Raw genomic sequence first — 144,179 nt, 5'->3', positions numbered from 1 at the left:
GGGTGTCTATGGGTGTATGTAGGACAGTTTTAGCAAAGTCAAGTGTAATGTTCAAAACTCTTAGCTCCATGTAAAGTTAGGGCTTTTCCAATAGGGCTTTTCCAAATTCGAGGATGTCTAACAACTATGTTTAAATACAATCAATCCATTATGGCTTTTACCTTCTACCACTGGGAAAATAATATTTTTGTGTTCTTCCACTGCATCATTTTCAAGTCAGCTTGTCCTTTTTTTTATAACGAAGGTTTAATTTATCATTATATTCATTATCGAGCATACTGCCATTTATTTTCTCCATTAATCAACTTATTCATTTAATTTATTAATTTATTTAAAAAATGTTGTGGCCGACAACATGTACAAAATCAAAATCCAACATCAAAAAAGTGTGAAGTACCAAAAAGAGAGTAAAGTTATTGTGTTGTGAGCTCGGATCAGAGAGGAAGTTAAAGCGGCAGAGACCTCCACCTTGTGGGCTCACCGTCCACTTGGTGTTGGATAAGATGTGGGTGCAGTAGGGCAGAGTGAGGCCTTTCCAAAGTTAAAAGGAGGGTTGTAGAGAGGAACATTGCAGCTGCATTGAGCGTCTCGTAGAAAAGTCATTACGTCAAGACATTTGGGGGCATGATTGAGTGGAAAGTCCTCTCCGGTCTCATTCACAACAGTGTGACAATGGGCCAAGTTAGCCTTGTTAATGCACGCGACTGTAAATTATTTAATTTGAAATACAGAGCCGCTGCCTCTTGAAAATAAAAGATTTATAGCTTTATGTCTCTATGTTTGCAAAGCTTGGAGAGGAAATGGGACAAGCTCTCCAATTATGCTGTGGATCCGTCCAACTTCCGTTCCAACGGTTTTGCTTGCAGGTGCATATCATCTGAAAAACCACTGCTCATTTTTGAAATAGAAATATCTACATCAATGATCCTGCAACAGACCGCGGGAGCCGCACGTCTCACCCAGCAGCCCTTGTGCGCGCTCTGCTGACAGTGCAGGCAAAGTTCACTCTCTGTGGATGCAGTGAATCTCTCTGACCCTAGTCAGCCGTAGTGTAACTAAAAGCTATGGCTGTTCTGCAGCCGTCAAAATGTTTTTGTGGATCTCCACGCAACAGTTTGGAGGTTCAGGAAACATTGATGAATATCAGATCAGTGGTGGAAAAATGGAGTCCTGTCAGTCTGAAAAGACATCCCAATATCTCACTGCAGAGTTTTTATTCATCATCTATAGCCGTTGTTCATTTTCATTCTAGGGGCCTTTTGGCCTGTCAGCCATGTCAGAAACCATGTGCATGTGTCAGTAAAGTACTCATGATCACGCTATCCGGTTTTGCCCAGTATGACACAAGACACTCATCATCTGTTGTTGTTGATGGGAATACACACTATTTAAAAGAAAGTAGCTCAATGAAAGCAATACTACTTATTTTATGTCAATAAATTATACTGAGGTAGTAATCCTTTTGCAGAAATAACACGAATAAGTTAACTTCCCCGACCTCTATCGTAGCAGCACTGGTGGTTTATCATTGGAGGAAAAGCACCGGTTTGATGGATCTGTTCCAGTAATAATTGCAGTACAAATCAACAATTATTATTGGCTTCACCTGTGGGAAAAAGTCTGCTGTGAAAAAGTAGCAATGTAAGTCGCTTTGGATAAGCATCAGCTAAATGACCTGTAATGTACTGTAGATCCGCTGTAGTCTAGGCCGGGCCTCTCTGGGCAACAAAAGTTGTCAAATAAAAGTATTGCAATGTACTGCGAGAATGGAGAACAGTTATAATTCAAAATGTGCTTCTATGCCCTTCATTTTATTTGAACCTTTTATACCTTCTCATTCAACTGATTGAAAGTTGTGTCCAAAATTTTGACTAGTACTGTAAGTCAATTTACATAAGAAAAAGTAATAGTGAATCCTTTGTATGGTTATCTTCAACAGGGGATCCATTTAATTTCTGTGAATCCCATATTGATTAAAATCAGGCCCTTTTCTGTTAAACCAACTCCATGCTATACTACGTTAATCAAGTGGTTGACTCAAACATATTAGAGCTGTATGGGATCATTGTACGACTCTATAAGTCTTTCATATGATGCACTCTATGGGTTTTGCTTTAACACAATAATCAATACCCGCCTTCAAAAGTTAACAATTTGGAAAAAAATAATGACTTTGTACATTTCTTCTTTTGTAATACACTAAAGGACACTTTAGCTGCCTGTCTTAAAGAGGAACCATGTGGACACAGGAAGCTCTTGATTAACCTAGATTTCATCAAGTTGGTTTGCATCACATCAACAGACAAACAACCGGATATGAAAAACACATGTGAAATAACAAAAACATCTCACATGCACACAATGCTGTTTCACGTATCAACAGATGTGTTTTTTCACATTAAAAGTTAAAAAAAAGTGAACACTGAGTTTGTCTCCTGTGTCACAACCACAAGTCCTGCCTGTCATTCAATGCTAATATTCAATAATTTCTTTCAATTTAATTCATTATTTAGTATAGCTAGGGCGGCACGTTGGCGTGGTGGTTAGCACTGTTGCCTCACAGCAAGAAGGTCCTGGGTTTGATTCCGCCCAGTGGCCTTTCTGTGTGGAGTCTGCATGTTCTCCCCGTGTCTGCGTGGGTTCTCTCCGGGTTCTCCGGCTTCCTCCCACAGTCCAAAGACATGCTCTGGGGATCAGGTTAATTGGGGACTTTAAATTGCCCGTAGATGTGTGAGTGTGAATGGTTGTATGTCTCTGTGTAGCCCTGCGAATGGCTGGCGACCAATCCAGGATGTACACTGTCTATCGCCCGAAGTTGGCTGGGATGGACTCCAGCCCCCCCCGCGACCCTGTGTGCAGGATAAGCGGTTTGACAATGGATGGATGGATAGTATAGCTAGCATCACAAATCAAAGATCTGCCTCTGAGGATTTCACTGAACACATGCAACATCCTCTGTCCTGAAACCCTCTCATTACAACAGTCACCTGCCCCCCCCAAAATAATTAAGAGACATTTAGGAGAGTAACAGAGGAGGATCTCTCTATCAGGAATGACAGAAGAGTGATATACGTCATGTGTACAGAACGAACAACATAACAGTTACAACAAAGTCAATGAATATGACAAAATGATTCTTACTGTATAACGACAATAGTAAGCCGAACAATTACTGACGATGAATACAACAGCATTAGTGAATGTAATATTAATGTAATTATTTCTAGCTGTTATTCATTGTGCTTTTAACCCATAAGTTGGTTAGCAAAGTCTGTAAAGAGCCAAAGTGGCTTATGATAAACTGTTGGGTGTGCATAGTCCTCGTACAGGGTGTTCTGTATGTACAGTAGATGGTGCAATGTCAGGACAACACTAATGCAACGTTCTCTTCAGGGGAGGTTAGTGGTAGGAGTGATGACGCAACATCTATTTCTGCTTTGGACACCTGATTTTCATTCTGTTGGCATGTCTGGTCAACCTCACGGCCGCCTTTGGAAGGTGGACAATAAGAACCAGAACATCTGTGAATTACACAGAAGTCTAAATGGGTTTGGGCAACTTTCCCATCTATTACAGAGATGTTCAATGTATTGGTATTGATAGGAACAACCACCCTGCAACATGGCTAGCCCAGCTGTTATCAGTGCGCCTCATACCACACATTGACTACAATCTCCAACTCTGTTCATGTGCTTTGGTCCAGTGTCAGCAGGGTTTGGACTGAGCCTGTTAACTTCACTGAGCAAAAACTGACTCAGCCAGGGGAGAGTGCACGGCTCAGTCTGTACAAGAAAAGGACACACTTCTGAAATCTCAAATAACGTGCAGAGAATGAGCAGTGGAGAAAAGGCTAATCTATATTGTTTACCTTGTCAAGAGTGAACTCTAGTCGTACTTACACAGTTGATTGATTCCTGGCATTTGGGCCCTGCAGTGTTGTAGAGTGGATCATGTGGACCGGGCTGAGCAGCGCTGATAGACGTGTTTACTGACCTTCTAACACTGTTCAAAGGTCTGTACAGTCAGAGAAACAGAGACGAGGGAGGGCACCAAAGGTTATTAAAGTTACACAGCCGCATTACTGAGATTATTAGACTTGTGACTTAATCAGTGGTGAAAGATTCATGGAAAGATTCACGTGGACTAAAGGACTCTTTCTGCACTCTGATGTCGCTGCTGGCTGCAGTAAAGCCGTTTTGAGGTAGTTCCAATACTGTTGTATTCATTGTTTATGAATTCATTGTTCATCGTTCAACTAAACGGTTAGTGCAGCTGCCAAAATAAAGTTAGAGCAGAAGATCCTGCAAGAAACATTGTAGCCTCTTTCAGCTCATTGTTTTAGTTTAATGTGAACTGTAGCAGGCATTTTTAGCAAACAAAGGAGGGAGGACGTTAGCTACACAATGGACTATAATTACATTACATTCTGACGGCAATACACCATGATAGGATCTCTGCAAGTTATACCAGCTCAGATTTATTATATCTCATCATATGTGAGAAGAAGACATTACATGAAAATGTCCTGAGAAGTATTTCTCAGATTTAAACCTCCTTTCAACACACATGAGGAAATGTGTGTTGAAAATTGTTGTGTGCACAAGCTTGATTAGAATTACACAGGTACTGTGTGATTGACAGGGACTGACAGCCAATGGGAACTGCTGGAAGTGTCATGTGTCATTAAAGTTTTACTTTGGATTAGTGATCACTGAGCCGAACTGTCACCGTCTTTTATTCCTCCGCAAATCCATTTGTTAGAAGAGGGTATTCAGGCTAGAAACGCTGAACAGCTTACATCTGTTAAAAGTGGCCCCTTGATTTGATGAGCTTCTTTGCACAAACAATTCATCGTCTGCTCTCTGGTCAACAATTTGGATGAACTGCTGCTCCTCAACAAAGGTAAATAGTAAATGGACTGTACTTGCATAGTGCTTTTCTAGTCTTCCGACCACTCAAAGCACTTTAACACTTAATGTCATGATGACAGCAACTACACACAGACACACACAGGGCCACCTGCTCATCAGTAACTAGCATTCACACCATTCACACACAGTAGTGACAGTTACAGGAGCAATGGCTTTGGGACTCCAGCAAACCTTGGTGAGAGCCATTATCCACAAATGGGGAAGACTTGGAACATTGGTGAACCTTCCCAGGAGGGGACAGCCTACTCAAGAGTGCATCAACTGGCCTCAGTGAAGGATAGATTACATGACTCAACATTAAGAAAGAGACGAGGCAAACACTGCATCCATGGGAGAGTTCTAAGGAGAAAGCCACTGCTGACCAACAAAACAAACGCTTGTCTCACATGTGCCAGGAAACATCTTGATGATCAAAGACATTTGGGCAAACCAAGGTGGAGCTTAATGCAAGGTGTGCATTCCGTTCCCTCTGGTGTAAAAGTAACACAGCATTTCATAAAAATAAAATGATACCAACAGCCACACATGGTGCTGGCAGTGTGATAGTCAGGGGATTCTTTGCAAAAAACGTCCTCGCAGCGATGTGACAGACTCGTGGTCAGTTATCACAAACGCTTGATGGCCAAAGGGGGTACAACCAAATATAACGGTTAAAGGGCAATTACTTTTTCACTTTGGATATTTCTTTGCCCTTAATAAATGAAATCATCATTTGAAAAGTGCTTTTTGTATTTACTCAGGTTATCTTTGTTTAATATAAAAATTGTGTTTGATGATTTGAAACATGCAAAAAAAATAAAAAACCAAGAAGGGGGAAAACATTTTTCACAGCACTGAATATATAGATGTACACATATATTTACAAAGTCTTGATACCTTTATTTCACCATGCCTCTAATGTGCATGAATCTTTGTCTATTCATTATCAGACAAACAAAAACACAGTTGGATGGTTGCTTCAAATATTCAGAAAATCATGTTTAAAAATAATCATATTGCAAACACAAAATTATTTAACACTTAAAAATGTGTTGCCACATGAAAGCAGTATAGCTTTGTTTTTTCTTTTTCTTTATGTAACTTCAAAGTATATACAATTGTGTGTTCAGAAAGACCCAAGCACAATAAATACATTCATTGCATTTTTTGAAAATGGCAACAAAAATAAATGAATTCCATTACTATGAAGCTACAAATAATTCTAAATTCATTGCGAACAATTTCACAGTTTTTTGTTACAACACTAAATAAACTATACTATTGACATGAGCATTAAGCAGATACAACTACAATTTAAACACATTAACTTTGTTGTGGGAAATAAATGCTCTATACACAGATTGCGATCATGTTAGTGCTTTTGGTTCTCAGTGAAAACTGCTAGCATGGCTTGTTCCAATATTAAATGCCGGGTGTTCCACAGGGATGCTAAGCGAAATGTCACTACAACACTTCAGCATTTCTTGATATTTAGTACGCTGTGGGGAGGAGATACATCATCACTTACAGAGGCAAACTACAACTTCTTCCCATTTCTGGTCTTCAACCTGAGCTAAGCTAACAGCATCCGGATTTAAAGTCACAACTTAAAACATTGACTTGAAATTGGGAAAGTTTTCCTCATGCTGGACAGAATTGACCCAACAATACAAAATGTCTCTCTTTGGTCAGATTTTAATGGGCAGTGTAAGAGGAGAACACTAGGTCCATCAGGTGAACCAGTTAAAGCTTCAAAAACAGCTGCCAGCAAGTGTTAGAATGTCTTAAATCCAAAGTCCAAATACGGCAGCGTGTATGTGTGATCTGAAGAGCCAAATAAAAAAAATCATCCCTCAAAGAGTGGCTCGGTCTCCCCTTCCTCTGAAATCATGGCGTCCTCAGGAGTAATCGTGATGTCACCTGTCGGGTGGTTGGAAATCTGCTGCAGGAGCTTCTCTGACTGAAGCAGCCGAAGGGTCCAGTCCTGACAGGCCTCCGCTATGTTAGGCCCCTCCCCTCCATATTCTGGCGGTAGGACGGGCGGTGAGAAGAAGTCGCTTAGAGTGTCGTGGAAATCGGCACCGTGCATATTGATCTATAGTAGGGAGAGATTGAACTCTTCTTTAAACAATGCTAAAAGGGGATGTTTACAACAGACTAGTGATGTAACGGAGAGCGGTTCGACACGCATGGGAATAATCACACAGATTAACCGTAAAAAATAAATAAAGTTTTACTGACGATTGGGTGATCGTCTGGTATTGGTATTTATGTTCCTTAGTTAAAAGGAACATAAATACATATTACAGATGAACAGATAATTCATCATTAAAACTACTAGTACCAAATTAGTCTTTTATTTACTAATGATTTTAACTGTTTTATTATGAATAAACTATTGAGGAATACAAGTAGAAGGATTAGGATAACATTTAGAATTTTTGACTGTGGGTGAGTGGGGAGCATCAGTGGGTTGGCAGTTGGATTCCAGGCATGTCGATGTGTCCTTGGGCAAAAGACACTTAACCCAACATTCCTCCTGTAGCTGTGACTGGTGTGTAAATGTTAGTTACTGATGGGCAGGTGGCTCTGTGTATGGTAGCTCCTGTCATCAGTGTATGAATGGGTGAATGATGTCATGTAGTGTTAAAGTGCTTTGAGTGGTCAGAAGACTAGAAAAGTGCTATACAAGTACAGGCCATTGACTATTTACCTTTGTTGAGGAGCGGTTGAAATATTGTTTTGTAATGATGAATCCTTGTAGAGCAGCTGCTACAATCAACTAAATTATTTTTTGTTGCTTACCAGCTGCTATAATAAAAATAATAATTTCAAAATAATTTGTATCTGTCCATATGGATCATTAATGATTGACAATTAGTATTATGTCAAAAAAAATCGGACATCTCCAAAACTGCTATTTTTTTTCCATTTTTGCTGATCCTATCTGAACCGCGAGTTGTATAATTCATTGCACACTACAGGGGACACGGGGTTCTTTTCAGTGTAATCAATGTGATGGACAGGCTGCTAACCCTCTGCTTGATCTTATCTGGCAAGAAAGGACGAATCATGGCGAAGACTGGCCGGAAGAACATTGGCTCGTTGACCAGATGGATTCCTCGAACTTTCAGTGGAAAGGAGTCCTGAACATGCAAACACACGAACAAGGATGGGTGTAAGAACACATTAAGCAGCTCACTACTTGGTCAAAAACATCTTATTGAGCTATTTGCTCATATGAACTGCAGCTATTGTCTGGAATTACGCACATGTAGCACACAACAGACGAGCATTCACCACAGATGGTGGTGGATCAACGATCAATCAGGACCAGTGCAAGGCCTTCCGCCGAAATGGGATTCAAGTTAACTATTTGGTTTATGTCTATGATCATAAAGATGTATTGGTTGTACATACAGAGGAGTGGCATAAAGAGTGTAGAAGCTTAACACATGCAGCGGAAGAAGAGCTTGCTGAATGATTTGGTCACAGTGGGAATTATCCTCTCCAATTAAAGAATACTGTTCATCCCGCCAGTAAAACTATACACGCTTTCTGATTGACGCATGCTCTTTGGCGATAATAGTGAAAAAAACTAAACCTGGCTCCACTAGTGTTTTGTGTCCATGTGTCATTTGAAATACTCTCAACTCCAAATAGCTCTTATTTTATCTTTTATTTTAAAACTATTTTGATAGATTTCTTTTGCACATTTTGGAGCAGCCCAGTTTGCCACTTTGTGAACTGTTCTTCGTTAATGCCAAGGTTTAGTCAAGGTTAGTCAAGGTTTCCTGTTACTTTTGAGAAAGGGGGGGGGGGGGGGGGGCTGCAAAGCAATACAAATTTTATTGTGGTTAAAGTGACATATGAAACATAGCACTATAGGGTGAGAAAACATGTTATGGCAAATAGTAGAAGTAGTATTCACAAATATCCAACCTAAAGCAAGATTCGTGGCTTACCGAAAGTACAGAGGATATCTTTTTGGCGAGGGAAGGGTTAATTTGGAGAGCATGGCCCAAACTCCATCCCTGCAGGTCAAATATGACCTTTAGACCCCTTCTCTGCGTCTCCGCCTCCGTGGAGATGATCTCCGATGTTATCAGGCTGACTCTGAACACCTGGATGGCCGTCCAGTCTTTAGGGTTCCACTGGCCTGCAGACAGAGAGAACAGACTGTAAATGGTAACTGGACTGTACAGCGCTTTTATAGTCCTCCGACAAAGCACTTTAACACTACATGACATAATTCACCCATTCACAACCTGACTACTTCCACTCAGGCTCTCTGGGTGGAGTGTGTTGTTGTCTATACAAGGTTGACGTTGACCACTTTTTGGATTATTTAGTGGTTATGTTTTAAAATAGATCCACTCAGTTTACAGGCACAGGCCATGGTCTCTGTAGACACCACCGCACACTGACCTAGAGGGTCAGAAGTGATGATTGAGAGGGATTCTGTATACGTCGGGGGGGGGGTTGTATCATGTACTTTTACATAGTCATTGAATTCCCTAAAGTAGTTGGCAGTCAGACAACAACACTAGAGAAAACCAATTTTGCAGCAAAATTTTTTAAAGACACAGCAGCAATCAGATAAAAACAAAACAGCCTTGATATTGCATTGACAATTTTTTATAAGAGGATACAGAACCAGACTATAATTGATTTATAGTCCCCTTAAAAGGTAAAAGCGTCACTATATTTCAAGCTAGGCCCTCACAGCCTGTGTGCTGTACAGGTAGCTTTATCAAAGTTAGTTATTTTCTTTTTTACTGGAATTCGCTACACTCTGTTGAGGCTCCTTTAGCTCATCAGAGAGGTTATTCTCTAAAGGGATTTTCTCCAAAAGCAACTTCTTCTGCTAGTCGAGGGAAGGAGGGCTTGCTAACAGCAGCAAAACCCACTTGTCTTGATCGGTCGTTATGATGTTTGTGTGTGTCTGTATGTGTGTGTGTGTGTGTGTGTGTATTCCAACGCTGGTCATTGGAATTTTGCATTTTCATGAACCTGTAGCTCTGCCATGTTTCCCCCTTTCAGCCATGAGTCACTAACACAGCTGATTTGGAGATTCAGGGTTGGGACTTTGCTTTGAGAGTCTGTTCTGTTGGAAGATTATTCTTCTACATTAGCTTTTAGTAGAGCTTCACAGCATCAAAAGGTCTATTCCAGGCTAAACTCAAAACATTTGATGCGTAATACCTTTTGACTCATGAAGAAAACTGTGCCATGTTCCATTCATTGCATTACAGGTCATTTAGCTGATGCTTTTATCCAATGCGACTTACATTACATTTGCCTGGAGAGCAATTAGGGGTTAGGAGTCTTACTCAGGGACACTTTGACGTGGGACATGGGGGAGCCGGGACTCGAACCACCCTGCGCCACGACAACTCCTCGACTCGTTCAATTGTATTTAGATTGAAGTGAGCATGTGGGATTCCAAGGAAAGGATCCACCGGTTGTAAACTCTCCAGTTAAACCTTTTTAATTATTCATATTTAAGACGGCCGTGTCTACCCTGTAAAGCTCAGAGTATGTGAAGATGTAATGCAGTGATAACAAGCCTAAAGAGAAACATAATTACATGATCATACACTCATCTGGTTGCATGGAGATTGCGGAAATACAAATGTAACATAATAGCAATGCTTTTAGTAGAAAATGTCTCCATCAAAAGCTTCAGGTGAACATCAACACACACACCGATTCTGTAGATGAGCACCCTGCTGCCAGTGTGGTCACGCTGCGGGAGGACGGCGTGGTAAGTTGTGTTGAGGAGACCAATCACAGAGGACGGAGACAGGCAGGTGCTGATCTCAGGACTCTCTCTCCGCCACCGCTGGTAGTTCAGTAAAAGCTGCAGGACACATGAAGTAAACATGAGATAAACAGAAGATGAAGGCCAGGCCATAATGTTGAAATAAAGGGTTTCAGCATGGTCAGAATCAGAATCAGTCCAGCACTGGAGTCCATTCCCTCGCTCTCCCTCTCTCTCCAAACCTCTATTAGTGTGCTGAAAGTCAGAGTGAGTTTGTGCATGTGTACCAGTCGTACAGACGGCTGAGCTTAGACCTAGTTGGGTGAGTTCCAGTTACTTTCAAAGAACATTATGTTACCAAGCATTCGTGTTGAGCCAAGCACTGTGTACACGCTACACTGACTCGTTTTGGGACGTTTCGGGAAGGTTTGTGCTGCACACACAAAGACGTCCCTCTCTAGGGCGTCTTCGACAAAAAACATTACTCCACCTACTGGCGGTGAATCGCTTTGCAACACGCGCAAGCCTTTTTGAACCATGAATTGAAACGAGTGCGTCGACAACTGCGCGTAAACTCGCAGAAGCATGCGCCAGCCTTTAGTGTGATCGGATCATCGCAGCTCAATCGGTTGCACATATGTTGAGCCAGGATGAGAAGGGAGTCAATCCAGGTGTACAAAGCTGGGATAAGTGCTCGTCCACGGCTTTCTTAAATAGACCATCAGGAATCAGGAAACATTTATTGCCAAAATATGTCAAACATACAAGGAATTTGTCTTGGCGGTTGGTGTGTGACAGTAGACAGTGTAACAATAGACAACAAGACAGCAGTGCACAAGTAATGAAATAAGGTAAAAGGAAATGCTAATGCAAATGGTTAGTAGAATAAGGCTATGGGTTAGTATAAAACAAGAGAATAAAGTTAGAGTTAAAAATATTAAAAAAGTTAAAAAATATGAAGCATAAAGTACACTAGCGAACAGGTAACAAAGTGACGACAAAGTGACAACAAAGTGAAAAATTACAGTTAAAGTGACATGTGCAGTATGAAGGGGAGTGACCGGTGGAATGTTATAGTGAGTCAGTGGGGGACCGGCTCTGTTGATCAGCCCGACTGCCGACGGGAGGAAACTGTTCGTGTGGCGGGAGGTCTTAAGCCTAGTTTATGCTTCTGCGTTTTCAGAGCGACGCAGACGCAAGCCCCCCTTGCGTGTGCCTTGCGTCCTTGCGTGTGTCGAGCCATTTTTCTAGGCTTTTTCGACGCAAGCCTCCCACAGCGCAGAGATTGCAGCCGATCACCCTCTCTGCAGAGCGGATGACACGCTGCAGCCTGCCCTTGTCCTTGGCTGTGGCTGCAGCGTACCAGACGGTGATGGAGGAGCAGAGGATGGACTTGATGATGGCCGTGTAGAAGTGGACCATCATCGTCTTTGGCAGGTTGAATTTCTTCAGCTGCCTCAGGAAGAACAACCTCTGCTGAGCCTTCTTGGTGATGGAGCTGATGTTCAGTTCCCACTTGAGATCCTGGGTGATGATGGAGCCCAGGAAACGGAAGGAGTCCACAATAGTGACGGGGGAGTCACATTGGGTAATGGGGGAGGGTGGGGCTCTGTTCCGCCGGAAATCCACAACCATCTCCACTGTCTTTAGAGCATTGAGCTCCAGGTTGTTCTGGCTGCACCACGACACCAGATGGTCAGACTCCCACCTGTAGGCGGACTCATCCCCACCAGAGATCAGTCCAATGAGGGTGTTCTTATCCGCAAACTTCAGGAGCTTGCCATGGTATCAATCACAGATTTACTGATGCAGAAATGGAGCAGACGTGCGCGGCGTATTTTTCACCCGCTGACCAGCAATTAATTATCGAAATTTATGAGGAGGTGAAGCATATAATATGCAAAAAAGAGACAAAACGGCAGATGTAATTAAAAAGAGAAAAAGCCTGGCCGAATTAATGTTACTCTGGAAATTTACCCTAAAAGACTTGGCCTAATTTCAAACCCTTATTCACAATGCGGGAATATGTTTTACAACCATATTCACAAATCTCTATGAGCTGTGTCTAATTCTAAATATCTTACAATTAATGTTCGTTCAGAAATTGGCATGTCATGGTGCAGGAAGAAATGCGTGATGGGACCACCCTCATCACGTTTACAATTGTTTACTCCTCACTACACACGGCAGTTTCGCCCACCAGCGGACTGAGAGCGCGTGACTACTACTATTCCCTCCCTTCCGCGACGAATATTTAGTCCGTGTACCTTTTGATAGTCCCTTTAACCGTAAAAACCATATAACGAAAAACTGTTTTCTCGTTTTTAATCAAAAATGGTTTAGAACCAAAAAATGAGACAGACTGACATTTTACTCTGTCAATCCCTTCTGACGGAGGTGGGACTAATCCCCGCCTATAAAACGAACACCTGGATACACTCCTGGTGGAGTGGCCTCTCCCTCCGGGAGGCAGAGGACAGCCGCTCGCCCTATATGCACAGGCGATGGCCTCCACTACCCAGTGGGACAGGTGCTGCTTGGAAAGCGCGTAGCCCTTCCTAGGTCCACCGACCGCGGTGTGCACGCGGTCAGTGGCACAGTAGCCTTGACCGCTCCTCCTTTCAACTTTGCCTGTGCGAGGGGTTTGAACTGAGGCGAGCACAGGGTGTCCAAGCCGGGATGCCGCATAGATCAGCCAATTGTCTACGTACGGCAATATTTTCATGCGGGGGGAAAGGGCAGCGGCCACACACGTTGTAAACACCCATGAAGAGACGGAGTCTGAATGGGAGCACCCTGAACTAGTAGAAACAAAAAAACTGTCGGCGGTGAGGCCAAATGGGAACGTGAAAATAGGCATCCTTCAAGCCTTTGGAAACAGTCCGAAGGACATCTGCTGTCCTCCTCAGCAACTTGAGTCCCCTCACGTCCAGGATTGGACGTAGTCCGCCGCCTTTCTTGTTCACAAGTTGAGTAGAAGCGACCGGGCGTCCACTCTCTCGATAGTACCCTTGTCCAGAAGCGCAGCCTACTCCTGGTTTAGGGTAATGTTGGTAACTGACCAGTTTTGAGGCTGGGGGCCGCCTTACCACAGCACAGCTCGCTCGGAGCGATCAATGTCGATACAGTAAGACTTTTTGTTATTATTATTTTTTTCATTAATGTTAATTTGTTTCAATCACTCAATGACGCCTTCCATATTTGGGTCAAGAATCACAAGCTTAAATCGCTTGCACAAAACTCTTGATCAGCACTCGGCATGTGTTTATTGTTGTCGGTCTTGGCCATTAGTTATTTACTTATTTTTGTGTAGGTAATATGTTGATATCTTTAAACTTAAATTGCCTACTCAAGTAGTTATGTCTCGTTGTATTTGTCCAGGTCCAGAGTGTGGGAGAGCCACTCTACGCTGTACTCCGTGAAGAGATTCGCTCACGCAGTTGGTGAGATACCAAGTCAAAGCTAAATTCATCCAGGATAACTGTAATATTCCGGCTTAATCCCTTATCCTGGTTTCGTGCAATAGCCCTCGTTTTTTTTCCCTATGATCATCATCAATTTCCTCCATTGCCATTACTCCCCAGACTACTATTCCCATCAATCATTCATTCATTAATGACCTTTTACTGGGTTGTGTAACCATGCTAAGTAAATAACTCTCTGCTCTACTGTCTGCCGAATTACAGAAACCTATTGCCTCACTAAAGAAAGTGGTAGAAAGTCAAAGACATGAGCTAAAATGTAGTCAAAACACAAACGACACCTCTCTGTAACCGTATCAAACCGTAGATGACAAACAGCTACAACCCTAATTTACCATAATTTTACCAATGCAGAGTCTCCATTCGCAGCAGATTAAGATCAATTTGTTCACCTTGCAGAGGGTCCGTTTTGGTAAAATAAGGTTTCGCTAACGAGATATTGAACTGGAAAGTTTGAATCTGTGAATATTCTGCCAACGCATGAATTATCTCATAATTTCAATTTTACAACCCCATCATTTTTTTTATGCCGAAAATGGGCTTCTTTAGTTCTGGGAATGCAACCGAGATGACATCCGGCCAATCCAAAGATTGGTCGCTCAAGTCCGACTTTGCTGGCAAATGTTTGATTTCCGGATGCATTGGAACTGATTTGCCTTCATACTGTAAGTAAAGCATGGCTCACAGGGCAGTGCGTCGTGTGTGTGATTGTGGTTGAGTGAGGAAGAACACTGTAGATCTTAAAGACCCAAAAGGTTCCCATGCCAGTGAAAGGACAGTGTGGGATTGCAGACCACAGTAGGGTTATTCCCTGGCTTTTATGTCATCAAAAAAACAGACTTGAAGAGCAAGTGCAGTGACACGTGAGACGCAAGTGTGCACAAAGCTCTGTGGGCTCATGATGTTGCTGACTTTTTGTTACATTCATTCAGGATTTTATTGAAATTCATGCACAGTCCAAAGTTATTACAGTAAACGTCTACGTACTTTCACTCCTGCAAGAGTTTAGATTGGGGGTGCTCACACCTTTTAGGCTCACAAGCTACATTTTAATCGAACAAGTCATGGCAATCCCCCCATTATTTTTTAAATGAAATGTGTCCAGCGGTGACCGTGTATGCGTGGTGACCTGACGTGATTTTTTTTTTTCCAATGAAAGCACTGCCTTGGCGATTGACCGGTCAATCTCAATCGACCTGTTGGGCACCCCTGTTTTAGATGATTCTTCTGTTGGATGTTGTAATCTTGTGGAGCCTTTCACTATTAAGCTTACAATTCATTACGCTTGGGTCCGATCCCTAGAAAATCGCACAGTATTGGGAGCAGAACATTTCACTTCACCAGTAGAAGCTGTGTCAAAATACATCCATTGTAGTCTCTCCAGCTTGGAAGGAGGGTCTCTACTTTGACATCCTCTATTTTATAACTAATGTTAGATATTAGATGGTAATGGTGATGTATTATATGCCATGTTATGTTTACTCGGAAAAAGCTTTAGGCTAAAGGTATGATAACTGAATGTGTTATTGATGAGGTTGAGGACAAGTTAGGCAAGTGAGGGATTTCCGGTTGGACACCATAATGGCGGCGGAGAAGAACTGTTGAAATCACAGCCAATCCATGGAGGTTGTAACCACCTGCAGATACAAAAAGGCCGTCTTTTGGATAAAAGTCTTTAGAAAACCGTGCCACAACTGTCTAAAAGGAGAGTCTGTATTCAGCGGAATATTACACTATTAATAGCTTGATTTACTTTGTAATTCTACCGGCCTTTGATGTATATTAAATCCTTTTTGATTTGAAACAGCTGGCTCAGCTGATTCCCTGTGTTCTAATCGAGGACCAGAGCCCACAGTACTTGAAAGAATTCAATAACATTTTAATTTTTCTATAACCTACAGAATACATATCCTACTGCATTAATGTATGTTGCATTTTAACAGACTTATATTTAGTTGGAAAGTTTAATCTGCAGAAATACCTGATCCTATAAAACGATCATATGTTTGTGTCCAACGAGAACCAAGTTCCCAGCTGATCTGGTAAGTTCGAAAACACATTGTGTGATGTTCTTTAAGTACGATGGTTTATTTGAACCAGTTGAGTACACTTAAAAGAACAACACACAATGTGTGTTTATTTTCAGAGCACGTACAATGATCTAGCACAAAACGCAAGTAATCAAGCACAGTAAAAGTTCCTCTAATGAGTGCTGATGGCTGCTTAGGTTCCACTTCATCACTGACAGCAAGTAACGTCACGGACTTACATACCTTCACAAGGTATGAATAATACTCCATAAGCTTTCACAAGTGCTTCGTACCTTCAGAGAGAGCTCCTCGTCGAAGTCTCTGGCCCGCAGAAACTTGACAAGGAACTTTCCAGAGAAGGTGGAGACGGCGGACAGCTCCCCGGCCTGCAGGGCTCTCCGCCTCAGGCCGCTCACGGCCGCCCGCAGCAGCTCCGAGTCGTCCGGGAATTCACTGAGCTGAGCCCCGTTCATGTCGCTCCGAGGGCCGCCAACTCTTCACTGACAGCGCGCTGCTGCTGCTGGGGGGAGCGAGGGAGTGAGCGAGGCGGAGGGCGGGCGGGCTTAGGGGAGGGCGCTGTGTCTGGGGGAGGGGGCAAATGACCACCTTTGGTACAGTTGCAGCTGCCTTGCTCGTGGAACTGTGTCAGTAAACAGACCTGCGATCAATATCCATATGAACTGCATTAAGACATATATTTCACACCATCATCATTCAGTATTTCTAGTAGCAATGTATTTATATATTTATAAAGTGTCATAATCTGACCGGTTCTGAATCAACAAGCAAAAAGGCTCCAACTCTTCCCTCTGCTGGACACCAGCAGCTACTGGCCGCACACTGCATCATTACTTTTCACACTACCGAATCTTTTAAGTTTCACCTACCAGCTTCCGCAAACCTCTCCTTCATGCAGGTCCATCAGTGACTTGTGGTGGAAGAAGTATTCATTTACCTAAATATCCCTTAGATAAATTAAAGGACTGATACATGCATGTAAAAAATAATCCCAATCAAGGAAAATTATTTAAAATTCAATTCAACATGTTTCCCCCAAAATCACAGATAACAAATCAGCCTCAGAGGGTCTTACAACATGAACACAACAATGAGAACATTTAAGACCGAGGTAGAATTCCTCTCTTCTCCGGTCAGGAGGGGGGGGGTGTCGGTCATATCCATTTTACATGTAATGTATATTTTAAGTTAAAAATATTTCACTTGTTGAGTTCATGAACGCAGCTGTCAGAATCCCACCAGCTTCACTCACTCCTCCCACTAGTTAGTCCAGAGTTCTAATCCCCATCACCTGCACCTCATCAGTTCACCTTAAAGTTAAAGTTCCATCCTGATTACATGTCTGCCTACTCACCATATCTCCGTCTGGTTCCGCAATCTTGTCAATAAACTCTATTGTACTTACCACCTGGCTGTCTCCTGTTCCTCATTCGTGACAGCACCACTATCATAAAAGGTCAAACTGATGCCATTGTGCTTAATTAAAGATGTCTGAAATTGGATCCCATTCAACTTCATTTTATCAAGCAATATGATTGCAAATTATCTGACATACTGAAAAGTTTATTCCATTGCAACCATGTAAAAAGTTCATCAGTTACCATCAGTAAATGGAAATATAAGTAAATTTGAAAAACAATATACAGCCACTTTTAGAAGATAAAACTAGAAAAACACACTTAACCTTATTTAAGATGGGGCTTGGGATGAGGTTGGCGTGTGGCCTGGGTTTGGGGTGAAGATGGGGCTTGGGATGGGGTTGGGGAAGCCCTGGGTTGGCCTGTGCATGGTCTGACTTTGAAGACGACTAAAATGGGGGGGTTCTTCAAATCCTTTTGTGTGGGGGGCTGGTCCTTGTGGAAATATGAGACAAATGGGAACGCTTTGCTCCAAACTCACACCTGAGTTTCGTCAGGGCAAATGTCAGCTCCTCTTTCTCCTTTCTCGCTATCTCGTACTGAGACTCGTACGCCAGGATTTGTCCCTGTGCTCCCTGCAACTGTTTTTTTAGTTGTCTGTTGTCCCACTGACACTGCTGGAGCTTCAGTATGGCGTCATCTGGCCTCCGTGCCAACCTGCGCTTCAGGTCCTCGATCTCGGCATTCTTTGGTCCAAGAACTGGACTATCGGCTGTAACTTTCTGACGCGAAATTTACTGAAATGAAAATGCTATTTTAATATATCGTTCTCCTCCTTGAGCAAAGAGAACTGATCTCCAGTGTCCCTAACACATTTTTCTTGCGTGACCTTTGTAACGTTCTGGAGGTTGAGCTGGATTGTCGTTGTTCTACCACATTGTCTAGGTGCAAAATCTCTTTTTCCAACTTTGCCTTTTCTGCCAAGACCTCGTTCAGTCTGGCTGCTGCCAGCAAGTGGGACTTGGATTTGTTCAAGTTGTCATACATTTTCTTTGTTTCTACAAGCTGCAACTTCACTTTTTTCAGCATTTCTTTCATGCAATTGCAAGCTAAGTTAGCCTTGGTCAGCTGTTTATTCCTACCATCGGCGGCCTTAATATTCAAGGTATTGACATCCTCCTGCAGACTCTGACTTTTTTTGCACTTTTGAAAGAGTTCCCCCTGAGCCTTGAACAAGTTTTTGAGGGCAAGATGTCTCTCATTTGTTGTGCCCTCTTTATAGATCATTAGCTGTCTATGCTTTTTCTCCAAATCAGCAATCTAATACCTGACATTCACAATCTCCTGTTCTTTGGACACAGCGTCCTCTGTGAGAGTTTTGTGCTTAGTGTCAGATTTCAATTGCCGTTCACTGAAGTGTTTCAGATCTTCCTTCATCTTGAAAATCCGGAGTCTCTTCTTTACCTCCTGTTTTTTGTGCTTTTCTAACTCCATTGTCCGATGTGCCACAGTTTGTCTCAGGTTGTCCACTACTACCGTAAGCATCTTATTCGACAGTAAATGCCTTTCAACTTCACTTTTCATCTTATCTTATCAACTTTTTGGGCAGCAAAAGATATTTACACTGCTAACTTTTCCAGCTTTTGTTTCAATTCGCCGGTTTCCATGTTCAAAACCGTATTCTTGATGTTTGTGTCGTTACGCAAGTCATTGGTTAGGTGAGATATATGCAAGTCCTTTGCATTGGCTGTTCTTTTGGTCGTAATAATCTCAATCTTTTCCTTACATAGGTCACTCTCAGCGATAGCAAAACAGCTAATCTTTTTTTTGAGAGCGCTGTTTTCGCTCATCAGCAATTCCTCCGATTTCTTTAATCGCTCTATCTCAACTCGTAAATGAACAAAAGTCATTTTTAAAGCTTTTCCGAAACGAATCATGCGATGTTTGTATCCACTTGTGGTTCCTCTCTGAGCTCCAAATTATATGACTGCCAGACAAGCGTCTTCTTCTTTCCTCTGTTTCTAGTGATTCTAGTGATCTAGTGTTGAGAGCATGTGGAGCAGCAGCATCCAGTAAGATCCTTACTTCAATTAGATAATTCAAGACAAAGAAACAATTGCCCCCTGTTTTTAAGAAGAGTGACTAGCTGTTATTTCTCGTCGCTATAGCAGACTGTGGACTAATGAAACACAACAATTCAATTCAATTCATTTTATTTAGTATAGCCCAAAATCGCAAATTATAATAATAAAACAGTCTGTACACACATCCTCTGTCCCGGAACCCACCATCGGCACAGGAAAAACTCCCCAAAAAATGAAAAAACCCTTCCAAGAGGGAAAAAAGGGAAGAAACCTTAGGGAGAACGTCAGTGGAGGGATCCCACTCCCGGGATGGACAGACTACAATGGATGCCATGTATACAGAATGAACAATGTACAATACATTCAATTCCTATGATAGAAACGATTCAAGTAATTGTGAGTAGTAAGCCAAGATAGACCACCATCCACAGTCTGACCCCAAGTCTGAGGGAGAGCACAGACTTAAGGAGAGGGTAATGTTGGTTTATGATTACAGTAATATGATTAATATTTAAAATAATAATGATGATGATGGCAGCAGCAGGCGTCAGCAGGGCCACGGCAGATGTCAGGAGCAGGGTCTAGAAGGAACTACGATCTACGGAGATCTACTAGGGGAGAAAGCACAAAAAACCTCCCAGAAAGAAGCTGAATTAGTCATGTGCATTAATAAAACGTGAATTACGGTAGAACGAGAGCGTGAGAGAGGAGCTCGGTGTGTCCTAAGAAGTCCCCCGGGAGTCTAAGCCTATAGCATCTTAACTAAGGGCTGGTCCGGGCTAACCTGAGCCAGCCCTAACTATAGCAAAGAGGAAAGTTTTAAGTTTTACTTTAAAAGAGCTGACCGAATCTGCCCCCTGGACTGAAAGTGGAAGCTGGTTCCATAAAAGAGGAGCTTGATAACTGAAGGCTCTGGCCCCCAGCCTACTTTTTAAAACCATAGGAACAACAGGTAACCCAGCATCTATGGAGCGCAGCTGCCTTGTAGGGCAATAAACTGTTACAAGCTCTTTAAGGTAAGACGGTGCCTTGTCGGTGAGGAGAAGTACCTTAAATTCTATTCTTGATTTAACAGGGAGCCAGTGCAGAGAAGTTAATACAGGAGTGATATGATCCCTTTTCTTAGTTCTTGTTAATACACGTGCTGCAGCATTCTGAATCAACTGGAGAGGCTTAAGAGATTTACAAGAGCAGCCTGATAACAAAGAATTACAGTAGTCCAGTCTGGAAGTGACAAACGCATGAACTAATTTTTCTGCATCACTTTGAGACAGGAAGTTCCTGATTTTTGATATGTTACGTAGATGAAAAAAGGCAGTCTGTGAAGTCTTCTTTATATGCGAGTTGAAGGTCATATCCTGGTCCAAGAGAACTCCCAGATTCCTGACGGTGCTGCTGGGTACCAGAGCAATTCCATCCATAAAAACTGTATCACGTGACAGCTTGCTTCGAAGGCGCTCTGGGCCTATCAGGATAACTTCTGTTTTTCAGTTTAGCATCAGGAAGTTGCCGGTCATCCAAATTTTTATGTCTCCAAGACATTTTTGAAGTCTAACTAGCTGGTTGGTCTCTTCTGGTTTGATCGACAGATACAGTTGAGTATCGTCTGCTATGGACTAACAATGGAAACACTTGACGCTTGATGTGTCTCCTTATTAAGATGTAGCTACCTATTAAGACAAATGTTGAGAAACACTCTTTTGCAGTCATGTCTATTATGTCTATAACAATTGTTATTGAGGGAAAACAAATGTGACTAATGGAGTTTTGGAAGCCCAGTGTAATGTCTAACTGACAGCGAGGGCACAGACTTCTCTTGGTCACCCTTAATCGTCTGACATTTAAAGGGCATTACACTCAGACTCTCTCTCTCTTCCGTGTTACAGAGGCATGCATACGTGTCCAGCATCACATATCCGTAACACACGTGTGACTTTGCGGGCGATTCACGCTGTGTCTGTTACTTTATAGAAAAATGTTGGATATTCTGGAACTATGCTGCATGTTCAGTTCTCAGCTGAACCGTTCATTGATGAGATGTGTGTGGGACAGGAATGTGAGCCTCGGGATCATGCACAAACAAAGACGTAGCATTTAGAGTACACCTACATCGAAGAAATAACAAATGAAAAGACATTTCCGTATGTTTTTGTGTCCAAATGTAATGGTTGTAAATTATTTGTATTCTGTGAGCAATCACGTATCTGTATGTGTGCCAATATGTGCTACATTACATCTGTGTTTTAAGGAATAGTTTAAGTAGTTTAAGGGCATTTTTGTGAAGCGGGTCCTGTAGGTGAGGTCTACAAGCTCCGGGTTAGGAGGAGCGGCACGAAGACATAGCAAAGTACTGCTTTGGACATTTCAGCCTCAAGTACCTGCTTCAATTAGTTATCATCAAATCTAGTATTCTGGATGTGAAAATCTGGTGATAAACATATTCAGAAAAGGTAAACACAAGACCGTGTATTGGTGGGTCTTTGTTTTGGGTTCCTAACATACATGTTTCTCTTCTCTCCAGTCAACAATAGTTTCAAATGATTACCTCTGGTCCCCTTATTTCTGCCCTTTTCTCTAAACTAATCTAGACCTAAAATCCTAAACTGATGGGTGAAAACCCCTCATATATACACCTGAACATCATATTAATTTATTAAAATGGTTTTATTGCGTGTGTGTGTGTTAGTGTGTTGCGTAGAGGCTCCTCAGAAGTTTTTAATCCATAGAAATCATCAATCTTCACAAGATCAAAGTCTGTGACTGGTGGCTGCGTAGCGGCTCACAACATTTGGATTAGTTTCTCTGCGTCTGTCTACATTCCACAGAGAGCATGTGTGTCTGCATGTCCATGTAGTGTAAATCATGTAAGCACTTCTGCACAGTATGTGGATAAATGTGTGTGTGCCTGCATGAGTATAGGCTTTGAGTATTTGTCTTCTCGCCTGATTGCCATCTGTCCCTCCTTTATTTCTGTCTCTATATTTCTCTCTCCCACCAGTTTGGCCACCGTTTGGCCGCAGAGACATCTCACAGCCAGCAGGGGGGGTCGGAGGAGCTGGACGGTCTGTTGTGTGACACCGGGGGGAAGGACGCAGAGAGTTCTGGATGCTGGGGCAAGAAGAAGAAGAAAAAGAAGGGACATGACCAGGTGAGGGAACAGAAAGCTGAACGTATTTCATATTGATTCCTTTATTCTTTTTCTTTGTTGTTCATTTTCTTTGTTAATTTGATCATCTAGCGACCGTGGCGCATAAATTAGAGAGGGTGTGCCTCAAACCTCAAGGTTGGCGGTTCGAACCCAGGCTGCTCCATGTCCCATGTCGAAGTGTCCCTGAGCAAGACGCCCAACCTCTAACTGCTCCCCGGGCGCCATTACGGCTGCACACGACTCCCACTGTGTGGGATGGGTTAAAAAATGTAAAACCATGGGTTAAAGATGCAATGCAATAAAAGTCGCTTTGGTTAAAAAGCGTCAGCTAAATGACCTGTAATAACAATAACTGCTTGTGCTTCACAGTGGATCAAAAGCGTCACTTAAAGTTTCCTTTACTTCAGAACATGACATTCATGTTTTTCCCAAGTAGATGGTTTAATATCTCATTTTGTACTGCAGCTTTGCTGGTTCAGGAACATTTGTTCAGTTCATCTCTGGTTCACATCAAATGAGTATTCATATATGAAGTCTTCTTTGATATTCATTATGTTTTATCCACACTTTTTTCACCCCAACCGCTGGATTATTTAGGGGCCATGTCTCCAGAATAAAGTGACTCACAGCTGCTTGTTGATCCTCGACGATGTGATTTGCGCATCTTCTTAATTGAACATTTTGTTTTTGTTCTATGCAATATCAGCAACACACGCTACAAGCTTTCCACACAGCAGGATCAAGACATTATGGCTCCTCCTACATATTGCCTCTCTACTGTATAAACTAACTATCTTCACTCAGCATTGAAAAATACAGAAGCAATTTTAGTATTACCCTCTGGATTTCTTGGATGTGTCCATCTGCTGCCAACTGGAAACGTTCCATCCTCCGGTTACTTAAAAAAACCAATGCCCTTTAGAATTGGCAGACACCAAACGGCTGCCGTGGAGACGGCTCAAACTTCTTGTAATGCTAATTAGCTATCAGCATCACATTCTGGTTAAGTGGAAGACGTCTTTTACAACTTCTAGTGGAGCCGTGAAATTGGAAACCCAACACTGGTGGATCAGGGCTGGTGAATTGCTCATTAGCCCTGAATGCTCTTAAACAAAATTCTTTCCCCTCTTTTATTTCCAGAATTGGCAGAGCCCCCAAAGGGCATCCAGATGTTATGGCACCCCACCATTGTCAAGCCCTACCTCACACTGCTGTAAGAGTGCTCAAACCCAAACACCCTGGAGGGAGCAGCAGGGGCTCTGCAGACTCTGCAGACTATTCCTGTATCACTGTTGTGCACCAACCTGACTTTTCAACATACTGTTTTTTGGTTTTGGTTTCCACAACAGGACATTGTAGCCGCGATTGAGCTACCTTGCAGGTTCTTGGACCCAGAACCCAGCTCATACCCCTGCAGCTGAGCTAACCACGCCCCACATCACAGTCATCTTTCAGAGCATTTGTGTCTGAACATTTCGCCTTGATTCACCAGGAGTCCATTTTAGATAATACCTCATTTGCATGTTTAAAGAGAGAATTATTGTTTTAATATCAATCTATTTTTTGGCTGCGTTTTCTTTACAATGTACATAATGTAAATATCTTTAATGGACCGTTCAAAAACACATACTTGTCACGGTGTGATTCACTTCCTGTTGTATTTTGTAGTTTTCTGCCACTCGTGTCCCCGGGTAACTTCACTTCCTGCCTTGTCCCGTCATCCCCCACGATCATCTAATAGTTTCCACCTGTGTCCAATCACCTGCACCTCCCTTGTGTATTTAAGCAGTGTGTCTCTTGTGTCACTGGTCGCTTCATTGTCTATTGTCATGGATGTCCGTAGTTTCCCGCCTGCTGTTTTTCCCCCTGGTTCGTGTGTTTTTGCCCCTTGGCCTTTTGATTTTGCCTTTTGACTATTAAAGTCTTTTGTTTTCCGAGAAGTCTGCGTCTGAGTCCTGCCTCCCCCACGCATCCCTGACAGAATGACGCGACCAGTGACACAAGAGACACACGGCTTAAATACACAAGGGAGGTGCAGGTGATTGGACACAGGTGGAAACTATTAGACGATCACAGGGGATGACGGGACAAGGCAGGAAGTGAAGTTACCCGGGGACACGAGTGGCAGAAAACTACAAAATACAACAGGAAGTGAACCACACCGTGACAATACTAACCTCATTTAGACTGTAATATTCACAGACTGCTTTTATCTATTTTACTGTTGGGTTCTCAAAATGAATTGTGCAGTCTCATTACATAAGAGAGAAGGCAGACATCTCTATGCGAATATCTCGTCAAAACATTCCAGATTGATAATGCCACAAGTAATAGGAGAATTGTGATTTTGGGGTGAACAGCGCATTTAACAGTGGTTATATAAAAATGGGTTTTCTCAGGCGAAGCTAGAAAATCTAGTCTACATACATCCGACTTTACAACCCACTTACATTCCTAAGTATATTCCAAAGGTGCCGTTAAAACACTACAAAGACACTTTTTCTGGCAACAGAACAAACAACTCAGAAGATTCTTTGATGGTCCGTTTATATATTTTTGGAACAGTTGCAATCTGTTTGAGGCAATAGAAAGTTTCACAATTCTCTTTTCAAAATACGTTTGGTCTAGCAACAAAAAAGTTACTGACATTATACAGTACCTCCACACAGGTCTCATAGTCAGGTTTTACTGCCCAAGGATCACAAGGACCTACATAACGTTGTCAGTTTCCTGATGCTCACTTACAAAAACAGTATGTCTGATCTTCATCCAGCGCCTTTATGGGGACAGTTGCATTATGAGTCCAAACTGCAGAACATCCAAACAGGACTTCTAAACAGCAGTGGGTCGGGAGAACCAGGGTCTGTTGTCACTTACAATTTGTCATGTAAAAATGAAAGAAAATAATAAGTCACCATTTAGTTTCAGATTTACTAACAACAAATACTCATGCATTCGTGGGGGAGATTGTTCAACTATGAAGCATCATGAGACCAATTAATCAGAAATGTTTTTTTTTCATGCATGGGAAATACAAGAATCCAACCTGGGATTTTTTTTCTGTATTTTTGCAGATGATTAATAGTTTAGATACATGTAGGAGAACAAAAGTTTCTGTGTAGGCTTAAAAATACAGACCTGTTGGAAATACTTCCTATGGATGTAGCACCTTTTATTTTGGACTGCTTTTGTGACAGCGTGGATCCCTGGGCCCTGGTCTACTCTATTCCACATAGCAACAACATTACTACACAAAGTTGACAATTTAGTGTGTTGACCCCCCAAAAAAAGTGTGAACAAAATCCTACATATAGCTATTTTTTTCTTTAACAAGTATTTTTTTCCCATAATGTTGCTGCTATAAGTGACATCCACATCTGCACATAAAAAGTATATATTTATATTTATATAATATATATCCGTACTCTATTAAACAGTTTTGTCTACCATGAAGAATTGCCAACCATCTCCCAGAAAAGATTTTTTTTTTTGTACTTCAAACATTGATTATTTTACAACACAGAAATCCACTAATTTTGTACAACTTTGGAGGAAGCGTTGTTCCGCCTGGTCACAGTTCTTCCGTGATTATCTTTTGTTTTTGTTTTTGTTGTTTTTGTTTTGTTTACTCCCCAATCCCAGTGCAGTTAAGACGCAACGTTTTCATCCCAGTAAAACACAGTATAGAAAAAACAAAGCATTTACAAACTGGCATTGCTAGAACCGCAAAGATGTTAGGCTGAGAGAGCTTCAGCTGAACTTGGACCCTTTAACACACCGCTACCTCACCACCACCCTGCGTTCATCAGCTGGGAGGAAGTAACCCTAGTTTGGCACCGTTATATATACACAATGAGCACAGTAAACTCAAATGAGGAGCTCTTGGGAACAGAAAGGGAATTTAGGTGTTAATGTAGTGTTAAGCAGCTCAGTTATTTGAGACGGCCATTCTGTAGGGCAATAAAGGAGCACCATGACCTACCAGATGTGATGCTTCAAATAATCAATTCATGTTTCAAGAATAGCAACGCGTTGACAACTGTCTGCGGCTGCAATATGAGTTTTGAAAGAGTGCAGAAATTGTGTGTGTATTTTTGTGTGTGTTTAAAGTGGGGCATAGTTAGTGAGGAAGTGTGGTTGACCCAATGGCAAAAAAGGCCTGACATGACACAGAAAATAGTGCAATGTACAGTACACAATGCATCTCGGTAAAGGTACAGTGTACATCAAATACTATACAACCAGAATCAAGAATTAAAAAAGTAGAAACACAACAAAAACAAAAAAAACTGTTGGCCAGTCAAGGGTGTTCTTTCCCAGAGGAGGATACGTCCCGCTGGAGCCATGGAGAGAAACAGAGGTTTGTGTGACAGACGTCCTACAAGTCCTACAGTTCTGCTTCTTGTGCTTCACATTACTAAAAGCCATGTTTCTATACCACATATGTACACGTTTGTCTCCCGGGTACTCTCATGCTTTCCACTTTGCAATCCAAAAACAACCTTTTCCACTCTTGAGTCAACTCATTCATCTTTCTCTTTTCATTGTCCTTCTTCATCTCAATACATTCTTTCACCCCCCTCACTATGTTCTCTTCCGTCACGTTTGTCCCTCTTGCGTTCTGAATCTAGAGGCCTGTGGGTGCAGGAGGTCTTTCCATTCTGCTGAACCTTCTTGCAGTAGTTGATTACAAACTAAAACACGGAAAGAAAACGTGTCCGTCATTTTTGGTGGTGGTGTGCATGCACATGCATGGCCGCTCCTCCTTTTGCTTCCAATCCTCCCTTGTCCTCTTCACTTTCACGTGTCTCTGAGAGGAGTGTAAGCTCTTAAGGTGTTCTCCTGCACTTCACCCTCACCCTGCGGTCTTCCTGCTATCTATGATGCTACTCAGGAACAACAGGGGAGGACAGGGAGAGAACTTGTCCTCTCATCTCTAATCTTGTTCTTAAACTACCAACTTTCCCTCCATCCAGCCACTCTCTTCTCCACCTCTTCCTCCTGAAACTTCACCCTCGTCCACCCTTAGACCCAGGAGTCTGGTGAGGCTGGATAGTGGCTGGTCTCGTAGTTGAGCTCGCTATAGGGCCGCGAGGCAGAGTAGAAGTCTACGTAGTTGCCGGTGGACTTGAGGCCCTGCAGGTGCATGTTGAGGTCACCCTGCGGGGGCCGCCCCCCCGCGTGAACCTGGTTCTCGTAGAAGGCCTGGTCCTCGTAGTTGACGCTGTCGGGCGGGGGAGGGTTCTGGAAGGGAGGGTAGGGCTCTGAAGGCAGGCCCTGAGAGGAGATCTAGGAATAGAAAAGCAAAGATTATTATTGAGAGAGAAGCAGGATAACCCAACTTCTGAAAAACCAACGCTTGGTCAGTGGTGCTAAATGTCTGATGCCAGCGTAACGCTAATCAAGATGTCGTCAAAATATTTATATTGATTTGGGACAGTTATATGGCCCAAATATATGGGTTATATGTCTTGTTATTGAGCACACAGTCAAACTGTATGTATTGTATTTCAACAGTTCACAATTGCATTGACTTTACATATTGTTAGCATAACATTAGCTTTTGGAGAACGTGCCTGTACGAACCATTAGGGCTGTCACGATCAAATTTTTGTTGTGCGATTGTGCGAACATTTATTGCGATATGCAATATTATTGCAATTTTCAGACCATTTGATCTGATAACATAATGACAATATAATAGCATAGTAATAAAAGTACGCTCTTTCAAACATGTACATTTCTAAAATTAAGTTAAAGAACGTTGTCCGGGGAGGTTTAACGCGGGGCTTTGACTGCCGGTAGGGTGGCGCGCTCTGCGGCTGCAGCGAGAGACGGAGCGGCTCGGTCCCGCTAACTATCTTCCGGCCAAAGAGGCGAACGAGCAGTCCGGAGGAACCGACAGTAGTTCAGGATGAAAGACTGGGCGGATGGTTGTTGTTTTGGGTGAGATTTTAGCTTAGTTGCGTTCACCGCTTCTCTTCTCAACTTAAATGTTGGTGACGTTCATTTATATGTAAAATGAATATCGCAGCACCAAAAATTATTGCACGCTTCAGAGAGTGTGCGATAAGTCATTTTATTTTATCGCATATCCAAAATTTCCCTCTTGAGGGATCAATAAAGTATCTATCTATCTATCAATCTAACTATTAAATTCACACATAGTACAGAGGGGACTACTTTTACTGCGATATTTAGTTTCCTTACTTACTCATGTTACTCATAGATGATAAATGAGTCCTAGCAGTAGCAGTAAATATTCAAAGGCATTTGTGCAAGCAGTTACTTGTCTCAGAGCAGAGACAAAAGTGGTCACATTTTGGAAACACAGAGTCGTGACCTGCCGTACCTGGTTGTACTTCAGGTCATCAGTGGGTGACACGTATGCTCCTCTGTGTAGCGTGGACCCACTGGAGATGTGACCTGCAGAACAGAGAGGATGAAACCATTTATTCAGGTATAACTGTGAAGGCAGAGGAGAGTGAGAAGGCAGTCAGCGTTATCAGCTGGACATGCGGCGGCTGTTAGTGAGGATAGTTAAGGAAAACTTTCAGCTCCCTGTTTCCCTGCTGTTCTTACGCGGACAAATGTAGCAGTTACAAATAATCTACCGATTGGTGAGTCAGAAACTAGTTTGAGCTTAATATTAAGTTGATAAGTGTGGTGAAAGGATGCCGACAAGCCATTTGCCTTCTTATTAAATTGAGCAGTGTGTGTTTTCATTATTGCTGCCATTATTGCCCGCTGTCCAATAACTAAGCAGTGAGGAACGAGAGGCTGGACTTTGTCGTCAATAATGTTACCATCGGTTGCGAAAGTTAACATTGCCCCGATGGACGCTGTTTCCGGCAATCGCCACCAAAACCGAAAGTAATATTAATTCATACATGTCAGGAATCTACCATGTCAAATGTCATGAATAATGTCATGAATAATTTTAAGTTTAATTCATATGGGAAAGCTATTTGTTATTTTGAGTGTGCACTGGTATTTTACGCTTACGGAAAATGTAAGCAGGCGGACATTATGGCTCACTGCAGTACACCGCGTGACTCACTGTCAACCAATCAGAATGTTTGATTTCATCTACCCATATTATGATTAAGGTTAAAGATGGTTGCATTCTGATGGACACTACTACTGTGTGTGTGTGTGTGTGTGTGTGTGTGTGTGTGTATGTGCGCCTTCCCTCTTACTGACGTCACCGCACATCACTGACTCTGATTAGCTTAAAATAAGTACTTGATGTATGTTGATATCACTGTAAAACTTATCTTAAATGGAATCGTTTGACATGCTTCTTTGCTGACAGAGCAGAAGATTGATAACATGTTTTCAACTCTCTCCTAGCGTCAGCTTTGTATCGTTGTACTGCATTAAATATACTGTAAATGTCTCATCTAAATCTGCAAATAAAGACACTTTTTCCAAAATGTTGAACTGTTCCTTTTATGCTACAAACGTAACAATGGTTTATGTTCATTCAAAAATTACACAGAAAAACCCATGAGGGTTATGGGAGGATGTGTCAGCCATGCAAGTGCGGAACTCCTACCCATCATAGCGTCTTTTCGGGACGTGTGTTCACCCTTGTTACCATGGTAACTGGCATTGCCGGTCGATTCGTAGTCTGCCTTCCTTTCCTTCAGCGCCACCATCTCCCTAGGCGAAGCAGGGGCACTCACTGCTCACAAACACACAAAGAAACGGCATGTCTTAGGCCTTCACTCCATCGTAAACACATTATCAATACTCTTTTGGATTCAGACAGGTGGAGGCTACAACAGGAGCGGCAGCTGCTCGCATCACACTGCGAGTCCCTTGATGGCAGAAAGGTCAGAGCGACGTGCACATTTGAAAGCACATCAACTTTGGTATTTACCTCAACAAAAAGCTCACAGTGTGTATTACTCCCTCTAATAGTGTGTATTACTTCCTCCGGGTGCTGTCACTGGGTATTCTTTACCAATCTGGCTTTTTGACCAGGGTGTGATTTCAAAGAGGTGAACATTGAGCCATCCCTCCCCCTCCATCTTATTTACTCCAGCTTCAGTCTTCTCTTTCTTTCTTTTTGGATAAAGGCCATCCTCTCTCCACATGCATATGTACTACAGGTACACATCTCATCTCAAATCCCTGCTGTCCTTTTAATCTCTGTCTGACTTGGTATTTCTCACCCGAATGAAAAAGAGTATCTTAATTGTCTTATTAAATGCTGGGCCGACATGGTCTGCGTTGCGATCAGTAGCAATGATAATTAGTTAGATGTCGTTAGCCATGTTGAAGGAAACCTGACAATTGATTTAGTGCCATATGGGTCAGTAGCGTTTCCTCAAATATTAAAATCGTCAACACATGCAGGCTGCCGACCTCTGCGTGGCTGCATCCGTGGTGGTTTCTCTTGTCTTTTCAACACCTAGCATTGATCCATACACTAATTAATGCTGTGCTAATAATATCACAAGTATATTGTGACATTTGTACTTTACACAGGCAATTACTCAAAGGTTTTTTTATGTGAAGGATTCCCACAGCAGTTATATCACACAAATTACCTGGTCGACCATCTGCTTGCACCACAGAAAACCAATAAACTATATTAACAGTATCATGATGTGCTCACTTACACAGTGACTGATCAGGGACTGCAGCTATTCACATAATTATCTGGATTGAATAAGCCGGATAAATCAATCAATCTCTTACTCATCCTTCTTATATGTTTTTAGATGCGAGCCAGCCGACTAGTTTGGGAGCCTGTAACCTTTCTGTGAAACGCAGTACAGCACTAGCCTGAACTTGTAAGATTATTTTGAAAAATACAGCAGCAAAATCTAAAATAAGAAAATAAAAGATAACTTAAATGCACATCCTGTTTCCCTGACCACCGACGTCCGCCTCGAGGGTTACCACCTCCATATGCACCGAAGACCTTGAGGCCACAACTCACTGCCTCAGCAATGGTTTTGAGCTGATGGTCTATGGTCTGCCCTCTCTTTACTCAAGTGTCCAAAACATGCAACCTCAAATCATCGTCGATCTTCAGCCTATCCTTATATTCAAACATGGTGTGCACCTGTGCATCGATGTTTCCCAGTACTATGGAGTCCGTACTAAGTAGGACCACGTTCAGGGTCTCCAAAAAGGTCCCCCACGGTAAACTCCAATGTAGCAGCACCCAAAAGCCAGCATTTGCCGCCCGGGTCTGGGCCGACCAGAACCCCTGACTGTCGCCACCCAATTGGCAAGCACACCAAACCCCTGGAAAGTCCATATTACCCAAACCCTAATCTAGGGCAATGCAAGGGAGAAACCCTGCAAAGATTTTACTAGACAGTCAGTCATTTACCGTGGGTCGTCGAATTGGAAAGGTTAAAACGGACTTCAGCTACTTCGGAGTCTATTTTGACTGGACCATACTGGTTTGGCAGGTTGACGGAGGACAAAAGGGAGAACAGGAGAGTTAGGTGTGGGTGTATTCACCTGAGCGATTGTTGGGTGAGCTCCTTACGGGAGAGATGGACGGAGTGCGAGAGGAAGAATAAGGTCTCTGTCTGTCTCTCTCTATTGTGGAGGAAGAGCCGATGAAGTGGTACTGGGAGTAGCCGTCCTGGAGAAGACAAGAGAAGTAACGGATGAGGCGGTGTAAGAAATAGCACAGCTATAAACCTTGTGAAGTTCTTATTATTACTGTAGACTTTACCTTTTTGTAGAGGCTGCGGAGGTCTCTGTACTGCCACATGCTGTTCAGGACTTGAGAGGCTGCTTTCACAACCTTGGGACTATGTCTAGGAATTCAGCAGAGAGGAAAAAAAAGGTATAAAGCTTGACTGTTTTGTTCTACTGAGACCTTGCGAGACATAAGAATGAAGAGATGGAGAAGAAGAGGCATTACATAAAATATAAAGCATTGAGTTCCGTCTTAAAAGAAGGAAGAGTCAAATATAGAAGTCAAATATAAAAGGCTTCCTTTGACCCTCCGATAGTACTGAGGCCTAATTCCATTGATATAACTTGTTGAATAATTTACAGACGGTTTCCCTGCTTGTATCAATCGGACACCGTTGCAGGTGTACTGCACACGTCTCCTCTCACTTCCTGTTTTATGGCTAACGCGTGTTCAATGTTCCCCACACGCTGAGCTACTGTAAACTCTCCATCTGAACATTTCTCCTCAGAAGCCCCGCGGTCGGAGGCCAATCCAGTCCAGGTCGACAGTTCAGTGAAGTGGTTGTTTGAGCACCGGGGCAACATGGCTGCTATTCCAGGTCAAAATGTTGTGTACTACTAAGAAATGCAATAAAAGGTCAAATCAAGTATACTTGTATCTGTTTGTTATTCATTTAAAGCATATTTAAAATGTACCTAAATAGTGCGCACTTCAACTAACTTCACACAGAAAAAGGAGAATGGGAGGCTGGTTTCATCGTTGGAAACTCAAAAAGGTCCCATTTCCGTCACAGCGGCACATGACCGATGTTAACTTCAATGTAGCCTGCCCTGCGTGACGCGAGTTGAGAAAAAAACAAGATGGTTCACAAACACTTGGAAAAAGTAATGGCCAACAAGTGACCAGAGACGTGATGTCGGCGCATTTGCACTTCTGGCGATCGGATTGTCCGTAGCACTGGGACACCTTGCTGGGGTAAGCACACCGAAGCATCTACATCCTCCGTTCGAGCCTGAGTGCCGTTGTTTTCTCCTCTGTACTTTACAGATCAGCTTTACGGGGTGCGGTATTAACCCGGCTCGGCCCGGGTTAATACCCGGCTCGGCCCGGGTTAATACCCGGCCGTCAATAGCCTGTACGATTCATGCATGAATGGATAAGATAACCCTACGTTTTAGGCCTAATTGATTGATTGGTCGGCCAATATTTGATTCTGTGTCCTCTGGGGTTTGACGGAAAGGAATAATAGCCGTGGGCTTGATTGGCTCATAAGGACATCGGCAGGCAAATTAGACTTTATTTGTGCGAGACATTTTGTTATTGTTATTGTTTGGGATTCTGTGATTGCATATCACACATCAGGGTCAAAAGTCTGAATGGGAAAAAAACGATCCGAAAGTGAATAAAAGATCTGAAAGCTTGAAAATATAAAATCTTCAACCAAAAAAATATAATACAGCAATTACCAAAGGTGTAGGTGAAGAATGAAATAAAAAACATTTTAATCAAAAAAATCAAAACTATCTGCAACCCCAAAATACTTTTCGTCCACTTATTTTTATTTTGAATACATTATTCACCAAAACTTTCAGGTTCACATTTGTATTTCAAATGATCACAACTTTGGTCCTGAATTTGGCTCCATACAAAGTCCCCAGTTGGATTTGGGCTGGGGACCTTTGTTACGGCTCTGCATCTAGCTCCTGCCCCGTGCTTTCTTTCTGTCTCTACGGTCAACAGGTAAATAAAGGCCAAATGACAGAAATATGGGCACGCAGGTGTGTGAATAAACATACTGTGCCGCACTTTCATTTTGGACCTCATTTCGGGCCGACTGTTTAAACTCGTGGCGAGTTTTAGAGCTACGAGTTATCAGTCAACAGAGTCGACAGAAAAAACCTTCACCCTCCTCCCGCCTCACCTGTGTCCCTGTGCTGCACGATCGCTCTCTTCCAATCTTCACCACAAACATATTCCAACCCTTTTCTTTTTCCCCTGCCTGTCCACTGGATTGATTATTTGTCAACCTCCTCATCTTCATGCCCAAGCAACTGCCAGATTGCATTTGTGTTTGCGTCTCAAGATCATTATTAAAACCTGGAGAGAATGTCTCTACCCTTTGCTTCTCCAAGGCTTATGTTTGATTTTTGTATTATGTATGTGGTGGTTGCCATTTCAATAAAATATGTTTCTGACTCTGGATCATTTCTGAATGAATACATTGACGGTGAGGTCGTTTTGTAAATCATGAAAGAGTCAATAGCAAGATGATCCTGTGGTTCTCGTCTTCACACGGTATCTTTGTCTTTAGTCAAGTTTGCCATAATGACGGTTGAAAAAAGGATCCTGTCTCTTATATCAGCATGAAACATAATTTAGTTCTGCTGCAGCCCACCCTTCTACATCCCCTCCTCCTCCAGCAGACATCATCTTCCCACCCAGCTTACTTGTCCCCTTTGCTGCGGGCGACGCCGATGAGCTTCTCAATGCCGCCGGCGTCCCTCAGGGCCTTGGTGTTCTCCATGTTCTTGGTGATGACCTCGTGCAGCGCGCAGCAGATCGCAGTGATGGTGTCGTCCGACATGGTCTTCCCCAACAGGGCGCTGCTGTTGGTGCTTCCTCCGCCCCCACCGCTGGTGTTGTTGTTGTTACTGCCTCCGGGCAAACGGTGCACCAGGTCCCTCATTGCGTACTTACCTGTAGGCACGGTGGGAAAGAATGACGGGGTGGAGGGAGTTAAGGTGGAATCATGTTGGTTTAAAGGAGACAACATGGAAATGGACATGAAGAGAAGGCAATTTGACCGTCTGTAATGCAGACTTTGATTTAAATGGTGTGTATTGTGTTTTATTGCAATACTTTTATTGTTAATCATATTAAAGCCAATGATAACTGAATTACCTCTCGTTTTTGGACAGTCCCTTTGTTTGCTCTTTCCTTTTGCTCACCTGAGAACTCAATAAAAGGTCCAAGCTGGGAAAATAGGGCCCAGCTGTGTTGGAGCCTGACAATGGTGATGAGTTGTCCAGCCGATGTAACACCAACTGACTACATTTCTCATGGCAGCTCAGTATTTCCGTCAGGCAATCAGTTCGTCCCACACTTTGCCCCTCATTCCGATTGAGTGTCTTTGTAATAATGCATTGTCTTCAAAACAAGGTACACCTTACAAATAAGTGTTATGTTTTAATGTCCTAACCTGGACTGTTTTAACCTGCACTGTTTAACCAGCCCCGCATGAGCTGTTAATTATTGTTACCTATTATATATTACAATATAACAATATTATATTATTTACTTTTAGAGATAAAAGATCCAACTCAGTGTTTCACACATGTAAACCAGCTTATTACAGTAACTAATCAAAAATGGTCAAACCATGTAAACAGCATAATTTCAACTACTGAAAAATACGTACACAACTTCAATAGTCATATTATTACAAACTCTGAATGTGATGTGTGATGAAGTTTGCAACATTACATCAACACAACAACAATGGGCTCACGGCCTGTGCAAACTCTATTGTCTCCTGCTGCAAACCTCTGAGGATACAACTACACAATACATTATTATATACGTTATACGATATCCACACCGCAATTCCGTTGAGTAACACAATACCAGCGAGGGCAGGACAGCATAGCACGTCCTTTCACAATACAAATCCATGCCCCTTGGCAGCGGGACATGAGATTGACATTACAACCTACATACACTACACACGTAGGGGGCTGCATTAGACAGCGCACACAGGCCGACAGCTTAGCTCAGTGCCTCCAGCATCAGACGGAGCAAGACGAAGGAGGCATGTGTTTGTTGCTATGGGAACCATCAGAAAAGCCGAGTTTATTACAGACATCACTTGATCTCCAAAGGGAAATCAAGCATTGAATGATCAGTCAGAGCAACATCCGCTCAACGGAAACTCGTCTTTAAACCTGCATGAATACAGACAGATACTATAAAGAAATGCCTTTTTAACTATAGACAAAATCCATAAGCCGACTGCCAGTCAGTCATTCAAAGCAGCCTTAACCCTCGACACAAGTGTCATTTTAACATCTCCTTTAAAAAACAAGGCTGCTCAACCTGAAAACTTAAACAAGTATCAAATTCATTATTCAAGCAAGAAAGGTATTCTGCAAGTGGGTCAAGATAACTGCACTTGTTCTCAGTGCCATTATCTCCAATTAGGCCAAATAAACCCCCCATTAGCATAAAAATACACTCAACCCTTTAATACAGTTGCTTTGAGATGATTGCATTAACCCATCATCACGATACTAGTTAACGCTTCTGTGCTGAGTTGTAATCTGTGAAGTCAATCTTTGTGTGTTTCTTTAATGCTGTCTGTAAATGAACCACTTACCAATGAGCTCCTTGTTCCTGATGTCCAGAGCCATGTTTCTCAGCACGGTGGCCACGGCACAAACCACCCGATCGTTGTCTATCCTTAGCAACTCCACCAGGATGGGGAGGCCCTTCTCCTTACGCACTGCGGCCCGGATATACACCGACCACTGGGCAGGGCGGAGGGAAGGGAGGGCTTGTTAACTGCTGCGTGCCATTTGTGGATTTGTTACTATATAACTTAAGTATGCTGAGAAAAACCATGTGATGTGTCCAAAAGCTCTAAAACCTAAAACACAAGTATGATCTATTTTTGTCCAATACTGTGACAATTCTAGTTTGATCAGTCAGGTGGAACGCTTGCAAAATAGTTTAAAAATGCGCATATGATGTTTGTCTATCAAGTTAACAATCAATGAATGTTAGAAAATGACAAATATATATTAAAATTCTAATTAGTTTCTTACTTATCTCATTGCCTGCGAGTTGTTGACAATAAGTTTGAACTATCAAGTCTTTTGAATGCCATTAGTGTTATACCACACTTAGACTGGATATTAGAAATGGACTTAGTTATTGTGATGACACCCATTGGTTGGTAGACTACGGTTCTAAAGCCTTGAGTTTGGCATTCTGGCCGACGCCATTCTATTTTTAAGTCGATCCAAGAACAACCGAACGCCAGACATTACATTTTAGGCGACCAAAATATTAGCTTTCGTGAGGTGAAAAAACACTGAAGGGTTTCAATCTTAATAACTCCCACACCGCACTACGCCATTGAAAGAACCTTTCAGACACAATGCACAAGTATACTCCACTTGATGTGCTTGAGTCTAAATGGACCAGGCTGTATTGAAGAAGAATTAAAACCAGACTTTGAAACAATCAACTCATGTTTACAGAATACATCAAGTGACAGGTCGAGTCATTTCCTCTTAGACTTCTAAACAATCTGAATTCTTGCTAAGAATTATCTCTTTGGCGCCCACTGGGAATTCAATACACGACCTCAGATGCCATATAACAGTGATACAGGAATAGTCCTTACCTTCCAGCTGCCAGCAGCTAGGTTCTGCAGAGCCCCTGCTGCTCCCTCCAGGGTGTCCGGGTTTGAGCACTCCGACAGCAGTGTGAGGTAGGGCTTGACAATGGTGGGGTGCCATAACATCTGGATGCCCTTTGGGGGCTCCGCCAAGTCTGGAAATGGGCCAATGCCGTCCCACTACAGAGGATGAGACGTCATTTAGAAAAGAAAATCATTTTGAATTCTGTTTGAGGCGAGGTTCGATTGTGGAAGGATGGTAGCATGGTATGTGTGGATTATCATATAGAACTAGTTTTAATGTGTGTGTGCGAATCTGTATATGGGTCAGTGTGTATGTATTACTCATAATCAGAATTGTATTTAATTGAAGCAGTGAAACAGGGAACATCCAAGTTTCTTAAGCATCAAATAACGAACAGCAAGGCACGCGGCGGCTTTCCCAATGTTTTCCAATGTATTCTTTGCATTGTTTCGTCAAAGCAAACTGCTAGAAGATGAAACTGCATATTCTCATATAGCTCTCATGTAAATTTTGAGAAAACTTGGTCCGATTTGTCCCAAAGTGATCAGATCACAATTATCGCAACAAAGGAGATTGAGAGCTACGGAAAACAGGAGTCCTTGTATACTTTATCTGATCTTGATTTGTATGTGTGCTGTATGTATGATACACCTGTCCTGGTGCGTATTAATTGTGGCCTTTGTATAATTCCACATGTTTGTTTTTTGTAGAAAGTAGTATCATCCTCTTTCCATCTGCAATGACGTAATGTCCCACAACATCTGATAAGGCTTTGCCACACTGCCAACACCCCCTCCCTCCATTCCAATCTCCTCCCTACAGACATCTCCTTCCCTCCTTGCTTTCCTTCCTTCATTCCCTCCTCTAATTACCACACCGTTGATATAGTTGTGCCCCCTCCAACAAGCTCCCAAATTGCTACTTCATGATAATCACTTACAGCTGCACTGGAGTGGAGACAGACAGATAGATGGAAGAGGCGGTTGGGGGGGTTATTGTCATTATGGAGACGTTACAATTTCTCCATTTAAAATCCGATCCTGGGGTTAATTTTGAGATCCCTCGTCTCCCTGGTTCTGTCTGGATACACAACAAATTCTTTGAAGGTTTGCCTAATAAAAAGACGGTAAACGCCTGGCACACAGCTAAAAAAATGTCTCCTCTCTAAGTATGTTCTGGAAATTAAAGAGGGGAAAGAATTTTGTTTAAGAACATTCAGGGCTAATGAGCAATTCACCGGCCCTGATCCACCGGAAGTGTTTCCAATTTCACGGCTCCACTAGAAGTTGTAAAAGACGTCTTCCACTTAACCAGAATGTGATGCTGATTGCTAATTAGCATTACAAGAAGTTTGAGCCGTCTCCACGGCAGCTGTTTGGTGTCTGCCAATTCTAAAGGGCATTGGTTTCTTTTAGTAACCGGAGGATGGAACGTTTCCAGTTGGCAGCAGATGGACACATCCAAGAAATCTAGAGGGTAATACTAAAATTACTTCTGTATTTTTCAATGCTGAGTGAAGATAGTTAGTTTATACAGTAGAGAGGCAATATGTAGGAGGAGCCATAATGTCTTGATCCTGCTGTGTGGAAAGCTTGTAGCGTGTGTTGCTGATATTGCATAGAACAAAAACAAAATGTTCAATTAAGAAGATGCGCAAATCACATCATCGAGGATCAGCAAGCAGCTGTGAGTCACTTTATTCTGGAGACATGGCCCCTAAATAATCCAGCGGTTGGGGTGAAAAAAAGTGTGGATAAAACATAATGAATATCAAAGAAGACTTCATATATGAATACTCATTTGACCAGAGATGAACTGAACAAATGTTCCTAAACCAGCAAAGCTGCAGTACAAAATGAGATATTAAACCATCTACTTGGGAAAAACACGAATGTCATGTTCTGAAGTGAAGGAAACTTTAAGTGACGCTTTTGATCCACTGTGAAGCACAAGCAGTTATTGTTATTACAGGTCATTTAGCTGACGCTTTTTAACCAAAGCGACTTTTATTGCATTGCATCTTTAACCCATGGTTTTACATTTTTTAACCCATCCCACACAGTGGGAGTCGTGTGCAGCCGTAACGGTGCCCGGGGAGCAGTTAGAGGTTGGGCGTCTTGCTCAGGGACACTTCGACATGGGACATGGAGCAGCCTGGGTTCAAACCGCCAACCTTGAGGTTTGAGGCAGACCCTCTCTAATTTATGCACCACGGTCGCTAGATGATCATATTAACAAAGAAAATGAAAAACAAAGAAAAAGAATAAAGGAATCAATATGAAATACGTTCAGCTTTCTGTTCCATCACCTGGTCATGTCCCTTCTTTTTCTTCTTCTTCTTGCCCCAGCATCCAGAACTCTCTGCATCCTTCCCCCCGGTGTCACACAACAGACCGTCCAGCTCCTCCGACCCCCCCTGCTGGCTGTGAGAGGTCTCTGCGGCCAAACGGTATGACAGGTTCCTCAGGATGCACACACAGTTCTCTACAGTCTGGTGGGAGAGAGAAATATAGAGACAGAAATAAAGGAGGGACAGATGGCAATCAGGTGAGAAGACAAACAAATACTCAAATCCCCACTGTAGAAGAGACGCACACTCATGCAGGCACACGCACATTTATCCACATACTGTGCAGAAGTGCTTACATGATTTACACTACTTGGACACGCAGACACACATGCTCTCTGTGGAATGTAGACAGACGCAGAGAAACTAATCCAAATGTTGTGAGCAGCTACGCAGCCACCAGTCACAGACTTTGATCTTGTGAAGGATTTCTACGGATTAAAAAACTTCACATCTCCTTCTGAGGAGGACGACTAAAATGATAGGACAGGATTCAGTCTGTCCAGCTTTCAGCTGTTAGGCCTCTTCAACCCAAAGTTTTCCGAACAGACCCTCGTCCGGCTCGTCCAGTCCTCACACCCGGCGGAAACACAACAAACCGTATCTGATTTTGATCACAGTAAAGCTATGTCTGGACGGAAGGTAGATTTGCACGTGTTGATGTTTTTTGTATTGTTTAAATGTGATTGTGTATATTTATGAACTGCCGAGCTCTGCTACATGCTGTGTGTGTATCATTCTGCGTTAATTTGGGCACCTGTCAAGGCCCCAGTAATCACAATATTTGCTGCTGTAATATTGTGTTGGTTTGCTCAGAGGGCAGGATTTCAGTTTCCAAGTTGCGTGACTATGTGATTACTGCTTATGTATCTCACTGCGACTTTGTGTGGCTCACAAGATTTGCTTTGCTTCGAGTCTTTTCTTCTTTCTTTTGTTTTATAATTTACTAACAAATGTCCCTTCACACATATAGATTTACGAACAGACAGGTTTAACTACACTAGGAACACGGAGTGAACAAACATGGCCTCCTAGCGTTAGCTTAGCTTCCAGCTAGCCTCCCTTTCTCACTCACATCTCCCCCTACGTATCCCAAGGACACACACCTTCACCCATACCCATGCATGAATGCATTTTATTTGTTGTTAAGATATTAGGACATTGTATAATCCTTTTTTCTGATTTCAAATGGTATTGATCTGAGTACTATTGTTGGAAGTTAATCAACTTTGTTATACTTAAAGGAGCAGTTTTCTGTGGTTATTGTTCTACTTATCAACAATTGATTACCCTACAAAAGACGGCCTTATAGTGCGTTTGTAAAACAACAGGCAGAAATAGAACCAGGACAAAGAATGTTGCTGTTGTTGACAGGGGGAAAGGCAATCTATATTCTAGGAACCTAAAAAAAGACCCACCTTAAATACTCAATATGTCTATGCCATTTCCAGGATATTTCCACCACTATATTTTCACATCCAACAGGGTTCTGAATTGAAGATATTAAAAAATAAACAGAGAAAATATTCCAAATATAGAGAATACCGGATTTGGTAGACCTATTTTAGGTGGGTTTTAAAATGTCCACAGCAGTACATTGCTTTGTCTACCTGTCTTTTTTTTAAATGTGTTCATTTAGGTATGATTTAAATCCAACGTCAGTGTGTGTGAAGGATCCGGAAGCCATGACAGAATGTGTGCATGGGTGTTGCCGCTGCATTGTGTGCGGGAGAGCTACCTTGCTGTCGATCTCGCTGCTCCCCAGAGCGGTTTGGATGACGTAAAGCAGAGCGTCCGTAAGGCCTTCACATTCCCTCATCCTCCTCCGGGCCTCCTCGCCTGCAGAACTCACATTCCTGTCACACACGCACACACACACACACACATCTCATCAATGAACTATCCAGCTGAGAACGAAACATGCAGCATAGTTTCAGAATATTCAACACTATAAAGTAACACACACAATGCAAATCGGCCTTTAGGTCACACACGTGTGCGTGTGTGTGTTGATACTGGATACGTATACATGCCTGTGTACCACGGAGAAGAAAGAGAGAGAGTCTGAGTGTAATGCCCTTTAAATGTCAGATTATTAAGGGGGGCCAGGAGAGTCTGTGCCCTCGGTGTCAGTTGGAAATTGCACTGGGCTTCTAAAACTCCATTAGTCATATTTATTTTCCCTCAATAACAATCGTAAACATTTTTGTGTCATATGTTGTGAAAAGGCAAAAGGTTGTCTTTTCACTCAGCTGTGTTGTAAATTTGTGTTTTTACTTGTGCAAGCCGTGTTAACGCCTGAGTACATCAGTAAGCGTAAATAAAAGAACAGTGACCATAAATATGTCGCACTAAAGTCCATTTAGTTCTACAATGGGCTTCATTGATGCTTTTATTGTTTCTTTTCATAGACTTGGCTGCAAATTGTGCAAATAGGTATCCACATTAAGCTGTGTGTCAAGTGTGCGTGTGTGGTTATCAGCATGTTGTGGTCCTGGCAAAAGACAGAAACGGATTCAAACTGAAAATGAAAGCCCTTGACTGTTACTTTTTAGCTTATCAATTCTTTCAAATTCTACTTTACTTTGGATACCACCGGTTAGTGGATTCCATTCTATTAACCTTATAATTAATGCCCCCCCAAGCATTGCCTCGCAAAGCAACATGACTGCAGATTACCTTTCATTATAAATCTAAATGAAGTTAAAAAGAAGGATAACAGTACGTGTCTACAGGGAGTGAGTGCTTATTTGTCTTTAATTACCTAATCAAAGTCAGGATCTTACTGGATGCCTCTGCATGATGGTTCCAAGTTGTCCTTGGTTAGATTCATTTGTGGGGTATTTTATTTGTTGTATTAAAAGGAGCAATAACAAACACAATGCCATTTTGTTGCTGTCAAGACAAGCTAGTATAAAGAGATCATGACACTTTTAACTTCGCTAATGTGTTGATGACATTTGTTACAGCACACCAGTGGATATGGATATTCAGTGCTGTTGGCGGTTCATGTTAAAATCATTTTAAAGACATTTTAGTGCTAATATTGAACCATAAACACATCACAGCCTTTCACTCAACCCAGCCATCAAACCACACCCGGCCCGCCGGGGGGTCCAGTGTGGCTTTTGTGAGAAAGACATAAATTGCATTTCTATAAAAGTAGCTGCTATTCCTAAAAGTTCCACTGGGGGTCGCACCCTGCGAGTGAGCGCGTGCGTTGGACCAGGGGGACCAGGGGGACCAGGGGGACCAGGTCGTTCACCAACGCAGTGCCGGTAGATTCCTTCCATTAAAGAAAATTGTCACCACGCATGCGTGACTGCTTCAGACAGACGAGAGGCTCGTTGTGTCTTTTTTATATCGATTAGTTTTGTGCTCCCGGTATGCAGCGCTACTGCTCGTTATTATTCGTTATTATAACACTTGAGATCAAAGTGGGCAGTATCTGGCCCAAACCTAAAATGAGTTTGACACCCCTGGTCTACATACAAGTCCAACTGAATGCTAAAGTTAAGTAGACCAAGCCCAGAGGTTTATGTGGTGCTTTTTAGGTTCTCTTACTGAAGTATAAAGTCATGGAGGATTTAGCAAGCTAGCTAGCTAGCTAGCCAACACAAGGAGGAGATAAAAAGGCTTGTTCTCTACTGTGATTGAAAGGCTACACTGGTAATTTAAGAGAATATGATCACGTTTACAACATGGCGGTACAAAGTGCACCAACCTAGCAACCAATTGGCGAACCGTCTTTTGGCATTCAAGCCTGTGTGGCCAGGGTGAAATATTTTGGGGGTTCCGATTATTTCTTGGAGATATCCTTATAACAGATAAGGGGTACAAGGGCTAAACGTTTCTCATCACTGCATCAGTCGTTGATCAAAGTCTGATAAGTAACTTTGATTAAAGTTGAGAGACGGCGTCGATAGGTTGATTATTTCTCTGCATCAGTATGCGGATACTTAAAAAAAAAGGCAGGAAGTCAATTGCAGTTGTTGTCATGGCATGGCACGAATGCCATGCCTTGACAACAACTGCAATTGACTCCATTGTCTTGCCTCTTGTTCTCTGCTCGACTCCGAACTCTTGGTTGTGTTAAAGATTACTGATAGGTGTTGCAGAGGAGGATGTTTACACATCTGGGTGGTGAGGTGTTTTTCAACTATAAATCGAATAGTTGTGTCACCTCTGTAAATCCAACACACATGATTCATGTTCATATTTCTTGCATCTCCTGTTGGTTGGCACGAGCTCATATGTGAACACAGTGAAAAAAACAGTGAGCAAGTATATGTGTGAAAGTGAGAGACAGCCAGGCAGAGACGGGGCGAGACAGAATGAGAAAGGGATATAAGGAGGGATAGTACAATAGAGAGAGAGAGAGAGAGAGAGAGAGAGAGAGAGAGAGAGAGAGAGAGAGAAGAAATGGATTAATACAGATGAGAAATACGGGGGTGAGGATATAGAGAGAGAGAGAGAGAGCAGGTGGCCGGCAATATACCAAGCCCGCCATGAAATATTCAATCTTTCATCAGACTCCCTGCTTTCCCTAACGAGGCGTAAAAAAAAGAGAATTAGTTTCTTCAAATTCCTGGAGCTGATCTTCACAAAACTACCTCCTGCAACACACACACACACACACACACACACGCCACCAGGCCTGGAGAATACACTCAGTGCAATTTCACACACATACAGTCTTATAAGTTTGGGTAAGTACTTGATATGCGTAGTTTATTTTCACCAAGAACAGTTGCGGTATAGGACACTGGCATGTACACGCACACACAGACACACACGCGTAGGAAGCAAGATAACCTTGCAGACAGAGATGCAAATAATAAAAAAATAATAATAATAATATGCAAATAGAAATAATTAGATAATGCGGAAAGAAAAACAATATACATACGAGCGCATTAGTCGTCATTATTCTGTTTGCAAGATGTGTTTCTGTTTTCTTTTGATGCTCAAAATGGATGGAGGGAAACCAGCACATTCAAATAAATGTCTGGTACACAGCCAACATATGACAAATATTAATGAGCTACGTCTTGGCTGTGGAAAATGTCCTCCTACAGCTTTAGAAAGCATCTTACCAACACATATTTTACATCAACACAATTAGCTACATCCACTTTAAAAGGAAACAGTACGTTCCCTAAAATGAATCCTGCTGTTTCAGTCCACTTCCAGGTAGCTGCTACGTCGCTAGCATGCTACAGGATCGACATGTTAGTGTTGTGAGACACTAACCGGAGGCAGCCTGTGGCGTTCCGGAGGACCTGGGATGAATGTAGGTGCAGCTTGCGGTCCTCCTGTGTATGCGGGGACGTGTCCCAGCCTGAGTGGGGTATGATCACGGCGTTGGTCAGCACCGCTAGGGCGTCCTGGATGATGGGCATCTTCAGGGCGTCGCATGATGACAGGTTCCACAAAACACCTGAGGAGGACATCAAGGAGCACACACGGTTTATGGAAGTGATAATCTTAATAAAACCTGGATTCCACCCAAAATAATATTTCACTAAAACAGTGTGATGTGATGAAATATTACACAGATATATATTTGCTGGTGGGTGTACTCGTGCACGCTTTGTTTTATTGTTATTACTGCATGAACAATCAACACATGTTAGATGGCTTTGTTTAAAACTCGATTCTGATGAATTCATCTATCTAAGGTCTGCTATTTATTTATAACAGGCTGCTGCTATGAATAATCAAGTTGAATACCAGATTGTTGCTATAGATAGCCAACCGTTACTATGTGTGAGTGTGAGATTGATGCTATTAATAACAGAACACTACTATTAATAACTTTGTGCAACTATTAATAACAGATTGTAGCTATTTATAACATACAATTACTATGAATAACAAACCGTTGCTATGAACAGGAGTTGTTGTGAGTAACAGTCATTACCAATTAGAGACTGTTACAGCAACCAGTTTCTATCAATAACAGATTGTTTAAGAACAACAGACTGGCTTTCTACGTAAAACTGCCTGTTTCTACTAATAATGTGAGTGAATAAATGAAAACAGACTGTTACTATGGACACGTTTATATAAATGCAGTTCTGATTGTCAATTCTTCCATCTTTAGATCAATAAAAACATTATCAAAGAAATAATTTGTGTCAAACTATCGACCTCTTTAATAAGTGTCTTGGTGACCTTCTCGCCCTGAAGTGATTCATTTAGTGAAATTGAATCCCACTCTCTGTAATTTCACCTTGTTGTGTAAGAACCTTCAGGAGCGAATCATGTTTCCTGCAAAGCATCTCTAAAGAGCTCACGCTGATGATTTGACCTTAGAGACAGCAGGGTGCTCAAAGGAAAGACTGTGTAAACTGCACACAATTTCAACAGGCTAAGGATTCCTTTGAACAATTCAATGGATAAATCAGTCGTTGTCTTCTGTAACTGCTGTCATCTCCGGAAGCAGAGCAGAATGTAGGAAACTGTATGAAAGAGCTGATCACCGGTGTCCTGCTGAGCCAGTGAACAACTACATGAAGTAGTTCCTATACATCTTTTGGAAAACGTCTTAATTAACCAGTTTCAATGTTCATTTTAGCTACATTTTGATTATGCTTATTGCATGAACATTGCTCACTTTTTCTGACTTTAAAAGTGAGCAATGTGAAAAACTACTTACTTCTGCAGGGTGTTTATTGCAACACTGAAGTATGGTTTACATGCTGTGCTAAATTGTCATCTTTTAAAGTGTTGGTTGTAAAAATAAATCTAGGACTATAATGTCTGTGAATAAGGTTCAATATATTCTAAATATCACCCGAACACCTGTATCTTTTCAGGGATCAACTTCTTTTCATTACATGTAGTATGTGGGTGAAGAATGGTTTGTTCCCCAACAAACCCTGCTCCCACAAGTCATGCAGTCCATCTATTGGCGTTAGATGAACATTTTGACATAAATTCTTAGTATAAAGGGGAAGTGATATCTGTTGAATGTGTCTGTCAGACAGAAAGCCATTGCTCACTGTAACTACGGCTACATAATCAAACACGCTGTATGAAGGCACCTGAGGCGAAGGCTTACTTTATTAGCTATCAATCTTTGCACACATTTATTGTCCTCAATTTACAAGCCTAACGTGTAAGCTTTACTCTTTGTTTTCATAATGAGGTGAGCATCGATCGCCGTTAATCACCTGGTCCACACAGGCCTACAGCTTTATGTTAATGATGTTTGTTCACTTTGGGTCCTTTGACTTTGTGTAGCTGAGCAGTAAACTGTCAATTACATCAATGTCAACCAGCATAGATGCACAGATCTATACCTCTGCTGCTGTCATTTGTATCTCTTTATTGATATTTATGACATTTTGCTCGACTGAAAGGGTTGAAGAGTGTTGTAAATTGTTGGACAGATCATCGAGACTGCAGAGACGTTCCCCATCCCACTGTGAACTTTACAACTTGCCCGCGCCGAGGGGATATTTCATGGTTTTGGCATTTGCACTGTCAAGAAATTCCTCCTTTCAGTTTCTTAATGCATTTAAACTAATTCATGAATATGTTATAATATATAATATGTTATGAGCTAAGGAAATGAAAGCAGCTTGATTCCCTCTAGATAATAATTTTAAGTTCTGGACCTAGATGGGAGGGAGAAGTTATTAATCCAAAAGGTGGGAGAGAGAGGAAAACAACTTTTTTTATACTTCTTGTGCCATTGAACAAACTGTGACTAGCAAAGAAAGTAGCTTGACTTCCAACTGTGATGCTGACTCAAAATGAGAGAACAAAACAAAACACTTTATTTACACGTATTCATAACTTTTAAACTTTAAGCAATAGGATCAGTGCTATTTTTTCTTTTATTGTTTTGTCCTTTCCAAAAAAACTAAAAAACTATATATAATCACAAAACTTGTGCAAATACCAGCTCGCCATTGACCACAGAAAAAAACAATATTGTTAAAACACCAGCGCTTTTTAAAACCTAAACTCTAGCCAGAGCCTTGCACAGCCATATTACCTTGGCCTCCTGCCCCTCTCTGTTCTCCACTCTGTTTTTTCTGCTTAAATAAATTGCCATTTTGGCCTCTCTGCACAGAAAGTTAAGAAGCTGCCGGGGCATCGCAGTGTAGACCCTCCCAAAAGGAATCCACCATCTTTCTCTGTATGTGGGCTAGAAACCCTGAGGGAGGGTCTAGACACGTTAAGCGGTGCCACAATTGGAATGCTTTGAGATTGTTTAAAAGCAACACTAAAGACATCTGAGGGAACATTTGTAAAGTTTTCCCTCTATCTTCGCTGTGACACCCTCCCAGTTCTTTTGGGCCATGTCTCTTTGTCCCAGATAAATCCCCAGGTATTTAGAACCGTCTTTTCTCCACACTAATCTTTGGGGAAGAACTGGGAGACCGTCACGCCATTCGCCAACAGCGAGGGCTTCCCTTTTCTTCCAGTTCACCCTCGTTGCCGATGCTGTGCTAAAATCCTCCACAATGCTAATTAAAAGGTCTGAATCCCTCTGGTCCTCAATAAAAACAACAACAACATCATCTGCAGAAGCTGATAAAATCATGTTTCCACTTAAACCAGGTAAAACCAAGCCCTCCAGGCTATAGCGTATTCTCATGAGAAAGGTCCAGGGAGAGTAGAGCATCCCAGACAGAGCACAACCCTGCCGGACCCCTCTACGCACCCTAAAAGGAGCACACAGACTACCGTTTATCTTCAGCACACACTCACCAAACACCGAACTTACCCATGACCTTCCAGAAGAAGTTGTGCTCAACACAGTCAAAAGCCTTTTCCTGATCTAGAGAAATCAGACCAGTATTAATACCAAACGAGCTGAAGACCTCCAAAACATCTCGAATGAGGTAGAAATTGTCTACCACGGACCTGCCGGGCACATAGTAGGTCTGGTTCCAATGGATGACCTGCTCCATAGCTTCCTTCCCTCTTTGCCTGTAGGCAAAGACCCTGGACAGATGCTTGTAATCCCCACACAGTTGAGACACAGGGCGCCAGTTGGCGATGTCCTACAGGTTCCCTTTTTTTGGCAGTAGGGCTATTACAGCTCTGCGGCAGGACATCGGCATGGAACCAGAGGCCAGACTTTCATTTAAAACCTCCAGGATGTCAGGTGTGAATATTTCCCAGAATGCTTTATAAAATGCTGCAGGGAGGCCGTCGATGCCGGGAGTACGCCGTCCCTTCTTGCCCTGCAAGGCGGCTTTCGGCTCCTGCACGGTTATAGGCCTGTCGAGCGCTCGGTTCGTCTCCTCAGAGACTTGAGGTACTTCGCTCATGAACTCCTCTGTCAGTGCTTCCTTTTCCCTGTACTTGCTGGTGAAGAGGGAATAAAAGCTGACCGCTCGCTTCCTTATCTGCCATGGTTCTACCACAGGCAACCCTGTGTCTGCTAGCAGTGCGGGGATCACCCTCCTCTGCCCACTCTTCCTCTCCAGGCCGAAGAAGAAGCTAGAGGGAGTGTCCATCTCCGCGATGGTCTGGAACCAGAACAGTGCACACTGAACTTTAACGTCCAACAGATCGGCCAGAGCCATTTTTTTAATCTTGAGGACTTCAATATGTCATCACTCTCCTATGGACTCGCTCAAACACTCTAGTTCCACTATATCAGTCTCCAGGTTCTACATAGATCTGGTGATGTATCTGGTGACGTTGAAAGTGTACTGCTGACAAAGATGCTTAATCTCAATCTTACCGTGGTCCCACCACTGCCTAAGACTGCGAAAATTCAATTCAATTCATTTTATTTTGTACAGTACACCCCAAAATCGCAAATTACAAATTTGTCTCAGAGGGCTTTACAGTCTGTACACATACAATATCCTCTGTCCTGGAACCCACCATCGGCACAGGAAAAACTCCCCAAAAAATGAAAAAGCCCTTCCAAGAGGGGAAAAAGGGAAGAAACCTTAGAGGAGAGATCTCACTCCCGGGTTGGACAGACTACACTGGATGCCATGTGTACAGAATGAACAATGTATAATACATTCAATTCCTATAACAGAAATGATTCAAGTAATTGTGAGTAGCAAGCCAGGCGCACGGCATGACTAAAATCATTCACCAGCTCACCACGCACCCAACCACCATGAGAGAGAAAGAGAGAGAGAGAGAGGTGTCGTGGACAAAGTTGTCAAGGCACAAGGAAACAGGTTTTTACTTCAGAAGGATTTATTTTCCCAAACATTTCTCAATATGGAACATTTACCAGCCCTGCGATTGGCTGCCGACCAGTCCAGGGTGTACCCCGTCTATCGCCCGAAGTTGGCTGGGATAGACTCCAGCCCCCCTGTGTGCAGACCAAAAACCGAAAACAATTAATGGAGTTCTAGAACCCCAATTAAAGACGTAGGCAAAACACAACTGTTCCAGCCTAGGTTCTAGCAATGAAAAGTATCCCCTTCAATCTCCTCACCCAACACTTGAGTGAAACATATAGTGGCTGACCAAAGTAACAAAAAAAATACAGGGGAGGACAACCAAAGAAAAGACCTACAACAGAACACAAACCAGCCCTAATTCCCCCATGCTGTCAAAGCTCTTGGTATGGTCCATGGCTCAGGCCTCTCGCATAAAAGCCAATTCCACCATCAGCCTCATCATTTGTCCAACTATGAAGGGAACTCAACCAGGTAATGTCATTGTCGGGCTTTGTGTTTCTCTGCGCCCACTTGTGACGAACAAAGAGGACAGGAGGAGAATGGGTGACCAATTACGAATCCTCAACCACACAGGGATGGGGCAGTTAGCAATATAGTCTGAGCAACTGGAGTAGAGATAGCAATTTCTTCTGGGTCTTTAAGAGGGAGTGGAGAGGACGGTCCGCCTACGTCCGCTCAGCAGTTCAGCAGATTTATTTGTGACAGGAGGGAATTCTACGCTACATGCCTTGAATTTATGCTCTAATTTATATGGTAATCTTCTTTAAGACTCTGGCAGCATGCAACAAAATAATAATAATTCTACCTGTGCTAATCCTAACCCTTTCTATACTTAACCCGTCTATACTCACTATAGTCATATAAACATAAATGTGCGGTTCTGAACTCTGCACCATACGTTATTGCACATGAGGCAGAATGTTGAGAGGCTTCGCATCAACGACTCCTCTAGGAAGAACTGCAGGCCTCAGTTAGAGTCAGGGTTCATGATTCAAGAATGAGAAAGAGACTGTGGACTAATGAGACCAAAGTGGAACTTTTTGGAAGATGTACTTGTGGCGTAAAAGTAGCACAAAAAACACTTCACATAAACAGTCACACATGGAGGTGGTAGTGTGACGGCCTGAGCCTCAGGACCTGAACCACTTGATAGAACCATCAATTATGTTTTCTATCAGAAAATGTCCGGCCATCAGTTTGTGACCTCAAGCTGAAGAGCACTTGGTTATGCAGCAGGACAATGATCCGAAACCCCACAGCATGTCCATCTCTGAATGGCTCAGAAGAAGCTGAATGAAGGCCAGTGGCCTGGCCCAAGTCTGGACTTACAGTATATCCGATTGAGATGCTGTTACAAGACCTTAAACAAGCTGTTATGCTCGAAAACCATTTAGTGTGGCTGAATTAAAACCATTCTGGCCACAAAAAAAACATCCCTTTTGTGTTGACAAAAAAATAAAGTAGGTGGGACACGCTGAACTACAGATAAGCTGCAATAAGAGATGCTGCGTTTAGACCATCCTAAAATATAACGTGGATTTTTTGCGTTCCCTGTACCAGAAAACAAACGGTCATCCATCCAATTAGTTGGAATTGAAAAGGCTAAGTAAAGGCTGAAAAAAGGCGAAGAAATTGTGGACATAAGCTTCATTTGGGTGGGATAGTGAAAGGAATGGATCAAGGACTGCGGAGAGAGCCGGATGACAGTGAACTGAGTAAATGGGAGATAATCTCTGATAATCTATGACTCTGCTCTGAATGTCAATGAGTTGAATTATAAAATAGTGCATTCACAGGCATTTTTATGACGCCCTGTCCACAGATGAGAGGCTCAGCTTCTGCATTGTCATGTCAGCAGATCCATCAATGAACAATGGAACAGACTTGATCCAACTTGGTCTGATCAATCCTAATGTCAAGTCATTTGTTGGCTCAACAATCATTGTCTAACACATCGCCTTCACCTTTTTACTAATATCAGACAAAAATACACAAACAGTTCTAGAAAGCATAAATAACTCATATCCTGCTTTCTATCATGCCTTGAAATACCATTTAATACTGTTCCTACTGACAGAACCCGCAGCCGAGATGTTTTCATAAGCGTGGGCACTGGTAGGAAAAATTAAATTTTCCTAATTTGGCTCCAGGAGCGAAAATAATCCCCCCCCCAGAGGATTGTGGATGTAGATCAGTTTGAAAATAGAGTGGTAGTCCTCTTTTAGCTCAGTCGTCTCTTCATCCCCCTTCCGGGGAAAAGGTCCTTTTACCTTGGCCGTCCATGCGAATGCCAATTAGTAAGGGATTGCAAGTGTAAATAAAGTAATAGGTGTCTAAAAAAGGAGATACTGGTAGAGGGTCTGCCGGGAATCCTTTTAATCCGCTTGATGGTGAGTTTACAACCAAGGCCTTGTAGGTTAAAAAACTCAAAATAGTCAAATCCGATTTTCTTTTTTGGAAGAATATTTGTGTTTACCCACAGAGTACCAACCTGCTGTTGATACAAGTGCAGTGCAGCCCTTTCCACAGAAGTCAACAGTACCTGACTAGGTAGGTGGTGAACAATTCTGTCCTGTGTGTGTATTAGTGCTCAAATGGAGTAGAGTCTATAGTGTGTTTTGTGTGTTGTACAGCTGGATTTTCAGTGAAAGAATCTCCTCCACATCCTCGGATGAGAAGCAAAATAATACGTTGAATTAGTCTTTGCCAGAGATAACTAATAATTGATTAAACACAAAGCTGCATTATATGAACTTTCTTCTTCTAATCTTTTCTGGGTCTATTCTTTAAAACAATATGCTGTAATATTTATTCTTTTAAAAGTAATGAGTAATATCTAATATAAATATGTTATATATTACAATGATGGGAACATTTTTTAGCTAAAAGGAAAAGTCATTGAGAGAACAACAAAAACAACTATGAAGTAAATGAAATTCTTTTATGAATATTGTTATGCAGCATTATGAATATTGTTGAGTACTTGAACTGTACTTACGAAGTGCTTACAATGAGAAAAATGCATTATCTTTGTCTTTCGTGGATGGAAGACCTCAAAGACAATGTTACCATGGTTTCAATAGTTGTTAAATATCCTGAGCAGCTTATCATTTTGGCAAACCAGCCAACCTGTAATTTGCAATTTTAGAATGATAAGTAATAGGACAAAACTTCTGCACTGGAAAGATATGACTTAAGGGTCGCACTTTTAGTAAGACCAGCTGAATGGTAGTTTTATTGTAATGAGGTTGATAATAAAAGATGGACACAGCAGCATAGGCACCCGTAATCGGTAATAAAATATGGAAGAAAATTCAGTCCTATCAATCCCTGCTGCAAGACAAAGTAACATCAAAGTGTTACCTGTGAGCAGCTCCCGGATCTCCACGTCGGTGGTCTTCCGGAGCAGTCGCACCAGAGCTGGGATGCCCCCGCAGTTCTTCAGTGCGATCTTGTTGTCGTCGTTGGCTTTGCCGTACACCAGGTTCCTCAGGGCTCCGCAGGCGCTGCGGTGCACGTCAGTCATCCGGTGGTCCAGCAAGTCCACCAGAAGCTGGATGCCACCCTGTCGCCGGATCTGAGGGAGAGAGGAGGGGGGGTGGAGTTGAGGTGACATGTGCGTTTGGGCCAATTACCCCCCCCACAAAATTGTTTGAAATTTGCTCTGTTTCTACCCTCATAGGCTGTGAGCCTGTTGCAATGTATACACTTATACAAAAATCTGGCTTCATGTGAACGTGTGCGTTCAGCATAAACTGTATACAAGAAGTGGACGTTATCTTTTCATATTGTTCTTTGTTTTTGCTTGTATATTTGTATCTTATTTTATTTTACAGTATTTTATTCTTTTATATTTGTCTCGTAATACTGCACCAATCACCACAACAAATTCCTGTAGATGCAACACACATGGCAATAAACTGCTTCTGATTCTGAACATCATGATGTGCTGAAGACTGTAGCAACTATACATTGAGACCATAAACTCATGTTCGTAATGTTCACTGTGGGAATAAATCAAGTGAGAACTCATTTTCTCTCGTAGACCATATAATTAGACTACCAGAGGAGTCGCCCCCTGCTGCCTCGTGGAGAGAATGCAGACACTTCGCATTGGCTTCTCTCAACAGAACTGGAGGTCGGCGCCTGGGTTTGGGCCTATTTCAAGGACTGTCTATCTGAACTACTTGACACTAGGCGGGTGGTTTGCTCAGGATCCAAGGACATGCAGTGTTAAAGTGGAGATATTTGAGACGTAACAAGTAACAATGCCAGAGAAGTAGGCTTTGCAGTAGTTAGAAATACATTTAAAAAACTAAAACTACAATCACCAGAATAAACAATGTTTTCCCTTACTTTACACGGGAAGAAACAGATCTTTTCTTTGCAACTGGTGGAAATATTTTCTATACTGATTACGTTATCATTGTTTTGGATTAACCGAAGGATTCTTTATCTGTAAAATGTCCAATGTGTCTCGTCACAAGGTGCAAGTGCTTATATTTTCTCTGGAACACCAAAAACACCCAAGGGGATTGACACAATAATGACGAGATTGAGAAAACAGAAATGTATTCAAACTATTAATTGCTAAATTATTGTCAGGTAATTTTATTTCAGTGCCTTGTCTCCCTTAGTGATACAGAAGCAGGAATGTCATGTTCCTGCTTCTGTGTCACACAATCGAGAAGACAGCACAACACAGGAGCACATCTTACAGTCCGGTGCTAGCAGAAGCATCCCGCAGCATCCCGTCTATTATTTCACCATCCGGGCGTTGCTCTCAAGGGCGAAAAACAAACTGTTCTGTGTGGGTTGGGAGCTTGGCAGCAATCGCTCTAAATGCTACACGCCATTCCTCAACACAATTTTAACATCAGTCATCCTTCTCATGTGCTCTGTCCTTCTCTAATGCCTGTTGGCTGATTGCGGTTTGAAGAACTTGTTTGCCCTCAAATCCATCGTCTCTATGGGGATTAATGAGGTGGTATTGAGCTGGATTGAGTTGACATTGAAGAGACGGACGGAAAAGAGAGGCTGAGCCATGGCGGCACCAGAGGACGGCGCCATGCTCGGAGTTGGTGTGCCTAATGTAGAGTTAATGCCGTCTAATGTTGAGTTTGATGGAGCTTAGACAGCTGCACACGTGAGTTTCCCCTCAAGAAAGACATGCCAATCTTTTACTACTCAGGCAGAAGAAAGTTGAGGATAGGTGTATTTACAGCCTGCTAAGTGACTAATCATTAACAATGGGTCAAGCTGTTCATGTGTTGCTTTGGCCTAGATGGACAAAGACATTTCAGAGTGTAAGGCCTTCCTGATCTTTGCAGTCCGGGAGTTTTTGTCTCAGAACTTTAAACCTGTCACAGTGTGTTTTTAGTTTGGTCACCTTAAAATGTCTTATTCTGTACTGAACTCTGAACCCTCTCGTGTCACTCCTGCCTGCACAAGATCAAGATATCTATGGCCAAAAGGCCAGACTATACATGTAGTTTTTAAATGGGTATATGTATGGCATTTTTTTTATATGGAATACCTGCTGTACATATGTTGGATTTCTATTACGATTGACTCTCCATTGGCCTGTTTTGCAACCATGACAAATACTGTAAAGCGAGCACATCCACTAATGCACCCACTTTTAGTTGAGCCCCCATGGTACTGCAACGACTAAAAAATCCCACTTGAAAAACCCAAAAGCAGCGAGAAACAACGTTTTCAAAACTTGGTGGAAAAATCAAACACTGCAGGATCTGCACTCTTACCTCCATGCAACAGGAAATACCCCAGAAGTGTTTTTTTTTAAGGTGTCCTTTGATTGAGCTCTTTTCTGGAAGTTATCAACTAAATAAGAGCCAATGTTGTATATTATACGTACACACAATATTGAACAATATAGAGCATGTGGTGATTCATGCAGAGTTTTGGAATTTAAACCTCCGTCTGCACCTCAGATTTGATCTTGTTGTCTCCAAAGCAGAGGTGCTGGAGGTAGGCAGCGGCGTTGGACTGGACCGATGGGAACTGATGCTGCAACATCTGGATCACCTCCGGCAGCTCTGGATCCCTCCAGCCGAACTCCCTACGGAGACAAAGAGATAACGCAGGGTGTTGTGATGTGTGCAGTGTTAGATTTGTGTGTATGTATTTAAGCATGTGAGTGTGTGTGTGAGGCTGAATCCGTTACTAGGCAGCATGTCTCCCCACTCTATGTCCGGAGTAAAAGAGAGACAGAAATCAAGGTTGGAGATTAATCAAAAAGACAACAAAAAAATGAATAAGGCGGATCAAATACACAGATTCAGATTTAACTTAACTTTGTATTCACTGTTTACCAGAAGAATTGAGGTTAAATAGTAAGGATTCTACGAATAAAACAACAGAGAAAATAGTCTGCTTCAATGCCAATTAAGTGTAATTTCTTGAATACAGAATACAAAAAAACCTAGAGCTTAAAAAGGGATCAAATAAGTATTTTCCTGTACTCAAACTGTACTACGGCGTATATATATATATAGAAAAAAAACTAAGTTAATTTAGAGAGGAAGGTCCGGAACATCACAATAATATCTAACTTGATTAGTCACCAATATATTGAGGTAGCATAGCAGCTTCGTCATCAACATTTCAACAAAGAAAGTTGAATCTAAAATATCCCGGTTCATTAAGAGCTGTTATGACCATTGTTACATAGTTAATTCATGGGATCATATTGGGCTCTCAGGTCGTTTATTATCTCTGACTACATTTCCGATGGGAGTGGGGACTTTTGTTCAAGAAAGTGGTTCTTGTTATTATTTTTGTAAAACAATTGAACCCAAAACCGCCACAGCGCGTAAGAAGATAAGACAGTCTGTATTTGTTGTTAAATACTCTGGTCTCTTGTCCAATTTTGTCTTTTTGGAAAACCTAACGTGAAATAACTTCTCTGACTCACTTAATATACTTGTCTGTATCCCTTGTGTGTGTTTGAATCTAACTGAAGTGGGAATGCTTATCAGAAAACCGATATCTGACTGGCTGAGTAGCGTCTGGTAAGACGAATTACAATGCATGTAACCGGTGTGTTTCCTGTAGAAACAGGGATGTGCTCAGATTAAATTGAATCATTGTCCATTCTCTGTTTTAGGGCCGGGCTCAGATACAGATCTAGACCGGAATCGGACTGTGGCCGGCCTGTTAGTGGGCCCTTCCATATTGTGCACTTCAGGTCAGTGTCTTTTGGAAAAAACAGTATATTTAACTTATTTCAATTAACAATAAACCACCTTGAGAAAGAAATGTGCCCAGTCCGCCTAATCAATTTCTATTGAGGGTTAGCACCTAGAATCAGGACCATTCAAGTTGCCAATGGCAACCACTGAGAGGAATCAGCAACGAGTTCTCCACCTTTGTTAGCCATCAGCAGCAGCAGAGGAGTGTGGACACAAATACTTAAAAGTAGCAGATAAATTGCAAACTACAGAGAATTTTGTCCAGTTACTGTTTTAAAGCCTTAAATTAATTAATGATTCAATTTCAGATTAGAAATCGTAATTATTCCAAATAAAAGGCGTCTAAAAATGGCGGCCATATTTTCACTTGCATTGTTACCGGTCTGGCAATCTAATCCCTACAATTATACATTTATTTACTGTGCTGTGTTACTTTTCAGAAACTTAGTTTCTACTTTAACATCCACACTTTGATTTGATTTTCTGTCCCAAAGATTTGTGAGAAGTTTTTGGGGCTGCATATAGAAAGCCCCCGCTCTGCTCCGCTCTTATGTGGAACCCGTTTCCCTTTGATACATCTTATTTTTGATGCAGCAACAGCCCTGCAGAGATAATTCCACTTCAGTCTAATCTAACATAAACACATGCACGCACAAACAATCTGGTGGGGATAAAAGCAGACACACACACACAAACGCGCGCACACTGAGTGCCGTAGGACAACTCAGTTTACAGAGCGCGTACACACACACACACACACACACACACACACACAGAGTACAATCCTGCACACTTGTAGTAGTCACAACACATGCACGTATGCGCTCATTGACTTGCATCCACTCCCAGCCATCAAAGGCAGTTCAAAAGAGCCAGGATTAGAAAGCTCTTGTCTCTGAGTTTCATAATGGGCCAATGGGATGAAGCCAGCGTTTGAAAAACGAAGGAATTGCAGGAAGAATTAAGGTTATTTTTTCTCTCTCACTCAAAACGGTCTTGTCTAAGTGCCTCCCTCTGTTTCTTTATTTCCTCCGCCTTGCTCTGGGGGACATAGTTTCCCATACAAAACACACATGCACAGCCACCGCATTAACATGCATGATACGGATGTTGCATGTACAGTGGCCGTGCGCCTCAATGACCGAGATCCCCCATGAGACGACTTGGTTTGGGTCACAATGTGGGTTAATTGGCCGACAAGGTGTCCAACGTTCTGGCTCAGCGAGCTGTCAGATGAGTGACTGTCTTTTTCTTCTTTATTTACATTTTAATAAAGAATACAGTACTTTGTCATTCATTAACTGCTTTACAAATTCACTACAATTTGTGTATTGCAAGTATTTTTCCTTTGGATTCCGCATCCAAGACATATGCTTGTATAGGAGTATTTCAATTGTTTTGTTTTGCTACTTTTACTCTCGTAGAGTACTTGCAATTTTAAAATGAAAAGCTTAGAGGGATCATGGTAAAATGTCACAATTATTACAAAATAAGCCTTTTGAAAACTAACAGTTTTATATCTCCCATTAAATAGTTCTCTATAAAGAAGAGAACCTGAGAGCAATATTTTTTACACCGCTGTCATCAATTCATCATTTTATTACATTAGACATTTGCATGAAATTGGGAAAAAATCTGCATATGAATTATTGTTATTGGCCCAACAAATTGGTCTCCAAAATCGAATCACTTGAACCGTACTTTACTTTGGAAAGTCTGTTGACTGAAATTGAGTGTGTAAAAGTGTTTTTTTGGTGCTTTACTAAGACAGCATGCAGTTGGTAACCAAAGTATGAACATTCCTTGAAGGCCAAAGTGGTAAAGTTGGCATACTATAAAAACACTCTCTTTTCACTCATTCCGTCCATCTTTTATCTCTCTGTATTCTTCGATATACCAACACTTTCCTCAGATACACAGCTGCACTTTGTACTCTAATGAAAATGGACTGTTAAATAGATGGTCCAGACCTTTTTATGCGGGGTTAGGGTACCTACCCATAGTCAGAAAAAACTAATCTTGCAGAACAGAAGAGTTGTGTTATTTTTGAGTTTGGCAAATTTAAAAGGGTTGGCTCGAGATCTCCAAAATCGCACATAGTGTACTCTTAAAGCTAGAGTAGGTCAACAACAGAATAACAAACAAGTAAGCATCACAACATCAGAACTGGAAAAAAACACAACATGCACAAACATGTTGAGATGAAAATGAACAGTAAACATAAAAAAAGAACATACACACCCACACAATGAAGGGCCCGGAATAGTCCCTGGAGAGAAAGTTTTACATCATGGCAGATTAAACTCATCCCGAGGTTGTGCACACATATAGTGTGCACATTCAACATACTGTCAATTGGGTGCCACATTGCCGAGATTAACCGAGCGTACGCTTGACGTGATGTGCTGCTGTTCACTGCTAAAACAGGCCTAAATTCTAAAGCAGGCCAACACTCTAAAATATAAAATAATTTGACTAAAGTTGAAGTGAAGCTAAATAAAGGGAAGAGACTGTCTCGTTGTCTTTACTGCAAGCGTTCTGCCTCTACTGTAATGGTTCATTCATTCACTAGCTCGAGCCTGGGGGTGTACTGCTTCACCCAGCATCTCTTTCTCTCTCCCTCTATATGTGTTTGTTTGCGTGCGCGTGCGTGTGCGTGTCTCTCGATCCGGAGAGATGAGAGCACAGGAGGAATACTGTGCTCCCGGTCCCAAGCACTGCTTGACGAAATCGCAGTGGGATTAGCAAATACTACTGAGCCATCTGCGAACTTCGGGCAAAAGTGTTCACCGAGTTAATGTTTGGTAGAGATGAACGAAAGATCAGGAGATGTCAGGCAGAGCTGAGAAACACACACAAACCCACCATACAGAGTATCTACGGTGTGACTGAACATGGATCAGCGATTCCTGTAGTGCTTATGAGCATGACATCAAATGAGGGGGTGGGTCAGATCCTGTCTTGCACAAATTTTTCTTTGTGTTAGTGGGAAGGTTTCCATGAATTATTGGCAGCCTGAAGGAGGAAACGTGTTGGAGTATACATAAGGGGCCGTCTCCACAGTAACCGCGCTGTGAATCACCAGCTTGTGCCAGTGTGTGGCCTGATACATCTGCTAAATGATGTTGGTTTGAGACTTCCAGGAGTCAACAAGAAGCCAGCTGCAGAGGTGGAAATTACCATTCTTACTACTACTAGTTATCATCATAGTTATTTACATCTATTTACTTTTATTTCAATCCTAGAGTCAATTCTAGGGGTCCCCACACTTTTCAGGCTTGCGAGCTACTTTACATCGACCAAGTCATGGTGATGCACCTCCATGTAGGCAGTTCATCTGCCCGACTACTAAATAAAGAACAATAACAATGACGAAGTAGCGGTAACGCTGCAGACAGGGAGCGCAAAACGTATCAATATGAGAAAAAAATCTGTCAGAAGCGTGGAAACCGTGACAACAATTTCATACATTCTTTGTCATCACCTCACTCGGATGACTTGCACTGACTGGAGTCAGTCAGGGTTGCTAAATTGAAATGTTTCCGTTGGATCGCTAATTGGCACTACCAAGTTTTCCAGTTTTCCCACGGTCAAATGTGTGGAGAAGTGATTTTTTTCCCGATGGCCAGTGACGTGCAGTCAGGGTAGGCAAGGTAGGCACTGCCTACCCTGTCAAAATTCAGACATAAACATGTCTATTACAACAAATTTTATTTAATAAACGTATGTTTGTATTTTTACTGTTTATTCTTAGTAAGTTAGTTAACATCTTAGGTTATTTTTTGTCAGTACTACGATTAAGAGTATTTTTATTTATCATCTATTATTAGTTATGTTTTTGCTGTTAATGGAACAAGTTCTTGAATGGAATTTCTTTATTAAAAATGCAACCACGCATCCCTTTAGATTACAAAACAAGCAGCCTATATGTTATATATATATGGATATATATATATATATATATATATATATATATATATATATATATATAAAAATAATAAGTCATATTTGTGCCTGTTGTCTTGTACAACAGGCACAAACTATGACATATTATTTTTTAGAAAAGACCAATACAACTAACCAAAAATCAAAAAAACGTAGCTAAAACGAAACCTGGACGAGATATATGAATATTTCAGCCACAAACCACATTAAGAAATAACCAAGAGAGACAGACAATGGAGACAAATGAATGACCAAATAAATCAACAGAGAAAAATGAATGAAGGGATAGGTGGAGAGCCAAAGGAGAGAATGAGGAATATCTCTAAAGAACAGAGGCTCTAATAAGCCATATGGCTACAGTTTGCAATATTTGGAAAGATTGCAAATGCTGTCTTAGGTCACACAGAATGCCATTCTTGTGTCATGTAATGACGTATGTAAAGAACCTCTGAAAGGCAGTAGGCTAATCCAGTCTCAAATTTAGAATTTATGCAGTGCTAAAATAAAAGTGAGCACTAAATGGGTGAGAATACGAATGGGAGATGTCATGTGCCGGCTAACATTCTAATTTATGTCCAATATTTGCATCATAAATAGATGGAAAGATTCAGTGAATGATAGAAAGGTAAGATAGATAGACAGAATGCATGTATATAAATAAATAGTTGGATTACTTTGTCATTCTTTGCTCGGCTTGATTTTGATTCCACACAAGGAATTCAGGGTCGTACCTATCAAGGGGGGACAGGCAGAGAGAAACAAGAGAGGTATTTGTTGGCTGTCTTGGCAACAAATATTTCAATAACCGTCATAATAGTGATTAGTGAGTAAATAGAAATCAATATGTAGCCACTAGACTTGTCTTTCTCTCTCAACATGTGGTTATCAGGCAATGGTGGAGAAGGTGGGCAGGGTGAAGGGCATGCACTGGAGAGCAGGTGGTGGGGAGATGGTGGATATGTAAATAAAATGTATACCACCTTGATCGAGGCACATCCAAGACACCAAAGTGAAGGTTAAGGTTATGGTTGGTGCTGCAGAGCGGCGCATTTTCAAAATATTAAATATATGAATAGCAGTGGTAATTATTAGAGTACTTTCAGACAGCGAGAAGAAAACCTTATTTACGGTGGGTTTTCAAACCACCAGGTTTACCAGTTGGCCCATAAGTCAACCCAGCAGTATGATACAGATCACAAAATCCTTTCTATGTAATATATTTGATTTTGTGTGATTGATTGATGAGAATTTGTATTAGTATATTGTGAGTAACTTCAACCTTAGCTGCTGAGCCTGTTATGGTTACATTTAAAAACACAAAACGACTTTTCACAAATTGGAACCCATCCCCCCAAATGGATCATGTTATAAAATATTTCAAGGGATGCCCATTGTAGCCGTAACCTAACTGGAGTGTATCTTCTGTGCCAAAGACCTCTTATGGGATTTGTAGTTTTTATCAATCCAGCAAACCCACTAGAGCACCAAATGTGGATTAATCTGCAGTTAAAGTCGTCTTGAACGGAACCATTACTACTTACTGTTTGAGTAATGTTGGCTAAAAACTAACTCCTGTTCTTAAAAGTGTGGCTATTTTATGGAATAACTTAGCCTTTAAAAAATGTTTTAAATATATACCCTACAAATCAGGAACAGTTTTGCAAAGTATGTTTCCAGTAGGAAAAAAGACTTGGGGCCAAGGGGGCACATGAAAGCCCGAAATAATTTTGAGATGGACACATATATATTGTTTGTTTTAGTCTCTTGGTTTACTAAAACATGATAATATATTATAGCTTGCAGCGTGCTACTGTATGTTTATAATCTCAGGGGACCCTTCTTTTAACGTGGACTACGAGCCACCCAGATAGCACCGTCTTATTCATACAGTGCGAGCAGAGTAATGCAAATTGCCATGCATCACAAGGCAGTTTTTTGAGTATAGCAGTGCAGATGTGAGGATGCTGGAAGCTGGACAACAATGATGCCGGAGCTCAAGACGATGCAGGTACGATGTGCACAAAGAAATCAACACTAGGACAATGGGAGGAGAAAAGAGCAATGGCAATAACAAAAGTCCCCTATCAAAGCTAAACAGGAAAATGTTCCTTTGCTTCCAAATGTTCAGCAAAAAGCGACTTCCTAATCAGAAATATTACATTACGCAAAAGACCCCAAAATGAATATGTACAGTACTAGTCAGTCAGTCTGGACAGACTTCATTTAATTGACACAAATTAATTCAAATGAATGAGAAGGTGTGTCCAAACTTGTGTGTATATATATATATTCTCCCTACACCTGAGAAAATGTTACAAAGAGAGATACTCCAACTTTAATGAGGGTGCTACGTCCAGCAGCCATTAAGTCGGAAAGCTCTCTTGAATTCAGACTTCATGGTCATTCCTTATTAACTCTACTGCAGGGAACAGGACTGGTTGTCGCTGTCACAGCGGCACTCTACTCCTGACATCAGGAGAAAACTTTTAAATTGGACCGAGAGGTATGCGAAGGCATTCTTACAGCAGCGCGAACGAGCCCCCGATAACCTGGCAAACCAGAGAGGACACGGAAAGATGTGGCGTGATGTGTGGCTCTTACTAAAGCCCAGATTCAACCAGCCTTTTACTGCGCCGGACCGTCAAATCCTGACCAGTCCATTACCCGTTGAGGTGCTACAAACTGTTTGGTGTCATCATATTACTCCTGGAAACGTTGACACTCTTATGAAGATTGACATTAAACTGTTCCTTTCCCACTGTTAAAGCGTAATGTCTTTGGTGAATCTGGCCCTCAGTGAGTTCAGTGAAAAGGGAAAAGGAAGTGGAAAAAAAAGGGCTTCATTGACAAGCCAGAGTTGATTTGACATAAATTTGTCTCGCTCCTCCTTTACCTTGGGTCCTTCTGGATACTGTCCACCGATGGAGAGCGTCCCAAGGCAACCTCGGGGGCCAGGGTGGGGCCTGACTTGCTGTAAGGCGACTCGGTGGACGGGCAGAACTGCAGAGTGCGGTACGGGTTGGCGTAGTCGGCCACGCTGCCTGCCGAGGCAAAGCTGCCTCGGTGAAAGGTGCCTGTGGCGCTCTGGCTCCCCGTTCGCTGCAAGGGGATTGGGTCAACACCAGGGGAAGCCGGGGCTAAAGTAGGGAGAGGAGAGTAGGGACAGAACAGATAGTTGAGGACCTCTTGGTACAATTGGTTCACCACTGGGGTTGATGTAGCCGAGGAAGGGGGGCGGCGAAGGGGTAAGAAGACAGTAGGAACCACACACGAGGGCGCACAAACACAGATAAAAGGAACAACACAGCACAGAAGATAAAAGCAGAGAGGGAGGAAGCAAAAAAATAAATAAAACACTCAATGGAATATTGCAGTGGACTAACAACTTCAAGTAAAAAAGGGACCTCACCAAATTATGCTATTTTTCAATACAAAACGTAAGGTTTTCAAAATAAACATGACAAAAGCAGTCAAATCCAACAAACATGCAAAATGAATTAATATATAAAGGAAACATGTGGGTGATGAATTAAAAAAATCCTCTAAATTCCAGCCAGAACACCGGGTTCACCAAAGCTTCCATTGTTTCTCAAGTCAAGAAACGCGAGTCCAAGTCCTAGATTCCGAGTAATGTTTCGTGAACAAGCCACAATGCAACTTTTGTATAGTGTAACCTGTTTTTTTTCTGCCCACCGCATCCCTTTTGTACTTCAATAAAGGAGCTGATCTTCAATGTCATCCTTTTTTCAAAGCTCAAACAAAGCTCAGTAACTTTACGTTACTTCTTCATAAGTTCTCTTCTGCAACTGTTTTGGATGCTGTCGGATTGGACTAAACAAAGTGGATCTGGGGAGTTGTGTGAAGAGAAGTGAATTGATTTGTGGCCCACTTTATAAATGACACACTCTATTTAACCGTTGGGCTTCAGGGGAGTATTCTCCAGTCAACAGGCTGAAATTGAAAGTTATTAGTGTTGACGTCCAAGTTCAGTTGCTCGTCTTGTTGATTTTGTCAAGTCGATTCCAACCCCATCAAATGTGTGACTCGAGTGTGAATCCACACAAGCCAGTTCCACACCTCTGACATCCACTCTGTGGCCATTATATTTTTGTCATATATACTTTAAATGAGTTACCTGCCACACAGTGAGGCTTTGGTGGCCCCGGGCAGAAGCCTGCTTTGCCCGGTTGAGTACAGCCCTGCCGTCAGGACGATTTGGGCCTACTAGTCAAAGCTGTAACATCGGCTCGCTCTGAGGGAGGAGAGCTGGGTCGGTCTGTGTGTGCATCTGCGTGTGTCTGACTAAATAAGTGCGGGGGCCATGACGGGGCCTGAGAATGTCCACTTGTGATGTGAAGTCGGGTGTAAAGTGTTTTTCTGCTTGTTTCAAACTCTGTTTGTTATCATGAAAACTTTCTGAATTGACCTGGAAGCAGAGTCAGGCTGCCACGGCTTTCTTGTTGTCAGCTATCACAGGTACTTTGATGCATCCAAATGACCTACCAGTGTTTGTGAAGGGGTCAGCGCAACCTCAAATCTCTTAATTAATAAAGTCAATCTGACTTGTGGAGAAAGCAGAGATTCTACTTCTGTGTATTTTTTTGTTTCAGCAACATGATGCCCAGTCCAGGCGACCGAAAAGCGGCAGTACGGCTCTAACAACGTTTTAGGACACGGTTGATTTGCTTGATTTCAAAGCATCCTAGCTTACACCCGTGGGATTAATTGAGATTAATTTTCAGCCTTGAAACTAATTAGTTAACAGACTGTGACTGAGAGACAAATTGCCATTGAGACCCCAATTGGATTTGCCTACCTGATCGGATAAATAGCGCTGCATGATCAGATGGGACGAGGGAATGTCTCTCGTAGAGCAGCCTTTAATGTAACGACTTAAAACCACATGATCATTTACTGTTCTAACTCTCGCTATGCTGCACAGTGCTTATTTAAACCATGGTTTATTCAGTGGGTCACGCAATATCTTCTCTTTTTACTTTGTCTAGAAGGTGCAGTCGGTGAAGTACGGCATGCTGCGGCTATTTTCATTGTACGACTATTTCAAGCTACTCTGTGTTTACGGCTTTGATCTACTCAAAGTGTTACTACAGATTACTACTCTCCTCCTCTTCCTGTTTTCTCTTCTGTACCCCTTACTAATACTAAACCTTACAACTAATGCAATTATCGATGGTTTATGGTCTTTATAGATCAGTAAGTAATGGAGAACAGTCTTTTGGGAACAGGTAAAGCAAATAATAAAAGCCATAGAAAAATAGGTTTGGCCTCAGCTTGACACTGATACTCTGGTACTCCAGAGATTAAGTATTGCAATTCCACAAAAGATAGGAAGGTTGGCATGTAAAAAGTAAAAAATGGACGCTCCTAAAATGCCGTACGATTCATATTAAAAAACCGCTCGACGACCCAATCTCCTTTCTCTTTTTCTTCCACCTCCCGACACATTGTCTTTAACATTCACCTAAATACATAGATTTGTATGATTGTATGATTCAACAAAGTCTTTAGCTTCACGTGAATATTCCTGTTCATCGAACTGATAATCAAAAGCGCTTTCATAGTGCTCATTTAGGGAGTCACTGTCTTGAGGAGTCCAAGGTCAGAGAAAAAGCAGAAAGTGCCAAGTAGGCAGACACATAGGGAAGAGATTTAGAGACACACCAAGCACCAAACACCATACAACCCTCACGCTTTGTTCCTTATGTTCACATATAACGACATGTAGACGACATAACGACATCACATATAACATGTTAGAAGACCACACATTGCATGTGATTGGATCTTGCTCCTCCTTGATGCCAGTTTAGGGCCAATAGAACTCTTTTGTTTTATATCTAACAAGATATACAAAATTATATCTACAAAATACAAAAGCACTGTTGCCTCATAGCAAGAAGGTCCTGGGTTCGATTCTGCCCAGTGACCTTTCTGTGTGGAGTCTGCATGTTCTCCCCGTGTCTGCGTGGGTTCTCTCCGGGTTCTCCGGCTTCCTCCCACAGTCCAAAGACATGCTCTGGGGATCAGGTTATTTGGGGACTTTAAATTGCCCGTAGGTGTATGAATGTGAGTGTGAATGGTTGTGTGTCTCTGTGTAGCCCTGCGATTGGCTGGCGACCAATCCAGGGTGTACCCCGTCTATCGCCCGAAGTTGGCTGGGATGGACTCCAGCCCCCCCGCGACCCTGTGTGCAGGATAAGCGGTTTGACAATGGATGGATGGATGGATGGAAGATATACAAAATGTAATGTTCTTCCTGATGTTAGTCAGTTGTTCTTCCGGCCTGCGTGCTGCCAGAACAGCTTCTGCCTTTGCAAACGCAGCGCTGATACTTGACCTGTGATCTGACAAATAAATCTACCAGAACGAGAGAAGTTGTTTGGCTGAATTTGTGCAGAATAACCCCAACCCGCCTTCCAATTTTGCTCACAATCTTTCAGAACTGACTTCCGCTTCCAGCCTCTCTCCAGTGCCTCCTCTCTGCTCCCGTTTTTTTACTGTTTTGCAGAAGCTGTATTTGCACACAATCGTTTGCACCTCAAACGAATTGCCTATGTTTTTATTTTTCTCCACTGAACATATCCCCGTCCCAGCTTACCTTGTCCTCTCAGGTTGGGCTTGGTGTAGACTCTGTCTTCGTAGATGGGGTCAATGTGGTGCTCAGGAGACTGCAGAGGTCGCAGCTCGGAGCCCAGGTGACTAAGCTGGCTGCTGTAGGAGCCCCTGGAGCCTGGAGGCGATATGTAACGACGGATGGATGGATTAACGGAGAGTTGGATGGATGGAGAACTATATTCTCAGGGTTCTGCAAGTTGATCACTAAACCGAGCAAGTGAATATTGTCCCCCAGTTCCCCATCAAGTGCAGTCCACAGAGCCCTTTTGTGGAGATTCATGTAATCCTGTAGATGAATTATGCTATACTGTGCTCATGTTGATGCTGAGTATCAATTACACATTAGAAACGCGTTTAAGTGACCTTAGCTAACATAAACAATGGAATGGCCTTGGTGGCCATTGGAGACAACGGGCCGGAATGACACAGACAAAATTGTAAAGCAATAAAAAAGCAAAAGTCTGTTCATTAGCTAACATCTACAGCCATGTAATGTATTGTATCTACAGCAGGTGGCCTACTTATGAATAAAATATCCCACATAAACAATTTACCCAAAGAATGGACACATCACACGTTACAAAAAGTAATGCTGGAGGTGACCTGACCTCTCCCTGCTAGGCTCCCAGGCCTTTGCAGGGTTGCGTTGGCATACAGTTCGTGGGAAATCTTGTAGCCGTCTCCTCCCATGTGATGCAGCATGCGCTTTGGCGACAGCGTGGCATAGCTGCCCACCACCGAGCTCAGCTGGTGGATGGGCGACGACGTGTGGTTTCCTCCCGGAGAGGCGGCCATGGGGAGGGGGGAGGAGGAGCCGGCGGCGCCCGATGCTACCATGTTGATGGGCGAAGAAGTGCTGCAGGACGTGAAAATTGAACAGTTTGGTTGCTCTTGTTTTGTCCGCTTTCAAAGACAGATTCAAGATATCATTGACGACCAAAACCTTTGTACACATTTAAAGGAAACCAGATGTGGGTGATACTTCATAGCTCAAAGGGGATGCGATTGGAAGACACTGTACGGCTCTGGGACTTTATCTTCTATTTCTCTCAAAACGGATGATCATTTACTAAATGAACATTATGCTGTATTAAAGAAAACTAGGGATTGAGAGGATAAACTCAAGTTTACGATGTTTACTGAGGGAATAAATCAGGAGATAAGCCATTTACGTCTCATGTACTTCAACAAAAATAGACTTCTGCTGGCACCCCAAGTCGCCCCAAATAGGGAGGGTAAAACTTTAAAGCACTAGGCCGGACTTTTAGTAACAAAAGGTTGCCACGTACGCACTAATTATATATTCTATAGCTGCACTACCACAACATGTACAACACAGTATTTTGGAGCTTGACCCACATTAGGAAAGGAAAGCCTAGGATTTGGATCATTACTTTTTGAAGGTCTCTGTTCCATGTCGCTTTACTTTATCAAAGTGCAATGTAACCCTGCTGAACTGGTTTTTGATCTGCTTAACAAACATTTGCCCCCTTTTGTTTCCTGTTAAGAGGCTTTTTTGTTCTTAACTCATTTTAAGGAGCGGATATAGTCCAAAAACAAATGCTGACATGGACAGATGTGTTTCTCTCCATACTAAGGTACATTGTCATAGTTATAGACTGTGCTTGCAGGCACTTCTGTTCATAACCATATGCAGAGTGATAAAAGAAACATAAATATTATTGCTCACCTTTTTTGCATTCTATATCATTTGTTCTAATTCTTTATCGAAAACTAAAAATGTTAGATTCAGGGAAATATTCAAAAGAACGTTTTTAGGGCTTCAAATCTCAAATAAATGTATTTTATACACAGTACCCCCAGATGCAGCCTAACCCATAATGCTTGGTATGTTCATGTTAGGTAGGTTTTAATCAATATTTGGCTAAGCAGCATTAGCTTGTCACGATTGGACCAGCAGCAATGTGATACTTCCAACGGCTTTAAAACATCTTTTTCAATGTAGGTTGTCCTTTTAGGAGGTTCATTAAAGATGTATTGGTTGTATGTTTGGCACTAAACCCTCCATTAAATGCAACAAATTATGTCTCCCGCTACGCTTGGTCCCCATTATTGTCTGACTTAAGACTCACTAGTTAGAGGGACCACTATTTCCAAAAGATTTCCAAGTCCACTTAAAGAAGTGTGAGACCAATGTATTCAGTCAGGCACTAGTAAGGTACAGAGTGACAGATATTGGTACAGACTCTAGGTGTGTGCTCCAGATCTCTGCTGTAACTGTCAAGCCATGTTTACACTAGATTAAGATAAACATTTCCAATAAATCTGTTGCAATGCTTGCTTTAGTGCTACTTACATAGAGTTCAGCCCTGATGAAGATGAAATATGATTTACAACTATTAGAACTAACACGCAGGGCATTGTTGTTGTGAGACAGACTGCCTTTCAAAAGTCTTTGGTGTTGATCAGTTGATACATTCTTTTGTGCTACGAAACCAGCAAATGTCCCACCCACTAATGAGCCCTTTTTAAATGGAGCGCTCGGCGTTGAACAAACCTGTAGGACTTGGCGAGTCGACTGGGCGACTGCTTGGGCGAGGACACCCTCTGCAGCGTGGCGTAGCTGGGCATGTCGGAGGAGGCCGATCCCAGGCGCTGCAGCTTGGTAGGAGATCCCACCGCCTGCAGAGGGGAGCTCACGCGCTGCAACAGAGGAGTTCTCCGTTAAAAGAGGAATGTCACCTATTTTAAATGTTCATTCGGTCTTGTTCATATCATCATTTTCAGAGAGACAAACAACTCTCCGTGGAAGCAGTATCAAACCGGAGAGGGGAAACTGTAATCTGTGACAACATCCTGATGAAGAGGAGTCATCAGACTAAAACATGATGGGATGACTGAACTTTTTTTTCATAACCAAATGAACATTTAATCCGACTGAGAGCATTGGGCCTCCAAATGAAGTTAAAAACATTCATTTTCATCTTCTCGCTACTGTGGAAATACCCTGGAGAAATATTCGCGTTTTTCTATAAATGCAGAGCTAAAGGTGCTATTTTCAGATGCTTTGGTAATCTAGATGAGAATGGTGAATATGTGCTGAAGAGAGGATGCTAAGGATTTAGGGGAGCGGGTTGTTGAGGAAAAATGTTTCTATATTGTCCAACATATACTCATGTCATTATTAGTTCTAGGGAATTGTGTAAGTAGGGATATATCTATATTTATATTTATTCCAATTTAATTGAATAGAAATGGAAAGACAGGAGTGGTCGTGACACTAAGGATTGCAAAAGGTTTAGTAAGATAGTGTAGAGACAGCAGCACAAGATCTCATGTCAGTATGTAGACGCTAGGAGACAGAACCTTGAGGGCCAGCGAAATCAAGTCAACCGACCAGAATGATCCAATTAGACTAGTATCAACACACCAGATAAAGAGAACAGTGGGAGAACATCAGCAAGTTACGCAGTTAGAATAAGCCCAACAAGCATCAACATATCGAATAAGGGGGGGCTTGTGAAGGACGAGGCGGAGAATAGTGGGACAGCAACAACAGAAGAGAGTTACGTAGTCAGGATTGAAGGGGAGGGCTTCACCCAATCGAATGGTCTAACAAATGTATAAACGAATATGTTGTATCATCACCTCGTATAAATTAATCCACAACAGGTGCCAGTGACCTGATTACCACAGGATTCTTTGAAATACCTAAACTCTGAGCCTGGATTGAAATGCAGTGCAGAAGGAGAAGCAATCGAACAGTAAATCATACACTTAGGAGGCCAGAATATAGAACCAGTCTGGTCCGGAACCTACAAGACAAACAGATCTAAACAAACCCGTTATTGAGCTATTTCCTCACCTGCTAGAGGGACACCTGTAATGTGGAACGGAACAGTTGGGCTCCCATCGCACTAAACACGAAGGTACCATGAATTGGGTGTAGTAAAAAGCTTAAGAAATACTTTGGTTGTGAAGGGCTTCATCCAGAACGACTACAATGTGCAGGGAACCGTTCACTCACTTAGTTAATAATGCAATTAACAGATTACCAGAGTAGTTTAGAATACAACCTTTACAGAGAACCACTGAAACCTCAAATACTCAGTAAAGCATCGTTGTTAGAAAGTTTATAAGGAATAATAGCAATATAACAGACTCATAGTAACTCTAAAACTCCTGGGTTGTAAAAGTAAGTCCACCGATGGAACAATGTGTGGAACAGACGAGGGAAGAAAACCTCTGAAGGAAGATAGAAGCATCACAGTAAACCCTCCAGAGAGCTGTACCTGAGCAGGCAAAGTGGCGCAGGAGTAATACATGGGGGGTCCCGCAGGTGCAGATCCGAGATCAGCGGGCATGTGGAATGCGCTGCCATGGGCCTGCTGAGCAAACGAGTCTCTCTGGGACTGAGAGGGAGAGTCAGTTCCTGCTAAATGGGCAGCTGCACGGCTGGATGTCACCTGGAGGGGGCGAGAGAGGTGAAAGGGAGGGGATGAAAAGAAGGAGAAGAGGCAGCAAGTGTGGAGGAGGTGGAAAGGATAGATGTAAATGGGAAGGAGAAGGATGGAGAGGCAGGTGGTAGACAAAGAAAGTATGAAGGAAGGGGGGGCGGGGGGGGGGGGGGGGTAGAAGACAGAGGAATTAAGAAGGGCAGAGGCGGGGGGTAGCAGATGGATGTAGACAGATGGAAATGAAGGAGGGGGGCAAAATATTAAACAACATAATAAAATGGGGAACATTTAAACAAGTGTTCTGATTGATGGTGAGAAACGAGAACAAAGGAAGTGGGTACCTGGTTGTAGCTGTGGACAGCCGCTCCAACCTGCCCACATCGGCCCATGGTCAATTCCCCAAGTGCCATCCCTTGGTTACTATGGTAACCAGCCGCTGCATAGGCATCCTGGTGGTTGAGCTGCAAAGCGCTTTGGGATAAAAGTCCTTGTCCTGGTGGTAGAAAGAAGGACAGGGAATGAAAGAGCGTTCAAAAAGTATTAAGAGGGCAAAGAGTGTCACATGTGAAGAGGCTGAATAATGCACTCCTCAATAACAGATACATCTTCAACATGAACTCAAGAAACGACAGGGTTCAGGGAGCCAGAGGTTTCACTTCCACCAAGCTGCTTTCATGTAACCGTATTCTTACAACTTTTAAACTCGGCAGTAAGTATTTTTGTCGGGAATTGTTCGTTTTACTCGTTGAAGTCGTTTTGTAATGCACTTCCCATCCAACGTGTTATACAATCTATTTTATATTACGAGGAATGGATGAATGTGAGTACAACTGCTTTGGTTTGTATTTGACCTTGGAATGAAGAGAAGAGGGGAAGAAACTGTAGATGCAGAGCTTAAATAGAGTTGCCCTCATCGAGACCCATTTGAGTTTCACCCGCCATGTTTTTCCAGCCACCAGCCGCTCTTTTCCCCTCATGCTCTGTGACCCTTGAATTTCACACTGCACTTGAACTCCATTTTAAATCCCCTCCTACTCAGTCTTCCTTTCTCCCTCTCTCGGCCTCCATCAATTCTTTTGTCACTGTGTCATTACCAGATTCTCTCCTTCTCAACTCCAAATTTCCTTTGCATAATCCCGCAAGAGGTGAAAGAGGCCAATAGAACACAAGCTCACTCATGTATCTATTGAAATAATAACATTTCTCTTTTGAGAGCATAATCGACGCCTTAAAACAAAACAAGTTTTGTTTATTTGAAGAAATTAATTTAATTTAAAAAAAGTCAAAAGATTCCATTAAAACAATCTTTTCAGCTACATCTTTACTTTTTCGTTCTGGCCAGAATTGACTCATTTTAATGGGAACACTGTGACCAGTGAATTCAAATGGAAGGATGAATTAATTCGCATAAAGACCAATGCCTCATTCACACTTTTGCGGAAGGAGTGTAAGTGGCCGGTCCAATAATTCCTAAAGGAGCAAGCATTGACGCTCCTTTTCTCCTTTTTCCGCCATGATGAAAGCTGTTTTATCACGGCTGTTTTATCATGGTTTTATCATTTCTCATCATCTCATTTCTCATTTTTCCACCATGATAAAAGCTCTTTTTTTGCTGTGAGAAAAGGAGCGTCATTGGACCATTCTTCAAGAAAGGAAAGGAGATAATTCCGTTACACAATTCTTTTTAGCGGCAATAATTTACATTCAACCCGAATCAAAGACTGCTCCAAACCTACTACGAGCTGCCTCAGCTGGTCAGCCATCATATCAGTGAGTCATGGTGGTCTCCATCAATAGAGAACAGACAACCAGAGGTTCAAAATGAGGGAAATTCACATTTTAAGCAACACTGCTGTTGCTTAAATTAATGTACAAAAGAAAGGAGAAGTACTCATTCTGACCATGCAAGTCATCAAAGATGCTCAAGTACCATCGTTGGTCTTCATGTGGACAATATGTATTAATACTGTACAATTTGGGACAGTCACCATCTTCAAAGACAAACACATTTGTGTACATCCAGATATGGAGACAATGCAATGTCTCCAAAGGGGCCCTTGCAGCTGTTAATTTAACTTTGGGTGAGCGAGAATGGAAAAACGATTCCTATAGAGGAAGATACATTCATCATGTTTTCATTTTCTCATTCTGTGAAACATTGCCAATGACTAAGCTTAGTCCCTGGCTCATTACACCTCCTTTACACTTCATTTGAAAATGTGTGAGAATCACTGACTCACCGCTGTGTAACGCCTTCCAGTGGAGCTGTTCTCTCAGTACCACAACTCCTGCCCAAATCAAAGATTGCTCCAAACCTACTGCGAGCTGCACCGGCTGGTCAGCTATCAAATCAGTCGGTCATAAAACTGCGGTTCTCACACTCAGATTTAGCCCGATTTATGAAGCACATGGATCATTTACTTAGAGACTGTGATACATCAGCCAAACGGGTTGTAACACACATAACCCACTAAAAACATTTAGAGAATATTGGATTGTAAGCCGTAAATTGGCCTGCATGACCAGTAAGGTTTAAAGTAAACTTAATTAAATCATTTGAGGAGGACAGCAGGGCCAAAACTCTCCCTTCTTTCCTATTGAAATCTTTTTAAATGTTTAATGCAACCTCGATTCTCTCTCATACTCTTGTGATGACACCAAAGATGTGCCTCATCAACAGCTTTAATTACAGTCAATAAAACTAATTTTTTAGTGTTTGTGTTACGTAAAACAAGACTCCCCCGAAGTAGCAGTTTGCCGCAGTGGCATACAGATGTACTCTGGCCACTTTCACAATGGCTTTCTGTCAAACAACTCACTGCACAATAAAAGTACAAATTGACTGCGTTATATCTGCTCCAGATAGACTCATAAATTCCTGTCGCTCAGTATTCGTACTCTCAAAGGAGTTCTTGAGCTGCCCTCCATCGTCAGCGGCTGTCCCTGTAATCTCCACAGATTGTCAGGCAGTCAGAGTAAAAGCAAAAAGCGGCACACAAGAAGAGCGTTTTCTTTGCTGTTTTTTGTGATGATTAAACAACAGAAGAATAAGCAATCTTAGTGTGCCAGCGGTCAACACCAGCGCTTTGGAAAAACAAGGCTCGACCGAAGTGAACGAGCCGATTGAAAGCGCAGCGAATGGCTCCTGAAGCCGGTGTAGCTGGTGAATGAGCCTTATTTGAAAATGTGGTATTAAACTACCGGTGCTGAGGGAGTTTACTAGGTCAAGGCCTCCGGGTCCCAAAGGCTTGTCTTAATGCAATGGAAGAATTGGTACTCCACGACAAATTTGGATGGATTCACACACTCGTGCATGAAGCCAGGGGATGTTTTCCCTTTTCTTTTTTTCCACGTTAGGTGTGTTTCATGTGGGTAGTGCAGCCTTTAGGGGAGTGAAAGAGGCCTCATAAATACATTATGGCTCAGATGGCAAAAAAACTCAAAGGCTCCATCGAATACATCTGAGGCAGAGAGAGCAAATGAGTGTGTGTGTGGGGAGGGGGGGGGGTGTATTAAAGTATTAGTGAGAAAGCAATGGGATGCTGTGCGAGGGTCTCTTGCTGTGCATTTCAATCATCTTTTCATACACATACGTGCGTCTCGCTCCCTCCTGCATATATAGCCTAGATATCTATCTATCTATCTATCTATATATATATACTGGAAATGTGTTTATAGCTGCATTGTACTGATCGACCCGCTCATTAGTCTGCTGCCGCCGTAACGCACACAACAAGAGTTGTTGAGTGAGTTTTTCTTTCTGCATCATGGGCAGCATTCCTTATTGACACATGTTAATATTTTATCGGTTGTCTATTTTGATATACCCGTTGGTGGCATAGGCAGTGTGGAATACACACGCACGCATACACACAGAATCAGAGATATAGCAGCATGCACGGTCCAAAGTAGCCACCTGCAACATAGTCATATGCACACAGATTAACATGTACGCTGTCAGTGACAATCACTGGCGTGCAGCATGAAGACACTCGGTGTACTCTGTTGCTGTGTCTCACTAATCTGCTCGGCAGCTTCAGTAAAGGAGTGGATTCTGCTGTATTCTGGCAAGTCTCTGCATATGTATCTAGTCATACGTTGTTATGCTTTCATTCATTTTGCCGTGTGATAAGTCACGTGCCTATGCTCTTATGCGTAACGGACCTTTGCCTCCTAACCCCAATGAAACAACTACTGACCGACAGCGGATTCGCAACGCACAATTCAGTAATTCAGTGATTTCCAAAACAATAATTTTCATTTGGTCCTGCGAGAAGGCAGCATTAACCAACTTGTTAGTGTTAAATGAACTAAGCTGACTAAATAAATAAATATTTATTTTGAAAGTGACCCTGATAATACAGGAGAAAATCTTTTTACTGTTGGCATATCTGACACTGTCACTGTCACTACGTGAACTTTTCCAGATCCGCTGAGGAGCAGCGCAGAGCGCTAACGTTAGCCTACATTTGATAGCATGCTGGAGCTGCCACAAAACAGTTGATGTGTTGTTAATGAACACAATTTTTGTTGTCAACACAACCAGTGACCCTAACAAACATCTAGTACTACTAAGTTAAGATAAAGTGTCCTTGGCAATTTTTATACTACAATGAGGTTTTAAGAGAGGACATGCTAACCTGTTACTGTTTAATCAATTCCAGTTCCGCTCTTGAGCTTTAAAAGTTTTTTAAATGGTAAAAAAATAAAGACACCACCCTTCATACTCTTTGAATACAGAGCACATCTCTTCCTTCAGCACCATCTACACCACCTTGACATGAAGATAAATCCAATGCTAAGCTATGTAATGTGTCAATGTTTGATGATACATGTTTGGGTCACAGGGTTTGCAAGGTCATTTTTCTCATTCAGCCTTAAAACGTATAAGAAGGCTCTCCGTAACGCAAGAGCATCTTATTACTCATCATTAATAGAGAAAAATAAAAACAACTCCAGGTTTCTCTTCAGCACTGTAGCCTGACTGACAGAGAGTCACAGCTCTGTCGAGCCGTGTATTCCTTTGGACCTCACTAGTAACGACTTCATGAACTTCTTCAATGATAAGATTCTGACTATCAAAGAGAAAATTGATGGTCTCCTGCCCTCAACCAGTGCCGACCTGTCCTCTGATGTAGGAAACTTGGATGCAGCAGTGGGCCCTGATGCCTGTTTGGATGCCTTCTCTTCCATCAACCTTGATCAACTGACTTCTTTATTTTCAAAGTCTAAATCTTCTACTTGTCTCTTGGATCCGATTCCGACCAAACTGCTTTAGGAAGTTTTTCCTTTAGTTAGCACATCCTTATTAGATATTATGAATCTGTCTTTGTTGACAGTACATGTACCACAGTCCTTCAAGGTAGCTGTAATTAAACCTCTTCTTAAGAAACCTACTCTTGCTCCAGAGGTGTTGGCTAACTACAGACCTATCTCTAATCTCCCTCTCTAAGATCCTTGAGAAATCCGTTGCAAATCAATTATGTGACTTTCTACAAAACAATGCTTTGTTCGAGGATTTCCAGTCAGGATTTCGAGTGCATCACAGTACAGAAACAGCACTGGTGAAAATTACGAATGATCTTCTGCTTGCATCGGACCAAGGACTCATCTCTTTTCTTGTCTTGCTGGATCTCAGTGCCGCATTTGATACCATAGACCATTGTATCCTGTTGCAGAGACTAGAACATTTAATTGGTATCAAAGGAACTGCACTCAGCTGGTTTAAGGCTATAAAGACTAACAAATTGTAGCACTTAAATTGTACTTGTAACGTCACTCATCTATAGCAAATTGTAAATTGGCTTATTTGAGGAAATTGCACTTTCTTGTTTCTTGTTCTCCTGAGTTTGTACCCTATGGTTGAATGCACTTATTGTACGTCGCTTTGGATAAAAGCGTCAGCTAAATGACATGTAATGTAATGTAATGTAATCGGTGACCAGGACATTCTGATATACCATTTTAGAAATTAAAGCCTTTCGAAATGTCACCTTCGTTTTTGTGTTACAAGTTTGGTGAGGGCAGGCCAAATCATTTGGAAGTTATGAATCTTGCCAGATTAAGCCACACCCCTTGCGAAGTTTATTAGCCCATCTTCTCGAAACAATGAGATATCAACACAATCTTTGACCCAGTAATGATCTACAGAAAATGTTGTGACAATTGGACATAGTGTTTAGGAGAAATGGGTATAAACATGTTTTTCCCCATATTAAAAATGGCGGAAAATCTAGTTCGGCACATTTGCATACCATGATTGACTTTTTTTATAGAGCATGTCCAAGAGCACATATGTGCCAAATTTTGAGTTAATCGGGCATCGGGTGAAAAATTGGCCTAGTGTGGTACAATAGGGGGTGCTATAGGGACATTTCTTGATCTCCAAATGCGAGACCCCAAAATTATCTGATTTTTCACCAGTTCGGATCTGCATGCCAAATTTAACAACTTTTTGAATATGATAAAGCCACCAAAAAGAAAAATTTCCTTAGAGAGAATAAGAATAATCCCTTGAAATACAATAGGTTTCTCTACGACTAGTCGTAGCGAGGACCCTAATTATTATTCTTAGTTTTGCGTGACATGTGTTTAGCCAGTGCTTTCTGTGTGTGCATAAACAAAGGATACACGAAGGCCCGTGATCTTCTGTGTTTTTAATTCATGCCTGGTTATGATTCATGCCTCATGTGTTATTATATATTCATGTATATCTATAGCACATGGGCCGGTGCAGTATATTTGCAAGTGTCCGTGTGTTTCTGTGTGTGCCTCCCCTCTTGTCCCCTGTGAACAGCGGGCCAACTGACACCCCAGCGAGGATGGATCAGCAGATCAAACTACTGGCATGACTGTGCATGTCTCCTGACAACTACCTCCTGTGGGGTCCCATTGGGTCGCCTATACATCAGACATGGGTATCATCGCTTGTACCGAATTTAAAAAAAAAAGATGAGATGTCACAGATCTTTCAACAGTTTGCACTTTGAACAACATAACAGCTGCTAAACTCTAGTTCTCAGTATATCTACAACAGCTAGAAACAACTATATTAACAGGTGAATTAATGGTACAAGGTGTTTATTTGGGGTTCATACGGTTTATGGTTTAGGTTAACTCTTACCAATCTCATCCGGCTGTTTTCTAACCATAAACGTTTTCAGTAAAAGAAGAAAAAAAGAGATCATAATGATACGTATTATGTTATTGCTGTCCCCATGTGGCATTAATCACGTTCTGCAGGTTTAAGGTATTGTATAACATTTGCAATATTGATTATGTACAGTTTTGCTTGACCACCATTTCTGGATACATCCACCAGTTTAAGGTTTGTGCATTTGTTAGTCAAAATGTCTGAAAGTCAAACCTGGGAAAGATAAGACAAAGACAAAGAGGATTATTTTAAAGATGTAAAATGTGTTTGGGAGCATGGAGCATAACAATTCACCAAGGATGAACCGAAAAAGAATATATAGGCTATGTGCCCCTCAGAAAAATTCAATCATTAGAAAATGGAAATGGATTACAATGGAAAAATGTAATCGAGACACTAACAGAGAGATTGATAACCACTCATTCATTGTACTAATTATTTGATATTTTTCAGTAGCACTTTCGAAGATGTGACGCAATCCAATGAAAGACAACCACGTGTTCAGCCTTCGGGTAGAACATTCTAATTAGAGCAAGTGCTAGAGTGAAAAGAGTCTTTCACACAGGCTTCATCAAATCTAATTGTCTTATTTTCACTGTTAATTCATGGAAGGACTTGTCACTCTTCTCAATGCTTTGCGAGCTGTACGGTGCAGGCTGGCTTTGGGAACAGTATTTTCTTGGTTAAGTCTCACACAATATTTAACAGGTCAATCAGCCAAAAACCTGGAAACTCCAATGCTGCAGAATATCAATCCGCTGCTCTTTGATTGCATTTCATCTATTCTCTTCTGCTCTATCCTTCTCGGCCTTTCTCTTTAAAGAAAATGAAAAAAAGCTGCGGCACCATAACATTGGCCTTACTGTCTCCTGAAGACGTGTCCTGTGAGTCCAAGATGCCTGATTCCTGGAGCGATCGGATGCAGGAGTCCACAAGCTCCAAGCCTGTCGTCAGCTCCTCCTCTATGTCCTTCTGTCCGTCTGCACAACGCCAATGGGATAAAAGAGACGCGTTGAAACAAAGACGCAGCTTCTTCTGCCACCGGCCGACCACTCCTCCATCCTTCTGCACATCATCATGGGATGTCAGCAACACTCATGTAGTGCACGCCTTGTGGGGGCTATTTTGATTGAAGTAACCGAGGTGTGGCCATTGCAACATTTGCAAGTCCACTAAGGATAAATATCCATGAATCCTAATAATAAAAATGTCATCGGTGCAAAACTAATGCGGCAGGACATTTTGAGAAGCCGGTTCATCCAAAATAAATAAAGGTTAAATATAGCAGGGCTAAGCTTTAGAGCTGTCTACATTAGGGTTTGGGTCATTTAAAGAAATTACTAATGCATCCCGATAACCAAATCATAGTACATACAAATCACATGTCCCAAAGTCAATGGAAATTGATAGCCTTTGTTTGCTCTGATAAATATGTTGTTTGACAGCAGTAGAGCTCAGAATGTCCCATTAAGAATTATGCTTGAAAATCTTGTGGGAATGCAGGCAAATTAATATCTAAGCCATTTCCATCTGCTTAACATTTTTTAAATAAAGAAACTGCATAGTTCCATGGACATACAAATGTATGGCATTTCTGAGAAACGATTTACAATTTACTCTGAAAATAACAATTCACGGCAAGAAAGAAACAACTTGTAGTGTTAAAGTGGTGAATAGTAAGTAAAAAGAGCTATGAGTTCAAGGGGTTAAAACTACATTATTGAATATTATCTCTCTGATCATCTAAGTTAATATTGTCAATCTGTAACATACCAACTGGCCACTTCATTGTCAGTTAACCTGCTTAATAATCCAGCTAGGGCCACACTGATCTGAACCACACACCCAATGTTCCTCCCACCCACAGCCACACCTCACCCGCCGAAATACAATTAGACCATGTACGTTAAAATTACTTCCCATTCAACCGCTGATTAGCATCCAAAGAAACTGCCTAACTCATATATCATCACGTTGTTAAGCGTGAAGATAAACCTTTGGTTCAAGAGTAAAAAATCGAACTGGTAATCCAAAAATCAAAAACAAATCTAGTGGGATCCTGGGCTCCACCTTGTCCTGAGTTACCAGGCCATTTATCTGCAAGAGCGAAGCAGATAACATTCCTGGAGTCTTTCATGTTCGATGGGGCTGCCAAGAGGGATAAAACCTACAAATGAGTCTGAGGAGAAGTATTATTCTCTTATTGAGAGAGAGAAAGTAATAGCAGGAGCCTTTTGAGTGGATTTAGGAGGCGGATTTTATTGACTTGTACTGACGCATTGGCTGACTGATGCTGTTGATGCTGTTGTGGAAACATTTCCAGCCCAGTGCCGTCTGCGGCGTCAAGCCGGATTCACTCTCAGCCTTGCCAGCCAAGACTCATTTTCTAACCTGCTTGATCCAGCAGTGATGGGTTTTTAATGATTCGTTAGTGATGCTGTGATTTAAAAAAGGTATAATTGGAGCAAGAGAGTGAATCACTCGGGTGCTTGACTGCAATGGACAGATGATGACCGCAGGAAAGTCTGTCGATATGAAACATTTTTAACATTGCCTTATGGAAAACACTCCGCAAACAGGTTAAACTAAGTACTACAATTACTTGCAAATGTTGTTTGACCATTACTCAGTTGCAAGAACACTGAGGTAATTGAAATGTTTTGTTTGATAGCGCATGCCTTTTTGTGTATTTGGCTTTAAATGTATAGATTGAGTTTGATCGACCATTTTAAACGCTGCATGATTACCTTACCAAATTGCATTAATATATTGTAAGAGTATGATGGAGGGATTCATATAATCAAAATGAGCAGTCCCGGAATGCACACATTAGAGCCCGAGGCGGAATGAACCATTTAGGAGCATTTGAGGAGAAATGTTACCTTGGTTGTTCCAGCGAAATTTCTCATCCGCTGAGCTGCAAGAGACAAACAACAGAACGGTTAGAAATATGAGCTAAAATGACATTTCACACCAACCTTTGTGGTTTGTTGGAAAGTATTGTTGTACAAAATAAAATGCTTGGTATTCTGATATCACTGTATGTGATCTGCAGAAAACCTTATATCTCCGTTTTGCAGTAGTTTCAAGTTTCACCTTCAGCTTAAGGATGACAAAGTGCTGAGACGTGGGGAAATTGTGGCATATAATGTCCCTTATCAAAAGGATAACTGATACACACTCCAAAAGCAACTTTCACTCTAAAAACATGAGTTTTTTACAATCCAACATTATCCCGTCTTACCCTAAATTTACCCGTTTCTTTTAGGACCAAAGAGCAGAAGTTAATGTTTTCGGCATGTGTGTAAGGTTCTGGTCGCAGTAGCAACCTGTCAATGACAGTAACCCCGCCCCCCTAAAGCATTCACTACTTTATAATCTTTTTGACTCTAAATGGATCATTATTTACTAAATGCACGTCATGCTGTAATGAAGATGACTTGAAACTAGAGATTGAGAATAATAATGTTTACAATGTTTGCTACGGTAATAAATCAATTGAGTAATTTTCTCACAGACTTCTATATAATCAGACATATTTTTTTGACAGGAGCACTTGCCCGCTGCTGATCAGTAGAACGAATGCAAATTTTAAGGCCAATTATACATAAGCTTTAGTTAGCAGAACCGGAGGTTAACGCCTGGTTAAGGCCCATGTTGGACAGATAGTGAGTGCAGTCTAATTAACTCCTGCTTAAGGCAATCATTCATTTTGCAATTCGATGATGTCACTCACCACCTGTTTTAGGCTTTTTCAATGCTTTTTTGCCAGTAAAAATTCCACGAGATGCTCATCCCCAAACCCTGCTTTCAAATGTACCTGCTACACCGTCTGCCAGTCAACAGAGCAATCTTACGACTGAAACATCAATCAAAAGGTTGTCTAGTTTCTAAAGGGCTAAATAACTGCCTAAAAGACGATAACTGTCTCCTGACGGTAGAAAATGTGGGGATTAAAATGCTCATTAACAAAAATGACAACATGACAACTATTTTAGGTTGATTTTACAATCTGCTACTGTGCATAGCTTTCTGGGCTGGATTGCTGCTATGTGCTGCAATGATGCGCCACGATGCTACAGTGGAAGGATTTAACACACAATTGTTCTTAATTAAGGGAAATAATATGGAACTTGAAATCTGAGTGCAGTACATTCCAAAATGAAGAGAAAGAGAAATAAATCTATATTGTGGAAGAGAAATTTATAAGGCTGACATTTATTTATATACTTACAATAACTGGAATCAATTGCTAGTCATAGTGGTTCTTCCTGCTGAACTTTTTCTGATATATGTTCAATATAGTTATAGATCAATATGCTATAGATCATCTCCTACAGTTCTTGGGCAGTAGTGTATGGAGGTGTCGTCTTTGATTGCATGTATGTAATAGCTGCTTGATTGACTTTTTTTCTAAAATAGCCCTAGTCAGTTTTCCCTGTTAAGTCCAACTAATATGTTCACTATAAATCCAAAACAGTATCCTTTAAGGCACCCTGCTGGCAGTAAAAAAACTAAATCATGTGACTCAAGGGATAGTTCGACATTTTGGGTCAGTAAAAAGAAAAAATCATTGCCACTCTCATGGTCTGTGTGTCCTTTCTGTGTCGTCCTTTCTCAGCCTTCAAGAAGACTATTGATTTCTGATAACAGACAACTTTAGTTAAGGACATTGTCGGAACGACCATATTCGAATGTTTTCTCAAAACCCTTAGCCTCCTTTTCCCTGGCAGCACTGATGCTTTGCTAATTCCTCAAACACCATTGTCATCCCATCAGCAATGGAAACATTGTTCAATGCTACAGTAAAAGTGATGTGATATCAAAGCTGCCGATTCTCGCGGTTTTGCCGTGTGACACGTGCTTTTGCATGTTATTGCGCCCACTTACTCCAATTCCTCACGCAAAAAAAACAATCAGATTTTTGGCCCTGACGCGTTTGTTCCTATTCAAACTCCCCGACGGTAGGTGGCGCTAAGGAGAGCATCTATAACCCTATTTGCAGCATAGACATCCTCTTTATCCCGAAGTTAGGGTTAAGGGTTAAGGGTTAAGTTAGGGTTAGGGTCGATATTTCTAGGGCGCTCAGCTATGAAACAGAAAGCTAATGTTATGCTAGCACGATTCATAGTCAATGCAACTGCGTATGCTTAAAAAAAAGAGTCAACATCATTTGTCTGTACGTTTAACAACAAGAAGGGCTAGTTATCCAGCAGTGTAATTTGTTCCCAAATTAAAATGATATTTTCTTCAACAAATGAGGGACCATGAGTACCGCCGTCCAAGCTACGTAAACAAAGCCTGAGTTTTAACATGATAAACACAGCTAAATGATCTAACTCCTATGTTCTATTCACATAGTGGCTTGGTGGGAAAAGCCACTATGTGTCTGTTCCGAAATGTAAAGCATACCTAAAAGACCTTGGCTGAAAAGGCCCTCACCAACAATGATTTGGAGATATTGACCGATGAATATCATGTCGCAATATTTTATCTTGCCAACAGTGCTGCATGATTCAAATAAAAGGCAATCCTCCATCTCTGTAACCCAAAGCCTTTAAAGCCAAACCTAGCGCTGAATGCTATTCACTCCCGGCGGACAAAGAACAGATGCTATTAAATCATCCAATTGATTACCCCCATTCTGTGTGTGGGTCTGGTGTGTGACGGATTGCAAGGGGGAGCCAAGCGCTACATGTTAATGGGACCCTCAGTCAGCAAAGCGGATTCCTCATTCATCAGCCGTTATTATACCAAACAATACACCCCCGCACGGGCACACACAAATACAAGGCAGCACACAGTTTCTAAAAAGGAGGTAAATGCATCACACAAACGGGGTGTCTCGGGGGATGGAGTGTGTTTATATCAGACACACACCTTGGATGAGCAGGATGATGATGATTATTATCACTCGTCTGGGCCAGAGGCTGAGTCAATGTTTTCTTAAGGGGCAGGTCAGCCTGCTCCTCGCTCCCTTTTTCTGGTGTCGAAATGTTGCCACGGGGCTCTTGAAAATACCCCAAAGTAAAAGCGAATGTGTGTTATTTGCAATGGCCACAATAGGATTTAGGTAAAACCAAACACAAGCTGAGTGCTCATGTAGAGACCTCGTCGGAAACTGTGAGGAAAAGGAACCAAGCGTGTCTGTCATCAAGTGGTTACATCAACAGGAGCTGTAGCTGGAATACAAAGCAGCCCGGAAGGGTTCTGATGTCTGCCTGAGCTGGGGAAATAAAAGAATATACTCACACTATTGGGGGGATCAAAACAGACCAGATTAAATTGGATAAGCCCGGAGGAAAAACAGAGAAGAGCAGTTATAACCCATATATCTTGGAAGAGAAAAGGTTAAACTAGACTACAAAGTAGCAGAGCAATCCTGCATCAGTTAGATTAGATCATGAATCAGCGTCAGGGAGCATGCTATTCGTCAGAAGAGGCTCAGCCTTTTGATATATACCTTTTAGCGCCAAAGGTAGTTGATTAATCACTGACATAGATTTGATTAATCACCAACCATTTTGATATTCAATATTCAATTTGTTCAGTAACAAGATTTAGAGCCTCTTGACGGGATAATGTCGAGAGACACTAAGGGGGAAAAAACGCAAGAGTCCTTAAAGTCCTTAAAATAATCCTCAAGGCAGTATGGATGTCTTTTACGAAATTTCATGGCGATACATCCAATAGTTGTTGGATTGTTTCACTCAAGACCAAAAATGTGCACCCATGTTATGGAATTAGAGGAAAAGTCAGCGGATCACCAAACACTGTGGATTTTTCATCATCTGAGGATCGTGACCATCTAAATTTCATGAAAATCCATCAGTTATAAACACAACCGAGCCACTTCCTTCCTTCTCTCCTTGTTATCTCCTAACTTTACTGACACAAGCAGTCTCCCTCCTTCTCCCTCTGCTCCTCGCCCTGGCCACTAGGTACATCTCATCAAATCTGAAACAGCTCATTAACCTCTAGGCCCAGAGAACACGGAACGTTTGTCTCTTGTCCCCTCCTACCTGCAGTCGAATCTCCATGGTGCGTCGATGGGATGTGACAGCGTAAGTGGTGGACCGAGAGAGAGAACTAATTCACGGTGCGATAGTCACGCCCGCTGCAGGTCACGCCATGGCTTGGGACTTTGTCACCAGTAATGATATAATGCCGTGTGAATGTGTGGCTTAGTTTGTGTGTATACAAACCGGCCCATGAGTCACATCAGCGCTAGTTGTTGCCTTTGAATGAGCAAGACCAATACAAGGACACAGATGTCGATAACAAATTAAAAAAAATATGTTAGTGCTATATAACATTGTATTATACAAATTTGCTGATACTTTTCATATTCACGCTGCGCTTTTAATGGAAGGGGTTCTGAATCTAGCGAGCGACGGATGGACACATGACGGATGGTTTACTACAGCTGTAAGAACTTAAACAAAAAAATGTATCTGTGACTTCATTTCAGTAAACAGATTGCAATGATGCAGAAATATCAATAAATGGTAAATGGACTGTACTTGCATAGCGCTTTTCTAGTCTTCCGACCACTCAAAGCGCTTTAACACTAGATGACATCATTCACCCATTCACACCCATTCATACACTGATGACAGGAGAACCATACACAGTGACACCTGCCCATCTGCTAAATTTTACCTACATTGCACTTTTAACCTCTGCCTTTAATTAAACAATTTAAATAAGATTTTAATTTATAATTTTATTTGCTGTTTTTAATTGTCTTTTAATTCCTGCATTTTATTTCACTTTATTGTATGAAATGTTATGATGTGAAGCACTTTGAGTCTGCCTTGTGTATGAAAAGCGCCAAACAAATAAAATTGCGTTGCGTTGCCTTGCCCATCAGTAACTACCATTCATACACAGTAGTCGCAGCTACAGGAGCAATGTTGGGTTAAGCGTCTTGCCCAAGGACACAACGGCATGCGGGTTAGCCGGGCCTGGAAGCGAACCGACAACCCTCTGATTGGGGGACGACCGTGCTCCCCACTCACCCACAGTCACATTAACAAAAGCATATGACTTTAAAAGGCTTGTTTTCTCAACAGAGCTTTCCCTGCAGCCACCTTAAGGAGGGCCTCAAGGTGGCTGCATAGAAAACTCTAACTCTAAATACATCAGGGTAAGCCTTGATGGCTCAGCCAATTTTAATCCACAAAAGTCACAGCTTATATTTGAAATGTAAAAAAGACCGACATTTAGTTTTGCGGGTCTGCCAACGTTCCTGGAGCTTCAACAAGCAAAGGTGTCTAAAATATAAAACCTGATGCTACTTAACCTCAAATTGGATCCATTAGACCGTACGACACATTGGCCTCTGCCATATCAGGACTATAAAACACATCTTTACAATAGGTGGAAATATACATGTCAAGATGAGGGGCCAATTTGAGCTGCAGCCCAAATCCTATTAGTTAAATAGTAAGGCAGGTAAGAGCTCTCTATTGCAACATGTGAAAGCGGTTAAAAGCACCACTTGTTAAAGCCGTTGGATCAAAGAATAGATGGATGCGTAATGCTTTGTAAATTCAAACAATGATCAATCCTGTTGTACATTTTAACCAGATATTTTTTCGGCTTCTTTGAAGAACATACTTTGGCTATTTGCGCTATTCCTAGAGGAAAAACAGGTGATGTCACAAATCAAACCGGGACATGGGACAAGAGAGACTAAAAGAGGGAATATGATATGAAAGAGGGACAGCAATAGAGATGGAGAGGTGGGAGGTAAGAGTGGGAATATAATAGAGGGAGAGAGGAGATAGAGGAGAGAGGGAGAGAGAGACTACCACATGGAGAGGAAGAGCTCTGTTAAATCCAATGAGGGGGCTTAAAATAGTGAATGCCAGAGATAGCAATAGCAATCCTGTCATTTCATCTACCCAATAAACACATTCTGAACACAGGGAACTAAAACTGCTTCCATGCCCGACATATTGTCTGTTATCTGTTGTGACCACGATGGCCAGACCCCTTGTAGACCAACCAGTTAGATAAGACCACCTGTAAAGGGATATTTACAAAGAAAGAAAGAAACAAAATCGAAGCCTTGTTTTTAGCTCGTTTGTTTATAGAAAGCATCCCGTGATAATGCAGCCACAAGCTAAAGCTACGGAATGATGGTTAATTCACTCAGGATCGTTTCACATAAAAAAACAACGTACGTTTTGGCCACATAAGTGGGTGATTCGTGGGTGATAGACATCAATTGCGGGTTGTCTGCCACAATCTTTTGCGGCTCAAGTCACATTATTCAATTCACTCTCTCGTCACAAGTGCCGAGGCTGCACTTTTGAAAAGCTCATAGTCATCTAAATGAAGTCCAAAATTATCATAAAAATGTGATTTACTTGATTATTAAAAAAAAGAACACTTGGTTTGTTCCCCAAAAGCCCTTTGAATTGCCTTGTTGTTGAAATGTCTTGAACAAATAGCATTGCCTTGTAAATTGCTTTGCCAAGAGCCTCATTTATATTCAATCTCTTAATTTCTCTGATCAACAATCACTGCCGCTCCATTTTGCTGTATGGTAATCGTGAATTTTGGGAGTGATGCATCCTCTTGCTGCCGCCTACTAAGACAACACTTTGAGTCTGAAATTCATTTGCATCAATTAATAGTGATAGAGAGTTGGGGTATTGTGATGCAGCACATTTTAAAAGTAAACATGGGGGGAAATTAAAGGGAAAACCCTGAAAAGAAAGAAAATAAACATCAATGCAATTCCCATTTGAAGACTTTATGCCACAGTTAGTTATGACGGATAAGCCAAAATCCTGCATATGAGAATACAAAGTAGCATATGAGAATACAAAGTAGCTGATAACAGCAGGAATCTGTGAGACATAGAAAACACCTGTTGCGTAAACTCTGTTGCCATGGCAATAACTGAGAAAATCTGTTTCTGCAAACATAGATGACATGATTCTAAATATGGCCTAAGCCAGGGCCAAAGGTAGAGAAGGGTTATGCTGCTAGAGAGCAGTGTCTAAATATCGCAATGTGTCTCTGTCCTGCCATAGAAAGGGCCGCAGGGTGCCTGTCAGAAGCTCCAGACAAACTGCCATGTGATACCGCACATAAGAAAGCTAGTGTCACAAGCTCAAATTACTTCAAAGAGGACCATAATTCTCTGGCTGGTCCCAGTGGGAGCAGGATGCATATCCATGGGCTAGGTCGTAAGCTGTTTGATATGCAAGCCAACAAGTTAATATATCCACCCTAGACACATCGCAAAAAATATACTTGAGCTGCCATTGTGCATATCTAGAGCCACGGTAGGCACACTGATCGCCCCTTCCTGAGCCACATGGCTGCTACGTTAGCACCCCTGTTTGGCTTGATAGACACAACAACTAATCACAACAAGCCTCTGGCTTCGTGGCCTAACTCATGGAGACTGTCAATCAAAGCTGTCAATCTTGAAGACAGACCACTCTCATATAGAACAATTAAGCCTTAAATGTACATTAGAACTATGCAAACTACCTTTGATGTCTGACACCAAATGGTACTTACGGTTCGGGCTTTTTATTGGATTTGTTCCATTTTATATGGAGGGGGTGTGATTTATGACCAACAGTGCAGCTAACCACCAGGGGGCAATGGAGATATTTTGGTTTCACTTTATCTATTGAACAAATTCAGGATAAAGACTCTTGCTAGGTGAGAGTCTTTATCCTGAATGCTGATTCAAATCATCCAGCTTGGGGACATAAGGAGTCAGTGCGGAGCATGTGATATCAAATGTGAGGCTCGAGCTACCCTCGGAAGCTGTTTAAGGTGTCAGTTCCAAAAGAACCGGACATTTCGCACTGTAGATCCTGAAAGAAGGCTGATAAAAGCACACAGGACGGACGCTCCATCGTGAATATCCTGCCAAACCTGTGGCAGTCGAACAGACCTCCTTCAACTAGCCAAGCAGGTCTGTTTGACTGCTAGGGGAAAAACTAGGGGAAAAGGCCCAAGAAATACCCAGGACGCTTTGAGGACCTTTAATTTTCATCTGAGCTGGAAGACTGAGGACCATGGGGGCGCTCTGTAACTAGGTGCTTCATCTCATCCCGGTCACCTGAGTTTTATCTAATTGCACATTATGTCGGAACAATGGCTAACTGCTGCTGCTTTGTCCAGGCAATATCTGACTCAACTTTGTCTCATATCTCAAGAGGGGGGACAATTCATCGGGTTAAAAATGTCAACCGTTCAGGAGCTACGCAGAGTGGGGCCCTCGTGGTGGATAATGCATTGACGAATGGTTTAATGAGATGTTGTTCTTCAACCCGAGGCTTAGGCCTCTTTGCTAAATAGGAGTCTGTTTTGTTGAGAACTTTCTTTGTAGTTCATGAGCTAAAAAAGGTTAATTGGTCACATCAGAAAATTGTGTCATTAAATCCAACCCTTAATAGAACTATCTGTACACTTTAAACTATGACAACATCTGAGGAAGGTGTCACGAATCAAATGCAACAATCCACACTGGAGAACAGAAGGCTATACAAAAGAAGAATAGAAGAAATCCAGGATTACTGAAAAGGCGTAGCTTGACTTAGTGTGATCGGCTCATCGCGGCTTAATCAGTTGCACGTTTGCCTGAGCCTGGATGAGAAGGTGAAGCTAAGTCAATCCAGGTGTACATAGCTGGAATAAGTGCGCGTTTACGGCGTTCTTAACTAGACCACGGTATCGATCAAAGATTTACTGATGCAGAAATGGAGAAGACGCACCGCTAAGCAGCAACTAATTATGGAAATGTATGAGGAGGCGAAGCATATAATATGCAAAAAAAGGAATACGGCAGCTGTAATTAAACAGAGAGAAAAGCCTGGCAGACAACCACGGACCGACTGAATGCGGAAGGATTTAAAGATATGTACTTGCTAGGAATGTTGGAGAGTGTTTAAACTGCTTTTAACATGCTTGTTTCATGTGTTGGTTTTATTGCTGTTTATGTGCTAAATGCGCTGGTTTTACTGTAAAGAGTATTTTAGTAGCCTACCATGTAAAGCACAATATAAATAAATTGTATTATTATTTAGTCTACTTTGCCATAAAAGTCAGGAGAGGGATTTATTGTTCCTTGGGAAAATTGACCCTAAAAACCTAAAGCCTTCCAAACCCTTATTCAAAATGCGAGAATATGTTTTACAATTATGTGCACAAAGTTGTGTGTAAATATCTTTCTACAATTAATGTTAAGAACAAACAAAAAAGATCCTGACAACAAGTCCAGATAAAATACAAAAACACCTTGCAGGCTGGTACGTTTGCAAATGGTATGTAGGAATTACTACAAGATGCCTTCTCGCATATTTTATCTAAACTTTTTTGTTTTGTATATTTCATGTTACCTGCACTCTTGTGGAAATCCTCTTTGATGTAACACATTCTTCTGTGGCCATGGAAGGTAATAAGGATGTGTGCAAGGACTTCAGCACAACACACACGTCTGACAGCACGACAAAATGCATTTATTTACAGTTTTGGCATTTTCTATGGCAATAAAAAGATGCCGTTAGTGCCATACAGAGCATCTGTGGGATGGTGAGAGCATGGCTCTGCGCTGCGGGTCTGATCCCAAAACACCCGCTCACGCCTGAAAACATGTCTCAATATCGGTGCTTCTCCATCCAAAACATGTTTCAGAAATGGGCAATCCATGGTGCAGGAAGAAACACAGGTGAATGGGACTTTATATATCGCCTGCAACTGTTTATTTTGGATCAGAGCGGAAGCTGATTTTACACATGAGGCTCCAGGATTAATCTTAGCTTGGCTGGGTTTAATTAAACCTGCTTTCATGCAACCAAGTCAAAGCTAAATTCATCCAGGATAACTTGAATATCCCGGCTTAACTCCTTATCCTGGTTTTGTGCAATAGCCCACAGATCTAGATTGAGACAAAAGATGGTTCTTTACCGACATACAAAAAGGAACTCAAAACAACTGCAACCGGGAGCGAGTCAAAAGGGGCAAAGTCACAGTTATTAAAGAAACACAGGAGATTGTAGTACAATAACATTCCGACAACTGGAGCAGGGAACAGAGGGGAGTATGTATGGGTCGGGTGATGAGGCAATTGGAGGCAGCTGGGTGGACGGGACAGGTGAGTAGGCAATCGGGGGAAAGACGCACACACACACACAAACACACACACACACACACACACACATATATGAGGTTAACAAGACGTTATAGAAGGTGGTTTGGTGGTTGGGGTCTGCATCACGTCACATGGGCCCTGTTCCTCTTACGTGGCTATCTGAGTTAGCCGGATCATTTTCAGGATAAGATGACGTAGATCAGGCTTTTCGGTTCCCCCTGGCAGGTTTGGCTAAATCACAACAGCAACACATCGAAAAAATGATGATGATTCCATGAAGCCTCCTGCAAGCAGGCACATTTAAAGAAATATAATCTGATTTATTAGTGATGAGGCACTTGGGATTCAAATACACATATTATCTCCTTAAATGCGTTCATGATCTCCTACTCGTTTTAGCACCATTGCGGCGCCAGTAACCGGGGTTTTCTCGTTATATGTTCAGTTTGTGTTCACAATGTTAGTATAGAACAAGTAACCCAGACCAACGTTGGGAGGACAGACAGACGTTATGACAGACAGGCAGAGCTGAAGTGTTTTTGACTCTCTGTTATCTTCACAGAAAAAGCACATCTGGAATAATGAATAAAGACTCGACTTCATTCAGTATGTGTGCAGATACAGTGCCTTTGTGAAGTTTTTCGTCTGTGGCAGCACAGACAGGCGGGCAGCCAAGTGGGAGAAGTGTATGCGAGTTGCACAAAACAAGAAGCATCTTTTAATTTCTTTTTTTATATAAGTTTGGTGAAAGTTAATAATTCCTTTCAGCACAAACTTTAACCAAGTTGTCCCAACTTAATCAAACCCTATAGGCACCCTGTGGAAATTCTGTAAACAATCAAAAAACAATAATATTTACATTGTTGCTAAGGAAAATGTATCCTCAAGGTTCAAATAATATGTTGAACACATATCCTTCCTGACAAAATATGCGTGAAGCCGAATCTCTAGATATTTGAAACCTCTCATTGTGTTCATCTATGTGTTTGTCGCTGCGCGTTTGTTGCAGCATATCTTGGCACGTTAGCGAAACCAGCTATGGATGAATGTAGTATCGGGCATGCATGTGATGTATAAATAACTACACTAACAATATGTCCAGAGACAATGTAAAAACCACCTAAAATAATGATCACCTGATTCTGCATCTTTGTAGTGAATGTGTGTGAATGAGGGAGGAAACGAAAATTGTTTTCAAGCAGAGAGAATTCACAGCACAGAGTTTACTCAAACGAGATTGAAAGAAGCGCAACGTCTTTTGTGTGTTTTTGACAATGTCACCAAGTCCGGTTACTCTTGCATGACGAGCTTATCTCCTTGAGCACGCGCATCACGAGGGGAGCGGAGAGAAGACGATTCCTTTACCAGCTATTGCAAAATAAAATAATTCTGGCTGCCAACAGATTATAATCACCCAAAAGAAAGCATCACAAACTGAATGCAGAGCTCCGTGTCTGGCTGCGGCAGATAATGTTTTTTATGTGAAATCCTGCTTCTTTTTTTTTTGTAAAAAGCTCAGTGTGAGCCTGCAAAGCTGGACCGAGGACAGTGAAGGTGACGGGAGATATCAGTCTTCGCCTGGGTCTTCAGCCGAGACGGAGGGGGAGTTTAGTTTTCCTCTCGTCCCTCCCAGTCCTTCTAGACGAAGGAAAACGCGCAAAGTGATTAGAGCGCAGCAGGACGACGCACAGCTCGCTTTCCCGTTGCCCTGTCCACGCGCTTTAATTGGTCAGATTGACTACCTTGACTGCCAGTACGGGAGGCGGCCATGTTGACTCGGGGCCAGGCGTTAAACGAGAAGCGAGGTGAGAAGACATGTTGGTTCTCCGCGTGCGACCAGAATGTCTTTCGAGAGCTGCCCAGAGACAGATTTCATCTCTCCATGTATCCTGTTCCCTCGGCATATTAATAATCTCTCTCAAGCTGGCGATCATGTGGATGGAAATATCTCTTGAGAAGCTTAATATTCAATATTATTGATGGTGTTACATCTCGCATCTCACAGGTTGCTGTGCAGACATTCAAAATAAAGTCGAAGAACGTTTGCAGGGAAAATAGAGAGCCGCAGTCCCCAACTTCACAGAGGGGCGGTCAGACGTTTTCTCTCAACCCAATGCTGCATGAACAAAAGCCCTTGTGTGTGCAGACTTCATTAAAGTAAATCAAGGTCAGTTTAAAGTCAAATGGACCATAAGGTGGAGTATGCTTTAGAACGGCCTTGCTGTTATTAACAGTCTCTGCCAGAGACATATAAGGTGTCTATACGTCACTTCTCTGCATTCCAGCTATGGTCATTTGCGGTTGCTGGCTGCAAAAGCCGGCATGGTGGCGGACGTAGACAAGACAGCATCAGCATGAATTTGAGTATTCGAAGCGCGCGTCCACCAACCAATGGGCGACACAACAAAGACTGTGTCTACATTCTACATTCATCCCCTAATGCATTTGTTTTATTTTTTTATGGTTGTATAATCTTTGTTCGTAGAGTGTTATGAAAAATGATTTCAGTCTTATAATGTAAATCCTGTACAAAGTTGATGCCTCAGTCCGCAGCAAGAGGAGCAGCAGAAAGGCCACATCTCCCGAGCTGATCGAATGACGGACGACTCCTGAAGGGAATGTGTGTCCCTGAGGCTGCTGCACAGAGAATTCCTCCTTGAAACCGATACGAGGCACCCTGGATCAAAAGCACAGTGTTTAGCCCGTATGTTTTGCCTCTAGGAGTAGTGTATTGTGTTTTTACAACCTAGGCCAAAGTAATAGCTTTGGCCATCTACTCGTTCCTAGCTAGATGTGAACTCCATTTGCTGGCTTCGCATTTGGTCTGATGCACACACCAACTGTACACTCATCCACACACACACACACACACACACACACACACACACATACACACACACACACACACACACACACACACACACTATCAGAGTGCCAGGTCTCTTTATCACCATTGATCGGGTCCAGCCAAGTCACTTTACAGGATGGCAGACATCCAGCACTAAATTAAGGAGCACATTAGTTTACTGCCAAAATGGCCAACAATATGTTCTCAATCCCTTTGTGTCTCTCTGGTGTGTGAAACTGTCAGGATTGCTGATCTTTCTCCTTCGTTACAGTCATCCAAATGTGTGTCTTACAATTTGACATACAAATCACAGTATGTCAAACAGAAGGATGACTGTAATTGAATGTGTTTTCATGCAACACTGGTTATTTTTCGCTTAACGTGAGTGAGATTCCTCTCTTACCTTTATGCCACATATTACCATAGCAACCCAGGCCACGTGCATTGACAGCATTGTAACAGGGGGCCTTGAGGTTGTTCTTAAAGTGATCTTTTTGATTCCGTTTAATCTAGCAAAAGTTCCTTTTTTCTCACGAGTCACTGAGCCGAGATTTGAAATACTGGGAAAATTCTGATTTCAGTTTGCTTAAATGGACTAAATGCTCCGTGCAATTCATGATGGCACTTGCACAAAACATAAACTTTATTTGCATTAGGAACTATTTTTTGAAATTATGCCAAAACAATGTTGACAAAAGTCTGATAATTTGCAAGAACACCTTCTTTTCTGGAAGAACAAAATGGATAAAACATAACAGCTTTGCATTGCATTTCTTCCAGTTTACCAAAATACTTTATTTAAGCTGGGGGGCTTTAGAACAGGCTTCTGTCATGTCAGGGTGAATTTGTTTGTGTGTTTGAGTACATGTTTGTGTGTCTGCGGGTGGAAATCCTTCTCTGTGTGTGTTTCTAAGGAGGTTTTCCGCTTAACTGTGACTGTTCTGTCTCCGTTCTGCTGGCAGATCAATAATATAGTCGCAGATGAATTTACTAACACTGGGAGCCGGTTAGCACGCGCACACACACACACACACACACACACACAGCTTGGCAGACTGTCTGTGACTGTGGAGGATATTAGGCGTATTAGGAGTGTCTGGGTCTCCGAGTGAGTCATGCTAACTCCGTGTGTGTCTGCAGTATGGCAGGTTAAAGGGGCTTAACATGAGACCCCCCCCCCCCCCAACACCACCAGAACCCCACCCGCCTGCCTTGCCTCCTAGCTCACCCTTTTTTCCCCTCTTCTCTCCACACCACTCTTCTTTGGCTACCTCCTTGTTGACTCCGTCGCCCGTCCTCTTTGTCTCTGCATTCCTCCTCCACATTTCCCGCTCAGTTATAAAATAAAAAAAACAGGCTTTTTTGGACAGTAATCTTTGCTTGGAATGTTCTTGATGTGTTCAAAATAACACTGCAGTTCCAGATTGTTCCTCATTATACGTGATAAAAGGCACCACGCAATTAAGGTTTTTTTATTTGCCTGAAGGATGTAGGTAAAAAAAAAAAAAAAGGCTTCAGAAGTTGTTGTATTATGTTTCTATAAATCTCATTTCAGCCTTGTATCACGTTAAGAGAAGGACACAATCACACATAGTTAACGTTAAGAAACAAATGATTTGGTTCCCACAAACAAATCTAGTTATGTTTCTTTTTAATTATAAGGCCACAACTAAGGGTGCCAGTCGTTTAGTTGTCCATTCGGACATTTTGGTCTTAGTCCACTGGGATTGTGTTTGAAGAAATTTGGCCATGGACTGCCCTAGTAACAATGTAGTGTACAAATGTAGCATAACAGGAGTGTCCGCTACAGAACAAGGACCATGAAGAATTGGGATAGGTGTGGATGATATCCCAACAGCTGTAGAAATTCTACCACTGACATCATGAATATATTTTTATTCTTGTAGAAAACACTAGATTAACAGCTCACAGTAACTGCTTCCTGCTTCCATGGCGACTGATAAGTCCCAGGAAGGACATTATTGAGCAGCAAACACAAAGGAAACGGGAACACAATATAAGGCTGAATGAATAAAGCATTATTTAAGTTCTTCAAGCTATTCCCTGTTTTTGGTATTAAACTCTTCTGCTAATCCAGCTTTGTCTGTCATAGCGTAAACTGACCTTTCCCTTTTTTCTCCAATAACATTAAACGAATTCTTCCACTCTTACGACTGAAGTCTCAGTGTTTGAACTTGCATTGAGTCTTCTGCTATATCAAAAGCTGGCGTCTTAACGCCAAACAAGGAGCCTCAAACAACAGTATCATGCATATTCTTTCAGAGCAATACCAAAACCTTTGAAAAACCTGCAAATGACAAACCAGATTCATTTCAGCTAAATGACCCAACTGTGGGTCCCTTCTTCCCACTTCCCATCCTCCCTCCCTCCCTCCCTCCCTTCTCAATTCGTCTGATCAAGAGGGACGGTCCTGACCTTCTCCTCACTTCCTCAGCTCCCCTCTCGTTGCTCAACACGGACTCCAAAAGATCGAATGGTGCAGCACAAGGAACACCAGCGTTTAAAATAAGACTTCACACTCTTCCTATGTTCTCCCCCTTCCCAGATCTAAAGCAAGGACACGTGCATGTATCCGCCTGCTGCCATCATCAGGCAGGTGGCTTTCTTTGATTTCAAAGGCCTCGGAACGTCCAACACATAAGAAATATAAAGATCACACATTATTCATTTAGGCATTGAGTGAACTGATCATTTGTTACACCAACATCCAATTTGGCAATATCAATTTTCCTTTTCATTCTAAACTTTTAAACAATTCCAAATACCAGATAGTTCACCCTGGCTATGATCAACATTTGGAGATAATGGCCGAGAAGTAGTTGCCTGGAAAAAAAGTTTTAAAAAAACGTTGGGCACTCCTAGCGCTCGTATTTAAAGTGTGATGTGGTTCCAGAGGTATTTGAACCCTCCAAAAAATACAAAGGTTTAATCACTGCAGTCACTAAAGTAGTCTGAATGTTATTACATTACATGTCATTTAGCTGACGATTTTATCCAAAGCGACTTTCAATAAGTGCATTACGACCATACGGAGGCAAACCCAGAAGAATAAACAAAAACAAGAAAGTGCAATTTCATCAAATAAGCCAATTTACAACTTAAGCTAACTTACAGCTATAGATAAGAGCCATTAAAGAGCTACAATTTGTTAGTATAGGGTGGAGTCTGAAGAGGTGTCTTTAGTTTGCGGTGGAGGATAAAAGGTAAAGACTCTCTGCGGTCCTGATGTCTTCAGAGAGCACAAATATCTCACTTCCTCATTGTTTACGTGCCCTCACATATCTCCGTAATCCTTGATTTATTTGACCACATTTCATCGAGGCGACGAGATCATGATCATAAAGCAGTGTTCTCACAAAGAAATAACCATTGTGTTCTGGGTTATTTATGACAATTTACCCCTGAACAAATACATCTATTCACAGGGAAAGACATCTGAAGTGTCTTCTACCCCAAAGGGCGACATCTGTCATAAACTTTTATGGACAGACTGCTATAAAGCTCCAATGTGTTTGGCTTAATACCAACCTGGTCGAAACATTTATACACCGATCTGACCTAAAAAGGATGAAAACAGTTTTAAAAATTGCTAACTCAAGTGAACGAGCATAATGTGTCCACACCACAACAGCAGCCGCAGTGGTAGATCATATCGTTGACATCACTCTCAGAGCCACAGACAGCCAATAGAAATATATCAGAGTTTACTGCAAATTACTTTGCAGAGATAATCCTCATTGACCCGTTTGATAAAACAGGATGTGTTTTTAAAACACTAACAAGAAGAAACCACAGCAGCTGTTAATTAAATCCATTTAAAAGCTGCTGTCACAACCCGGCAGAACACTGGACACAGTTGCAGGGTCTTATGGGATTTGTAGTCTTTATCAGTAAGACTGGATCTCACCAAGGCAGAGAAAAAAAAAGATCTAGATCACACTTATCCCACTAAATAAATGTAGGAAGAAGTGTGGCTATACAAATGATCAACCAAAAAATAAAACCAGACAAAATAAAACAAACCCAACAAGTTCACGTGTGACAGCTGCCGCTGTTTAGAAAATAGCATAGTTCATCAGTGTGGTACATCACATCATTTTTACAGTAAGGCCGAGATCCTCCTTGTGGCAGTGGCAAGTGGGTGGCATCAAACTTGAGAGCCCCACCCCCTACACGGAACCCGCCGGTCCAAACCTAAAATTAGCCTCTGTAATAAGAAGACGGGGGCTCACGTGTCTCAAATAAAATTAAATAAAATTAAATAAAATTAAATATTTACAGCAGCTGACCTGTCGTACAAATAACAGTTGTTTCTGGGAAAACTTGGCTCCTCCCACCCAGCGTGCCGTCGTGACGCCGACTGATTTACTGGCGATTGCCGCTGCCTGCCACAAAGTTGCCACCCACTTGCCACTGCCACAAGGAGGATCTCGCTGTCACTCCATTTTTATTGTCCTCTGTGTGGTCATTTACATTTCTTCATTTTCCCACTTTCTGCAATAATCCACAAAGGACCGCCTTGCTATACACAAGGTGTGATTTATATCAAACTGCTGTACAATCAGATGGGCACATGAAGGCACAGCTCCTGCACAAAATCAATTCACACTGGCTTTTTGACACCCTGCAGCCTGCCCTTGTCCTTGGCTGTGGCTGCAGCGTACCAGACGGTGATGGAGGAGCAGAGGATGGACTCGATGATGGCCGTGATGGTGCACTTCTACACAGCCATCATCGAGTCCATCCTCTGCTCCTCCATCACCGTCTGGTACGCTGCAGCCACAGCCAAGGACAAGGGCAGGCTGCAGCGTGTCATCCGCTCCGCAGAGAGGGTGATTGGCTGCAATCTGCCGTCCCTGCAGGACTTGTTCGCTTCCAGGTCTCTGAAGCGAGCTAAAAAGATCGTAGCCGACCCCTGTCACCCCGGACAAAACCTGTTTGTGCCCCTTCCATCTGGCAGGAGGCTGAGGTCCATCAGGACTAAGACCTCCCGCCACACGAACAGTTTCTTCCCGTCGGCAGTCAGACTCATCAACAGACACCGGTCCCCCACTGACTGACTCTGACATTCCACCGGTCACTTTCTTTCATACTGCACATGTCACTTTTGTCATTTTCTGTTCGCTGATGCACTTTATTTTTTATATTTTTAACTTTAACCTTTATTCTCTTATTTTAAACTAACCCATAGCATTATATTTTATTTTATTCCCCTTGCACTGTTGTCTTGTCGTCCATTGTCGTACTGTCTGCTGTTACGCACCAACCACCAAGTCAAATTCCTTGTATGTCTGACGTATTATGGCAATAAATGTTTCCTGATTCCTGATTTCTGATTCCTGATTTTCTCGCTACCTCTTTGCTGCTTCCCAATCGAGTCTTCTACACCAGTGTGGGACTTCTAGAAAAACCTTACACTAACGAATTCCTTCATGACTCAGCCATGCACAAAAGTGCAGGCTGCTTGTTATTGGGTGGTGTTTGAAAAAAACATCATTGGATAAACACAACGTGTGCAAAATGTATTTTTCCTTTACATAATTGTCCTACCAGTCATTAGTGACTGTAAGACTGTATGGTAGATTTGCATCACATTAGAAAATATAATTGTATCATCATGTGTAATCTGCAAATGCAGGGCCAGATGTGTGTTTTTTGTATGTGTTTACCTGTGTTCCATTATTTGTTTTGGTGTTATGGAAACTGTACTAAAGAAAATAATAAACAAGACTAGACTCAGACTGTGGCATTTAAAAGTTACAGAGACAACAGTCCCATTTTTTTAGAAGTAGCATTTAGCAGTCTGAGTACCCACGTACAGGCAGTATAGCAGGCAGACACAGAAATAGAAAAAAAATCACTTTGGAAGAATGGGAAATTGACCTGAACTCAACCTGGGCCCTAAACCGAACCAGTCAGCGCCCTCAACACTTCAACTCTCCCACTGTAACCCCGTCCTCGTAGGGGAGACTGTGACATACTTAGCTGGGAGCTACCAAAGCACACCAAACACTATATCTACACCTTGCGTTACACGAGCAACAGGTGGCTGTATTAAGCAGAAGTTGCTATGGCAACTGGAAAATGGGAGACCAGCAGCTGAGGAATGTAAATCAAATATGATTGTGTTCATTAGTTTCTTTTTCGGGGGCTATTGTGGGGTTATTTTAATTATCTATGGGGCTATAGCCTCATTAAGCTGCATATTGGAATATGATATATGAGATGTTATCCGTTTTTGGCCCGTTTTCATTTGGTGTATTTCTATTTCTTTACAAATTGTTAGATTCTCTAGTCTGATCACCTTCACAGATAGCAGGAGATCTGCTGTCAGAGTGATGTGGTTTGAAGATGTTTTGTCTGACAGGCCTGATATTGTGATTTGCGTGTCAGAAAATGTAATGCTAATTATTCAGATGGCTTTTGTCAGAAAAGTACAGAAAGTACTTATATTTATTTAATAAAAATAGGAAAAAACCTAAGGCACTGCTGGTTTGAGCTGGCAGCTGAGCGTCCTCACAGCTTCCGGGTAATGGTTTCTCGCTAGCCGCGGTTGCGTTGTCTCGCCAAACGAGCGGCAGTGGGCCTCTCAGTGTGCTGTGGTTACAGCCAATGCTCATGCTTACACCCACACTCACCCACACTCACACACATTCACACACGGTCACCACCCAGCATCCTGTCACTAGAATATACAATCAGGTCAGCCAAAGGAGGCAGACGAAAAAGCCCTCCCTGGGAGGAGGCAAGTCCTGGGCCGGCAGAGTGGAGTGGCCGCCACGCTGCCACCAGAGCTCTGTATCTGCTGTTTGGTGTGTGCTCGCTGTCAGAGGTCCACTCGGATGATTAGATAAAGGCACTCTAGCCGGGGAGCGGGTAAACACAAGGCAGATTGAGGCAGCCGCAAACACAGACAACAGAGAAATACACTGCTCTTGTTCTCTGCCCTGTGTCCTAGCTAGTTTTTTCTTTCTCCTTTACAAATCTGATATTCAACCCTTCAAGATCTTCAAAATGCAACCAAACCTATCCTGCCAAACCCAGTTTACACTAGTGGGCGACCGTGGGCAGAGTGGAGAGCAGATTGGCGGTTCGAACCCCGGCACTGCTAACTTTCATGTTGTTGTGTCTTTGGCTTTGGCTATGGTGAGTGAACGGTTCTCTTGTTGGAGGTGATTGGTAACCCCTAGTGTATGAATGGGTGTGCATAGCCGAAATATGTCATCTAGTGACAGTGTGGAATAGGAGGAGTGATAGTAAGACTAGATAGTAAGACTAGTAATGCAAAGAGGGTGAAGAAAGACAATATGGCAGACAAAAGGACGAGTATTCCTTCAACTTCAGCTGGTAAGACAATATGGTTTGTGGTTGGTAATTAAGGTTGTAGTTACATCCCAAAGATCCCCTTTGTGTTCTGTTTTGATATTTCACAGGAACACAAACTGCAAAGGCAAGAGCTTAGACGAGTATGCGCTTGCTCCCTATTTTAGTCACCTCAATGAAATGACTATCATCAAGATTATTACTTTAGCAACAAATTGAAAAAAGTAGTGCTCAATGCAGGGGTATCAAACTCATTTCAGGATCGGGCCAGAAACTGCCCACTTCGACCGAACTTGAGAAGTTTGGCTTAATGCGTGAAACCAGACATCAATAACACATTTCCAGCATTATTTGCTCTGTTGTCAATACTAGCAGCCCTCTCCTTCCTCTTATAACCGTCACTTTCATGCCTAGTACACATTAAAGGTCATGTGATATACATATGGGAAGGTTGCCGTGTGTATGCAGATTGTCTCGATAACGATGGTGAAACGCCCGCGTGGAGGGAGATGGCTGAAACTCAGCACTGGGGACGTAGCCTGATTCACAGGCACGTAGTAGATTTGTGCCTCTTGAAGTGATGAAGCAGCAGCATATGTTGTGGCAGACACTGTGACCTGTGGTGACTGATTACAACTGGAAACAAAGAGCTGAAAAACTCATTAGCATCTCTGAAAGTCCTTATCCTCCACAACACAACAGGAGTCCTGAACTGCCGCCCCCCCTCACAGCTGCACTTAAGGCTGATTTTTGATTGAACTTTTTCTGTGGTTTGGCCCGCCTGCCTATCTGGGGACAGATTTCCATTGAAGTACTTCATTACTTACTTTTTAATGGAGCTGTCAAATTAAAACAACACCGAAAGAAAGTCAGCTGAAAAGGCTTCTAACCAGATAAGAACTTTTGGTAGACTTGGTAGACCAATAATGCTGCATTCACATGGAATCGACCAGATGCTGGACTCCAAACCGCATATCATTATAGTGAGCAGGACGATGGAATCAGAGGTAATTTTCAAAGTCAAATTATTTACTTAAACCTTTTTCTAGCAGTAATGTGTTATACATTTGGTGACTACATGCAAATTGTCATGACATCACCATGGCAATGTATCTTCTTTTTGTTCTGCTTCCATGCCACTCCGTCCGCCTGTTAGTTTGCTTCTCTCGGGCCATTCAGAAGTTGTCCGTTCATCGTTTGTGTGACTCTATGGGACAGCAGCCTTATGATTTTTCAGGGAAACTAGTATCCTTGCTGGTTTCCGAAAAGAGATTATCTATCTAAGAGTAGGTTGTATCTTGATTGTTACCATTTGGATTAGTGTGAAATGAGACGAACAACCGTTATGGACTAAAGAGAGAGCTCATCCTAGCTCAGGAAAACAGATAATACGATCATTTTTGGTCACATGGTTTCAAACGCCATACATGAAGTGCTCAGTTACTGCTGTTCTGAAGGAAGCAACAGTAACTGTAACATACAGCTTTCCTATTCAATACTGAATATATGGCTCCAATTTAAAACTGTCCATTCGGCTACTTCTTTATGCCTAACAAGTCTAGTAAATGAACTTTTGCTAGCGGTGTTAATGTTTATTACGTTGTACCAAACCACAATTAAATAGCTTGGATTTACAACATAGTGCCTTTATAACGTAATGTACCTTGCTAAAGATGTAAACCAAACACTGTCCGGGCCAAAATGCATGCAAAAAAAGCAAAGTATAATAGAGGTGAAGGTCGGTAAAACCTATTCATTTACTACAACCAAATTTCCAGCAAAATTAGGAAAAGAACCAACTCAAAATACTAAAGCAATTTAAGTTTTGTATTAGTTCCACCCAGAGACAGAGAATATATCAGAATATATAATCTAGTTTAATCACTGAGCACAGTGTCAATATGTCGCACCACAAATGTTACCAAGATAAATCCCTGTTTGTCTATGTCTCGTGGCTGTGGATTATACGTTGCCCTTCTGTTCCCCTGAGACAGGCAGCGATGATTCAGAATGGCAGCAATACCAATGTTTCAGAGGAGATTGGACAATAAATTCTTCATGCTTTGGGGAGTGGAAACATCCAGCCCTGCTGCTTGTGTTTTTCCAATCATTTGTCCATTCGGTAATTACCTCCAAGTCCAACAAAGAGGACAAACAAAGAAGAATGGCAGACGAACGCTCTGCTCCTCACTAAATAATAAGCTAATCAAGTTAGAAACATGGCAGCCTTTATTCCATTTTAACGCGGCTGGGTTATGAAGTGGAAGACGTGTTTTTCCTTTGGACGCTTTGGACACACGCTTCCTCTGTCTCACACGTTTACTGCTGTTTTAAATGGGAGGCCCTCGATGCCTCCCTGTGACAGCAACAAGGAGCTGAATGCATGAGCTGTTAATTGGACTACTGAATAAACCGTGTTTTAGACCATCTTTCGTCTCTTTGTTGGTCCGCCCTTCAAATTGAAACGAGAATTACAGTGCGAGCAGATGAGAAATTAGTTTGAGACTGATGGAATCCCCACTCGCTCAACGGAATCAAAGAGAAGAATAGATGATGGATTGTGTGTGTCTATTAGTCTGTGTGTGTGTGTGTGTGTGTGTGTGTGGGGCAACAGGCTTTAATCCCGTTACACTGTCCAGAGCCAGGCTCTGGGCGTTACCATTACTGTGTCAGGAGGGCTGTCTTCACATCACAGGACCAGCATTGGATAAGTAGAATGGGTTCTATGAGACCAGAGCGGAGATGAAGCTCGGGTCCAAACTCAATCAAGAGGCAAATAACTCATTATGCACCGTGTACTTCCTCTCATCGTGAAAAAACAACAACAACAAAAAGTCCCAAAGCAGAACAATGGACCCCTGTGACAGCTGTGCATTGTTTGGTTTGGAAGCAATTGCAGTTTTAGATACACAATTAACAGTGTCATGTTTGCAAAGCTGGAGCTTGGCTTTGCGCCATCAAACCTGGGCCCACATGCAATTCAAACGACCGAAAGCAGGCAAGAGGATGACATGTTTCTCATTGCTGTTACGGCTGCAAAAAAGATCCTTCCCAAAAAAGATCCCTGCAGACTCTTCACATTAGGTTTATTTGAGGTTATCGTCCTTGTTTCTTTTATTGAATTTGTTTATAAAAATGACAACTTATTTTACACAATATATAATGTTAATTTGTGTCCCCTTGATCTCCTTGTTGTTATTCCGCATATTTATAATGAGGAGCAAGAACAGGTGTAATAGTAGAAAGAGCCGATAACACTTTGGGTTCACAAGATGAGGTCAGCTAAAATTAAGTAAAAACTTCTTTTAATTTGAATTGTAAAACAGGAGTGACTTATTTTTCCATTAATTATTAAAATCCATAATGTTGCTTGATCAAAAGCCACAGCCTCCATTAACTACACTAATCAACAGGTTTTTTTTATATTACCAATCGATTAAAAGACCTTCGGCAATAAAAGAGGCGTTGCTCGTAGTCACAAATCCTCAAAAGAATCTCCACCCAAATCTGAATTTCCTCTTCTCACTGTTTTGAATAGCTATGGTTTACCTGCATTTATTGAGAAGCAGATAGTGGTTTGTGTAGAAAAATCTAAACGCTACTCTTCCAGCAGGAAGCAGAGAGCGGAACGGGAGAGTTATGCCTCTCTCAGTTTTCAGTTAGGCCCCTTAACTACTTGGTTAGGTTAATATAAAATATTGTGGTTAGGTTAAAATACTGTGTGAACATCGGGCTTAGAGTGAAGTCGGCTATGTTACGTATGCTGCACAGTAGCTTCACTTGTAACGTTGACTTTTCCTTTCCAACAGGACTCCTCTGTATGTTTGACCCGTTCATCACCTCCACCAACGCCTCCTTCAGTAGAATTAGTCTCCCTTCATAATGTGCAACCGTGCTCCTTCATTTCCGCTCTTGACATGACCACGGAGGGCAATACAAATCAATAATGCTGCTTTAAATTGGAGGCATCAACAAATCCTTATTCATTTATTCATTCATGTGCACTACAAATCCTATGTGTACATATTAACAAGCATTCAGCCAGACTATATCATATTTCAGATTTTGTTGGTGTTTTTACTTAATGTATTTTACCATTACAGTGTGATCACGTATTCATTATTATTATTATTATCTGGTTCTTCTACCTATGTATGTTTTTGCACGTTTCTTTGCACTATCCACTATGGAGATGTGATAGAGCAAATGTCCCCGCTGTGGGACTAATTAAGAGATAAGACAAAATATTCCGTGAATGCAACTCATAGCTCCTGTTTATATGCAGGCAGAGGCAAAGTGTGCATCCCTTCCACCTTGATGTGTTGTTGCAAGGTGTGGGGGGTCAATTTGCTTTCTACCGCTCAGACAGAAAAAGAGGTTTGAATCACGGAGATGGATTTGGGAAAAAAATGACACACGCAGGTCAGAGTGCGCCGCAGAAGAGGTTCTGACAGATAAAACCACACAAACACACCTGATGCTCGTCATGCTTCCAGTCTCAGAGCCAAGCTTGCATCTCTCTAGCTGACTGGCAACGATCTGTCGCTCGGCTTCCAGCTCCCTGGTCAGACGTTCAAACTGCAATTCCTGCAAAGAAAGAGAGAGAGTCAAAATGCATGCTTATCCACAGTCACACGCACAGTCATCCTGAGCTTTACTTGGACCACTGTCGTCTCCGACATGTCCTGAATTGTTGCGAAATAAACTCTGCGGTCTGTGGTGGTAGACGGGTTCAGATATCGATGTGTCTGCCGCTGTCTGCGCCGAGAGGAGTGTGATATGTCGCACCCAAACGTGACACCAAATCAAAGCCGGCACATTCATTCTACGACTAGAAAAAAACTGATTACGTTTTTTGGGTGGATTGATTTGGTCCTGTCTTTCCCATGAAATGTTTGGAATATATCACAATTTGCATCCTGCTGTTACCACGTGGGGGCTGGTTTGGATCGGGTTGTCACCCCAGTGGAGTAGAGGGGTTTTTCTCTAGTGTAGTTGCCTAGATGGAAATCTATATACACACTTACAAAAAATAGAAAATGTGCATTCATGCTTGATATAAAGTCACTTGTGCAAAAAGAATATGTTTTGTTACCCTAAATCTCTCTCACTTTCTCAAACCTCTAATATATGTAGACTGCATTTCTCACTTCAACTTGGTAAATCCACAATTTCCCATGAGATGCAGGATCCTGAGATGTGGTCATTAGTAAAGCCGACACCTCTGGGTGCCTTTTATGTGTAAGGCTGCATGTTGTGCTCCAGGCGAGTGTTGTTCACAGAAGATGTAACAGCAGCAGGTGTGATATAACAGAGGGGGAAAACACCTGGGCAGTGACCCGCAGGAGTGCCCTGAAGCACCTGCCAAGAAAGGGAATTTTAGTCAACTTGTGACCCATCGTGCACATTTTTTATAACTCTGCCTATTAATACGTGTGGGTGAAGTATAAATTCATTACACAGTGAAACTGAGTCTCTTAAATCACTTTAATGTACCATTTGACAATGGCAGTTTTCCTCTTTATGCAACTCAACCACCAATTAACCTCTATGCAAACAAACCGCTGATTATAGTAGTGTGTATCTGCTGTTGCCATCATTATAGCTGATTATACTTTACACAAATAAGTGAAATCACTAAAGAAAACAACAACAATAACAAAAAAACAAATGAATCCATTTGGATTGTAGATCATTTTGAATGCAAACGGTGTCTGTGCACAGGAGCTCCAGCCCTGGTGGGTTTCCAGATAATACAATTGATGGATTTCTAGTAAATCATGTCAGGGTGGGAGATGTAATCAATCAATCAATGTTTCCCCTGCCAGCCTTTAAATAGACAGGAGCTGCTCCGGCATAGAACAGAGCTCATCTAAATGCTTTAAATTCTGAATTTGAATCTGATGCAGCTCCACATATTTAATTTGCGATAGAAGAAGTTGCTGTTCTACTCATCTGGCTCATGTACTCTGTACTCATCTGACACAGCGCAGCGCATTGAACAAGCTGCACGACAAATGGCCTGCTGCGTATCTAACACCGAGCCCCTTGGGGAGATCCTGACCAAACAAAGCTACAAACATTCAGAAAGCCTTTCTGCTCTGTTGGCACATGCACGGCCAGTTAGGCAACTTCATAATAGTTTTAACGCTTGAAATGCACTTGAAATATCCCTGAAAAGAATAGTAAGAAGATTAATCCTGTTCATCTTAGACAAAGTGGGTTTCCAGCGCTTACGGCCCCTGGGAGTCTGAACACTGACGATGCCTGAGGTAGCTCCGGGTCCACCATAATGATATGATCAATATAATGGTCAACATGTTAAAAGCAGATGGCACATTGGTGATGCAGTCTTCTTGCTGTAAAAGGGATTCTTGGGTGAAAATATTTGTTGCTGTGTGCCTTTTTGTCAATTACCAAGCAGCAGGGATGCTTCGCCGAAGAACACTAAATGTGCAGAACAATCGGTTGATAGTAACATTCAGCAATGCTCACATACACACACACGCGCAGTTATGTGAAATCTCTCAAGTGTGAATACAGCGAGAGCAACATCCGAACTTCCACATGATGGTGCACAGATGTGTTTGCGCTACACCGCAGATGGAACAAACTGCCGCCTCGACACAATGAGTCCGAAAGAAAATAAAAGAAATGAAGGAAAAAGAATAATCACTCGGTTATAATCAATCAGGTGTGCGTTGTTTGTTTAGCAGTATGTGGCCTAAAGTCAGTCTGCCAATTTGTTAAAAGTGCCAGCGTGCAGCCAATCATCTGCGAGAAGACACATGGAGGATTTTAGTTTGTATGATCTCATTGCTTAAAGGCTCATTTGAAGATTAAAAAAAAGCTTTAATCTTTTGATTGAAACACACAAACCAGACTAATGCTACGGAGCGACTAGAAAGCAGCAATCACGAACACACAGACATAGTTTAAAAAAGTTATTTTGAACATTTCTTCCCCGCATGTTCAAACTTCTTCGCAATCAAATCAGTCCGTCTCCTCTCATCAGCAGAAAGAAAAACCAAGGACGGAAAAACAACTGTACTTTGAGGCGACGATGAAGGGAGAAATGAGATGTTTTGTCTTTTGTTTGTTTGGCGCTAAGTTGCTCGTCGAGTTGAACAACTGCTTGGATGGCGAGCTGTGATAATTCAGTCGTAAGGCTACTTCACAACATCCAAACAAAAGCAGTCCCCCAAATCCCCCCGACCCCCCCCCACCTCGCCTACCCTCCGATTGAGGGCTGACAGGCAGACACCTGTTACTGCAGAAGGCAGAAGCAGTCTCATTAAAAAAGTCAAGCATACTAATAATAATAAATATATGGAAGTAGTAGTGAGCGCACATACCTTCACACGGACCATGTTTCACAGAGAGGCCACAATATCACTGTGAGTATCGTCGCTTTGATCCCCATCTGATTTGCTCTCCCTCCTCCAAACATTCATCCGTCCCGGGTCAAACGCAGCAAGTGATTAGAGGAACAGAAAGAAAGAGAGGGAGGGAGAGAGAGAGAGAGAGAGAGCGGGAGAGAGACTCCAGTGTCACTTGAGCTGACTGCAACTCAGCCCCCTCTCTCTCTCTCTCTCTCTCTCTCTCTCTCCGTCTCTCTCTCTCTCTCTCTCTCTCTCCGTCTCTCTATCTGTCTATGTCTCTTTCTCTCTCCCTCCTTGAGGGGCCACGAAACACACACGGTGTTCACTGAGGCACAAAGGTCGCCATGACAACGGGGCATTCAGAAGCCCCGTGGCATTATTTATGCAACGTTGCATCACAATGGGCCCTCCCACCGGCCGGGCCTGCCAAAAAAGCCCGCCGCTCGCCGGTCGCTCTTGCTTCTCTCTCTCTCTCTCTCTCTCTCTCTGACCATACCATCTGCACGTCTCCTCCTGCATCCCCCCCAAGCCACCGCCGCTGAAAAGCATGGGGGTAGTAGTATTAGGAGGAGGAGGGTAGCGGCAGGAGAGACAGAAGAAAAAGGGAGGCGAGATGGAGGGAGGTGCGCACATCTCTAAATCGCACACTCATGCCTACACACAAACACACACACACACACACATGTCTGCACAAACCTGCGGGCCATATCCACATGCCTACACACAAACGCACACACTGTGTTCTACAGATAAGTTCAAACACACACACACCAAATGTGCACTCAGCCGATACTTTGTTTCTTCGCACTATTGGCTGCTACTATTTGCACAGACTGAGAATTAGAAAGCATGCAGAGTGGAATTGTGTTACTCCTCTACAACAAATTACAACAAGTACGTTCTTTTCTTCAACGAGTTAATTTAGCCAAATGGCACCACTTGAATGCAGCGTGAATGCAGAGGAAAAAGCTAATGTTAAGCTAATAAAAAATCTACACCACCGTCACATGACTTCCCGCCACAAACACTGAGCTAATGGGAAGCAACACTTTTCAGACAATAACCCCTAACCCTTGAAAGTGAAGCGGATTCTGGAGATTTAATTTAATAATACCCCGGTAAACGTTGCTAATATGACTTCATGGTCTCAATCGCTCATTTTTTTTGAAGTCTTCTTCAACACCGCACACCGCACGGTGACTCCATCCAGTTCTTCTATACAGTCTGTATAGTCTGATGATTTGATTTTAGTGCGTTTTGTAGTCTCCCCAAGCCATTCGGTAGCAACCGCCTTTTTAAAGAAACATAAAAGCTTCAAAATTCCCTCCATAAATCTCAAAAATGTCTAAATCTCTTTAGCCTGTGTTAACAACAGATCTTGTTAACTTGAAATAATCAAGCTCCTAAACCAAAACCCATGAAAAAAGCAAGATGCTGACTCATATCCAGGTTTTAGGACTCCTGCGGCACTCCAAAGTGAGCCAAACAGTTTGACATATTAGCTTCTTTTGGCACCGTCCACAGCTTTATAACCTTCCTCTGGCAAAGTTTAAACTCCTCAAAGGGGATAGTTTGCAATAATTGCATATGCAGTGCTAGCAGGCCCTGGCTATCTGTTACTAGCTAGCTCACAAGCCAGGGGGGTTTACAAAACAGGAACAAATAATTATGTTTAACTATTTTCAGCTCCAAACTTAAAAAAACATGGAACCATCTCTTACCCAGATGCAATCTGACTCCCAATTTGACCCCATGGCCTCCTGTGGGGGCACAGTTGCTTCCTAAAGCACCAAGAAGACAGGCAAGAAACGTACCCAGGCCAGGGCTGACACCTTTTCTGTGCTTTTCTACGTATCCACTTCCCAGTCCCTGGAAGCCACAGTCTAACTAAACCAATCACGGCATCCCAGCAAATAAACGCAGCACATGCAAATAGCCTCCAATCCTTTCTTTATTCAAATTTGGTTTGGCTGTTTGGCTGCTGACCGACTGAACACAGGTTTGAACGCAGAGATAAGATGAGTGTTTGCCTGAAACAACATAGGTCGGCGGGATCAGCTCAACGTATTCAGTCTGCAACTCTGAGCCAAAGATGCGAATACAACGTGATTCTGAGCATGCACGTGTGCACCGTGGGAAGCGTGGTTTTGGGAAGATTAAAGGAGCACTCCACAGATGTTACAAATGTCAGTTTACTAGTGCTACTCAGCCGCTGAACGCTGTTGTATAATGTCTTCTGTGGCTCTAGTGAAGCTTTGTCGAGTCCGAGAGAAAAACCCATCATCATCACCATCATCTTACGATTGAGATCCACAAAGTCATGTAACAAAAAGTGCATGCGTTATGAACTAGCAGCATTGGAGTTTGAAAACGTGTGTATGGGAAACAGCGAGGGTGAGATAAAATAATTATTTTAAGTGCAATATGGGTAAAGTAGGATCCTGTATTTCTTTGACCAATGCCAGGTACAAACAAATCATCAATACATATATTATATAATAATTGAAAGAAGATGGGTAAGTTTAAAGAATAATAATTACATTGACATTAAATATCACGTGAGAAATCACTCAGGTTAAAGGGTTATTAAGGTATTTTAGAACTTCTCAAACTATTTTGCAAATACACGCTAGAATGATCTATAATCTCGATTTTTTTAATGTATTTGGCCACCAATGCAGCCATTGACCACTATGAACTCCAATAAAGAGACATTAAAAGAAATCAGTGTTGGACTTTTGAAACTATAACTTCACAAAGACAAGACAGATATAAATAAAAGTTTATTGGCTGACACATCAGTTAGTCGCTGGTATAAGTCAAACTATGTTTTCCAGGGAGTTCATAATGCAGCTGTTTTATTACATTTATTATTAAGAAGAGATGGCCATTTCATCTGTGTCAAGCAGGTGGATTTTACTTGTAACTGATAACATCGTATTTAATCTATGCGGTTGTTGTGATGGATTGAAAATTATTTGTAACAAACAGGCAGATAATTGCAGATATAACGGAAATAGAATAGACATTGATGTCACACATTTGACCACATCATAGTCATAGTCATCATAGTTTTCATCTCACCTGCATGTTTACTAACTCTCCTGTCATTTTAGATCGTCCCACATCATCAGCTCATTACCTGCAGCACATCCCCTCATCAGCTACTCACCATTTAAGCCTGTCACATTCTGTCGTTCCCTGCCAGATTGTGTTGGGTTCCTTTGTGCACCGGCAACCGATACAATTGCGCTGTTTGCAGTGTGGTCAATTGACTGCTTTTCAAAAGAAAATGCTGATTGTTGATTCTTGTTATGATGACAAAACACGTCAGTGGGCCACAAAATGTGTCACACATTGACCGCTAAGTCAGCAGCGATGGTCGTCACAGAGCTCAATCGGCTCCGTTTAAGCCAATTCATACTCTCTTACTTATAAAAGTGACAGCATGGTGAGGATAACACACACAGAACTTGTGTTACGCATCACAATTGAATGAGTGAGTCGGTTAATACGGAAGTAAGCCCGCTACGCCGCCCGCAATGGCGGAGATACATATAAAAATGGCCGCAGCATTTCAATGTTTATTTGATCTGAAATGTCCGTTCTGCTCCCATCCTATTTCTCTGGGAAGAATTAACTACAAAACCTCTGAGATCGTAAAACGCACATCATTGAGTCCACCATAGTGGTGGAAGAGAAACACTCACTGGCCAATACCAACTTAGCAGATTGGTGTGATTGCACATGTGTGAGTAATTGTAGCTTGATAGGAATTTAAGTGAAAGAAAGGACAACAATTAGCTGTCTCTTAATCAGCAGGTTCTACAATCAAGAGCCCGTCAACTGATTGCATTACTAAAGATTGGACATTGATCAGAGTGTGTTAATGGAGACAGAGGGGAGACATATAGAGAGCCACCAGCTTACAGCAGCGGGCTGCCCCCTGAAAACCCCATTAAACCAATTAGTGAAGTAAAATAAATGACTGGAGGACAGTGGTGAGTTGCAGTAGGTGTGTGTGTGTGTGTGTGTTCTAGCTGTCTCCTTCTCTCTCTCCACTGTAAAGCGGTATAATTGTGCCCCGTGGAGTTCGCCTGGCATTTAGTCGTCTCCGAAGGGCCCCGGTTCAATGGAAACTATCACGCTGGCTGTAAGACCACTGATGTCTGGAGCTATCGTTTTCTGGGCGGGAAAGATTGCTAGTTGCATCCAGTTGGTAACAAAGTTGTCCCGAAGGAAGAGGCAAAAAAATCCAGCATGAGACCAAGGGAGCAAGTGAAATGAGATAAAGGAAAAAATAACAGCACGGCAGAAGACGGATTCGAGGAGATGTAGTTCTCTCTGGATACCAGAACTACTTAAATGTTCATCCCAAACCAGACAGATTTGTCTTGATTTCCCAATAACTGCCGGTGTGGATCTGGGCTTTAATTCCTCTTCTCACGAGATACCGTGTCTCCGATGCTGGTTTTAGCACACGGCAGGAGTCACATGAATTATGTCTTTGTTTCTCTATTTGTGAGCTCGAATTAAAGAAAGTAGCATCAAGGTAAAATTGCTGGGATTGCTGTTAGCAGAGTTTGCAACGCATCATGTCACGATTCAAACAGCTGAAGTCTGTTTATCGTCAATTAAATATAAAACCATAAGTGGTATCAAAGGGAATTGTCACTAAAACAGCGATGCCCAGAAAGTCTGATCATCCTAAAATAACTACGTTATGAACACCAAAGGAGCGGTTGCTTTTGTAGCGCCCCGACACGCTTTGCGATTAGTATACATGGGTGTCAGGCCTCGTTTTCTCTAATGCCTGTTGAAATCCAGGATGAACAAACAGGGAAAATGAGAAGGGCTCCTGTTCTCCTCCATTTGATGTTAGGTTGCTGGACTCCCCGTTCATGTGCCGTCAATTTGTTTAACCAATTAGCACGCTGTGTCGCTGCTCTGGTGTTTGGTAATCCCTTCACAAAAACATGCTGGAGGTCTTGAGAACTTGTCCTTGGCCAGCTAATTCCCACAAAAATTCACACACACATGAGACCAAAGAGAGTTTTCCCTGACAGGCCAGCAGTTAACGTTAACTGTCTTTTGCCGGAAAACCGTTCCACAATAAATGAGATTATTTTTACCGTTCATAACAACGTCTGGCTGGTGTGCAGCGAGGTGTTTATGCTCTCAAATGCTGAACTTTAAGATTCCCACTTGTTGTTAGAAGTGCACATAGGCACACATTGGTTTGTGAAATGCCCTTTTGAAAACTTGAGCTTGGCATTGTGTCCGTTGCCATCTTTGTAATTTGCCGCCAGAATGGACACAAGAAGGTGGAGCTTAGTCCACCTAAGAGCTGAAGTCGACCTTTTCAGGCACCCAAAATATTACAATTAGCTTTCATGAACTTGAGAACCTTATAGTGAAAAGGTTCTCAAGTTATATGCCGAAAACACAACTCAGACAGGCGCCCTGTCGATCACATGGTATGATATTCTGCTTTATGGTCTATTTGACTTCAAGTGGAGCATCGTTTACTGAGTGAACATTATGCTGTGTTGAGGGAGACAAGAAACTAGAGATGGAGAGCATGAACTCTGCTCCTGGCTGGACAGTACAAAGAAGAATGCAAATATATGAGCTTTGGCATTTATAAAACTTTATAAAACAGGTTTGGGGCCAGCATTGAAACATATTCAGGGTACAGCTGCATTGATTTGGTGGTAGAAGAAATGTTGCCCTTTTTTCTGCTATGGTGCTCTGAGTCCTCCTTGAGCTGGGAATAACAAATAGTAAAAGCTTTCCTTCCTCGCCATGTTTTCTTCTCTTATGAGCCGACAAATGCAACGACACCTCTTTTTCTCTCTGACGTTTGACGCATGGTGGAGGAATCAAAAGGTCGTAGCAGTAATGCAATGTGGAAAAAACAGGACAAGAAGTCATGTTTGACACATGGTTGGCCCCTCTAATGAAAACCAAGATAAGCTTTATCTTCATTGTGTGTTTGTCCTTGCAAAATGTAATTGCATGTCAGGTTTGCTCGATTGCAGTCTTGCGGTCGGTAAATGATCTAACTGGTATCTTTCCTTAAATTCAAGTCACAGTGGGGGATATTTAACAAGCCCACTGCAAATTATCGCTGCACACGCTCTATTTTTTTATATAGCTAAATTGTCTGAATTTTGCTGGTTACTGAGACTGCATGTATTAATATTTCAAGCTAATAGCAGTGTTTTAAAAGCAGTGTTAGTTATTAAATAGTGATGGGACTTCTGGGTGGCTACTTCAACCCCCAGAGCAGTAGAATAATAATCAGTCTTGCCATCTTGTGTCAGACATTTGGACAACTGAAGCTCTGTGAGGCAATTCAGGAGAAATACGTATTGATATAGAAGGCCACCAGGAGAAAGAGGAAAAGTAACAACAGTGTTTGAGCTGATCTGTTGTCTCATGTAATGTGTCTTGTAGGGGTGTAACGATTCATTCACTGAATTGATTAATCGATTTCTATTCCTGCGATCCAACTGAATCGATCTGTGCTCCGCAAATCGGCATTCCGGACGACATATATCGATTACAAATCAATTGAAATAATACATAATCGATTGTATCGATGCTTGGAAACTGCACATTGGATTTAAGTACAAAAACTGTATGGATGTGTGTTTGTTTGTTTTTTAGCACTTTAGACACGTTAAACGTTACTCGATTCAGTCTGCCTGTCTGTGACGTCACCAGTACGCAGTGGCAGCCGCGTGAAACTCTGAACAACAACAAAACACAGCGTGGAGGAGACGACTGCAAGCGAGACATTTACAAACCAACTTATCGATCCAGCGTGTGGAAACATTTTGGCTTTTGCAAACACGAAGGTGTTCTAAATAAGTCGGTCGCTGTTTGTAGAATATGTAGAAGAATAAAAAACCACAGAAACACGACGAATCTTTCCGGCCATCTACTAAGGCGCCGTGGGATTAAACAACGCCGACAGTCAGGACCTCTAGCAGCGTCACCGCTGCAGCAGCAGCAGGTAACTCCAGCTCTGCAGACACCTCAGGCCTCGCCAGCACCAAACTCACCGTCACAGTAACAATTGCCAAGTTTATCTGTAAAGACATGCGACCCTACAATGTGGTTGAAAATCCGGGGTTCTGTAAATTGATCCAAACATTGTGTAATTATTGTGTAATGTTTACATTGAAAATGGCACTTGATTCAAATAAAAGGTTCATACATTTGCCATTAATTGTTGTTTGCTTGTTTATAATATCCATATTAATTTAAACCTGATTTCCTTACAAGAAACAACAGGGATCTCGAAAACTTTGCCTGCACTGTCCAGTAAAGTTACTGAATCGATTTCAAGTCACTGAATCGAATCGAATCGTTCTAAATTAACCCAGATTGTCCATGAATCGAATCGGCAACCATGAATCGCGATTCAAATTGAATCGTTGTTAAAATGAATCGTTACACCCCTAGAGTCTTGTGTAATAGAGATACCACATAAAGATACTTAGAGTACATTCAAAAGGGTGATTTTGGAATTACTCACAAAAAGAATGTATTAGTCTCTGAATACTAATAGCATGAATGAATAAATTGTCTTGTCATAATGTAGATCAAAGACTACAACCATGAGCTCAAAGCTCTTAGACCCATCTTTTGCTTGGCGCTTGAGGCTGATATAGGAGGATAAGATAAGATAGGAAGTGGGTAAGTGGCCCCTCAATTTACGCTCCTGGCCTGAATTGGGACGCAGCTGCTGGTCTTTTATATGAGAATATAAATTTACATAATATAAATAGTGCACTACAAGTTATCACGTCGTCTTTGGAATGATCAAATGCTCCTGGAATGTTTAGAACCAATAAGACCTGGAAGCACCAGAAAGGCCAAATGTTTTTTCAATTGAAATTTACAAACTAATATGTATAAATATTTTGCTTCTGCTGAAATGATTAATCATTTTTGAAACGACAACTTCTGAGGCTGAAGCATTAAGATGACAAATTTTAAAAAACTTGCTTGGTTTGGTTTCACAGATGACTAGATTGTCAAATTCTACCAGGCTGCGAGGGAACAGACAACTAATCAATACATGGGGCCACTTTGCCTTTACCCCTCATTCCACAAGACAATGTGGGACATTTTTCACATAATCGAGTGTCGGATTGAAACTTCACACAACCCCCCCCCTCTCCCCTCTTCCCTTCTGGCGGCAAATGTGTTGACAGCAGAGATGATGAATGATACGAGGGCAAAAGCTGGCAGATGTGATAAATACAACGTCGAATGGCTAATCAATCTCATGTGGGCAGAAGGAAGCGGAGGGGAACCAGCAGCAGGGATCTCCTGCCGAGTGAGTCAGCAGAGGAAAAAGAATCTGATTGGCAGCGTGTACACAAGTCTGCGTTAGTGTGAGTCTGTGTGTGTGTGTGCTTATGAAGCCTTTTCTTAGTCTCTAAAGCTTGACTTTGTCATTATGAGCCAAAATGAACAGGGAGCTGTTTGTGTGTGTTTGTGTGCGCATTGCCTTAAATACACATCCTCGCTTCCCAGTTACGAACACTGGCACAAGGCCCAAAACATATTGAAAAATCACACCCTCCACAAACAAGAATGGAAACCACTGGCTTGACAAATAATAATAATAAAATATGGCCATAGAAAAAAGAAGGGAGGCGAGGCGTAAGAGGAAGAGAGCGAGGAACTATCCGTTAATCTTCCTTGAGACAGCTGAGAGACCTTCCACTCCTGTCTTCTCGTCAACGGCCTTTTTTAAAGGTGTGTGTGTGTGTCGACATGACCTACTTAGACCAGGAATGAACCTCGAGAGTGAGCTTACAGTCTAAAACATGCAGAATCCATCATTTTTCACTCTCAGCTTTTTCACCGGCTATCTTTAGCATCTGGAGTACAGAGTACATCTTATAGTACTCAAGGACACACACAGTGTCCATCGTATCGAGTATCCGCTTAAACTGTGCACCCACCCACACACACCCACACACACACACACACACACACTGCTGCCACACGCACACATCTTCTTCGCTCACACCACTGTGAGCCAGCACAAGCAGCATTTCATTGATTTTGCATGACACTCTTTTTACAGTCACACTCAGGAGGGAGGGTTACAAAGTAAAAACTCTGAATCAGATATTGTCTTTTTTTATTCCACCCATTCCCCTTATTTGTCAGAACTTAATGTGGCCTCGAGCTGCTTGTCGCAAAGCATTACATTTATATTACATGTAATTTATCTGCCAGGATACGAGGACACAAACTCAGTTGAGCAAGAAACAAGAAAGTGCAATTTCATCAAATAAGCCAATTTACAATTTGCTATAGATACATAAAGTACAATTTAAGTGCTACACTAGTCTGTTAGTCTATTAGAGGAGGTAGTTAGTGGAGGTAGAGTCTGAAGAGGTGTGTCTTTAGTTTGCGGCGGAAGATGTGAAGGCTCTCTGCGGTCCTGATGTCTTCAGAGAGCTTGTTCCACCATTTCGGCGCAAGGACAGCAAAGAGTCGTGATCTAGTCGAGTGTTTTGCTCTCAGTGAGGGAGGAACAAGAAGTTTTGCAGACGCAGAGCGGAGACGAAGGGCGTTTTAAAGAGGTCTGATCAAAGACCTTTTTAAACGAAGGCCCCCTTGTGCAGAAATATCGGTGCGCTTGTCTGCATCTTAAAAAAAGCTTTTAAAAACCACGTGAAATGGCACCTCCCACCATGTTCCCTCGTCCTAATAACCAAGCCACATAACTTACATACATACTTCCATACATGAGATTGCACTTTAGTATCTTCCTTTCCGATTGGACAGTTAATTGTCTGCCAGCGTTTTCCTTCTCTAGACTATTGTCAATATATCAGCCTTCAAAAACAACGGTTGGCCTCTAAAACACACTTACGCATAAATCAGTGGTGTTCCCCTTTAAATGTAAATATCTCTCACACCAGCATCACATGTAATCTTCTCTGTTTGCTTTGTGTTGATTGGTACTCATCCTCTGTGAGACTAAACTGATTGGTCCTTCTGTGGGGGTCCGACGGTCCATCTGTTCAATGTTTTGGTCCAGATTAAAATATCTGGACAACTTCAGGATGGATTAACATTACATTTGGCAGAGACATAAACGATCCTAAGAGGATGAACCCTTATGACTTATGTGATCTCCTTACATTTCCATTTTGTTCCACCGGTCAAAATGTCCGTTTACTAATGATTCAATTCTCAGCTTCTCCAACAGAAAGTCATCTCTCCAATTTTTTTATTCAATCTCAAAATTGATTCATTTGATTCACCTGATGAGCCAAAAGAGGTTGTTGGCATTACTGCAGACTTTTTATCTGGTCTGGATCGTGGCTGCAATATTTAATCACCTGCTAAACTAATGAGCTCGACACTCAAAACAATGCAGCAGTAATAATATAAATAATAGCCTGTGAAATGCAATTGTACAAATAGTTGGGTCAATGCCTAATGGAGCAAACGGGAAATGATCATCTGCTACTCTTGAAGGTGTGGCGGATAAACAAGACAAAATAACCGGCTGATGGGGGGGATAGTTGCGTTTGGCAAAAAAATCCCTTGGGCAACACTTGGGAGAGCGACAAGCAAGTAGGGGACCATTGATGTAAATAAAATAAATCAAACTTTCTTCTTTCTTATGTGCCAAAACACAACATGTAGGAGATAGAAAACCTTATACGCACAAGAAGTAAAGTCAGTAAACAGCTCAACAGCACTTTAATGTAAGACATGTAGCAGATGGACATCAAGACACATTCTAGCGTTCATGAATATTCTAATCTTCATAAATGCGTAATAAGCACAAAACACAAAGTCTACCACTCAAGCTTCTCTTTAGTTTTACTGAAGTAAAACAAAGACCCCCGACAAAGCCGCTCAGCATTTGATATAAAGTAGCGAAATGATGCACCCCACCACATTAGAGCAGCTTCAAAATCACAAGTGAGCAAAGTGTGGCCTGAGGGTTTCTGCTCACAGATCAAAATGTGGAGGCATATTTGTGACACATTAGCTCAGATGATCATCCCGTCATCAGTGTTTACTGTTTACCCTCGGCCTGCCTCACCCTGCAAGCGCTGGAGGAATTATCCGATTTACTTCCTGGTATTCATAGCTCATTAATTGTGACAACCCTCTCATGCCCAAACACACACAAACACACACGGTTCTAACCTGCTCCTTGACGGAGGCGAGAATGGCGGAGGTGGTTTCAGACTCGGATCCGTCTCCGTTGGAGGCGTTGAGGACGGGGCTCAACATGGCGGCAGCGCTGGCAGTGTCGGTCGCCACCTCAGGCACTGGCATGCCTCCTGGAAAACAAGGGAACATGCAACTCTTTTACTATTATCAAAGAACCTGTGGCGTGCCAGAATTTAGTTCTGAGTTTCTGTCACACCAACACCTACTTCCTACGTGCATGTACTCTGGAACAACCATTAACACAGATTGGGAGTGAGGAAGAGGTGTGGAGAGACACGTTTCTGAGCACACACACTCGTATAACTGACTTTGATTACTTTGAACCATGATCCATTTTCATTAGATTTTACCAGAATGCATTCTTATGATCATTGAAAAAAGAAAAATTCAATTTTCTCAGTATCTTATTCATGTTCTGGTTCATGAGGAGCTGGAGCTCATCCCAGAATGCATTTGGCAAAGTGCAGTGACAGATCCTGGACAGGTGCACTCGTATATCTGCACAACAGGGACTGTAATCATGAATGCTCATTTTGGCTGAGACATTTTTAGATGTGTTTTTCTCTGCTGCTGCTATGTTGTGTTGTCAGTTCTGACCTACTGTCAGCTACGGGTGTAGGACGGCACAAAGAGGCAACAGTTATATCTGAACGATTTAAATAAGAGTAAAGAACAGCTCTGAAGGCCGTTCTAGATGAGAAAAGATGTTTTTCTAAACTGACTCTGAGGGGTGCTGAAGTTTTGTTATTTGACGAGTTAGGAGTTTGAATGTGTTGAAAGGTCAAAGATCCTGCAGTAATAGTCAATAACAAAGATTACTGTTGTAGAACTACAGAAAAAATACTAGTAGTATCAGGAAACTATTAATGGTAGTAGGATTTGTTAGTTTGAGTCCAATTATAACAGGCAACATGGACAATATTCTGTAATTAGGACCAAAACCAACTCGGCCTCTCAGTCGCCCGCTGAAGACCTAAAGCTTTAAAAGCATGGAACAAATCCCTACCGGCCATTATTTTTTGTAAACAGCTGGTCACTGCAGTTTTTAGCAAACAGGAGGAAATACCGCATTTAATAGGAACTATGTTCATGCAGACCTTACTGAACAGAATACAGGGCGGTGGATGAGGCATCTCCTCCATATAAAAAGCACAATGTCTTGAGGAAGATGTCACAACAACAATTGACAACAAAGGAGCACAGAGGAAGAAAGTATAACACAGTATGGCAGGATACATTCATTGTTGCCTTTGGTTTAGAGATTCATTGACAATAAAAAAAGAGAGTAGGTCTCTATACAAACACTACCATAGACACTTATGTTGCTGATTGATTGATGGATGGATGTGATGATAGCATCGTTTTAAATCGGTTGGTACTAGCTAATCTATATGTACGACATGTTTCATTTAACAGGAAAAAACAGGAAAAAAAATGATGTAGTTTGTTGTCGAGTTTGATATAAAAACAATAATTGTTGAATACATATAGAATATGGTTGAGGATTTTATCTGAATAGTTTAATGTAAAAAGGCATAATTCATTTACAGTGCCGCATACTGCCGAAAATCCCACTTTTCATGCAGTGTGAAGACAATAGGTCCTGTATTCATTTAAGACTTCAAACGTGGAAACTTTTAAGGTACAAACTGAATAGTTCTAGTGGTAATACAGTTAAAATAGCAAGTGTAGACGTCTGCATACTTATTTTATGGCCTTAAATAATACAATTAATCAGCACTTGAGCACAAAACTTCATTAACTCAACAAGCCCAAAGCCTAGAAACCAAGTATCGGAATCCTGGTGTCAGAAGGACTGGCACACACACTCACACATTTGCATGCTTGATGCCATGTAGCATTCTGCATTTGACCGAAGCGTTGGAGGACATGGGCTTCACATGTGCCGTGTAATCCTGATGCAGCACAGAGCTGGTGTAACAGCTGCATCAGCCAGCTTTGCACGCTGATGAAAGGCTTGTCGTGAGGAATCTGACATGCGCACACACACTCACCGAAAAGGCTGTCTGTCGGCATGAGGCAGCATCGGACTGCACTGAGGTCAAAAATAATAATAATAGCAAGAAAGCGGCGTGTGAGCAGCTTGGAGGGATGGTGGCAGAAAGGGAAGAGGAGATGGAAAGGTGAAAGGAGAAGAGAAGTGGAAGGAGAGTGGAACGGAGGGGAGAAGGCGAGGAGAGGCTGACCTGGCTTTACGTGTCTTCCATTTTGGATTGTGTTCCTCGTCCTGTCCACCCGTTCCTCAATCGCTGTTGCTCAACTTGCATTTTTTGCCACCACCCACCTTTCTACCAATGCTACATCTTCTTCATCCCTCATCCACCCCCTCCTTATTGCCTGTATGCCTGTATACTTTCTACCCCCACCCTCCCTGCCTCCTTTCGTCTCTCTCCCTGCCCACTTCTCTGCACTTGACCTATTTCGCTGTCTCCTCATATTTCCAGCCCATTCCTGCCTCTTTGGGCAGCACGCAGCGGAGGGTGACCGGAAAGGTTGCGTTTGGGATTTTGAACCTGCAACGCCGCAGTGCACCTGAGCCCTTTTCCCCTGTGAGTGTGCACTGTGGCTGCGTAAACACTCAGGCGGGCTCTCTGGCCTCGTGATACGGCTACATGCTTCACGCTGCTTGATTTTCTTCTTTTCCTTTTCAAGATGTTATGACTCCCCCGCTTTGCGTTTCCAAAAGATGATCCGGCTAGTCCGTCCTTTCCTCCTTCAACACTTTCCTCCCAGCCGGATTACCCCCCCCACACACCTTGCCCTTTCCCCTCTTTGCTTTTTGTGTAGTCACATCAAGAACACAATGTCATCAACGTGATCATCACCTCTTACTCGAGAATAGTTCTGGATGCTTCTCTTCGGACGTTTTTAGACATGAAATTTCCTTCCGCCGTTCCGACTTAAGGACTTGAATTGGCCCCTTTGGAGTTTGCTCTGCGACGTTCAACAGCGTTCCGAGAACAATCGCCAGCTGAGCAAGCCGTCGTCTTACTCGTTCGAATTGTCACTTGGGGAGACACGCCTTAAAATCTTTCCTCTTCCCTCTACTTCCTTTTTCTTCCTTCTTCATTATTGAGCCGCAGCAGCTTGAATTGCTATTTTATTTTACGGTAAATATACCAGCGTTCATTAAATTAAACAAGGTATGCAGCTCCAGCGAGCACCTACACTGTGACTGGAGAACACAGATGCGCCTTATCAGAAGACGAGTTCACCGTCGGGATCCGATAGCGTCCCATAATCATTCTTCAGAGTAAGGTCATCTCTAAAAGCATCGTTGTTTTGTGTTGCTAATGCATTCTGACTGCAAACTAACCGAGACCTCCCTCCTCAGCCGATGTCGGCCAACTTGTTTTGCTCCACATCCACACATCCATTTGTTTCATTTGCACAAATGGACCAGACTCTCCAACTGCTCCAAAGAAGCTAAATGCATTATTTTCTTTTAGGTAAAGTAAAATAGCATCTCAATCAACAAATAATGTAATATTTTATTCTTAACATTTCAAGTTCAATCTTGCGAAAGGTTATTGTCATTATTTATTAGCATTTAGCTCAAGTACAGCCTCACTTAGTTCCTAACATAGTCGTAGAATCTTTTATGTATGTGATTTCTGTATTTCCCAATAAATTACCCGTCCGCCGATATATTGCTGCATTACAAATGATTCTACACCGATGAGACCGGTACTGTGTGAATTACTGGTGAAAGGATCTGTTTGCATGGAACAAACAACACAAAAATACAATAAAGCTTGAACTATATCAGAGGACAGGACTAGAGAACCGGACGAAGGAGCGGTGGTCCAATTAGCCTGTAGAAGAGATGAAGAGAGGAGCTCTGGTTTTGACTGTGCAGACAGGGCAGGCATCCAAATATAGGTCAACCCAGCAGACCGTGTCCAAGCGCACATCACACAACTGACCAGTACAAAGCTGCTTTCCACAATAACAGCCACCAGAACTAGGTTATAGAGGCCAACAGCACAGCTAGAAACAAGACTTTGAATATGGATTAGGCCTAAAGGCTTTATTTCACTGAAGTATAATCTTGGATTTTGAGGTTCTATATTTCAGCGCCATAATGCAGGGGGTATTTAGCCCCGCATTTCAAAGCAGTAATCTCTGATATAGCTGCAGCTCACTGTGCTATGATTGACATGGCTGACATGGGGAGTGCTGAGCATAATCTCTTACAGCATCAGTCAGGTCTGAGACAACCTTGTTTTGGCAAAGATGGAATTCAGCAGCAAATCATAAGTTCACGTGTAAGTGTTATTTCCCTCTGGTGCCGATACTTGTGTGTTATTTACTTGCATTGTGTACGTGTGTGTGTATACAGGTATCAGGGCTGTAGTGGAGGGTAAACGCATGTAGACGCTGTTTACGCACCTCTGGAATTTTGGAAATAGCGTTTACGCACCTATAAATAGCGTTTACGCACCTCAAAGTTCCCTGCGCCTTGTATTCATCCGTTGGAATAATCCGAAATAAACTTGGTGTAATTTTAAAACAGCTAAAACTAAGTTTCCTATTGTTGAACATATAAACGCTGTAGTCTGAATCATTTTCATCTGCGCTGTATTACGGTCTGTGAGCATCCAATCAGTGCCTTGCGGCTGCAGCAGCGACACCAGTCAGGATCCAGGAGGTATGTAAACACATACACGTTGTGGATCAGCCCAGTGGTCCCCAACCTTTTTTACCTCACGGACCGGTTTCATGTCAGACAATATTTCGCGGTCCGGTCGAGAAGGTCCGACGGGGGGGGGGGGGGGGGGCGGTGTAGTAGTCGCACGCTCTGTGTTCGCTGGTCGTGCACGGTAAAAGGACAAGAAAAACGCCTGGTGACGCGCGCACATAATTAGGAGAAAATCCGGTCAATTTTCAAAGGCTCTGCCTCCCCTGTCATCATGAGCGGGGAGCAAAGCTGTTACTTCACTGAATAGGCCTATATGCTTAATCAATTATTTGAAGTCATGAAAGTTGTAGAGTAGCCTGTAAGCGAAATACACTGTAAACATAGATTAGAAAACAAGTCAGTTCTCAAAGTGAACAAAAAAAACATGCTGATGACATAGGTAGTACATGAGTGTTCCTTTAACTTATGTTGTCAGGGTAATTGACAGGCTGCTTAACTGGTTAACTCTTAAATTCAACATATTTTTTCAGGGAGTGAGAGGACAGGCAATGATGCAGAGAGCACAGGGAGAGGAGAAACACCAGGTCGAATAGAGAGAGAAGCACAGAGGAGCCATGAACCCCAGAACGCGTGTTCTGGGGTTCATGGCTCCTCTGTGCAAGGCAGGACCTGACGTGGAGGACAAGGAGGCCCTCTGGGCACTACTGTAAAAAGGAGACTCCGTATGTACATAGTTCTTAATCTGCAATTGTCTTGTTGTCTTGTTGCCTCGTTAAAACTTAATGCCAGTCTTCTGTCTCTTTGTCTAGACCCCCGTGCCCGCAACTTGGCGCTCAAATTGTCAACACTTACTAAGACATACATTAACAATGTAATCAACTCTGTCTTTGTCTCATTTCGGATTTCACAATCCACAGGGGAAGTATGTCCTTTTTTCATTTATGGAGTTGCCCCTGCGCGCTTTCGTTTTCTAAAAGTCAAGAGAAATAGATCAGATTAGAAGTTAAATAATCGTGGGCTATCGTGGATGGCTGTTTGCAAGCTGAACAACCGAGGCGACCACAAGCCAGCGCAAAGTGGCCACCTGTTGGGATTGTTAAATGAAATAAATAAACCTTTTTGCATCTAGTTTTATCAAGCTGCAAATCTGTCTCCTACTTAATATCTACCAATATAAAGTTCACAGAGGCAATGTTTGTATCAATCCTCCAAGTATTACATCCTTAGAGCCATAATATTTATTTTATAGCAGACTCCTGAATTTCCATTACCTAATGTTTTAGCATCTTTCAGCTAATTCATTTGGTTTCACCAAATTAACTATTTAGGTTTCACTGCACGGCTCTAATCAGCATCGTTTTCAGCATGAATTTGGTTCTAGCTTTACCCAGCAACCAAACAGCGAAATACAAAAAGTTACAGAGTAGCTGGAAAAACACATTGGTGCACTTGTTGTTTGCTAACACGTTAAAGTTAGCAATGCTACGTCCCGTTTACGATTACAGTTTGTTTTACTGTTCCCAAGGGGGCCAAAATCAAAATTAAGTGTGACACGCAATGGCGACACGTGTCCCATCTATGTGTCCCACACGTAGATGCAGTCATTAATGTAACGTCAACATCTTCTAACTCGGATGTGCTAGCTTTCATTGGCCTAATCCAGGTGTTTGCCTTGTGATGGAATTTTCGATCGTTTTGATGTTATTTTCCTCTGGGGTCACCACTGAAAACATAAGTACTGTTAACTCATGTCAAAGAATATATATGTCAAATATCATATTAACAAGTATATGTCTAATTACTATAGGAAAGTGGCTTTGATGGGAGAAAGCAATGCAAACACTTTCCATTTCCATCAAATGCAGCCTGCGCAGCCCAACACGGCCCGAGAAGAGGTCGACCAGCCACGGGGAACAACTTGTTTTGGGGCCATAGCCCATGACCTTTAAACTGAATGAGCCCTCACTGGCAGGCAATGGCAGATGGCCTCCCAAGCAACATTGAGGGTTAATCACCCATCAGCCTCTAAGTCCAGATGCTAATGGACATTGTCAGCGCAGACATGCATACTGTATGGCTGCAATACAGTGAGTATCTGAGTGCCACTCAAGGATAGCAGCTCGGATGATCTGACAAACCATTAAGAAGAGATGGGTCACAACATATATCTATTGTTTAATAAAAACATATCAAAAGCATTAAAACACAGCCTGGCACGCTACAAGGTAAACAATTGCCAAGCGCTTCAGAGTGCTGCGATTTTACTGCTTGGATGCCTGGCTCACTGTATATGGATCACAATTCAATTCAATATGAATGATTGTGTTCTCAAACATTTTTGTGGGCTCAAAAGCTAATGATGTCCACTGATGTCTGTTTGTGTGTGATAGAAAATACAGTTGATCATGTAATCAAAATACCTTTAAACAGCCCTGAAGCCTAAGTGATAACAGGACGTCGATTTAAGGTGATTTAAGGTTAAATAAGCCTTCCGGGGTTCTTGGCCAAACTGTAGCTAATGCGTCTAATTGGACCTGTTGCAAGCACATCATTAGCTCATAAGATGAGAGAACTGAACTATATTTAATCTGAAACCTCAGGAACAGAGGAGAAAATCCATGCAACTCGATGCATGGCATGCTTCATTTTCTGCTTTCAAAAATAAGTCTCATCTAAATGACACATCTTTTTAATTCCTGCATCTGTGAGCCACCTAAGTACATGACCATTACAACAATTTAACATAAATCCTTCTGCAATGCCATACATGTGCTGTAATCTGCAACAACAAGGTCTTTCGGATTCAGAAAGCCCTTGAGTTCTTCTCAAGGGCAAACCAATGATACACAAAATGCCAAAAAACTCTCCATCAAAAGAACCATCCAGCGTCATCCAGCACATATAGGGCGTTTTTAATATTGTCGTTTTTATATAAAAACTCTTTTACGGTTGTTTTCCCTTAGATCTATTGAACACCTCCGTCTCAACCTGCTACAGCACAGACGTAGAAAAGTCTACACAATCCACGATGAACGGTATGTGGGAATTTCTGAAATTTGGAAATCAAGCCCCTTAACGGAAAACAGTGCAATCAATTTTTCGAGGCACATTCATTCATTACTTGGCACGCATCGTCACATTTCCCGATATCTGTGAGCTTTTGCTATACCTTACATAACTGGGTATGATGCGCAAAGACGATATAAAAAATGGACACAGTCTGCTAGACGTCATTCATAGGCTTCTGAAGACTGTTGTGAACGTCCAAGTGGGTGGCTCAGGCCATCGTCCATTTTGGCAGGAACAAAACAGCATTAATCTAAAAATGTCACTCACAGCAGCCATGCCAGACTACTTATAATTCTAATTTAAACTGGTGCACAATATTCCCTCCCACCTCATGTCCTCTCCCCCAGTACAGTGGGCCCCCAGCCTGATATTAGAGACAGGCGAGGTATCTAACTAGAGGTTATGGGCCTAAAGTGGGGGTTTCCTTTATGGGATATTAAACATTTTACACCATTAGGTTTATGTTTACTGTCCTCTTCTCAGCTAACAACTTTCACAACCTTCAGATCGTTTTATTTTATTAAGATTTATTTAACCACTAACTTACATAATTAGACATTACATAATTAGTTCATTCCAACTAATGTAAATTCCTGCATGGAGTAAGTTAATGTTGCTGCCTTCTTTTGCTGGTCAGGATTACATTATTGATGCCACACACAGCACAGCCTACATGCCGGCACTCAGCATATGTACAGATATAGAAAAAAAGGCTCACAGCTCTTTAGCCTCTAAGTCAATATGTTTAAATATCAGTTTTCACACACGCGGTGGGCATATGTTGCTCCGTCATCGGGACTGTGTCATTACATCCAGCTAGGCCTCCCTTCGGCGCATTGAGTCAGTCTGTTGAATCAAATGAAATCAGAAAAAATCTCGTCACCACAGTGCTTACATGAATCAGTGATCTGGGCGAAAGGTTTCCCCGTGTTTCCTCTGCGTCTCTTTTGTGGTAACAGCGTGCCATTGAGTGAACAAACTCACCATGATGGTAAGCAGGAAAATGAAATATGCTATTACATATCATAAATGCTGAAGGACTGTGTCACAAATTTTAAGAGAAATCTACAAATGCAAATACACAAAGAGTGGTAAAATAAACACCTTATAATGTCTATCTTTTCTCGCCACTACTCGCAAAATTGCGCTGAACCCCAACAATTGAAGAAGCCACTGTAAAGGGCACGCTTTTAGGGATAAAATTGCCGAATATATCGAAACTCTCCTCCAACAGCCCCCTCTCCATCACCAAAACACGCTAAGATGCTAAGATGCTAACCCTAACCAACAGATACAGTTGGTGACTGACTGAAGGCAAATGTTTCCCTAAGCAGTTAATGGAGAGCAACACAGAGCTTGAAGAGAGCAAATATTGAATGTCACATCATCAGGCGCACACAAACGTAATTGTAATTTGTGGCAAATACACATAAAGATACCTGCATGTAGAGGTAATAATTAAATATCACATGTTACAGGCATTAGAGGTAATGACCTATAGGACCTCCTGCAGTTTATCTAATCATCCCTCTCTGACTGCTCTGTGTTCATTTAGCTGATCACAAAAACTCATTACGGCTCAGAATAATGCACATCATCAAGAGCCGACTGGCATGGATGAAAGGAGCGTGCAAAAACAAGAGCGGTTGGTAGTGGGTTAATATATGAGGCCAAAAGTGCGTGGATATCGCATTGATCTGTATGTAGATGTTTTTAGTATTCTTATTTACAATTAGGGGAATTGTGTTGCGGTAGCTCACAAGCAGAGGTTTTCAGAAAGGACACTTGGGCTGTTTATCAGCCATTACATCTCTCCAAATGATCACAATAGATGTCTTTTTAGAAAAGCACCTGGTAAAAGAGACAAAAAAGAGTAAGAGCAATCAATCTGATACACATGAAACACGTTACTGTAAATATTATTATGGTTGATGACACGTCTAAAAAGTCAAACCCACAAAACTGACGCCTTGTTTTCAGACATGTCTGGTTGGGTTTCCCAACGTCCACTCCAGCTGATATTTGTGCACAGAGCAACCCCAAATACACCAGCTTGGGAATGGGCTTCGTCCTGATGAGGAATGTGCTCAAGTTAAGAGCCCCTTCCAATGTAAAATGTGCTCTCTGTACGGCCGCCCCTGACCAACTGAGCTGGGCGAAAGTGCATCGCTCTAAAAGAAAGGGCGAGCTGGAGTTTGGCTCTTTTACACACATTCATAAATAAATGAATTTCACACTCTTTACGCCCCTAACTGGAACAAAATGTGAACCAATCACCCAACGTTTCGACCAACTGACTCCACAGAATGTAGCTGCAATCCAAGGCCGATTCCATTGAAATGTATTGAAGTAGAAAATGTGTCTTTCTAAGTTCCTGGTGTGTTGAGGCCTTCGGAGTTGATGCACATTCAGAATGCACATTTTTAAAGCAATTCATTGGTCAATGTCCAAAGAGCTTGTGCCTGGCTGACAGCGTCGGGTTGCCATGGGAGACCCCTGTTGGATTGTTGATGGGATAACGACAGAAGAAGCAGCTCGGATGAACCTTCACACAATTTACAGGAATAAAGTCTCCAACAGAAAAGTGAATCCCTTAAATTACTGAGAAGACTTCTGATTAGTGCTCTTTAAGTTCCGCTTCTTGTGTCTCGAAACCTCATGTAGCCAGTCGTCTCCAAGACTGAAAGAAGGCAATCTCCGCTTTCCCCAGTAAATTATGCCACTCTAACGAACGGGGAAATTTGGGCAATCCAGAGCTTAACACATTAAATTTTTCATGTGGTGTAATAGCACTTGCTGGAATGCCACTCTTTTGAAAATGCTGCAGAGCTCAGTTAGTACGCTTGAAAGAGAAACATCAGTTGAATAAGAATAAGGAATGACATTAACCAAGAGGACCATGTTGATCTTCCTACCTTTGAAAATACAGAAGGGAAAACCTGAGAGAAAAAGAAAGGCTCAACCTCCCAGCGGGCAGCGGACGGAATTCACAAGAGCAGAAAAACAAACTGTTCACTCAAAGAGCATCTTCATCTTCATCACAAAGTAGCCCACGTTCAACACTACGTCTTCGAGCTAAAAATATGATCAACATCATGAATTAAACATGCTTTTCCACAGACCCTCGGAGTGAGCAATATTGCTTGTGCGGCTCCTCTACATGGTATAATTACAGAGGTTACGACAGCGGCGATAAACACAGCACGAAGACAAATTAAAACTCGTTCTGCCCTCCTCCACCCACGAAGGAATTCAAACTGCTCAATGACAAAGCTGTTTGTGAAGAGGATGTAGGAATGAGAGTCGCTGCTGAAAACCTTCAAAGTCGGCCGCGTCGTGCACACGGTGGAGCTTCGTTGGGGGGAAAATCTGCTGGTGTTTTTTAGAACCCAACTCAAAACTGAAGGTTTGCCTTACATGCTCATTGGTGAAGTAAATAAGCAGGGCAGGGTTGTATTTCAGTTCCTGAGTAGCCCAGAGACATTGCAGCAATAAAAGGGAGAGTGATGCTGTCAAAACTAATGTGTTGATCTATGCAATTAATGTGCCCGAGATTAATTAAGTTAAAATTCAAACTGTGTTTACTTACGGACTTACGGTGTGCCGGAAGTAAACAAAGTTGACCCCAGAAACGAAACCGCTGCTAGCTGGCGTCAGTTAGACAGGAGAGAGCGAGTCTGTAGTTGAAGAGAGAGCTTTTTGGATTGGAAGTAAAACAAGCAGAGGTGTGACATAAAGTGGAGAACTGTGCAGAGGAATTCCTCCATGTGTCAAACAGAAAGGGGGTGGGGGGCAAATGGACCACTTTGCACACTGCTAGGCTAAGCTAGCTGCTAGGCTACTTGAATCTACCCTAGGCGGCAAAGAGTCTGAAGAGGACAGACACTGTTTCCCTGGAAGACTGTGGTTTAGAAAACGTCCTGGCTAAAGGTCGGGATATTGTTGGCACTTCAAACACAGCCGTCAAACGATGGAGAATTGAGAGCACAGCAAAGTGCACAAAGACAGCAGGAGGAGTTCTGACTAGGAGATCATCTAATGTGTCCATAGTAATTAGACTTGTATTGCAGAGCAGCAGGAATGAGCCAATGCTCTACACAACTTTTTTTGGGCCCATTGCCAACTGCCTCTCTGCGTTAATCTGTCAGAGCTTCTTTGTAGCCCCCATTGTCCTTAACTGCATCCCCCACCCTCCCCCCGAGTAAATAATTGGCCAATAAATAATATTATGAAGTTAAATTCTAATTTTAATGTCGACATTACCTTGTAGAATAAAAAAATGTATTAATCATTTCAATTCTATATAATGATAATGGCAATTCAAAAACTCCTTTTGAAATATTGGCGTTATTGTCTGTTGTGTGGAAATCCTAAAGTCATTCAAAGATTATTCTGCGTGACTCCTCTAGCCTTTTATACGTATCACACACCATTTAATACAGAAAACATGACATCTCAAATGTGGACTGCATCAAGAATATATAATACAATTAGGTAAATGATCTAAAAATGTAGTTTCATTTTGATATCTTTACAAGTAAACAAGTAAGCAACAGCCGTGTAAGTAAATAAAATACATTTTCATTAATGTAATGGAGTTAAAAATGAAACATCTCTCTTTATTGTGTTTCCACAAGCATACACCTCATAGAGAACACAAAGCAAAATGTTGACCATAAAGCCAGACAGCACAAACCTCCCATTCCCATCAGCATCCCAGAGCACCACCAGCACCATGCATAATATATGACACCGACTTTCAAGGGCTTTTCTCACAAGAAATGACATCGCTGAAGAATTTGCTTTTAGAAGGCCGCACAAAACAGGGTGGGTCTGCCCTCGACTACTGTTCCGAGCACGAGACGGCCGCAAGCGGAGCTGACTGTGGGGACACAAGTCAGGACACTTTGAGGAAAAAATGAAATGGAAGTAAAGAGCCGTCCAGATGTGCTAAGCATTTCCCTTTTTTAACTGCAGAAGTGGTTTATTTAAACCTCTTGTTTCCTCCATATTTACATCATTGTTGGGGAGTGAATTCACATGTAAGGTTTTTGATGTTATTGGGATCTTAGGCTTATTTTTCTGGGCCTTCATATTGGGTGTGAGTGGGTACGTTTGCTCAAAATACTGGTGCTTTGTCTCACAGTGATGCTTCAGAATGCAGCTTTTAATAATCGCAGCCTCTGAACATTTGAGACAAACTGGCTTTGAAGGAACTTCTCTGCCACACATACTTCTGTGTTGGGTCGCTCTCCTGTGTGTGTGTATGTGTGTGTGTGTGTATCTCCTTTCCCAACTTATTGGAATATACAGTAAATATTTGATCATCATACAATATAATTTAAAACCGCTAAAAGGCTAGAAAGAGAATCGATCTGAAATGTATTAATTCTCAAATATCCCACAGTTTTAGGACCAGTCTCCGGATGTTCCCCAAATATTCATCAATGCACACGTACTGTTGACTCTTTACCCCTTTTGATTTGGCAAAAAAATGTGGTTGTCTCGAGACATTTCCTGATTGTTTTTTATTCCGAATCACAGGTGAAAACATCATTGAAATACAACATCGCACAACTCTAACAGCTCTTTAAGCTGCTTGTGCCCAATTTGTGGAAGTTCCTTTTGGCTTCTTTTCATCATTTATCTCCGGCAGAACAGGACGTGCTGCTGAGTTCCCCCGGCAGCAGGATACATTCTTAGCTGTGTGTACAAAAACATTGCCGTGCCACAGACGGGTTTGAATTGCCTCAAAGCCACAGACCAGCGATTCCCCCCAGAGCATCTGCTTGGCTCCATGAGTTAGAACAAACAGAAAAAAGACAAACTGATGGCAGAGACATATTTAGCCTCTCACTATGGGGGGAGCTTACATGCTCACGAACGCGGAACCGGCCTGTCCGATGCCATTGCTGTGACATATGTGCGTTCTAAAAAGAATTGGGTGCAATTCCTCTTTAGCGGATGAAAAAGTGATGGCAAACCGTGCCCTAAAGTGTGCGCTTTCTCTATCTTTCTCCCTCTTGCAGTGCTATAAATAGTTATGAGTGCTGCTGTCTCTCATATTTCATGTGTCACTGGCTCCCACAGTCACTAGTGAGAAATGCTCACCGTGTACATAAAGCCTCTTCTGGCCTCCTTTTGCACTTGTATCTCGTTACTTACCCTTAGCCTGTTAGCCTTACTGCTGGCTAACAATCTCTACTCTCCTGCCCTTACCATTATTCAACCCAAGAGAACAGTCCTAAGCACATGTTTCCAGTAGCAGGACACTAGATCCCTTTTTGGGGGGAAATAGTATTCCCCTATTACTTAAATAATAATAATTTATAAATTTAAAAAAAATTAAAAAATAATAAGGTACGGTGACCTTCCTTTAGAGTCTTAATATTCACCTGACAGCGGCAGGATTGGAGTAGGGGTTATTGCCTAGGGTTGAATGTGCACAAGCGGCTTAATTATAGACTGTGACATTCTCTTGAGGCTTTTATCTATTGATAAGCGGCCATCTTAATGACATCTTCTATACTGACGTTTTCCACTGTACAGGAATGTTTTCATTACCAGGTACAATACGAAAGCAGAAGAAAGCCACACAGAGCTCTTCAAAGACAGACTAACTAACCGTTAGCATACTGGTTCTGTCAGAGAGAGGCATGGCAACAGCCGTGACAAAAACACATCAGGGTTGAGGTCACAGGTGGTGTTCTTTTTGCCATCATTACGTGATAGCATTGTCATTTTCAGCATTGTTTTCACACAGCACTCAAACGCCTGCAAAATGACTCTGGAAACTGGGAGTCACATATATGCAGGCCTTCGAAGGTCTAACCAGCATCCATAGTGTGATCAATGTCCCCCATTACTTAAGCTAAAGGGAGTTAACTGAGGACACTGGGTTATTTTACTGCAACAAAGTACGGTGCAAATAAGAAATTCTCAGCTTTGACATGCACACTTGAACACATGGAGTGCAGTATGTTAGGGAGTTGAGTGAAAAAACCCAGAGGGATTTGAACATTAGCCAAGTGACTTCTTTTCTCAGTCAGACACAATGCTTAGTCATCAGTGAGATGCAAAGCACAACCTGACAAATCCCTATTAGTCAAAGAGTAAGGGGCAGAGGAAAAATGTTTCCTTTGAGCTGTACTTAGAAGCTAATTCCTGGATTCCAGGGCCGTCTTCAAGGAGGGAGGGTGACATTTCTGTTCCTTTTGCCCTGGCATAAAGCGCTGACAGGAGTCCCACACAGTGGACACAGAAAGGAGGCTTCACACCAGTGACAAAGAAAGAAAGGCATCCTTGGATGCATTTAATTTCCATTTCATTCTATTTTAATATTTTATTCTGACCTCAAAGCTTATTCATTCCTGTTTAACTAATCCTGAATTCAGAGCAGGGCATGAACAGCATAGCGGGGCAGCACAGGGTTTATTTCACAGACCGGAAACTACATCCTCATTAGCACTGCTTATTTTGTGTCTAAATATCTCATAGCAAGAGTGTAGCGCCTAATTAGTTCTGTTAATATTTTTGCAAAAAACCCCACAGATGAACATCATAAGCAAGTGTTTATGCGTGCATGCTAACTCTTTATGCTGAGAATAAGAAATGTGTTTATGTGAGCAAAGACAGGTCATTTATTGCTGTGGCTGTTGACTCATCTCCTTCAACCACAAAAGGTCCCAATGTCTGCATGTCCATGAACTCACTCTGAGTTGCTGACAAAAATGTGAACGAAAGATAAGATTAATGCACACACTAATCCTGTGTGACAATAAAACACAGTTAGGCTCAATTTAACTTACTTCAACTAGCTATATTACTTTTATATTTCTCACGCTTCTCTCATCGATGTGATTCTTGGTCCAACTCCGTTTTTTGTTGTCCATTGCATTGAACAAATTGCCATGAACAGAGAAGATTCACAATTATCGCACACTTGAATGTGCATTCATGATCATATAAAAAGGTAATTGTAGTTAAATTCAAGGCTAAAAAATCACTCAAGTTGTTAAATCCAATTAACTGCGTTATCAGATAGATCAGCTCCCATACACATCCTCCACTCGCCCACAGTCGCACAGTAAGTGGAGAGAGCTGCATGAAGCACATTCACAGGAAAATATCATGCATTTATTTGGTTGTCATGGCAATCCATCAAATAGGTAGAATAATTCTAATTTTGGCAATCGAGTTGCTTGTACGTGCAAAGACAAATGGTCTTCTAGAAATGTATCCCAATGAATCATAGTGACCTTTCATTGGCTCAAGTGATCTCACGTCCGAAAATCTGAAAACTCTGCTACCGCTAGATTAGAGCCAGGTTGTTCCCAAACCAACCTAAATACTCAGGTCCAAAGGACGAGAAGTGACGCTGAATGGACCACCAAAGTGCTGAGTAAACCTTAAAGAATAAAGAGGAGATTAGTGGCTGTCAGGACGCTGGCACTGATGTGAGTACAGTGAATGAAGTGGCATTAAAGCCAGACAATGCTGGGCTAGACTGGCCTAACGCCACTTCCTCTACTGCACGTGCACACACACACACACACACACACACACACACACACACACACACACACACACACACAAAAACCCACTCATAGAAAACCTGCAAGCCAGCAAATGCTTGCACAGGGTCAGACTATAATGAGGGCGCCAGAGCATCAAAATGCCCTTTAAAGTTTAAAAAATGCTTATGATAAAAAAACTGACTTCGAGAAAATGTTCCCCTTTTTTCCTCTTCTTCATATTTAATTGGTCGAGGATTCATTGTCTCATATTAAATGTCCACTTTGGGTCATTTATAGTTTTTGAAAAAATGGAAATCTTTTTGGTTTGACAGTCAAGGACACAGCCTGAAGCAAAGGATAACTATCATGCTGTCTGCAACAGAGCAGTGTCAGCAAAAACGCAACAACCAACAGGATAAAATAACCAAACAATGGCGCCAAGAGGATTTGGGGAAAGTTTACCAACAACAAAAACAAGCAATTAGCAATAAAAAAATGACCTTATTACCTTATTTGGCAATTAATGTCTAAACATTAATTGACAAAATTATATATTTTTTTTTAATGGAAGCACAGAAAAAAAAGGTCAGAAGTGGGCTAGAAACTGGCCCGAGCAAAACCCATTAACTTCATACCCATGGAATTTCTGATTTTGCCACAATCGGTGAAAAACAAATCAAACCATAACACCAAAGAACAGGGGCAGTAAAATAAAGCAGAGTGAGAATTGATGGGTGTTTTCACTATTATCACAAAAAGCTGGGCAGGACGACACGCACTCAGCACACTAACCCTCTCCCGCTCCCTCGCACACGCCAAGCTAATTGTGAGTCGCCCCGCGCTGACATCCCCTCATACACAGAGAGCGCCATCGCCATGACAGCGGAGTCTTGCTCGTTATCCCCCCGACAAGGGTCGGCCTTGTTAGAGCCCAAACTGCCACACCGCACCTGGCTGACATCACATCAAACCTAGAGTCCATGTTGCCACGGCAACCACAACTTGGCAACGGCAACTTGGCAGCATCCAACTCCACGGGGGATTGATTGTGTGAGCAATGCTGTGAGAGGTGGATTAGGAGGAGTATTACTGTCTCCCCTGGTTGCAGAGGCACGTGGGGTCTGGACTTCGCCAGATACTGAGAGGACGGCCGATCGACTGACACCATGAAGGCAGCCCTGGCTCAAGCTTGGTTTGCCACAGAGATAAAAGGTCCCTCTCACGTACCCATTAATTTGCCAGTGTGCCTCAGTGATTCAAAGGATTGCTTGGAGCTGTTTTTGTCTGAGCAGATTGTGACTTGTTCAATGTGTTATTTGATTACTAAATCAAACTGAATGACACCTCTCAACTAGAGCAAAGTGAGAGGGGCACGTTTGAGCTTTCACCCAGGTGTCTCTTCAACAGTCACCCAAATATGTGCTCTCGTAAAAGGTGCAAAGCAAATTTTGGGTGGAAAGTTTTTCGGGCTGAAAAGTGCACCCTCAACCATCGAGCAAAGCGAACAAAACGCAAGTGTCAAAATGAAGCATCCAACAAACAACCATTAACCTGTCCCCAACTCCTGCTCAGCTCGTCTCTCCTCTTAGGGCAGCGGACAAGAAGGGAAAGCACTCAGTGCCCGAGATAGGGAAGCAGAGTGCAGCTGTTATTTGTACCATCCATTAGGGAACCAGCAGGAGCCACTAGTGGAGGCTGCAGAGAGAGCGGAAATGGTTGGTGATTGCTCCCTCACCTGATTTTCAGCAGTTCCCAAACTGGGGATCACGACCCACAAGGGGAGGGGGCACGGTGGGCCGACAGGAGGGTCGCGGCTCCATCACCAACCGCAACACACAGCAAGGATGAAAAAGCAAAACCGACTTATGGACTTTGCAAATGTTGTAGTGAAATGATGCCCCCGAAAGCAGCTCAGGTTAAAAGTGGACGAGCGCAGCGAAGAGGCAGAGAGAAAGAGAGACGCGCAGAATCAGAAGGACAGCAGAAGAAATGGTTTCAAAACCGTCCTTTTAAATGTAGAAATAGTTTTTGCACTGTTCCCAACTTCAATTGTAATGTTTGTAAAGTAAATTAACAAAATGTAATAAATAAAAACGCATTATGACTTTAAATTTAACCATGTGCTTTAGTTTCCTAAAGCCGCCGTAACCGTGGTTTATTTACAATGACCAGGACGGTTCATGGACTCGATTCCTCAGACTTAACGTGACTAAAAAAACATGGTGGAAGATGCGCACATAACATCTCTGTTGTCTAAAACAGAGGGTTGAACCTTGATAGAAGTTCTGACAAGAAGCAATAGATCAAAATAAATAATTTTAATCATATTTATTATTTTATTTTCTCTCTCATTTTATCTTTATTAATTTGTGTTCTTCCTCCAAGCGGACAAGGGCCATGATGTCAGCGGATTTCTACTGTGCTTCTGCTCTGCATATTTCAAGGTATGAAGAGGTTGTTGACGAGTCAACCACTGGCGGTTGCCAGCGGAGATATGAATCAGACGTAGCCATGATTGGAATACAATAAGCTGGCATCACACAGTCTCTCCCTCTCTCTCTCTCTCTCTCTGTCTCTCTCTCTCTCTGTCTCTCTCTCGACAGAGCTATCAACTGAGATTATCGGGTCAGGTCAAAAGATGGCTGATTCACATCGTGGTTTTGGCAAAAAAAAGGATATCAGTTTGAGATTATTGTTCATCTCACTGTGATTGTGGTTGCTAAAAAACAAATTGAGCACACTAATAGCTATCACAGGCATTACAATTGTAATGCTATTATCATTTATTGTAGTCCTACTAACTACTTTAGGCTCTGGATATAATCATGTTACATATGAAATATTATTCCACATTTATTGATTTATTATTTTCCCCAATCAAAGGTTTTCCAGTTAATCACATCTGCTTCTTGTATATAATCTTAAATAACATCACAACTAGTGGAAAATGAGTAACGCATGCTTCTACAAAAGTGGGTCATATGGTGTCTAGTAAGAATTAAGTATTTGTCCCTCCACCCTATATGCTACATGTAGTATCTGTAATGTCCCTGATGGCTCTCAACTAGTGTTCTTTCTCACTGGAGTTTGCTCTGTATTTTTCACATTGTATTCCGTGAGGTATTGAATTATTTAGCAGCCATAGGAGTGATGTGCCTGCAATTGAAGCACAGATGATCTAGCTTCAGTTTTGTTTAGTTGTCACACTCTTTAAACGCTATGATAAATACTGCTCACTGACATGCAACCTCATTACGATTCACCTTTAAGGCAGTCGTTGTAATTAGGTTACAACAAGCTTAAAGGGCCCATTTGTCATAGTTTGGACCATCATGTTTTTTTCTAATAATAACACTGTGCACACCAAGTCACTATGATTTGAAGAAAGATAGTGAAACTATCCAGCTCCTCAGTCATCACCATGACTTGGGACCATCATTTACTGAATGAACATTAGTCTGTATGGGAGTAGACTTGAAACTGAAGATTGAGACCATGAAGTCATGTTCACAATGTTGTAATCGGAGGTTAATCAAGTGAGACGTTGAATCGGTTTCTCATAAACTTCGATACCATCCATCCATCGTCAAACCGCTTATCCTGCACACAGGGGGGCTGGAGTCCATCCCAGCCAACTCTGGGCAAGAGACAGGGTATATCCTGGATTGGTCACCAGCCAATTGCAGGGCTACACAGAGACATACAACCATTCATACTCACATTCACACATCTACGGGCAATTTAAAGTCCCCAATTAACCTGATCCCCAGAGCATGTCTTTGGACTGTGGGAGGAAGCCGGAGAACCCGGAGAGAACCCACGCAGACACAGGGGCAGACACGGGGAGAACATGCAGACTCCACACAGAAAGGCCACTGGGCAGAGTTGAACCCAGGACCTTCTTGCTGTGAGGCAACAGTGCTAACCACCACGCCGCCCCTTCGACACAATCAAACTTATTTTTGTACCCAAAGGAGACAAAGATTCATAGTTGGGAAACTTTGAGTAGGCTCAGATGTTTAAAAAAACAACACTGTTCTTTAATTATGAAGCTGTGAACAAATGTTGCTAGGCAACCATCTCAAGACTCCAAGTCAGTGCACCAGAACAATAAATAATCCCGTAAATAATCCACTGCTGGACTGCAGATTATAATTACATCTCATACTGAACATGCAAAATATAAAGTAGTGATTTTGATACCTTTGAATGATTCAGGTTAGCTTTCCCCTAGTTTAGTGTGTATTCTAGGCTAACCAGCGGCTAGCTGTAGCTTTTTAGCTTACAAACACCTGAGCGGTATTCATCTCCTCATCCCCCCCTCAATAAGAGGCCGAATAAACCCCATGGAAACATTAAACTAATCCTTTTCAGGGTCAAACATGGCTAAATGAAGGGTCACTGTCAACATAGAACCACGGAAACAACTGATAGATAAAATAGATAGACATCGGGTGTTAAATGTGAACTGTGGGACTCCTCCCTGGTAGCATCTCACCCACAGGATGCAGAGATTGAAATGGCAAACAGGCATCAGTTGTCCTCCAGTCACATACACGCCACACACACATGAACACACCACCACGCCTGTGCTGAGCTCATCCTCTAGATCACGTCTTTGTGTCGCTTCTCCTCTCAAACCCTCACCCTTGGTGTGCAACACACGTTGGTCAATGTGAAGAAGCAGCCTGTTGACGTCTGCCCCCCCATGTATAGCACTTTGACGCTCTCTGCTGAAACGTTGAATGAGGGGGGGGGGGGCAGCCCAGAGCTGGTCAACACGGAGCGGATCGAGATGTAGTCAGGCTGGAGATGGCGCACACCAAGGCAGCTATTGGTGTTCTCCATCCAGTTCAACACGCCTTAGGATGCTGGGTGAAGAAGCAGGACGGGTGCTCGGGGGGAAGAGGAGGGAGGGGGAAGGGGGGGGGCGTTCTCTCGTTGCACCGCCCCGCAAAAGGCGACACAAAGACGGCCGGCCACGATGCGCCTCAGTCACCGGCGACGAGCGCCGCTCGCGGGGCGCTCAGCCCTAAAAACGAGGGGCATTGCCTTTTTCTCGCATCAGACGACCCCCCACTCCCTTATTCTCCTCCGACCCACACACACTCACAAGGATGGATGGGTGGATGGATGGCCATTAATGAGGGGCGGGGGGGGGGGGGGGGTCAATTCACGACCAACGAGAGCGCATGCAGATCCCTTTAGTGCATCATAATAACAAGATAAAAACATTAAATGAATGGAAAAAATAGCACAGTCCACACCGCGCCTCTGGTTAACTGACACATGACAGCAAAAGAAAAACATCTGGCACACACGAAAATAAAACAACAGCGAGCCATGTTCCCAACGGGATGACACATTCTAGCTTTTTCCCAAGCATTTGGCACAGACAGTAGGTGTGAGACGAGCGGAATGAGGAAACCCGAATGACATTGCGCCTGCTTACTGTAAAATTGATTCCTTCGGGGGATGGAGAGCCTCCTTTATTTCTCCCCTCTGGACTTCCCTCCTTTCCGGCCGTGCGAAATTCCCGAAAACCAGACCATGCAAAGCAGGTCAGTCAGTCATTCCGCCCCTGCGAAGTATATATTTATATATATATACATTTAAATATATATATAAATATATATTTTTAGGGGGGAGAGGGGAGGGGTGGGGGGGTCCAGCGCTGTGTGCGACAGGAGAAGGCAGAGCCAGCATCCGAGAGGAGAGCGAGCCAGCTGTGTGGGGAGAGGAAATGAGGAAGGAAGGAGCGGCCGGGCCGGAGCGCTGCGCACTGGAGAAGAGAGGAGGCAGGAAGAGCCTCCCCATCCTCTCCTGGACAGACTGACGGACGGCCTGGGTAACGGTGTCAGCAGCGACATCCACCGGGGACAAGAGGTACTACTGTATAGGGGGTGATTAATGCCACGAGGAGGCGGCATCCTTTCTATGATAACGGTTGTCCTATTGTATAAAAAAAAACAATTAGTTAGATTTTTTTCAGAGAGAAATCCAAGTTATGTTTTTTAACAAAAAGGATATGTTAACAATTCACCTTGAGATTCTCAGCCTGGTCCAGCGTTTGATTGGCCGAGAAGGTATCAGGCATCAGATACATTCCGTGGTCCAATTAGGGATGTCCACTACGCGTGTGATGCTGAATGTTTTCCATACAGGCAGGGGCGGGCTGGGGGAAAAAGTGGCCCAGGAGTTATTGTCAGACCGGC

The 144,179-nt window shown here is 42.2% G+C and overlaps 2 protein-coding genes across 14 annotated transcripts; both read right to left on the bottom strand.

The window, feature by feature from the left end:
* Window positions 1-5,654: 5,654 nt before the first annotated feature.
* ttpa (tocopherol (alpha) transfer protein) lies at window positions 5,655-16,754 on the bottom strand. Of its 2 annotated transcripts, XM_040171680.2 has the most exons (5): window positions 16,480-16,754; window positions 10,620-10,773; window positions 8,876-9,069; window positions 7,946-8,056; window positions 5,655-7,005 (listed from the first exon to the last, which is right to left on the bottom strand). In XM_040171680.2, the coding sequence occupies exons 1-5, from the start codon at window positions 16,657-16,659 to the stop codon at window positions 6,757-6,759; spliced, it is 888 nt and encodes a 295-aa protein (XP_040027614.2). In that variant the 5' UTR covers window positions 16,660-16,754; the 3' UTR covers window positions 5,655-6,756. The 2 variants fall into 2 exon arrangements, with proteins under 2 accessions (XP_040027614.2, XP_040027615.2); XM_040171681.2 differs by lacking the exon at window positions 7,946-8,056 and having other exon boundaries at window positions 16,480-16,727.
* An 8,570-nt stretch (window positions 16,755-25,324) lies between these two features.
* Window positions 25,325-143,756, bottom strand: ctnnd2b (catenin (cadherin-associated protein), delta 2b). 12 transcript variants are annotated; one of them, XR_013467081.1, is made up of 25 exons: window positions 143,417-143,756; window positions 121,690-121,826; window positions 107,577-107,689; window positions 82,664-82,698; window positions 80,645-80,761; window positions 72,970-73,121; window positions 72,464-72,637; window positions 70,729-70,874; window positions 68,819-69,066; window positions 68,194-68,325; window positions 64,468-64,780; window positions 62,249-62,305; window positions 56,365-56,497; window positions 53,779-53,992; window positions 45,491-45,677; window positions 41,976-42,093; window positions 40,199-40,381; window positions 37,872-38,045; window positions 36,840-36,990; window positions 34,906-35,164; window positions 32,501-32,585; window positions 32,281-32,407; window positions 30,353-30,481; window positions 29,147-29,220; window positions 25,325-28,083 (listed from the first exon to the last, which is right to left on the bottom strand). XR_013467081.1 is itself a non-coding variant. In XM_078098873.1 (25 exons), the coding sequence occupies exons 2-25, from the start codon at window positions 121,819-121,821 to the stop codon at window positions 27,820-27,822; spliced, it is 3,708 nt and encodes a 1,235-aa protein (XP_077954999.1). In that variant the 5' UTR covers window positions 121,822-121,826; window positions 143,417-143,756; the 3' UTR covers window positions 27,351-27,819. The 12 variants fall into 12 exon arrangements, 10 of the variants coding, with proteins under 10 accessions (XP_077955004.1, XP_077954999.1, XP_040026336.2 ...); XM_078098873.1 differs by having other exon boundaries at window positions 27,351-28,083; window positions 34,915-35,164; XM_040170402.2 differs by having other exon boundaries at window positions 27,351-28,083; window positions 34,915-35,164; window positions 64,468-64,711.
* Between the last annotated feature and the right edge of the window lie 423 nt (window positions 143,757-144,179).

The sequence above is a fragment of the Gasterosteus aculeatus genome, chromosome 3, assembly GCF_964276395.1.
Source record: "Gasterosteus aculeatus chromosome 3, fGasAcu3.hap1.1, whole genome shotgun sequence".
Classification (NCBI taxonomy): Eukaryota; Metazoa; Chordata; class Actinopteri; order Perciformes; family Gasterosteidae; genus Gasterosteus; species Gasterosteus aculeatus.
The sequence above is the reverse complement of the archived record's forward strand: the minus strand, read 5'-3'. Positions and strand labels throughout refer to the sequence as shown.

Bases quoted from the DNA above. Each gene is read 5' to 3' on its own strand.
- ttpa (XM_040171680.2), bottom strand. From the start codon at position 16,659: ATGAACGGGGCTCAGCTCAGTGAATTCCCGGACGACTCGGAGCTGCTG. The intron at 10,774-16,479 runs GTACGAAGCACT...TGTGTCCTGCAG, and splicing joins ACGAGGAGCTCTCTCTGAAG to CTTTTACTGAACTACCAGCG. The intron at 9,070-10,619 runs GTGTGTGTGTTG...CTCTGTCTGCAG, and splicing joins GGTGCTCATCTACAGAATCG to GCCAGTGGAACCCTAAAGAC.
- ctnnd2b (XM_078098873.1), bottom strand. From the start codon at position 121,821: ATGCCAGTGCCTGAGGTGGCGACCGACACTGCCAGCGCTGCCGCCATG. The intron at 82,699-107,576 runs GTGTGTTTGTGT...TGTCTCTTGCAG, and splicing joins GGAAGCATGACGAGCATCAG to CTCAGCGGATGAGAAATTTC. The intron at 68,326-68,818 runs GTCAGGTCACCT...TATCGCCTCCAG, and splicing joins TGGGAGCCTAGCAGGGAGAG to GCTCCAGGGGCTCCTACAGC.